This window comes from Dryobates pubescens, chromosome 2 (assembly GCF_014839835.1).
Source record: "Dryobates pubescens isolate bDryPub1 chromosome 2, bDryPub1.pri, whole genome shotgun sequence".
Classification (NCBI taxonomy): Eukaryota; Metazoa; Chordata; class Aves; order Piciformes; family Picidae; genus Dryobates; species Dryobates pubescens.
In genome coordinates, this window is record NC_071613.1 from 26,699,818 (window position 1) to 26,843,996 (window position 144,179).

A 144,179-nucleotide genomic window follows, 5' to 3' on the forward strand; every position below is an offset into this window, starting at 1 on the left:
CAAATTAATTCCACCTGGCTTGACATTTTGAAATCTGAGACAAGTTACAACAAAACAAACAGAAACCAACTAGAATTTATCCAAATTTTAAGTCACTGTGTTTTAAGAGGCAAAATAAGAACAATTTAGCTTGTAAGGCACTCTGAAAACTTGTTTACAGTACCATTTCTGTTTGCACAAAAGACCAGTACAGCAGCAGGAATCTGATGAAGAGAAAGCAAGGTAATTATTTACACCACTATGACAAATAAAAGGTGGCTTTCCATAAACCCCTGTTCAGAGCTTGTGTATTATACATAATATTAGCATTAGGGAAAAAAGTTAGACTGATGTATTTTATACAGATTAATCCTTTGGAAACAGGGCAAAGTAGTATAATAATTTCTAACTAGTTTAGAGAAGTTATTTGTTTCATGTATGTAAAACCAATAAATTGGTACTAACATTTGTTTTCATTAACAAGAATACTGCATTAAAGACAATGGTATAGAAATGCAGAAAGGCATTTTGGTTAAGGCTTTGACACATATTGCCATGTTCTGTAATGAAACATCTGCTTTGTAAATTCTTTCTAATACTTTCTAAAACTTGCCAAGTAACTAAACAAAAAAGCTCAGTTAAAGTCATTCTATTGTGAAGATGAATGGAAAAATACTTTGTAAACTAGATAATTAGCCATCAAGTTGTTTGTTAAATGTTATTTATGGCAACGTCAAACCACAGTAATTTAAATATGCATATACTTGGACCCTCCCAAAAAGATGCACTGGAAAGGCAAAACTGGTTTGAAAAATTGATGCCATTAGGTTCATTAATTAATCTCTGCTCACCCATCTAAACAGACTACTGTACTTCACAATGAGAAGGAATCTGGCTCTTGGCTAGCAGCAGTTGGCCCAAGGGACATTTGGAAAGCAAATTTGTAGTAATAATGTCAGAAATCAAGCCATGATATTACTCAAGTTTTCTCCATACTGATGTGATGCCTTAGCACAGTTTTGCCTGATCTCTATACTTCATGAACAAAATTATACTGATGACAGTATAAGAAAAGCCATTATCAATCCCAGGAACTCAACAACTCTGTAAATCAGACACATTACATCTGGAGAAAATGTGGCGGCAGCTTACATGGGAACACTGAGTAGTGTTCTTCCATCTCTGATAGTCAAATTCAGTGCAACACTGAAAGGGAGTGGCACCCTGCATCTCTCCATTTTAATGTACAATAACAGAGCATCAGGCATATTTTCACAAAACTTCAGGGCTAAATTAGACGCACAATAGCCATAACAATTTACAAACAGGGTTAACAGCTTCTTCCTGCGACAAAGTGAATGCCACAGAACAACCAACAGCTGTGGCTGGATGCCTCCCTCCCCGCAAGATTACCAGAGCATTTTAAAAATGTCATGCACGTTGAACTTCTGAATTAGTTAAATTTGCTGGATGAGCATAACAGAACTTAAGTCCTCAACAGGGCCACAGCAGTTATGCATGTTCCCATCTTTGCTTTAAAGCAACTGAGGTAATGGCACAGAAAGTTACTAGCTCTTAAACATTCCCCTTCAAGACTTTTATCTGGGTAACTGTAACTTCACTACTAGAAAAATACAGTAATAGGTTTGTGGCTTCAGGTGATGCCTTCTTGAGAAATGGTTTTCAAACTAGGTCCTGTCTATGTCTACTAAGCAGACTTTCATCTTGTAGTACATCTGTATTTACTCACATCTACAGTGCTTTCAGTCTACCACTGTAATAGAAAAAAAATGTTGCCAAAACCCATCATCTGCACTATTACTGCAATATCACTGAATAGAAGGTGGGTTGTGCAGAGTTTTTGTTTTGCTTTAATAAGCATTTTCTTGTAATTTTAGGAAGAACTTTCTCATTCCATCCTAACACAAAACAACTATCATCCTTTTGGGGGAAATCGATCTCCATCAAAACATGTACAAGTAGGAATATCTCCAACATCTGTGAAATAAAAGTTTCTTTAGAAAGAACATTGGATAACACTATTGATCTTGCCTCAGGAGATAAGGAGAACTTGGAATGCAATTCCTGTGAATGGCTTTGTAACAGTTACGTATCTTGAATGTCAAGAAATTACAAGATGCACATATATCCCATTAGCAACCCAAAAACCACCCTCTGTTTAGATATTTGTTACCTAAGCAAACTCTTGCAACATTAAAACTTCTGTTTCTTGTATCTACATCAGCTTACAAGAACTTTTTATCAAGATACATGTCAAGAGAACTAAATGAAAATGAAGAAAAACGAATTGTCCCCTTTTAATACAAAATCCCTTATAACTCAATTGTTTATTCAGGCAAATAACTTTTATGGCAACTAACCCCAAATTATTTTATCCTTACTGACTTTGTGGGTTTTATGTTTCCTAACTGTTTTGTTATCATCTTCCTTACATTACTTTCCTCCTAAGGTTTGTTTAAATCTATCAAGAATATTTAACCAGCTATCAGCATTAGTGACAAAAGCAGATTGTTGAAGATTGTACAGTATTCAAAAAAGCACCAAATACCTGATCTTCTGCGTCCACCTAGTTTCTTTGGCTTATATAGGTAGTAATATTTATAAAATCACCTCAACTTTATATACTAGAGATAATCTTACTCTGTAAAATAAAAAGTATAAAACTTTTCAATCACATTCAGATTTGTTGCACACATAAAAAGATCAAAATCAAATATATACAATATAAAAATAAGTTTGTTATTTTCTTTATGAAAGTTATAATACAAGACTGAAATATATGTTGAGACATCAATCACAGCTGTATTTGCAGATGCTTGTTCCACACTATGGCTGGACTCTGGGTATGATATCTCCTTGGGGATATTCCTCAATTTCAGCATGAAACATCAGTTCTAAAGGAGAAATACAAGAATGGTATTTTCTTGTAAAAAATTCACCTGAATACAATTTCAATATTCCCAATAAGTGCTCTAGCATTCCCCCAAGCCTCCTGCTTTTCTTTCAAATCATAACAGTTCAGCAATACAATGGGCCACCCCCTGTCTTTAGAAAACTATTGCAGGCTCCCAAAAATTAGTGACAGTGTTGGCAGCTGATCATATGCAGTATCATTCTGCATTTGACCTGGACACTAAAACGGAATTCTAATGAAGACTGAGGTTATTGAAGTTTTGAGAGTGTCAGACTCAAGAAGAAAGATTTCTGTTTAGAGTGTCACCAATTTATGGATGTATCTGCCCTATGTATCACTGCTTAAGTTAGCAACACTAGAACCTGGAATATAAAGAATTGTGAACTATATTGCTCACACCATTGTTGACCACTTGCCATCACCTCAGCAGCTCAGGCATGGGAGATAGCCTGAGGTGAGCAGTGAAGAGCTCCTTGCAGAGAAACTCAGCTAGGCATGCTAAGCAACTGATGAGGTAGCTGAACTTGAAATGTATTCAGCATTTACAAAAGGACAATTTCTAATACATAAGCAGAATAAATACAAATATTCAAAATACTGTTAATTTGTTTTTTCAATGAAGAAGAGATACACTTATGTTTCAAAATTCATGCTACTTTGGCCAGGACAAACAAGGCTTTTCTTTCTTTATTAAATTACTGTGGTTTTTTCTTCATAAAGCCAAATACACTAACATCCTAAGAAGTACCTGCTTTGGTAACTTTTTAGGAGATTTTTTCTTTCCTGAGCACTAATCTGTAACACCAAGTGCAGAGCATGCAGTCTGGACAAACAACATTTTGCCTATTGATGTTTCTTACCTTCACTGTGGTCTAGGTCTGGTCGGTAAGACAAGAAGATCCAACTTGTCCCAACTAGAATAGACACTACCAGATTCACCACAATCCACGGCTTAACAATTTCTTCCTCTGTACCTGCCGTCCTGGGAAAAGCACATCAACCTATCAGTTAGGGGTTTGCTAGCACATACAGGTTACAATAATAATTTCAGCAGAGTATCTTGACAACAAGCTTGCTAAGACAGATGTGAAAACAAACAGAACTACTCATACAATCGTGATGTTGCAAAGGCCCAGTAAAGCGCACAACTACCAAAGACAGTGACTCAACAGGGAAACCCTATTATCTCATACAGAATATCCATTTGTAGCTTTCAACAGCAGATTCTTTTCTTAGCCAAGAAACAGAAAACAACAATCAAAATGCATGGTTAAATTTTATTGTAGTGAAAGACACTGCACGATGTTGTCAGTCTTATCTTGAAAGTACTTCCTCATGTGGCAGCAAGGCAATTGAACAGCAACTCAGTGAAGTCTGTCTGGAAGCCAATGCAAGGACTTCTGTACAGATACCGTGAAGTGGATGATATAGGGCTTTAATAAGCCAAACCAAGTTTTCATGTAAATGCTTTTGTTCTACTACTTCTGGTCTATTTTAAAAACTCATGCTACAAGAGTTTAAGTCCAAACTTCAGAAAGTAAGTTTTGTATGGAATTTTCTAGCATGAAACAATGCTTTGTATTTAATGCCAGCTGTATCTGTTAAGCCCTTGCATCCCGTGGCAGACATCTTTTTCGTAACACCATGACATTCATTTCTTGGACAGATAAGACTGTTTCCTTCAAAACCAGTGTTGACCTGCTACAGAATATCCTGCCCTTAAACACAAAAAGGTGACCTCAGCGGGGTCCCATTTCTCTGGCAAAAGACACTCTTGAGGTTTCTGACAGGTTACATTTTCAGCATCATTCCATCAGGCTCTTGTTTGAGGTATAATGGATTTTTGACCAACATGACTGAACCAATCTCTGAGTTGCCTTTTTTCTGTGAAATTATCAATGATTCAGGACAAGCTCAGACAGAGGCAGGTTTAGTATTAAAATTATTCATTAATACCTTATGTATGCTGTATAACCTTTTTAATCCACTAGTTTGACTAAGGTTCCTAAGTGAGCTATGTTATAATTCACAGAAGTGATTTCTTAAGTTTCCTACCAGATGCTGCCATTTTCCGAAGGTGGTGTGTAGAGATTAATTCTGTCACATGTCATCTGCTGGCTTAAGGATAAGATAAGGGCGGCAAAGTACACTGGAAGAAATGGAATTAGTAGTGTCAGATATAAACTCCCCAAATACTGTTTCATCATGACACAATCACTACATTTTCTTTCCTTTCAATCCACTGACTCAAATTATATAGTCTTTTAATTCATTCTCTCTTCTTCAAGATTCCCTGACTCATCAAAATCTCATTTCTGCCCTTTTGCAAATGGTCAGCTACATCAAAGATGGCCTCTTGTGATCATGTTTTTCGTTTTGTCAGTGTTTTGTATTGAGAAGTGGGAAACTAACAGGCCCACTAATGCTATTATTGCAAATGCTTAAAAAAATATGTAGCAAAGTGTTCATAGCTTTTGAATGCTGTTTTCAGCTGCCAAGCAAGTCACTTCTTCTGAATCAGAAAATAACCAGGGAGGAAGATTTCACAAAAAAATATGGAAATTTTTTTTCATTTACTGACTTGTCTAGACAACTTCTTATCCACTTAAAAATACTTACAGAAAGAGGCTACAGCTGCTGGGTCTAGGGTCAGAAAGCCCCTCAGTGCAATTGATGCTTTTGCCAAATCAATCCTGGTAACAAAACACAGCCCAGTAAAACAACTGTACTGTTCCTCTAACAATATTCTGTTGTTCTTTCTCTTTTTTGCAAGATACGTTCTTCTGCTTCTGTTACGGTACCTTAACACACAACTATATCCTACACACATGGCAATGGTCCTTATTATGTCAAATCCAAGAAAGTCCAAAACTAAAGAGGTTGTTCCATGAGATTTGCAGCTTTCACACCACGATCCTTTCTGGCAAGAAGAATATGAAGTGATCTTTCCCCTTTCTAATCCTTACCATACATTTCAGTGTCCATACCACCAACTGAGTTACACTATTTTAACTGCTCACATAGCTTACATCAGTACAGGAGCGATGAAGAGTAACTCAGGCCTCCTCCTTGCCACCACTCTATGAAAAAGAAGTCACCATTTTTTCCACAGCACTATCTGTAAGTAAGAGAAATGTCTATAGCATCTACTCTGTTCTTTTTTGGGTCCTCTTTCTGTTCATTCCACTCTTAATATGTAATGCAGACACCTAAGCTAAGACAGGAGAACTGTTTACACATCTGTGCTGCAAAACTGCCTGGGGAATAGATTCACACAAAAAGTAACCTGACAGAAACATTAGTAGTTTTCCACTCCTTTCCCTCACAAGGAAAAAAAAAAAAAAGAAGAAGAAGAAAAAAAAAATTCAGCTCTTCCATCTGGTTCACCTCATGATCACACCAACACCACCAACATTGAAGTAAAGACACAGGCATTGGACAGAAATGAGTAATAAAGGTCTGAATGCCCAAATACACATTTTATCTGTAGAGCCAGACATGTGTAAAATCATGAAGCGTATCACATTAAATCATCAAGAGCAGATGAAAATGTGCCATAGTAACAAGAATGGAACATGTTGCACACAATTTACATACACCTTTGAAATGCAAACATATTTTACCTGTCAAAGGCTGATACTGTACTGATAGACAGCAACAAATAGAACAAACTTTGAGCTGGGTATGCCAGTGTCTTATACTGCTCGAGCAGGTTAGAAACAGTGGAAAACTGATTTCCTGCCAAGATGTAGATAATAATAATGTTCCATACGGCATATCCAGCAAGGAAGCCATGGGTAAAGAGTCCTATCACCCTGGAAGGAAAAAGAAAGAAAAAAAATCAAAGTTTCACATCTTGAATTTGTGACAAACTACAGACAGAAAAGGCATATGAATCCATCTGTTCAACCTTGCTGCTCTAGCCTTTCCCATACTGTTTTTTCTGATCTAGTTTTAAAAATTTTAAGCAACAGAATTTCTGATTCCTCCCTTGATAGGCTGGGCACTTAAACTGATCCTATCACTACTTCATTACTGCTACAGAAATCAAATAATTTCAGGCACTACCTGTGGCTTCCCAAGACCTCTGCCCTTTACACTTAACATAAAGCTCTTTAAACGTGTCCTCTTGTAATTTTTCTTATTATCTTCCTTGCTAAGAAAAAGCTGAGAAGGAAATGCAGGCTTCCAGATAAAATACACAGAGAAGAAAATGTCTGACATCTTCCCATTCTTACCACATCATGATCCCGTATGAAGAAAATAGTATCTTTTTTTCTGTCGTGTACAACAGTATGCCCCAGTCCAATTTCACTCCTTTTTCACCAACCATTTTCTTTCAGAATTATCTGAACTTTTTTTTTTATTCTGGTCATACAGCTGATGGGCAAATCTTGCTTTTTAACATGTTTTTTCTGTAGGTCTCTAATATTTTTGTTACCAGATTAATTTCTTGATTCAGATTTTGTCTGAATCTTTGTAATACGACTTCCTTCGTTACCCTCTTTGTAAGCTGCATTTCACTTGTGGTGTCTAGACTAGAAAAAGATATTCTTGACAACAAATATCAAAAGCTAAATATCTGAGAAAATGTACACCTGCTACATCCCAAACCACCATTTATTACTAAAGGTGCTAATTTTCAGGGAGAAGGGAAAAAAAAACCCACCCCACAAAACCCTGTTATCTGCTTATTTACATCAAAACATTTATCTTTCACCTGAAACTTCGGTGCACTGAGAGTGCAACATCTCTGGTTGTCCATGAAGCCTTCACATCCATAAGTACATTGATATTTTCAGTGGTTTTAATCAATTCTGCACGGTCAGCTGCCTGAAAACGCCCTGAAATGATGAGGATGTTAAGAGACTACTGTTACCTTCCATCAGCATTTCTGCATTAATACTTAGTAATGTTAAAAAGCTGTGAACACCAGAAGTTCCATTCTTCTCCCCACTTCCTACCCTTTGCCAGCTTACTTTCATGCCAGGATGCCTCTTCTCAGTGTGGTACATCCTGGTGGGTGAGGCTATGGATTTAAGAATGTGCAAAGCACTTCGCAAAATTACCAAACAATCCAAAAAACCCAGACAGCCCAAAAAACTTCCACTTGAAAGACTTTCTATAATATAGTGAATGATAGCCTCTTCTCAGGATAGTGTGATAACCTATAATGATACCAGGTCAAATAAGCTCGGCTGGGTACTAAGAAACAGCCTATTTCACCCATGCCACAGAATTAAAAAATTCAACCAAACAGGCCAGCACAGTAACACTAACATTCACTGTTAATGTTTTATTTTTCCCCAACAATTTTTTGTTCTAGAAAACTTTTTTTAAAAGTCCTTCTCAATACTGCAATATTTGAATTTTAAATACAATAATGTTTCCTTTAATTGTGAGATAAATCACAAGATGTACTCACGATTTTTTTCAACAAACACTTTGCTGACAGGCTGGCTAATTCCAGTGGGAGCAGCAAACACAGGGTGCTGATCTAGGCTCTTTCTCTGCTCATCTTCAAGAATGTCTTCCTCCTCCACTTCCAGCTCATTGGAACAGTGTGTTTCAGCTGGCCGAGATTTCCTGTCAGCACAAAACATACAATGAGCCAGAGAAAGAATAGGAAATAAAATGGAAAACCTGAAGACTCTGCTTGTAGCTTTCTTCTCATCTGTGCGGGTTCAGGAGGGGAATTTGAAATGCGGGGAGTTGACTATGTGGCACTTTGGGGCATGGTCTAGTGGTCACGGAGATGCTGGGTAGGAGGTTGGACATGGTGATCTGAGAGGTCTTTTCGAGTCTTAATGATCCTATAATTCTAAGACACTTACGAATATTTTACATGTCTAACTTGACTCATAAGAACCAGGCTACTGAAGTGTGTAATATTAACCCCATTTATAAGTATTAAAGTTCTCATGGAGTTAGTTAACTAAATCTATTAGGCTAGTCCTTGATTTTGATTTTTTTTTTCTCCCTATTTAAATTCTTTCCTGTTTCACTAATGTAGGAAGAAATATCTATCAAGAGATAAAACTATTTAGAAAAGAAGCCCAACAGCACAAACTAAATATGAGGCAAGAAAGTGGATGCTTTTGGTAGAAAGGCAACTAAAATGCTTTAAAGGCATAGTTCTGGGAGAAAGCCAAATAAAAAGGATAAGAAAGTTTTACGTGAAACGGAACTCCCAATAAAAAGATAGTAAGAATGAAAGAAAGCAGTTACATGCGACTTGAAATAGGCTCAAAACTATAATTCATCCAGCTATGCATAAAACAAACAAGGGAGTAAGGTTAGATCTTAACCCTGGTAAGAACTGCATGCATAGTATTTATTGTACAAGCTGAATGGTTGTGTGGGCTTCAAGGTTTTACATTTTTGTAGTGTGACAATGTAAAATACTACTCAGTCACATTCATTATCAGTTATTCCAAATTTTTATTTTTGTCTCACTTTGTTCTTTTTTTCTGTTTGCGGATCACTGTTTCTTCAGCTTCAGGGACATCCATGCCATTCCCATTCTGAAATAAGGATGCAACATTTTGCTGGGTAAAAGAGGTCTCAGAATCTGAAGATTTAAAATAAACCATATTAAATTTTTACAGCTTTCATAAAAATGGAAATACATTCACTTACATAAGTGGTTATTATATAAACACACTGGCAAAACCTGATGATGATCTGAGCTTTGAGTAAGACTAAGGATCTATTGCTGTATTGCCATTATCTGCGTGGATGTTTGTACCTTATGGAATCTGCCATCAGTAACTGAAACTGAAGTACCAGTAGTCTTACTCAGCGATTACTTTCAACTGTTTGAAGTACAGAAGCATATGAAAAGTCTTAAAACAAAATACAAATTGGCCAATTGTATTTCTGTGTTACCAAGTTTTATTTGGTGCTCTTTCCAATCTACAATCATTTCACATACCAGTAGGTACTTTCTTTTTCTTGCGTTTCCTCTGAGGGACATCATGAGGTTCAGGAGTTAGAGGCTCACTGCTTTCAGACTGCCTACGAACTGCTGCTTGGACGATGCCATCTAAAAAACAGATTAAAAGATCCAGCAACCTTAATTCAGAGCTGCTGAGAAATGGGAAAGAAAAAAATGCCTTTTGCTGCACTGTGCAGAGTATCTGTATTTGCCCATCTTACAGCTGAGATGAAAATGTATTGGCTAGGAAGTATAAGAGTTAGGAAACATTTTAAGTAAGAATATGCAAAGGTGATAGCTGACAACTCTCCTTTCCCCCTGGCAGTTATATGCCCAGAAGGAAATTTAAATATCCAAGAAGTAGCACAATTCCATTTGGGCAAACTACAGAGGACTGATTGAAAGAAATCTACCACAGAAAAGAACAATACCTCTGTATTTTGTCATTCTACAGGCAAAAATTAGATTTGTTAAATAAGTTTTATCTTTAGAATAGAATACATAGAATACATAGAATAAACCAGGTTGGAAGAGACCTTCAAGATCATCGCGTCCAACCCATCAACCAATCCAACACCGCCCAAACAACTAACCCACGGCACCAAGCACCCCGTCAAGTCTTCTCCTAAAAACCTCCAGTGATGGCGACTCCACCACCTCCCCAGGCAGCCCATTCCAATGGGCAATCACTCTTTCTGTATAGAACTTTTTTCTAACATCCAGCCTGAACCTCCCCTGGTGCAGCCTGAGACTGTGTCCTCTTGTTCTGGTACTGCTTGCCTGGGAGAAGAGACCTTTGTTAATTCAAAAATTCAAGAACTTATATAACAAGCAGCTTACAGCTGGAAATGACTATTCAGTGAAGTGTCAACAAATTTTAGACAGTTAAAAATAGCAGGAATAAAGGAACTCTTTCAGTTCAGTATCGAGTCATGCAATATTAGCAATACAGGGAATGAACCTAGGGAGAAAACACAAGAGGATGGAACAAGCCATTTCACAGAATCAGAATCACCAAGTTTGGAAGAGACCTCAAAGATCATCAAGTCCAACCTGTCACCAGAGACCTCATGACTGAACCATGGCACCAAGTGCCACGTCCTGTCCCCTCTTGAACACCTCCAGGGAAGGGGACTCCACCACCTCCCTGGGCAGCCCATTCCAATGGCTAATGACTCTCTCAGTGAAGAACTTTCTCCTCACCTCGAGCCTAAACTTCCCCTGGCACAGCTTGAGACTGTGTCCCCTTGTTCTGGTGCTGGTTGCCTGGGAGAAGAGACCAACCCCCTTCTGGCTACAACCACCCTTCAGGTAGTTGTAGACAGCAGTAAGGTCTCCCCTGAGCCTCCTCTTCTCCAGGCTAAACAATCCCAGCTCCCTCAGCATCTCCTCATAGGGCTTGTGCTTGATGCCTCTCACCAGCCTTGTTGCCCTTCTCTGGACACGTTCAAGTGTCTCAATGTCCTTCTTAAAATGAGGGGCCCAGAACTGGACACAGTACTCAAGGTGTGGCCTAACCAGTGCTGAGTACAGGGACAGAATGACTTCCCTGCTCCTACTGACCACACTATTCTTGATGCATCCCAGGACGCCATTGGCCTTCTTGGCCACCTGGGTACACTGCTGGCTCATGTTTAGGTGGCTGTCAATCAGCACGCCCAGGTCCCTCTCTGTTTGGCAGCTCTCCAGCCACTCTGACCCCAGCCCCAGCTAGCATTACAGGCTTGTTATAAAATGACACCACCACTTTGGGGAAAAAGACTGCAGCCATTCAATACATAATATATTATAAAAAATCATCTGAGAACACTACTGAAGAATAGAATACATCTGTCTGTCAGGAGCTCAGCTACAGCACAGCTTTCACTCAGGATTATAAACAGTTTTTATTCTTGGCCAGACATTACCTAATGGAGTCTTTCCTTTGGGTTTCCTTTTTTTGGGACGACTGAGTGGAATTTCATCTGTACAACATAAAAAAGAAGTATAGGTGCATGATATGAAGAAACGTCCACTTTTTTTTTTTCCAACAGCTGTTTTCTATTGCTAGTTAAGAAAGGGATTCCCTTTTAGAAGTGAAAACATCCTTCACCTTTTATAATTAACTTGACAATTCACCATTTCACATAAGCAGGAGTACAGAAAATGGCAAGAAAACAGGATAAGAAATCTGTTGTTAAGTGCAAGAGAGGCTAAATAGGTACATGCACTTATGTTAAGCAAAAAATTGAAATTCTGAATAGTGTTCTGAAGAATAAACTTCTTGTTTAGAGCAGAGTGACAACATTTCAATTACCTTGATTCAGAAATAGCAAAGAGTAAAGAGAACAAAGAATAACAGACAGCTATAGCAATGGCAGCACAGGTATCCATACAATTCAAATAATCAGCCTACATTTAGGAAAGTTACAAGGCTTTATCTTTAAAGAGAGATGAAGTGATGCCAAAAGGAGCTACCAGTATTTATGATTCTCAGGAATGCCAGAATAACTCACCTTGGTTTCCACTTCACATTTAAGGAGAAAAGGTGTTGAAGAGCAGTGTAAAAGGAACAAAGATGATAAAAAAAGTTGATTTTCAATCAATTAGAATTCACAACGGTGACATTCACACTGCTGCTTTTGTGATTCATTTCCTTATCCCCGCTCCTAGTTCTCTTTATGAACAGTTGTAAACAGCAGGAAGGGAAGCAATCCCCAAGGCTCAACACTGGTCATGACTATGCAGAGTTTCTTAATTGCCTATCTGTGGATCAGATTAAAAGCTTTAATCACCTGGCTATTAAAACTTGTCTTCCTGCGTTATATGTAACAAGCCAACAAAAGTTACGAAACATTTGAGCACAGAGGTTACTAAAGGGACACCATCTTTACATGTTTTAAGTTGGGAACATCACATTTGCTATTAGGTATACTTTGAAGGAATTCTGAAGTATCATGCCATAAAACCTATCTTTCCTTCCACACAAAACCCCCCACAAACTATATTTCTCCCCACACTATGTCAAAGTATTAGATATCTACATTTGTATTCAAGAATATCTGGTCTAATTTCAGAAATTATTGTTCTGAAAGATTTGTGAATCAAACTAAAGAATATGAAACAAAAGAAAGAAGAGATTGGAAAGAAGGACACCAATCTAAAGTAAATGTTAATAAAACTAAAGTAGCTATTTAAGACTTTTTTAAAGAGTTTCTCTCTCATCAGAGTATTAAAACTGAGGTAACACAGTAAAATTTCTGGGCCTCTGTAATACCTTAAAATGCTTGTAAGGCATTCTAGGACAGCAGGCTAGCAAGAAAGTCAATTATATTGAAGCCCTTAACTACTTAGATGTTTATTCAACTTACTAATTTCATTACTTGTAACACTGCTGTACAGAACAATGATCGATTCCATATAAAGAACTGATTTTTACCTTGGCACTGGAGGGAGGGCACGAGGTGGGCACTAAAAGAGAGAGACAAAAAGTCAACTTCTGTCACTGTGAAACCACTTCTCAGAAAACAGGTGTTTCCACATAAGGTCAGAATACACTAAGTCTGTTTTGCTCGTATGCCTCTTAAATAGCTAGGGACTCCTGATGGAGAGGTTATCTGAAAGTAATATGTAAAAGATACAGGAATAATATGATTTTACCATAGCTCTGACAGGACTCATTAGGGACATATACCTAACAGCTGTGTGAAGCATAACCTGTGTTTCAACTTTACTTGAGTAATTTTCACTTTTCATGTAAGGTACTGCTTTCATTGGAAAGCCGATTAGCCATTCTGTTTAAAAACAAAAATGACGCATTCAGTATTCTTGCACAGAATACACTGTGAGCTGAATATTTTCTATTAATCAAGATGTAAATTCAGACAAATAGTAAAAGCAATAAAAGGAAATAAGCTTATTTATGCAAAATACTCTTAAATGTGATAGTTCATTTTCATATAATTTTGAAAATATTTACCAGCAGGTCAAACACAATTAAAATCTAAAGATCTTCTGTTAACAATCTGAAATTGAGCCCTTGTAATTTCTCTCATCTAGAAAAAGGAATGCAGTTTACTTTCAGATTTTCTATTATATAATTATATTGCAAGACTATACACAAATAACAATTCTTCACAGCCCAAAAATTCAGTCGATAATAGAAATGAGAATGGCCATAAGACTGGCAAGAGTGAATGATCCACAAACTTACCACTTGTTTTTTTCCCATATCATTTGAAGCAGTTCCCTGAAAGAGGCACTGTGAAACACTCTATACTCCTTCACGCTGCTCACGCTGAACCTCAGCTAATTCTGAACTAAAAATAAGCTTCTAACAGCCAGGATTAGCTGGATGTGAACCTTCCTGCCCCCGGGGTTAGGGCCCACTACTACTCCCATTTGAAAGAGCAGCAGTTTGTTTCCCCGCACTGAAAACCCCGAAACTCCAAACGCTGATACAGACTGCAGTCAGCAAATTTGACTTGGGTTCCTTTACCTAAAACAAATTAAACACTTTGCACAAAGAATGGTTTTCAGGAACTCTCACTTGGATTCTGGCCATGCTGAAGACTGACAGCAAGCGCTATTCACACAGGTGGGGCACAACATCCCCCCCGACCGGCTTGCATCCGGCAAGCTGGTCAGGACTGGTCGCACTATACACATGCTCTGTAAAGGAGCAAAAAGTACTGATCAAGGGCAGAGCTCATTAATTTATTGCTTCCTACAATCTTGTGGCAGTCATTATTAAATATAGACAGTAGTTTTGTTAAAATTTTAACCCCCTAACTTTGTATACAGCATTGACTGCCTGCGCAGTAGTATCCCTGTTTTGTAGTACTCTCTGTCTTCTACAAAACACCTGAAAAGTGAAGTAATTTTTCTGTACTGTTTACTCCTTACAACAAAGTAAATCACATGCAAGCAGGTGGTGGTGAATACGCGATCTGTCCTATCTGTCACCAACAAATACCAACTTTATTAGTGTACAGTTTCGCCGAGTCTGAAGGAACTCCAAGCGCCATAGGAGGAGTTCGAGCATAGGTTTCCAGAGATATTTCGCTCCTGACAAAAGAGCTGCTGAGTGCTAATGTAGCTACAGTGCCGCTGAAACTGGGTTGACAGTGGTACAAAACCGCACTGCCAGCATGCAGTGAGCTAATCTGACACCACGCGATCTGAGAGGTGGTATCATGAAGGCAGTTACACACAACTCAACTGTTTACACTTCACAGATTTAAAGCTTTGCTATTTTTCTTTCCAGAGATAGCTATATATGGACGAAAATATGAAGATGCTTGCCCCCCCAGCAACAAATGAGCAAAACCGTGCTGCTCTACGGCTGTCTACATCCCACCTCCCGCGGGCAGCGGCAGGGCGGCCACCCCGGGAGCCGGGATGCAGGAACCGCGGTCTCAAAATGCCCTGGTTCCGCGTCGTGCTTCAGCTCCGTTTCCTCAGCAGCAACTGCTGTTGCTGACAGCCTCGGTACAACCCTTCAGCAGCAGTGCTCAAGACGTACAAAGCTTCGGCTGGTGCTTACAACCTAGCGTGCCAGGCTGCAGCCCCACTGCTTCGGCCACCAGCATTTTGTCGCCCGCTCCCCGCCCGAGACGGACCTGCAGAACCGCCCCGCGTACACCCCGGTCCCGGTGCGCCCTCACCCCGCCAGAGTCCGCCCGCCGGGACGCCATGCCGCGCCCGCCGCCGGTCTCCCCGGCACCGCGAGGAGGAGCTGGAGCTCGCTTCCGCTCTGCACCGGAGCTGCGAGATTGAGGCAGGCTGAGGTTGCGGCCCCCCCAGCGGACGGGAGGGTGAGTTTCTCATTTGGGTTCGCTGCGGCGGAGGAAGTAATTTGTCCTTCGGGCCGTGGGCAAGCAAAATTAATTGCACGTTAGTAGGAAAACAAGGTTTCTAAGACTTCAGTCTGTACCCATGAACACGACTTGCAAAAGTCCCAGTTACCGGAATGTAGAAAATAAATGTGATGAAGTTCTGCTACAGCACAAATAGCCACAAAGCAATGCAATTATACTGGGAACATCTTTTTCTAATAGTGAAAGCAGATCTGTCTTTAAGCAGACACATCAAAAACAGACAAATGCTGGACTAGGCAGAAGTGTCTATGGTACATACCCCACATCCGTGACACGTTGAGACTCTTCCTTTCTCCATTTTTCCCTGTGAATAAAGAATACTAGCTCTGACTGGCACTGTGGTAGCTGCAGTGTGGTAGCTGCAATACTTCACTTTGAACAATCTCTTTCTAGACTATTTAAACTGCTTTTGTTGATTTTTCCGCAAGGCAAGATAGGCCAACAGTGTAATTCTCTGCATTTTTCAGAGTCGACGCAGATGCAGTGCAAAGTGAAAAAAGTGAAAAACTGATGAGAAGAGCATGCTGCTACAGAGCAAACCAATAGGAAAATGGGCTGCTGTTTCCCTCTTTGGTAAGTCCATTTCCTCTCAGTTTTCACTCGAGTTGATGGAACAAAAGAAAATACTACTGGTATTTTGAAGGTAACTATGGTTTTCAGAGTAACTTTTATTGTGACACTGGCACTTTGCGTCTGTCTTAAAAGATAAAAAGTATAAGCAGCAAACAAGATAGCTTCATAATGCATGTGAAAAGAGCTCTGGACTGAATATTAACTGAATATCATTTGTCAGTAAGGCTTCCAGAATGTCCAGCTATCATAGTATCAGAATGAGCGTAAGAAGCATACCCATACTGTGTATGAGTAAATTACACAGATATATGCAACAAAATAGATTTTTCTTTATTCTTGTAATTGGACACGCATAATTTTTTTGCCCCCCCCCCCCTTTTTTTTTTGTACAAAAGTGGATGCAACTGTAACATAAAAAGCTGAAGAGCTACACAAAACATAGTATGATTATATCTGCTGTATCAGCTTTGTTCCTAATCCTCTTCCAAATCCCTCACATAGAAAGATAAATTCTTGTAATCCTGATATTAGGATTATTCTTGAAAACATAAACTCTAATCCTGCTGAAGCTGCCAGCTGCTCAGAATTATGGCTGAGTATCTGAACATATCCATACTGCAGGCACCCACTGGGGCTCGTCCTGTGCACGATGGACTGCAGACAGCAGCTGTGCAGATGCTTCTTGTAAATTGTCATTCACAATCACTTGATCAAAGAACTGACCAAACTGAGCTTCCATTTTCTTAGCCGTTTCTTCCATCTCCTGTAAGTCTTCTTCCTGCAAGACACAAATAAGACTATAAAGCTTCAGTGTGGTTTTGAGAAACGTATTTGCATGACATATGCAGAACACCTTGGGCCTTGTAAACAAGGGATGAAGAGATAGTGCCAGTGTACTTTTACAGTTTGCTACAGTAAACTATGCATGCTATAGTCAGTTCCAAGTCACTGAAACAGAGCTGACTCCCAAGGAAGTACCCTATCTCTCAGTATGCTCCATTTGCCCCCAAAATGTTACTCTACTCATGAACACTGGCAGATGATGTTAGGGACTGGAAGGCAAATCCACTACTGTTCTCATTCCACATTTTAGTTTATTTCCCCACCATTTATGTTTCTTTCTGTATAGCAATCATGACTCATTTCTTTATGCAGTTATGGACTGAGGTCTCAAAAATTTTGAGATGCTAAACTTGATTATGTTTTGCATGGGAAAAATTGTGACAATGCACTAGACACACTGTAAATAGAATATATGCAATTCCTATGAGGAGGATTTGTGCTTTATCTATAGAACTTAGTATAGAATTTATATTGATACTATCATTAAGCATATATGAAATAGCAATACATTCTTAGGAATACATGAAAAAAATTATTAAATTGCTGAATGAAGTGTATTCCAGTTATTTCAGTGAAAACTGTAAATTTAAGTGTTGACTCACATCTTTTCATAAGGCAGTTGGTTCAAAATATATAGAATAGACTCTCATGTAGACATTTTGAAGCAAAATGTCTCAAAATCCCCTAGGTACAAATTACAACGCTTCAGCTTCAAAGCGAATCTAGAGGGGGGAAAAAATCCTAATGAACCAAACAAAAAAAGACAGTAACTTAGATTTGATCCTGAAGACACAATAAGGTTTTTTAAAGAGTTAACATAGTAACAAAGTAGAATGCATTATGTTCTGAACACAGAATTGCATATGTCTATTCAGCCTCTTCTATTCCAAGGTCTCACCTTGAATTTCATGTTCACATAATAATCTGTAATGATCCTGGCATTTTTACGAGTCTGTCTCATGCAGCTTATGCTAGATGGCTTGATGAATATAACGTAGGGCTTTAATTCATGAGTCCGGGCTACTTGTATGCCCTGCAAATTAAGCGTAAAAAGAAGTTAAGTATTTCAACCCAGTTTTACTCTCATAAAAAGCCAAATGTTTACAGCATGCTCTTACCTCCAGACCACTTTCAGAAGCACCTACTTTAAAATGACCTCACTAATAATCCCTGGACCAGACATTGTTAAGCAGCTGTAGCATACCAATTACTTAATTCTGCTTGGTAACCTTATTAGGAATTGCTTTCAGCTCCAGCGAGTGACTGGACATTGTCATTAGCAGATCTCTACAATTAACATTAAAGATAAATTTGAAATGTTTATTTTTTATTTTTTTTAACTGCTGGAAAGCTACTTTTGGAAAAAGTACACCTTTATTGCTCCATACAGGAAGAACATATCCTGCTTTCAGAAATCTTCATGCTGTGTAATGTTTACATTGTGTAGCATTTCTGAAGTACTGCAGAGCAGGGGAAAGAAATAGGAAAAAAATAAAAAAAAAGAAGAAAAAGCACAACAGGGACAGTTGGCCAAGCTGCCAGATTTAAAATACAAGTAAGAAGCAGTAAATCTATTTCACCTCACAGCAGTTACTGAATAGCAGTTATGTGCTGTTACTTCGTATCCTTCCCAAAAACTTGTCCTTTAAATTTACAGTCTGAAAAACTGATAGTGGCACATCTTTTCAAAGTAGCAAGATTACATTTCCTGCCCCACTCTTCTTCCTTTTGTTTAGAAATGTAGCAGAAAAAAAACAAGGATGTTTATAGATCTGAAATGAAGACTATAATGTGGCCTCATCTGCCCCTTACAGCAGTTTGGATTTTAAGTGGAACTGCACAGATCACGTAACTTCTATTTTACACAGCACAAACCACTGCTAACCTGAGTCTGACACACCAGCTTTTTATCTCTACAAGTTACAGAGTTATGGTGTCTCTCAGAAAAGATACTGAAATCCAGCAGCCTAAACAGCTCCTAAGTAATAAATATGCCAGAAATTTAGAGAAGATTTGGCTGAACACAGCTTTAAGTCTCTTAGATATTTACAGGCTCAGGCATTTATTAGTCTTAAATTCACTGGCAAATTCAACTCAAAGACAGATGGGAAAAAAGAAGTGAAGAGCATCTAAGTGAAAAGATCAACATGGTAAATAGTTCTAAAAGTATTAAAGGTGCTACAAATAATTAAGAAAAAAACCCCGAACAACACATAAGAATGTAAGGATTGCATCCAAAACATTTTTTGCAATGTTCAGCATAGAAACGTGGTAATCGCCCTAATATTTGAAGCACATCTTACTAGTATCTTCAAGGGCATATGTGCAAGCTGTCCTTTCTCACATAAGTAAACATTTTCAAATTGTGTTCCCTAGGATTAGTGGTGGTCTGCACAACAAGCACTTGCTACAGGTTCTTCCAGAACACTGTTTGGCTGTGTATGCCAGCAACTTACTCCCAGCTGTTAAGTTACTTCTGAAGAAAAATAAATGCAACATATAATTCCCTGCTTTTGTTTTATTACTTTAATAGTTGCTACTTTTACCGAAGGACGTTTAGAGATTGGTCTCAACTAACAGGGCTTGGAGGAGAAAGAAATCCCATATACAAGTCTCCACTTGAATAATCACCCTTGTTTTAAGCAAATACGAAAACTTAACTTCTGCACCTCCACCTGATAATGCAGCTGCTGACTAGAAAACAAATGAACTATACTGATCTGTACTTACTTGTCACTGTAGCATCCCCCACAATACCCATGCAGAGACGAGTCTATTTTTAATAAGCACCATGAGCTAAAGTTAAAACCAAGACAAAATAACTAACACTTTGCAATAGCTCAAGGACATGCAAAGAATTATTTGTCTTCCAGGAGATACAAACTCCATATTTCCTGCCCCTTTACAACTCACCTGTGGTTCTAAATCTATTACACAGATTTTCCCTTCATCGAGGACTGTTCTCACTGCATCAATACTGGTACCATATAGGTACCCTTTGTACTCCCCATACTCCAGCATCCTGCAGCAGCAATGAGGAAGAAGGAAAAGGAAAGAGCACTTGAGTCTCAGATTCCATTTTAGGGCGACGTTTTCCAATGTACTCCAGTGATCAAGACTGAACAATCATAACACTTAGTGAACACTGATGAACCTTTGCTCTTGCCTGCTCCACTGGGCACAAAAATCAGAACCACACCAGTTTGACACCTCCAAAGCATGCACGTTTCACAAAAAAAAATGTTACAAATTATGTGTTTAGAGTTTGTGATTCTAATGATAAAATATTTGCCATTTATATAGTACAAATAACTTCATAAACCAGAAGATCTCAAAGCATTTGGTACAGCTCAAAGAGTGTAATTTCTGGTGTTGAGTTGGTCTTTCTTAGAGGGATTATTGATGCATAGAAAAGAGCAGAAACTTCGGAAAGTTTAGCCCTTACAGTTCAGTTGCTTATGTGATTCTGCAATGGAGTTGTAGACCCAGAACAAGTCTGACTCACTGCAGAGTTTAAGAAAGCAGTCTAGCTTACTCATAACTTGCAAGCACATCAAATGAACTCAAGACTGGAGATCCCACTTTCTTCTAGGATTCCGAGATAGATTGTAGAGGATTTTATTTGTAACTGCATAAATAGGTTTTGAAGCAAGGGGCCCAAGTACACCAAACATACATAAAAAGTACAAGCAAAGAAGCCCAGACTTGGGACCTAAGTACAAAACCATCTTGTCTTGGATCACGTTACACTTTAAATAACAAAAATATAAAGTGTCTCTCCTACTTACCTGTGGCTATACACCATGTTTTCAAAAGTTTCCTTCGATACGTAGTGATACTCACGACCATTCATTTCATAACTCTTCTGAACACGAGTGGTGTCTGAAAGGTAATACACACAAGCATCAACTCACAAAAATTTAAAAACATCGACTGCATATAAATTCATGTAATGTTGTAGATGAAAATATGTCAACTTTATAATAAATTAGTTGTTGCAATTTGTTATTCCAGAGCAAAAGCTTTGACTACTGGTTGTCCAGTGGCAAGTCCTTGAAAAATATTAAAGCAGATCTGTATTTCTTGGATTGGGAGAAGAATCATTTAATCCAATTATCTGTGACTCAAATCAGTCAGGAACTGCTTTGGAATTAGTTGCACAATGTTTTACTTCTCCAAGGCAAAATTAATTGAAGTTCATTTGGAAATATCCCACAAGCCTTTCTATACTCATGCCTTCCCCATATCTGGGATCTTTAGCACAAAATAATTCCTGAATTTTGCACCAGCTTCAGATTCATATATTTCCTATTTGTTTATCCAAATCAAAAGAACCAAATAAGCACAGGTACAAACAATGTCGGTTATTGCATCATAAATTGATCTGAGTCTCATTGAAGGCTACAATGGAAAGCTGCAATGCCTATTTAGCACCAAATTCTGTTGCTTTCATTCTCCTACCTGATCACTTAAACCACTGCAATATCCCCAACTTACAATATCCCCAAGAAATAGTCTTATTTTTAAATCCAGAAAAAAGCAGACATCACGATTAAACAAAATCATGCTGATCTACAGCTACATAAAGCTTTAGGGGTTTCAGGAGGTTAACTTGAAAATACCTTTGGTTGATATGCCAAATAAGGAGAAGGATCATATTTTAAACTAATAAAACCAAGTTACTTTGGTTTACAGTAGAGCTGGGGGGGCGGGGGGGGGGTGAAGTCATACAGGAAAGAATGTATGAATACACTAAGGCAAAAGGAAGCACATTTGAAGGAGGTAGTGGGGGAAAGGAGAACATTACGTACGAGGTATGGCACTTTGAAACTCTCGTGGGTTACTTGCAATAAGCCTTCGCCTTAGTTCGTTCACACCAACACCTGAAGGACCTGAAAAGTTGGAAAAGCTACTGATAGTACTGACTGGCAGGTTTTGTATGCATGCCCCCCATTTTCTAGCATACTGCACACATGCCAATGAAATGGAATTAAGTTTCCCAAAAGTGTACCAGAAGTGACTGAAGCATCTTCATTGATTCAGACTGCAAAGCACTTCCCAGTACTATAGTCATACCCAGGAGGCAAGCCAGCAAAACCACTTAAAAATAAAAATCATCAAATACTTTCCGACTGAGAAAGGATTTGCCTTTACCCAATTTGCTTTATCAAGATCATGGACCACAGCAAAACAATTTCTTTCAGTCACTATCATTAAAGACTACTTGAAAGCCTGCAGCCCACCTAATGCAGTATTTCCTATAGCAAGCATTATTAAAGGCATTTTTTTTAACTTTCTAGTCTGGGGTTTAAACACGTTGCCATATGCATACATCTAATTCTTGCTGTAGAAATATCTTCACATAAAGATGTTTTCTAGTAAGTTACAAAAGTGTTCTCCTAGTTTTCTGTTCTGGCCCAAACTGAATATAAACTGGGACCATTTCCCTAATAAAATCCATTATCAACCAGCATTCATAACTGTATGGCTTCTTCTAAGGACTTCATTAAAAAAAATATTCACTATCTTAAATAAGATGATACATAGATTACACTTCAAAACCAACAATGAGGTCACATTTCAGACAAGGTTTTGAGAGCTACCTGCACAGTCTGCAACCACTGCAGTCAGCAGCGAGAAACCTCAGTGGATCAGACTATGACTGCTTCCTTCCCTTTGTTACAGGTAGTGAAATTTGCATGAGAAAGTAATTAACCTCTTACCCACTAGTATAATGAGCCTGTTCCGGTCTGTTGGGTGCCGCTGGTACCTAACCACCTCTTCATAAGGAGCTGCGAGAGTGCTGTAACAGCTGCTGGGGCACTGAGAGTAACATGACTGCTGGTTGGTCCTGGCTTTCCTGCGACACAGGCGCATACTTCTACGGAAACCAGCTGTAAGGGGCAAAGACATCAGTATTGGAAAATACACCCTGGGCAGCTAGTTTTTCAATCTAGCATGTCCATGTCACACAACATACTGAGATTTTGAGCTTTTTGCAGGGTGCTGAATTTCTTGTTAGAAACTCTGAGCATTAAAAGACAGCTAAAGAGGACTGAAAGTCATCTGACAATCTGGAATTAAAAAGACACCCCCCCCACACACCCCAAATGATCCCCAAAACAAGCCAAAGGAGTTTTTCTCCACATAAAGCATCACTAGAGAACAGGTGAACTGTTTTTAAATAAGTTCACTCTCTTGAAGCAAATCTGGAACATTTGCTCTAGCTTCCAGAATGAATCCAAATATTTTAAAGGTCACTATGGTTTAGTAATAGGTATCAGTTTGTTGCTCCATTGATATTTAGGTCTACTTTTCTAATGAAAGTCCTCATAATTATTCACAATGGATGACAGACAACATTATGCTCTAGCAACATTAATGTGTAGTAAGGGAAATCTTAACAGCTAATCAAGTTAAACTAGTGGTGGCCAAGCCTCAGTAGCAACCCAACAGGAAGAGAGATTTAAATGGAGAAAACAAGCATTAGAAGGAGGACAGTGACTTCTTGAAGTATGGAAAACAGAGATGCAGAATTCAATTCAATAAGGCTTTAAGAGCAAAGCATTGTATTTAACCTCAGACAAGCACGCAAGTTGCAAACATCTTACTTTAGTTATTGCATACCAATAAAGACCCGTTGACCAAATTCACCAAATTCTTCCTCTTCTAGAATACAAAGAACAAATACTCAGGAAATAACAGTGAAAGCTGAAGAGCTAGACAGCTAACAATTATTGCTGATCCTAAATGAAAAACAGTGTTTCCGTAAACATATGGAAGTAGCATAACTAATATAATAAAAAAGCACATTACTCCATGATATGAAATACTCAAATATTTCAGATGACCCATTAAAAGGACCAATATTTATGTTAGAGAAAGATTAAATTTAGAAAGTCTTGGTATTTGCTAAATTATATTTGAAAGCCAAAATTGTGTTTGTTTCATTCCTAAGGTAACTAGATGCTAAACAATGTTGGGAAATGCTTATAGTTCAACCATGTAATTTAAACTTTTCTGGTGAAACCTAGCTTAAAGAATTCTTTTGTTACAATATTACAGTAACTAAGATGTCAGCAGTTCAGAATCAGAACAGAAAAGTTTATAACTCAGTTTCTACCTAATAATAGCATGCTGGAAAAATGCAACATGTTTTGGCTCAGATCTTTCAGACAGAATGACAACCTGATTTCATTGTTTCTTTTTAATCATCTTTGGATCAGAGATATCTGTGTTCCAACATCCCATACTAATCTGTTCCCTCCAATTCTTTTTGTTCCTATTCTTATGCTGTTCTTTCTAGAGGCTTAACCATTCAGGTAAGCCTTCTAAATCTTTATTTGTATTTTCTGTAAATCTCTCCTATAAGGGTCAAAAATATCTATTTCCCAATAGATGAATACTCTTAACAGTTTAGAAACTATTTTATAAAGATGATTTGAAAGCAAATAACTAAGGAAAAAACTCCAATTCCAGCAGCATTTAGATTTGTCTTTAAAAAAGACTCCTAATTTTCTCCTAATCATGCATGTAGCTACCCACTCTGTGCATTTCCTTTAGCTAGGCCTTGTTAAAGTAAGATAAGATACAGAAGGCATAGGCATATCTTTGAAGCCAATACTTTTTTCAAGGTGTGAACATCATTTTCATTTGCAAAGCATGGACTATATAATCTTTTAGCTCTAGATTCTTTGACTCACAGGTATCTCATAAACATCTTTCCCATCTATACACCCTTCATTACTTGTGCCTTTAAAATACAGTTTTATTCTTACATTTTCAGATGTACTAACAACTCCCTTCTTTATGATTGTATAAAAAAATACTTGTCACAAAATTGCTCGTTTAGGGCAAAGTTCAGAGTACCATGCAGCCGACATATGCCTGTATCATTTCCATCATAAGGTCTCTTAGGCCATTATTTAAATCTTCTGTTCTGTGGTATTGAGTGCAGCATGTAATACTACAAGGAACAAGCAATTCAGCTACTGAATACTGTAAGATGAGTGGGAGCTTCTGGTAATGTAATAAACAACAGATAAATTTTAAGGGATTACTGCTTACAGAAGACAAGGAGAAAAAAAGTTAGTGTTACCTTCTTTAAGTTCCTCTGCACATTCAGGTAGAGAGATACAAACCAATTAGTTTTGAGCAGACAGTCTATACTAAGATTAAAAGAAAACAATAAAAAAAAATCAAACTAACATTGTCCATTGTATTTAGGACAGCTAGGAAACAACTACTGCGGGCTTCACATCTAAAATATTCCTGTTTGAGCATGAATTCTCAGTTCCCAAAGAATGAGAAACTCAGCTACAGCATCTGTGTAACTGCTGTACTCAATTACTGGTTAATTTAAAATGTAGGATAGCACCTTTATTCCTCTGTCTGAAGACAGCAGAGAGCTGAATCAGCACTGAATAGGATTTGCAGGAGTAATCCATAAGTGCAGTTATCAGAAACGTCCTAGCCCCAAAACAAGGGGCTCCCCTGCAGACCTGAGGGTTCTCTCATTAAAGGTTTGGATATTGCTTGAGAGGTAGAAGAGAATGAACCACCTGTGATAAAAGGAGAAGATCTAACTGGCAATTAGGAACCTTGTCAAGAAAAGCAAGGCTAATGTGGAATGACATTTTCCTCACAAGATTACTAAATAAACAAGAAGTTTAGCAGTAGTAGATTTGTTTCAGTGGAAAAATTATTTGTTTAGAAGACTTAAGTTTGGCAGAACTCTGAATATGCTGCAAATAGATAGCTGTTCCTTTAAAAAAAAACAACAAAACCCCAACCAACACCAACCCAACAACCCCAAAAACTATTTGGTTAAAAAAAGCACTGATTGTATATCTTAATACATAAATAATTGATTTTATAAAAGCATTTTTATTTCTTGAATGCCAGCCGTGCACACTATTAGAAATCCAGAACGGATCTCTGCTTTACCACATCAACTCCACAGGCACGGGGGAATTCAGGCCTTCATTACCCTATGGTAATCCAATTATCTGCTGACATCAGTGCAGACCATACCTGTCACAGCTTGCATGGGTATAAGTGATTAGGATTTGATAAACAGATCTGGTACTGATGCAGAAGAAGAAACACACTTGTGGCATAACATGACAAATACCTTACTATTAAAGTAAAAATCAGAGAGCAAGAGGAAGACTTAAGGCAATGGGATCTTACGTAATGGGTTTTCAAGCCAGAATGGCTTCTGAAGCTAAAATAGCATTCTGGTTTTTAACATCTGCTTGCTTATCTTTGGACACATTTCTTGCAGCAGAACAATAGCAAGGAATCTGGAGTTAGGTCAGAAGAACTTACCAGACTCAAATGTTTCTTCATCTTGTTTAGTGATCCAGATGGCAAAGATATTAAAATAAATTGAAATTAATTTATTTTCCTTCCATAGAATTTCAAAATCAGAAATCAATTTTCCAGCTTCTATCAGTCTGTCTCATACATACTTTCTCCAATTCCCTCTACACTAAGGTGGCATAATACAGCTCACTATACTTAAATTAACTTGTCTAGTCTTTCTCCACCCAGTCCTGCAGGATCACATCACTCCTTAAAAGCTTTCTGAATTACCTCAGGAGAAGGAAGAATTAGCTGTGCTGCTTTAGGAAGCAAGTCAAGCTAACAGTCTTCATATTTATGTATATGTATTTATGTATAAAACCCCTATTCTTGCTCAGAGACTGAAAATGTATTGTTCTGAAGTCTTGACAATTAATTGAGTAGGTTCTCCAAAACTACAATCATCTATGGCACTAAATATACAATACACAAAAACTGTGGTAAGATCACAGCCACAGCCCAAAGCCAAAATCAAAGGCAAATCTCATTCATGTAGATATTTTTGCAATGGTCGCTCTTTTAAGTACAACACTTCACTATAAACACTACACCGGAACTGCAAACAGCTCATTTTATTACACTAATACAGGATGAGGTTTCCAGAGTACAAAACCCACAATTTTCTACCATTAAGTTCACTAGCAGAATGAGTAGTTATATCTGGGAAACAAAATAAGGCTTTAACTAACTACTGCCTTGAAACAAATGGATGTGAATTTGTGAATTTGGTTACCTGTTTCCACACACTTCTCATCAATCTGCATGTCATCCTCTACAGATCAACACAAGGGGGAAAAAAAACCAACATCATCTGAATCAGAAAAACATGGGGAGAAAAAAAAAAAAAAAACCCTTCCTGATCTTACAAGACTGAACTCAGACATCAGAAAAATTATCTGACGATAAAATCAGCTTTGGATCTTTAAAGATTTTAACTGTTAACTTCAACTTACTGATTTTCCCTGTCTTTAGTGAGCAAATACGTCTAACTTGAATTCTCCTTTTGAAATAATGAAAGGTTTAAAATGGCTGTTGCTGTATATATATCTTAATAATTATTACTAGGATATAAAATAATTTTCCACTCACTTCCTTCTTTCCTGTAACTTTTAAAAATGCATATATTCCCAATATGATTCACTCATGGGAAGTGTTCTGTTTGCTTGCTTTTATTATTATATATTTTACAAAGAACATAAGGAAAAGAGTGATTCAGATCTCTCTGCAGCCCTGGACCACATCAATTCCCTGAAATGCTATCCTGTGGGCTTGGGAAATCTTATGGGCTCACAATACTGCACTGTGTGCCCTGTTCTTGTGAGCCCCTCCAGATATGAGGTCCAGTAGAAGCTATTTTCCAGTTAACAGGCAATTGTCAGGGCATCTGTCAACCATATTCTTCCCATATGCATACTTTAAAGAAATTTTCTGTTGGAGCTGCTTGAGTCAGCTGCTGAAGATGAAACAGAAAGATGGAGAAAAATATAGGAAATATAGTCTTTCCTTCCTCAAAGCAACTTATCCAAACTGGTACTCCCTAGCAGATAATGCATAACTTTAGTTTCCACTTTAAAACAATATAAGCTTCTACTGTTTCAAGTGAAAAAACACTTGATTTAAGTTATGCTAATCACACAAAACATCAAGAACTTGGGTTTTTTTTGCATATATTTACTGAATTGCCTCATTTCTAACTTTTAAAAAAGCCTGTAAAAGCATGTGCTATACTGATTCTAACTACAGGAAGGCAACATTGTCTAGGTATGATCTCCTACCTTCTTCCACAGTGCTTACTGCCACAGCATACCCATTGAAGCAGTTAAAATGCAATAAAACTATGGTGAAAGAGAGTCCCAGTTCTAATGATCAAAGCAATTAATTAATGCAAGAAGAAACCTAGGCAATGAAACACACTCAATCTAGGAGTTATCACAAGATAAAAGTTAATTTTATGCTAGTGTAAAGAAACATAGGAAAAATGGGGAGAAAGAAAACAGGAAGAAAACTTTGTGTGGAAATAATTGCATGTTTACAGAAAATTACAGTTGGCAGAGAATTTCTGGATTGTCACCACAAACTTATGGGCAGTATAGCTCATCTTACATCTCAAGGGAAGGAGGGGGGGAAAAAAAAAATCTATCATTTTCTCAACAGTTTTGATGACAAAGAAACATTCTAAATACATGGCATGGTATTTTCCAGTGCAGAACTATGATCAGTGTCCCTGGAAAGCTAGGTTAGTGCAATTCCCGCCTCAAGACTTACTCACATCTAATTATTTTAGAGGGAATTTGTTCTCAGAGAGAGCTACTAGATCTTACAGACTTCAGGAGACAAAGTCACACTTTCTTTCACAGTCAGATTCCAAGTGCACTGGAGACAGCCTCCACCAGCAGTACTCCAGGTACAACTACAATCAAGAATATGTTTTTTTCTGGACACAGTTAACACACTTCTGAGGTTACAATATGGCTCTAGAGACTGTGTCTTTGAATTATGCTGGATTGCATGAGCATCTATTTTAATACCTGTAGAAACAGAGTCAATATCTTTCTTTCCCATCCTACCATTCAAGTAAATTTTTCACTCACGCATTGATGATTTGAAACAGAGATGAGGCTGGAAAGGTTGAGACCACCAGAATTCTCGCTGCTTCCTACATAGAAATAAATGTTACCACAATTACAAGAAACAGAGCAGTCCACAAGCACATTATGCTCCAGTCAGGTTCACTGCTTTACACATTAGATCAGCAGTTCTGAGCTGACCAGAAGACACCAAGAATGGAAACATTACTAATGTTTTAGCCCACTGCAAAGTCCTGAAAGAAAGCTTGCATGCTATCAGAACTATTTAAAGGCAACTTCCAAATAAGCCACCCAGATGCAGATTATTTTGGGTTTATACCTAAAGGCAGGAAGATAAGACACATGGTGGTACAGACACCTGGAAGAAGAAAAGTGTACTTCTGCTGTGGGTAGTAGTACTACTCCCTCTGTTAATACACTGAGCCTCTTGCTTGCAGCCTTAATCACAACTGAGTTTGGTTTCAACTTTTATTATATGGATCCTAGTTAGGTTGACATATTGTAAAACTGAAGCATATCATCTACAGCTGTGTGGCCTTATGTTTTCCTGAGTGTAACAGACAGGACATGTGTTTAGAGGATCAAACTGAAGTATGCTACAGCAGTTGAAGTACAGGCAAGGGATCCTTTTCTTCCTTAAGCATGGTCATTTTTTGGCAGATAGAGGGGTGTTCCATTCCTTTTTTTTGTCTGATCTATTCAATTTTGACCAAAGACAAAGATGTCAATCATGCCTCACAAGACATCTTTAAAAAACTCAAACTGTTTCTTGGTACAGCTATGACATTATAATATACATTTAGTATCCCACTCTTCCCCACCTGCCTCCCTTCCCCCATTTTGTAAAACCAAACCAAACCAACATCCCCTCCCCCCACCAAACAAACAAACCCCAAAACCACACACACACACACACAAAACCCCCAACCAAACCACCAACAAAACCCCACCACCACTCAACAGGAAAACACAACAACAACAAAAACACAACACCAAAACCAAACCCAACCAACAATAAACACCACCACCAAAAAATCATAGCTGATGGTCCTTAAGCAGTCAGGGCCCTTAATTTACACTCAGGTGTTACACTTTGCTAGATGTCTTAGCAACTAGCATAGACACTAGGCAACTGCTGTAAACTTCTTAGATGTCAATTTAAGATGATATAGGACACTTCTCACTGAGGTACAAAGGAAGGAAAGCAGGAAGTTGGAGAACAGAAAGAGGAATGATGTCTGTCAGGTGTCACTCTGAATCATACTGCTATACAATGTCTGAAAATTCTAAGTAGCAAAGTCTGAATAACAAGCTACTTTTTTAAATGAAATTGAAAAAATTACAGTTTCTTTACCTTTTAAGAAGATGGTTTGAGGGTATAAGTCCAGCACAGGCACTGAGATCTGAAACTTTCCTGGCTTGCCACCAGAAAGCATCATTCTGGTCCACAATCTGGAGTATTTCACCCTTCTTAAAAGGCAAACCTGCATCAGCACATGGTATGGCAGGATCTTGCAATGGCCAGTAATCTGCCATTGCTCGCACATAGAGCTGGCAAAGAAAATAGAGTTCAGTGGAAGCCATGTTAAGAACAAATTTTATAATCACCAGACCAGATATTGCTGCTACTTAGGTCAATTCATGGATGAAGTAATATTTTAAAAAACAGATCAACCCCTCAACCCTATCAGTTCATTAAGGCAGAAAAGAAAAAAAAAAAAGGTTTTACATATAGTGTGAAAAGAATTGACTTCAACCTGCAGATCACTCTGAAAATGTCTCCATTACCTTTAGCAAAACTGTATTTCATCTCCCTGTCTTTACTGCTTCAGCAGCAATATATTGATGTCAGCTGGGAAGCAGCCATAAAGGCAAGTAAAACCTCAAGAACTGCAATAAACTAAGCAACACCACTTCTCTGCATCACACCATGAGACATTTCTGGGGTAACTGCAGTACCAATGCAGAAAAAAGAATCTCCCTTACTGTTGTTTGGTTGCTGACAGGCCGATCTGAAACTGGAATTAGTTTGAACATAATTGTCCCCTGAGACAGTGCCTAAAGGATTAGAAAAAGATTAAAATGCAACTATATTCAACACAACCAACCACACACTGGCAGCACAAGCCTAACACAGCATGGCTTTGAGGTCACTGTAATGTCTACATTACACACAGAATGTAGGCGGTCAGTGTGAAAATACTGTATCGTTTTCAAAAGGAAACTCAAGAATTGAGTTTTGCTAAGTATTATTAATTCAACAAAACCTAGGTTTTATTATAAATATATATTATGACAACATTAATATAAACTTTTAAACTGAAATTTAATATAAATTAGCAGAAGGGTCTGGTTAGCTAAGAGATGTAAAGGGGGGAGGAAAAAATACAAACATTTAAGAATTCACCATTCCAATAGTATTTGTATTTCTTATAGCTAGAAATAGTACAGACAGGGAAATAACACAGAGAAGCACATGATACTGGTTAAATGTAGCAATACGTTACTGGTGGACACTTAAAGAGTTTGCAGTGATGAGTGTTGAAGGATTGTGGGCAAAATGAGGAGTAAGTAATAGGGATTTCTTATCAGAATTCTGGTAACAGTAAGACCACTGCCCTTTTTTTTTTGCAAGGCAAGGTATATGGTTTACAAGCTCATGCACTCCGCTTTGGTGCGCTTTGTAACACAGACTCTGATTAGAACAGCACCATTCCACTACTTTCTTGTGGAATATTAATTGAATGGAGCTTCCAGAAAGATTCCTATCATTCAATGAAGGGGAAGGGAGGTATATTCAAAAAAAGATTCAATACCAGAATGTTAATAACTTGCTCAGGCTCAAGTCCCTCAATAGGAACTCCATTTACTTCCACCAGTTTGTCTCCAGCATACAGCAACCCTACAGTGAAAACGAGGATGAAAGCAGCGGAAGTTTTATCATGGATTATCTTGGGTAGATGAGGTGGATATATCACAGGCTTGGAAGTCAGTGTTAAAAATTCCCATACACCAGGTATACCTGAAGGCAGTTTGAATTTATGCTATATTGCCCTGGATAGGCCTGCAGACTTCTGAGAGTTGCAAGAAGCTTGCATGCTTTAGTTTTATTTCCTTTCACCTCTCCCATACAACATGTTTACAGTCTATCAATTAATTGCCTTAAAACTATCAGAGAGCTTTTAATGCAGTCCCTTTACCAAAGTAATTTTTTAACTTAGTCTATCTAAGCTCATATTAATAATAGACTATGAGATTTGGAATGAGACCTTTCAACATTCCAGGTACAGTGGGAGGTCTTGGGACTCCACTCGGTCCTTTATAATGTCTTCACACTATTTTAAAAATTTTCTTTCATCTCAATTAAAACATCAAAGTAGGAGCTCAATCAGCTATTGTCTAGTTTGGGTATTCTTCTCTATACATAGGCCAGAGAATACTAAAAGGAACTGTTTTATAATGATTGCAGTTCAATTTTACTTCTGATGCTTTACATTTTAGTTACAATTCCAAAGGAACATGGAACACATTCTATTCTACCATTACTAAGTAATTACATTTCCAAGAAAACTCCTTGGAAGATTGCTTAGCAACTAATACTACCAAAGTGGTTAGTAGACTAGTGCCAAAAAAATACTGCTACATGTTCCTTAAAGCCCATTATTTTAGAGAATCGCAGATTACCAATGTTTTCCATTTCTTCATTAAGGAATAAGCTACTAGTATTCATACTACACTGTAGCTTGGGATATTCCTGATCAGTCTCATGACAGATTTATCTTGGTGCCAATAATACCTAGTGAAAAGTGAATTTGTTCTTCAGCTCAGTCTCAAGCATAGCACATTCACATGAATGTCATTGCAAAGTATTGCTATTCACAGTGCTGTCCAATGTACGTATCTTCTTTCTCTCCAATGGATGACAAATTGTAGAGGCTAAGCTATTTTCTCACTTCAAACACCAAGTTCACTTTCTTGTATCACTTTGTTTCAAGTTACACATACCACTTCTGTCTGCTAGCCCACCATGGATCACACGGGCAACTGTTATGTCACCTGTTATCTCGTGGCGTTTAATGGTGGCACCCTGGCAAATAAAATAAAAACACACCAAGCATTGAAGATCTTCAGTAGTTTCCTTTCACATCACAAGTCTCATCTTTTCAATGACAAACATACACGCACCTTAACCCTGCATAGATCTAGAAATAATGCATCATGATTAGTACTAAGTCCTTCAATGTCTTCAACGTCCATCATCCTAAAGAAACTTCACTAACTGTAAGAAATCTAACTATTGCAGCTATCTTTTCCTACACCAGATTAGTTAAGCTATACAGTATTTTCTGCTTATAGGCAAAAATTACTTTAAAAGACTCTTTCAGTCTCTCCTCCTTTCCTTACTACTTTGCTCAATAGAATAGCTCTCAATCCAATTTGCATTTCCATTATAAAAGATAAAAAACATCTGGCAAATATTCAAATGGCAAGCGGACAAGGCACTGAACAACGTGCTCTAGTTGTACCCACACTGAACAGGGCTAGATGGTCTCCTAAAGCCCTTCCCAACCTCCCCAACTCCTCTGATTCTGTAAAAACTGGACAAAAAAGCACACAAGCTCTATGACATTCCTGGAAAGAAACCAGTATGCATGAGATGCGTTTATCAATACTTGTGTAAGTTCAAAGAGTTTGACAGGCGTTAGAAAGCTCCCTCACCAGAGGCTGGTTGTTTTTCACTAAGCAGACAATCCTCATAGCTTCCTCGTTTTCAGGTATGGTGTCTGGCAGTGGTGGAAGGGTTGGTTCAAAATCTTTCTGGGCCACAGTATCATGAGCAGATAGCAAGGCCTGTTACAAACAAAAGCAAGCAAACCAACTATAAGCAAAGATCATACACTAGAACAGCTTTAAAGAGGTCACAAAATAGATCATCAATGAGTTAGTTCCTTTGTGAATATAGATGCCCGTTCAGACACTGGCATTTTCTTCTTTCTGTGTGGAAATTTAAATTGTGAAATAAAGTTGTAAGAACACTTCCTCTCCCTGCCTCTTCTAGAAAACTTACAGAATCTGAAGGATTTCTCTTTGGAGCTCCAGGGTAAAGAATGTAGATTTTATAAATTCTGTATTCCCTTGTATTTGCATCTGCAGCAACTGTACTTCTGAATGTACTTATGTAAAAAACATCTCTCAAGCACAGTACTTCAAAAATGCAGCTGAATGCAGGCACTTCAGATACACAGGCCACATTTGATTCCATAGCTAGGTTAGTTCCTGAGTAGAATCTATGTCTCCTCCAACTCCTTCACCAGTTCTTGTTTCCATTTCAGGCAGCTTTTTGAGCAAACTTTCTTTCCATACACAGGACTTGCCTTTAAATGTGGAGTACGCAGTAGTCGTCTTAGCTCTTTGATCTCTCCAAACTGAGGGGCTTCACGCAGTAACTCTATCACCTAATAAATGTAAGAGAGAAAGCGCAGAGACTGGTTCTGGAGGAGAATTAATTCAGAAAGCTCTAAACTGAATTTAGAGGACTATGGTATGGTGAGTTTTAAGCCCCCCACATTGTATGACTCAGAGCATATGTATGTGGTTTGCTCTAGAATTGGATAGTGTCACTCAGATTGGCTTAATTTAGTTCAGGCAGTGTTGTGTGCTCTATTTTTTTTTTTTTCTCCTATGCTTCAACCAATTTCATCTCTAGTGTCTGTTTCCCCACCTAGTCATTAACTCCCACTAATTCAGAAATCTAAGAATTAATCAGCTATTGTGACCAGAAAGATTAAAAAACACCTTCTCAAAATCCTCATGTCAGACACTTTGATTGCAGTCATAATGCTGAACCACACTGTTGCATGGCCAGAATAACGTATGGCCAGTGGTTAAAACAAATTATTTCAGTGTTCACTGCAGGCCAGGGCTCATGCATTCCACTGACCACAGCTGTATGCATTTCTCACCCTCCCCTCTCTAAATATTGTAAGAGTTAGAAGTTGTGGGAGAAGAGAATCTGTTAGGAGCAATTAAAGCAACACACTTATACACAGCCTTACCTCACGGTTCAATGAGTGTGCCTGTGGTGTGACAGGAACTGGTCTTTTTCCAAGATAGTGTTGGAGGCATTCATAAATCTATGGCATGCCATGACAGAAAAGACAGTGCAATGGTGATACGGTCAGTTCACATGATAATATAGATCCATACAGAACACACAAAATTGTATTTCTAGGAATTTTTCACCCCAACTAGAGCCAAAAGAGCTTGCAATCTCAGTCCTCAACACGTCTGTAATTCATTGTCTTTCCATAACAGCATCCAACTAGCCAGTTATGCTGGGTTGAATTTTCCAGTAAGATAGGGTGATTACACGGGACTATTAATAGCCTGATAGCACCAGTTCTCTGACTTGCAGCTTGCTTGCTTCCTTTAGTTGCAGGAATGATTAATAATGTAAATCTGATTCAAAACAAAACAAAATGCTGTATTTAAAGTTACCTTATGGACATTCTTATCCACTGCAAGTTTTAATTCTTTAAAAATGGAAGACTTTTGAAAATCCTCTTTACAGGAAAAACATAATTTGTTCAGAATTTGCCTCAGAGATAGAATTCTGCACAAGCAAAGAACATCAGCCAAAACTCTGTTGTATAACAACAAATAGTCTTCAGATCAACGTAAACAAAAATCAGAAAACCAGAATTTTTCAAGGATCCATGCAAAAAAGTGGGATGTATAGCCATAGAGATTTAAGCATAGAAAACACAGCTGAGCAGGGCTGTGCTCAGCCTATGCTTCCACACCTCCTGGCCTTAATATGGACGTGTGAATTATAAGAGCATTAATGTCTAGGAGATTATGAAACAAAATACTCTCCTTTTCCCTTTAAAGCAAAAGTGGTTTTGTTCACCTTGACTGCTGATGTTATGACTACCAGCTCCCAGTGTAAATAAGCATTTATTGTCTTGATAGAGTAAAATAAAGTAGCTATCATGCCCTAAAAATTGTCCTCTAGGAAACCTTTGCTTTCACAGCTGAATGTCACTGTACCTTTAAAAGTGCTTGCAGCCAGCGAGATCTGAGCAGGTCATATAACATGCCAACACCATTGACATCTCTTTTACAGAGCAAACTGAGTTCTTGTAGCACTAGAGTCAGAACATGAGATACACCTGAGCCCAAGAAACAGAAAAGCGCAAGACACTTCAGCATGACTAGAAGACCAACCAAAGCCAAACAGTGACCCAGGCTTTTGAAAAGCACCTTTCCTCAATTTGTACTTCCAAGAAATGCACTTAATTCCTGTCTGCTTTGCTTGTTTCCTGCACTCAATAGGTCAACAAAAGCACAGGTTAAATGACATGTAAGAAAAACACACAGGGACTCACTCACATACCAGTGTAGGTCCAAGCTCATACCCCCTACTGAAAAGAGGTAAACAAAATTTTGCTTGTTCATTGTATAGGTTTTCCTTTTGAATGACCCACTGTTTGGGGCCAGGGACCATACACTCTTCTCCACTCTTGAGAAGTGCAGACATTTGAGAACATGGCTAGTGAAAAGGAATTCCTAACAAATACATACCATTGTCACAGACACCCACAACACATCCAAGGAAAAGGGGAGAACCATTCTGTCTATTTGGAAGGAGCCCTTGATCTGTTAAAACAGTATCCTAATACAGTGGAAAACAGAAAAATCCAGTGTCTTTCTAAAATCTCAAGGAGGCAGAAAGTAAGAGGTGACAAATAGATAAAATGTTAGACAAAGTCAGGCCTAGACACATAGTGGATTTTTGTCAGAGCGTGGAATTTAATGTTACCTCAGAAATAATAACAAATCATGTCTAATATGTGACACTGTTCCCAAGAAACACAATACTTATAACAGTGCTAATACAATACCATACCAAATAGCAGAAGTTGGATTTATTAAGCTCATAAGTGTTCTTAAGGTGACAATAAGAGTTGGATGCCTAACTCTCACTACATGTCAAAGGAACGCAAGTTCTCAACTCCTGTGTAATTTGGTAGGTGAAACTGTCTCTTTGCTTTTTAGTGTCAAAGTAATCACACAGAACAATTGTAACTGGAAACTTTCCTTTGTATTGATTTGTTCACAAAATTAAACTTGTCATGTTTCAATGAGCAACATTCTAATCTAAGAAAAATGTTGAAATAAACCCAAAACACTGCAAGTTTGTGAAGCTGCACTGGCCAAAGTCAAAATAATAATCTCTTAAAACTAAATCTCATCCATAAGACCCAGAACAGCCAAGTCCTCTCTGCGTAGGCAGTATCATGAGCTGCTATCATCCAGTTACCACAGCTAACATAAACATGGAAGCCCTTCTTTATTTATTTCTCTCCTAAGCATAATTTTTAAATTCATTGACAGTTGTTTCCCATATCAGCTCTAGACCAACACTTCTGTGAGATCAATCTTCTGCTTCACTTTCATTGACATATTCTCCATATTCATGAATTTAGATGTGTACTTGCCTGCCAAGTTTCTGCGGACAGGAGTTTTGCCTCAAATACCAGGCAGAATTATTACGTTTCCAAATTGGGGAACACTGGAAATTATCATTATCAAATGAATGATCTGTTTCTGGAAAGCAGACATCTAAGAATTATAGAAGTGAACCCTGATTGCGAGCCCCACCATTCTCTTGAAAAGATTCTCTTCTACCTCCTAGAACCTAACAGGACATTAACTTTGGTGTAAGTACTTCTTAAGATCTTTCCCTCATTATTGGTTGCCTCTTTTTGAGATGACTGGTACTAATTATTTCCTAGAATGCTATTCCTACATCAAACTGAGCTCAAATAGAACAAGATGTCCCATGTAGAAGCACAAACCTTCAAACTACAGAGAATAATTTTCTTAAGCAAAAAATCTTCTCTTACAGTTACCAGCCATTCTTTATACAGCTGCCAAGACCCTTTTATAAGCCAGAAACAAATGCCAGGTGTCCTCTTCTGTTGCTCTCTAAATAAACTTCATACCCCCATTAAACATCAGGAATGAATCCAATTACTAAGTAGTAGTAGTACTTATAGATGTGTTCATCTCTCTCATGACTCAGTGGAAGAAGAGCTGAAGAAACCAAGAAATAAAACTTTTTTGTCAGTTTTCTTTCTCTTTGAAAAAAAGATGCATAAATTATGAGTACCATTATCTTGACTGCAGAGTGTTGGCACTTCCATCTTTTTGTTTACTCAAGGAGATTCCACCCACTTCTCCGAGTACTGCATTCACACCGAGTAGGTTTCACAGACAGATGCTGAACTAGGGAAAAAAAATACACCATATCAGAATACTGTCAGGTATTTTAGATTAGAAATAGAGAAGAATTTAAGAGAAGGGGGCAAATAATCCTATCTGAAGTGCACAACAGATTGCAAGCATAAATTAAATACATGAGCCTCACCTATAAATTCAGTTACCCACTAGCATCCATGACTGATGAGTCAGTCATCAGCAAGTTTGCAGATGACACCAAATTAGGAGCAGATGCTGGTCAGTCAGAGGGTAGAAAGGCTCTGCAGAGGGACCTCAACTGACTGGACAGATGGGCAGAGTCCAATGGCATGGCATTTAACAAGTGCCGGGTGCTGCACCCCATTCAGAGCTACAGGCTGGGGTCAGAGTGGCTGGAGAGCTCCCAAACAGAAAGGGACCTGGGGGTACTGATTGACAGCTGCCTAAACATGAGCCAGCAGTGTGCCCAGGTGGCCAAGAGGGCCAATGGCATCCTGGCCTGCATTAGGAATAGTGTGGCCAGCAGGAGCAGAGAGGTCATTGTGCCCCTGTACTCTGCATTGGTTAGGCCGCACCTTGAGTACTGTGTCCAGTTCTGGGCCCCTCAGTTTAAGAAGGACATCGAGACACTTGAATGTGTCCAGAGACCGGCAAAAAGACTGGTGAGAGGCCTTGAGCACAAGCTCTGTGAGGAGAGGCTGAGGGAGCTGGGATTGTTTAGCCTGGAGAAGGCTCAGGGGTGACCTAATTGCCCTCTACAGCTACCTGAAAGGTTGTTGTAGCCAGGAAGGGGTTGGTCTCTTCTCCCAGGCAACCAGCACCAGAACAAGGGGACACAGTCTCAAGCTGTGCCAGGGGAGGTTTAGACTCGAAGTGAGGAGAAAGTTCTTCACTGAGCGAATCGTTCATCATTGGAATGGGCTGCCCAGGGAGGTGGTGGAATCACCGTCCCTGGAGGTGTTTAAGAGGACATTGGACGTGGCACTTGGTGCCATGGTCTAGTTGTGTGGTCTGTGGAGACAGGTTGGACTCAATGATCCTTGGGGTCTCTTCCAACCTTAGTTATACTGTGATACTGTGAAAATGTAGACAGGCAAACCTCAACTGCAACATTTTATTTCTTTCATGGAACTATCATTAGCTTGCTTCATTAAGTCATCTAAAATAACATGCTATTTGGTACATACTCTGTTCCCCAGCTTTTTAAGTGCACTACCATGGAGAGGTTATGGTTTTTTCCCCCCCAAAGAGTTTTAAAACTTGATTTGCACCAACACAGCTAGGAAAACAATCATATTGAACAACATAGTATATTTGATTCCTTACTGACACTATATTATATTGAAAAACTCTAGAATTTCTACTGAATTTTCACAAAGACATGATTTTGCAGGAATCCCTGTTTCTATTACTGTTAGAATTTAAGGTCTTTGAAGGATTTGTTCCATGAAGATGTTTAGATTTTCATAATTTTCCTCACAGTGAATTAAAACATAAAAAAAATCCAAGAGCAAATAATAAGCCCAAGCAGTTCCTTGATGTTAAAGTTAGCACTTCTGAAGTTCAGAGTTGTGATCCTGCTTGTTGTTCTGGGCTTACTGCACATGATCCTGAACTCCACCATCTCATGGTCACTACGGCCAAGGCTGCCCCTAACCTTCACATTCTCAAGCAGTCCCTCCTCGTGTGTCAGTACAAGGTCCAGCTGTACTTCTCTACTTGTTGGCTCCTCTACCACCTGTGTCAAGAAATTATCACTGCACTGTAAGAACCTTCTGGACTCTGTATGCCTGGCTGGGTAGCCTTTCCAGCAAATGTCAGGGTAATTGAAATACCCCATGAGCATCAGGGCCTGTGATTATGAGGCTACTTTCAGCTGTCTTAGAAGGTGTCATCATCTTCATACTGATCTGGTGGCCTGTAATAGACAGCCACAACCTGTCTCCTATATTAGCCTGCTCCTTAATTCTTGCCCACAAACTCTCAACTCACTCTCTGTTGCAAAGCTCAGCACATTCCACTTGTTCTCTCATATCACTCAAGGGGCCAGATGGCAGGCATCCAAGGGTACTGAAGGAGCTGGCAGAAGTGTTCACCAAGCCACTTTCCATTATTGACCTGCAGTCCTGGCTAAGTGGGGAGGTCCCAGCTGACTGGAGATTGGCAAATGTGATACCCATCTACCATGGCTGGAGGGAGGATCTGGGGAATTACAGACCTGTCAGTCTGACCTTGGTGCCAGGGAAGGTCATGGAGCAGGTCATCTTGGGTGCCGTTATGCAGCATGTACAGGGCAACCAGATGATCAAGCCCAGTCACCATGGGTTCATGAGAGGTAGGTCCTGCCTGGCAAACCTGATCTCCTTCTAATGACAGAGTTGCTGTGCAACCTTTGTACCTGTTTCCTGCAGCACAGTTACCTGACTTAAGAGAACATCACTCTCTATACCTTGTGCAGGTGCATCCCTTATCTCCAGGGAAAGAGACTGTGCTCCCATTACAAGCTCCTGTCTGTCCTGAAGTCTCTTTCTTCATTAGGTCTGTCTGGGTGGGAGCATCAGACATCCCAGGGGTGCTCTGTGTGGAAGCACTGGTCTTGGCTCAGAGGTGAGTGCCCACCATTTTGGCAGAGACCTCCAGTGCTTCCCTTTTATATAAGCCTACAAGCCACTTGTTGCATAAACAGTGACCCCCATGCAAGCAGCTACTGCCATGCCATGCTCAGCCTGCCCATCGGAGTTGCTGTGCTCCAGGAAGGAGTCAAAATGAGCTGTAGTTGCTCCAGGTTATGTCCATCCACATGAGATGCTCTCATGAGAGCTGCTGGCACTATGTGGGTTTAGTTGAGCTTTTTCTAATGGCTTGGGCTGTGGGACCTCTCTGTTCATCTCCATCTAGTGCTAAGCTGTGGCAGTAGCTGCTGTCACCTCTGCATCCTGTGCTGACTTGGGTTGGGCATTAGGAACAATTTCTTCACTGAAAGGGTTGTCAGGCCCTGGAACAGGGAAGTAGTTGAGTAGGTATCTGAAAGACATGTAGACATGGTTCTTAGGGACAAGGTTGAGTGGCAGATTTAGTAGTGTCAGGCTAATGGGTGGGTTTTCCCAGCATAAATGATTCTATGACTCCATGACTGTAAATTATTTTCTAATCTAACTCCTCTCCTATACTAGCTTTCATTATAAAAAGCAGAATATAGTCTTTTTTTCACTATTAAATAGGAATTTTTAAGCAAAGCAGGAAGCCAAAGCTTAGACTAATTAATCTGTATTCATCTCACACTGAGCTTTTCACATACAAAAAATAAACCTAAACATCTCCAAATTCCTTCCCTCCCTTAGAATTCTGTGACAGTCTATCCCTAACCTATAATGTTCTCAGAGTAAAATGGGAGAAGCTCTCCAATCAACAGGAAACAATGCAGTACAAGGTTGCTTCAGAGAATTCTCAGAACTCTTCTTTGCAATCAGGTATGGAAATTCCCCAGGGAACACCATATGGTGCATTGTCCAAAGCATGAGGAATCTCTGAAGTAATTCAAAATCTTCATTACATCCTATCTGATATAACTTCAAATCACGTTTAACCCAAGTTTGAAGCTATTGTCATGATTACCAGTATTGTAAGATTATACTTAAGATTTAAATATTTAACTGGTCATGCAAGAGATGATTCAGAGTGCAAATTAAAAAAAAACCATGTAACATCAACTATCTGACTACCTCAGGCAACAGTGATCTACAGAGTGACACCAAATTCTGTTAAGTACACAGCAGTTTATCTCCTAAGTTAGCAAAGCAAAAAGACAGCCATTTTCTCTATATTGTCCTGTTGCAGAAAACATCAAAGGCACAAGCAGGAGAACTATTATCTTGATCTGCTTATGAAAGCAGAAGGCATTACTGTCACTTTTACTGCACTTAATACTTCTTTTTAGAAGTTGCTTCCTCTCTCTGGTGAAATCATAAAAGTACTTTCAAAAGGCAGTGGAAATTAAGAGAAAAATATCAGAAACTATGAAATTACGATTCAAACACTTTATTACTGAGTATTGGTAATTAATTTCAAGTTACCTCTGCAGGATACTCACTGATACATCTTACCAAAATTCTAATCCAAAGATTGCTTTTAAAATTATGAATTTCTTCTTTTGAAGACCAACAAAATTAGTTTGATCTTCCCTTACTGCAACTAAATTTTGAGCTGAAATTATTTAACTATTTCCAATAGTCTGTGTTATTTTCCTTTAAGGGTTTGACTTCCCCTTTGTTAAGAAGCTGAGCTGATCTGCCTAATGATGGATTTAACAAAGCAGGCCATAGAAATCTAGTCACGAATACCTGTTTCTTAATTACTGAAGACATTAGCAGCAGGACTGAAATCTTTGCCGTGGGGTAATATAGACACAGGAAAGAGGAAGATCTATGTTGCAAAGTGTATCAAGGACAGTGGTGCTCCTAGTTTTCACTTAACAGTAATGTGAAAACAGGTAACCCTCAGCTTGCCTGATCTCTGTCCCTCCCTCGTTTTGGAAACTAAAAATCCCTATCTCCTGATTCAGTTGCAGAAGCATTTGCAAACAGAGGGTACTCAATCTGCAAGTTAGGTCCTAAAAAGGAGTTTCCTAGCTACATTTCACAAGCCCCATTCCCTATTGTTACTACTAATTCCAAAGCTTCTCTAGCTTTCCCCCCCCCGCTAGGTTTTTCAAGAGCTAAAGACAGACCCTGCTGACATCGTTGGTTCCCACGTAGAGCAGTATGTGTATTTTGCTTTATAGTCTACACAGATACCAAACTGCACACTCCCAAGTCAGAATCCAGATGACAATTTTGTAGTGAAGCAAGTTCCAAGACGAAAGAATAGATCACGTCCAAACATTCAGACAAGGGAGCCAGCTCCTGATCCCTAATTTTATATTTCACATACTGAAAAATCCAGATTTCAAAATCTCATCACATATATTCCCCCCCCCCCAAGCCTCCAAACAGCCCATCTTTTTTCTCTCAAAAAGACTAAATTAGTAAAAACCCTATTAGATATAGCTGGGCTAGCTAGGACAACTCTCGTAACCTAGCTGAATGTTTGGCCAACTCACGTCTAATTCTGGTTTTCAGCTTTGATCAGCTTTACTGGTTACTATACGCCTGTTACCAGATGCATGATGTTAGAGCAGTCTGTTCACTGAAGGTATACACAACTTTTATCTATATTCTGCTGCCCTGATGACTCTCAACCAAATGTACTTATGGTAATGTCCCATCCAAAGCCCAATCCTCTCCAGAATAAAACTCCAGTTATTCCAAGTCTAAATCTGGCTTTTCCTATGGTTTTGTCCTATTTAACTTCGAAGCATCAGACTGTATGCCTTTTAAGTACAGGGGGGACCCTGCAAACACATATAAGGAATATTTCCAAAAGCTTTTTGGCTTAACTAGATAAAAGAAAATTTTGAGGACACCTTAACCTTAAAACAGGCAAGGAAAAATCCTCACATCTTTTATAGAAGACTGTTTTTTCCTCTTGTGATAACCATACTGAAATTGCACCACAACCTTAAGACCTGCTTTGGTTAAGTAATGTCTACCACACTGGCAGTCACCATACTGACAATCAGCATTTCTTACAAATGATCACAAAGCAAAGAATTTTAAGTGAGGAGAGTTCAAAACACAACCCACAACCATCTTCAGTATGGTCTTAGGAATACCTTCATCAAGGTCTCTTTTAAAGTCTTTGCAAGCTGGATCATATTTATTTCTTCTTAGCTATTCAGCAGAGTGATTCAAAATGGGGAAGAACTAAACCAAAGCAAGGGTGGTACCCTGTTGCTGTCAAAGAAAGAATATTCTACAGTCTTTCTACTGAACAGTTATTTCATTTTAATGTAAGCCACTGAGGATCTTCCTGCAAACAGAAACTAGGAACATTTGCAGTAGTATTTCTGAATCTGCTACAATACTAACAATATTCCTACCCCCTGAAAATACTTGAGAGACTAATTCATTCTTTTTTTTCTCCCATGGAGCCTTGTAGCTTCTAGCATCACCACTGCTTCCATAGAAAACATATCTGGAATTAAGTGTGTTTAGAAGTTTTGGACAGTTTGTCTAGGAAAGCTACTGAATGTTGATTGATGGCACTTTTGGGTGAAATCCTCAAGTATAGCTATCAGAGAGCTGTTAGGTTTAATAATAAACACAGAGTTAGCAATCCTTCCATCCACTGTTGCATTTTGAAACGACAGGGTTTATGCTCACACTGATGCAATTAGCATTCAAGCATCACAATCTGTCATATTCTTCACAAGACAGCTCACCTCATTCACAAACTAGTAGCTGTTTCGAACATTCACACAACAAAAGCAAAGCAGCTTCCAACTGTGAAGCCTGGCTTCAACACTGCCAGCAGCAATAGATGATGAATAAGTCATTACCAGAAGAATGAAAGAGTATCTGGCTTCTGTGAAATTCTTTAGGAAAAGATCTACTAAACTGCTTGCTTAAGGGGAAAGGTTGGAGTTCAAACAAACTTGTGTAACTACCACTGTGCTTTCATTTCCCAAGATTTCAGTCTACACAGACTAGAAGGCCAGAGGCTCAGGGTCTCCTCATGAGAGGACCTAACTAAATTAGATGGAAATTCTCACTAAAAGGCTTACCTGACTAATCTCCCAGCCAGCGTAAGGTTCTTGCCATTCACGTGTATTGCACATAATTACGGCAGCTCATCAACAGAAAAAATTTCTTTACCTGAGCATGCCAGAATTTAGAGTCAAAGTGAGTTAATCACCTCATGCCTATGAACATCAGCTCTAAATTTGGTCTACATGGCTTTCTTCCTTCAGTAGCAGAATATGCAATTCTTTGACCCTAGTTTTCAGACATACCAGAGGGTCTTGATACAAAGCCAGAGTCGTAAGGGAACCAAACCCCCATTTTTAATACAGTTGGCTTGAAATGAACAATTTTGGATGCCTCTAAAACCTGGCATTCAGAACTCCATTGCTGTCATAAGCCACTTTGGTTAACATGCTTGACCAGGTTATTGAGCACTTTTAACAAGGGAAACCACTCATTTATCTTGAAATTTGTCCAAATTAATGATTTGTCAGATTGAAGACTACAAATTAGGAACACACCAAGAAAGCTTTTGTTGCAAGCCACTATAAACCAGCAAACTGAGCAGGCAACAAAATGGTAGTAAGAGATGTTCAGCCCATCTCAAGTGACATGCCTTATTCAGGACTTTTTCCTGCATTCAATTTGCTTAATTAGGTTAGTGTCATCACTAAAGTCTGCCAGCTTCTTTTTTTCTAGTCAGTGTGAAAAATTGTCTTGCTTTTTGCATGCTTTAAGATCAAAAGTGTTTCAACTCAAAAGAAAAAACCAAATCCAAAAATCCCCCAAACCACCCAAAATACTAGTGGAATTGATGCATTTTAACAAAGGTAGAGATCTGTCCTTTGAAACCATATTCCTTCAAAAAACTTGAGTATGTTCAGATAAGGCATTCTGTGACATTTAGATAATCACACCTACATATTAAAAGGTTGTTGATGGAGCAATTATGCTATTACTCTTCATAATCAGATACATTCAGTGATGATTCATGCTGCCTTTCTCTGAGGCAAGAACTTACAGCTATAGCGGTGGTGTGAGTACCTTGTTTACATAGGAGTAAATGCCACCACAGAGCAACACATTCAGAGAAGAATACTTGGGTGCACTGCATGTAATCATGTGAGGCAGTAAGATTCACTTCCAGCACTTTACTGAAACCAAATTTGGCTTACTAAGAAAAAAATCCCACCAAACCATGCAACAAACACCTGACAAAATCAACACATTGATATTAAATCAGCTTAGAAATACCTGGCTAGGTAGTTCAAAGAAAGGATTTGTTTTACAATTCTGTATCAGTCACATTCCTTTACTTAGATCTCAACATAACAGAACAGGTAGCTCCTTAAACTGCTTCTAGAAACAAATACAGTTAGGAAGCAAACCTACTTTTGGCAGAATAAATCACTGATGTATAGCACTTGCCATTCAAGTCAGAATATATTGGGAAGCTTAGGAGTGAGGGAAAAATTACCTTCTGATCTCCTGCTCCCTGTTCATATAAACCTCTAAGATTTAGGTAGTGGAAATTAGATGGGTATGATATAGTTTAATTAGCTTTGCTGTAGCTATGAGTAGAAACTAATTTTACAGTTGCACAGGGGAAATGCATCTGTGTAGTACAATGGATTTAGTAGAGCACGTATTTTCTTACCTGCAAACACCACTGAATACACTATGTTCAGCTCATGCAGAATTTCCAGAGAGGAAGAGTACTTGCTGGATGCTCCAGAGCAAGTAACCTCACTGCCCTAGCTAATCTATGGACATCCTCTGCTTTCTAATCCGCAGAAACCTAACCTTAGAACTACTCATTACCAAGAAGAAGAGAACAAATCCCCTTAACCCTTTTCTTGCATAAAAAGCCTACTTTAAGTTCTCTCTCACTTGAACAGTTTTTCTCTCTCACTTTAACAGTTTTGTTCTCAGCAACTCACTCATTTCTTCAGGTCTGTCTTCAGTTGCTGTGCCTGCAATGACAATGTGAATCCGTGATCACTGATCTTCGGTTACTGGTTTCAGGATTTCTGCTATAGCATAAGAAATTTTCAGCTTCCAATTCAAGAAGAAGGGGGGGTGAGGGGGGGTGGGGCGGGGAAGGAAAGAAAAAGAAAAAGAAACGGCTGGAGAAATTCTGCAAGTTAACTCCTACACAAATCACGTCTGGCCTATACCAAATTCCTAAGGCATCACAGCCCACACAGGATGCGAAATGGAATCTGTGTCAGAAGCACATTTAATCCTAGGATTTTCTTTCAGCTAATAACCGAGTTATATATCAGAAAGAAAAAAAAAAAGTCATCCAGCCCAGATTTTCTAGTAACATTAATCTGCAAGCTAAATTCATGTGCAATACCACTACTTTTTGTAAGAGGGTGTGTGTGCATACATAAAGGCAGATGTATTATTTGCAGTGTTAGTTCTCAACTTTGCGTAATTCACAGTGAAGAAACATTAAATTCTAAGAGATGATTGCATGGGAAGACAGTACCTAGCAAAAAAGTCTGTGCTGAAGTTCCTTCATTATACACTCCACCCTTAGCTGTTTTTTTTTTTTCCCCTCCCTTTTCAATTAATGTCTTTTTATAGCTTCCCTTTTAATGATACTATTATCTCTCCTCAAATTATTCAGTATAATATAAAACCCAAGACTAAGCTAACAAAATTGTTCGCAAACTTGAAGCGTATTATCTATTATCTCTGTATTTTGTTGCAAATATAACAATAGTTTTAAACATCATCTTACCAGAATTACTCTTTCCCCTTCTCTGATTGTCATAAAACTAAAAATAATTAATTACAGAAAGACCAATCATTTTTACTTTATTATGAAAACTGCTACATTACAGTCACTGTTCAAAACAGTATTTTGACATATATTTTCTTTCCATTTTGGTGCCAATACACTAGCCATGACTACTACTTAAAAAATATGATTAGCATCATCTATGGTAGTTTTGACATAATTTAAGCCATTATAACATTTTATAATCTATACTTCACTCCCCTTTTTTTAAGTTAGCCATGGTAAGGAACAGCATCCACAAGATCCAAGATATCCACTAGTGTCATTGGTATAAATAAAGTTAACCACAAACCACAGAACACATACACACAAACACACCCCAGAGAAATTGCTTGTTCTCTACATGTTCAAAAATGCAACAAGATCAGCTTTTATTCACTCTGACACATAGGTTAACAGCCAAAAGTCTCATACTTAATCCATTGTCAGCTTATTCAAGAATACTTTTACCGTTCTCCCACGGGCTTCCAGTGTAAGTGTTTGTCCTCTAACCTCAGCGTAACGAAACTGAACGCTATGGATTTCAAGTCTTTAATTCAGTGCCAAAATTTGAAGTGGTCAGTGCCTTTCATTCATTTCATAACTAGAAAGAATGGTGAATACCTGCATATTTATAATTCCAGGAACTGGGGAAATCCGCAACAGTGGGATTATTTCCACAACAGCGCATGAATAATTTGCACTCAGCAATATTGTTCAATACAGATGCTTCAAAACCTTTACAGCCAAACACACAAGTAGGTTATCCATTATAAATAATAACATATTTCTATTTTTTAAATAAACAAACTTAATAGCTTAATTCAGGAAGACTGAATGGTTCAGTGGTGCAATTAAATCTCTTCAAAAGTCTCTGTGGACAAACCAAGAGTAATAAAAACAAACCCACTGCTTTAGAAGCCATGCGGTCCAGACTCTCACATGTACTCGATGTAGATGCCATGCCTTTTTGCAGCATTGTTCTTTCAGGAGGAGTAAATAATCTTTCTGTTAGTATTTCTTCTTGGTAAGTACTTGACAAACCAAGCCTCTCGCTTCGTTACCACTTCACAGATAGCCTCTGGCTGCAGTTTCCCAATCTTAGAACTGAAAATTCAGATGAAACAACTGAGCATTTTCATCTGTAACCACAGAACTGTAACGGAGTATTTTCTAAGCGCCGTTTCAGAGAAGGAAGTGGGTATTAGTGGAAATTCACTAAGTCAAATATCCCACAGAACCCAGTTGTAAATGGTCTATGTAAGCTTTTCATGTTGAATCTGGTAGTAACAAGCCTGGATTGGAAAAAAAAAAAAAAAAGTTCAGTTTAGCATTGATACCTGTTCTCAGGAGCGGGTAAAGCATCATACACAAAAAGGTTAATTCTATCCAAGAAAAAGAACTAGGCTTTCTACAAGCAGTGATCACACAGTGACACACAACACATGAATCTTCCAGCATGGAAACTCACTAAAGACCAATGAAACATGTTTTTGAATTCCAAGTTATGTCCAAATCCTAATGAAACAAGATAGCATGATTTGGGACTCTGAATACTTTTCACAGGCTCCAGCTTTGCCAAGATGAAGTACCTGTTTTTGCTCACAAGTCTTTCTTTGTCCTGTAACAAAAGGACCCAAAAAAGAAAGTATTGTCTTACAGGACAGAGGTGCAAAGATTAAGCATCTTAAAAGCACTCAAACTGAAAAGTAAAGGTTTCTAACACCTAGATAAATACCCTGACCTGTTGCTGACAGTTTTTCCAGTTTTTCATTCAGCACTGATTCAAATATGCATCAGGTCCAGCACTCTTGCACGACATCCTGATCTCCAAACTGGTAAAATATGAGGTTGATGGATGGACCACTCAACAGATAAAGAACTGGCTTGACAGCTGCACCCAAAGAACGTCTGTCAGTGGGTCCATGTCCAAGTGGAGGCCAGTGACAAGTGGAGTCCCTCAGGGACCAGTACTGAAACCAGTCTTAACATTTTTGTTGGTAACATGGACAGTGGCATTGAGTGCACCCTCAGCAGGTTTGCTGATGACACCAAGCTGTGAGGTGTCTCTGACATGCTAGAAGAAAGGGATCCATCCAGTGGGACCTTGACAGGCTGGAGAGGTGGGCCCATGACAACCTCATGAAGTCCAACAAGACCAAGTGTGAGGTCTTGCATCTGGGTTGGGGCAATCCCAGGCACTGATACAGGCTGGGGAGTGACTGGCTTGAGAGCAGCCCTGAAGAAAAGGACTTGGGGGTGCTGGTGGATGAGAAGCTCAACATGAGCTCTCAATGTGCACTTGCAGCCCAGAAAGCCAATCAGATCCTGGGCTGCATCAAGAGAAGTGTGGCCAGCAGGTCAAGGGAGGTGATTCTCCCCCTCTATTCAGCTCTGGCGAGACCCCACCTGGAGTACTGTGTCCAGTTCTGGAGTCCCTATTACAAGAAAGATATGGATGTACTGGAACATGTCCAGAGAAGGGTCACAAGGATGATCAGAGGGCTGGAGCACCTCTATTATGAGGACAAGCTGAGAGAGTAGGGGTCATTCAGTCTGGAGAGAAGTCTCCAAGCAGACCTTATTGTGGCCTTCCAGTATCTGAAGGAAGCCTACAAGAAAACTGGTGAGGGACTTTTTAGGATGTCGGGTAGTGACAGGACTAGGGGGAATGGATCCAAGCTAGAGGAGGGGAGATTTAGATTAGATGTTATGAGGAAGTTTTTCACTATGAGGGTGGTAAGGCACTGGAACAGGTTGCTCAGGGAGGCGGTGGAAGCCCTATCCCTGGAAGTTTTTAAGGCCAGGCTGGATGTGGCTCTGGGCAGCCTGATCTAGCAGAAAGTGTCCCTGCCCATGGCAGGGGAATTTGAACCAGATGATCTTTGAGGTCCCTTCCAACCCTGACAATTCTATGATTCTATGAGCACAAACTTAATACAAACACCTCAGACAACGCTTCCACTCGCAGAAAATAAGATTCTGCTTATTTTGTTGATAAATTTTGAACAACTCAAACTTTCCCTTTTTGCAGCACTACAAAATTAATAGGTCTGAGAAAAACCTCTGCAACTGTTTCCAGTTTACACAGACAGAAAATAAGAGAGTTGTTAGCCATTAGAATAGGCTGCCCAGGGAGGTGGTGGAGTCACCGTCCCTGGAGGTGTTCAAGAGGGGATTGGATGTGGCACTTGGTGCCATGGTTTAGTAGTCCTGAGGTCTTGGGGTGACAGGTTGGACTTGATGACCTTTGAGGTCTTTTCCAACCTTATTGATTCTATGATGCAATGTTAGATTAAATGTTACTGGAACAGCTAATCTCCAAAGCAGCACTTCAGGTTTGTTACATTGCAAGGCAATGACAACTCCAGGCGAGCATTCAGATCAGTCACCAAGGACCAATGTTACATTTGAATAAAGTACACTTGCACATTGCATGATTTTATTAGCAGTGCCTGCAATTGCTGAGTTATCATAAGCTCTAATTTAAGTTTCCTTGTTAATCCTAGCTAAAAAAAGTTAAGTCAAAGAAGTTGCAACCTGATGTTCATACAGTGGCCTAAACTGATAAATGTCCAGAGAAAACTTTAAATAACCCTGAATAATTGTCATACCTTCAAGGTAGTGAACATGATGCCTTGCTCCCCATGCTGCAGATATGGATCCATCAGGTCTTCAATTAAGTGCACTTCGGATCCCAAATTCCTTATCCTGTCACGTGGGGGAGAAGGAAAGAGAACAGGTGAACAAAAGATGGTAGAATATTCTTGCTTTTTGTACACAATGCTGTGGAAAAAATATGCTTTTCTCTAGGTCAGCAATTTCCCTGTTAACTGCTCAAAATTTTTTAAGGCCAATACAAACATCCACAATAGAAAATTTGCTAAGTTACAAGAAGCTTGCAATTAGTCCTGTAATGAGAAGCAGCAATGTTTAATACAGGTAAAAACACTCCTACTCCCTATGCTCAGCTTATGACTGATGCTGCTCATAGTACCTACCTGGCTCGTAGCACCACATAGAGAAAAATAGGAAGTAAGTCATCCATGGACCACAGAAAATCTTCCTGAAGACTCTTAAGTACATTCTGAGAGATCTCTTCAAAAGTTTGCTGGATCACCTTCAACTTGTCAGCTGGGGTAAACGTGGTACTATTTGGAGAGCAGAAGCAGAATAGAGTAACAGCAAGAAGATACAGATGGAAAAAAATTAGGAAGACAATTTGCTAGCTATAGCATGCCTGTGTTTAGGAAGCCAAGCCAGATCATTCACACCAAACCAGCCATGGCTATCAAGCCTGTGTAGTACCCCAGGCTATAATGAGGGGATTGAGTCACAATACTGCAAGTGAGACTGTCTCCACAGTTTTAAGATATTTTAACATGGTGGAAAAGAGGGAAAATCCCTTTTAAAAATCCTTATTAGCAGAATTTGCCAATATTTTTAGCGGGAACTCTGAAATGTCTTGGTGGCCTGTCTTCTGATGGGGAACATAGAAAAGGTGATGGGTGAAGGATTGAAATCAAGCAAACTTGATTGTAGCAGGAACAGCAAAATGCTAGAAGACAAATTTCAGAGAATTACCTGATTTGCTGTAAACACTCAATTGCAGAGGCAAAGCAGGCATCTTTTGTATTTGATGATACCTGTGTAACCATAAGAAGATTTAATCACTCAGGTTTAAAACCCCCCCTATTCAGCAGAAAAGCAGAGCATCATGTGACATGGACATAAAATATTTTCCCTTTCCCTTCAGTTTTCCAGAGCAAAGAAAATCATCCAGGAAATCTCCCTATGTGTAATTTTTAAGAGTTCCATTTAAAATTCAGAAAAGCTTGTACTGAATTCTTGGGTATGTTATGAGAATCAGATTTTTGGGTATCTTTCAGGTAAAGTAAGACTAAGAATTATTAAAGCTGAATGGTTAACAATCAAGAGGGAACTTTAAGACCTGGAATGGTTGAAACCTAAAATGCCATAGCAGTTAACAATCAAAGACTCAGGTCTGAGCAAATGCAAAAGAATATATAGAGAGTCTAAGTCTTCCTGAATGAAGCCAGTAGAGAACAGATGAATGGAAAAAGAGAAATTCATAGAAATTAGGAAACTGGACAGAGGAAAGAAGCAGATACATGTGATGTCTTGGCTAAAATCCATCCTGTTTAACTGAAGAAGTGACCTAGCAAATGTGGTAAATGGCTGCAGAGATCAGCACATACTGCATAATTCAGAGAAGATCCATGCCACATCATACTTCACAGTGGAAGGGCTCAGCTCTATAGCCAAAACCAATAATAATCAGAAGTGTGAAGGATTCAGCTGGTAAGTATTTTGCCTTGTACCTAAAAACATTTCCAGTCTGAGTGAAGGTTTGCATCATGTTTTATCAGGTGAATCTCCGTAACTTGGGAAAAAAGGGACTTGTTTTGCTGTGAACCCACATGCTCAGGGGTGGGATTCTGCAGCAGCACTCAATCTCTTATCAAAGATCATCTCATCTGTGTGCAGCAACTACTAGGATGAAAACTGTGTTTCTGATTATTACAGAATATGCACAGACCACAGTTATACACATGGAAGAGGTGACCTGAAGGCAGGAGTATCTGAATGACTACAATGGAACATTTCAAATAACAGTACACTGACATAAACAGAAATGAGTTGAAGTACACTGTAAACATTAAAATTGTTCAAATAGGTGATTATTAAACCACTTTTATTGGACCACAAAGGTTGAGTACTATACTACTATCATCTGAGCCTTCAGCTACTTTTAGTAAGATAATGATTAACAACACAACTCTTCTAACCAGACAGCATACAACAGTAACTCCCAAGCAGCTTGAAAATTTCCTTGTTAGACTTTTATTCTCACACTTTTCATAAACAGAGACAAAGCATATATTTTCTTGAAGTAAAATTCATCACAGAGCAAGACAGTAAGTGACAAAGCGGGACTGACAGTGACTGGAAGAAATCCCTCATGTAGTTCTTAAATAGAAGAGAAATTTTAAGGAAACAAGATAAAAGAGCATCTTTTAAGCAAAAAGATTGGTCAAAACTTCTTTGACCACTTCATGATCTCAGCTTCTTGAAAGAAGCTCTGAGAAAAGCATTTCAAGGCCCAACATACATACCTTTCTACTCTCTCCAAGGATGGATACAGTTTCTGGCCAAAATTTCCTGCAAAAAAAAAAATAAATCCAACACAGTCTATTGAGAAAGCATATTCTTAAGGCATTTTTCACCTTCTGAAATGAGTCATCATCATCTATGAGATACAACTCTTTCTCTGGGATCTACTACATCTAGCACAGAGATGGAAAATTCCCTAATTTGAAATGTCTCACTCTGGTTCTGCAGTAATGCAAATTTCCACCATTACTCCCTCAACTCCCTCTTCCAAAGGAAGAGGGAAGTTTTAACTCAGACTTTCAAGCATACTAACTAGCTTGAGGATATGTTTTGATACATTTTAATCAACAAAATCACTTAAGTCAATAGGAGGTCTTTCAGTTGCTTTATAAATGATATGCCACAATGTAAGTTCTGTTTTGTTGCTGAAGCATACTCACACTTGCACTCCAAGAAAACCCAGAAGAGCCAGATCAGTTTGTTTGTTTAGACGTAAAACACATTCCCAGTAGGTATCTTCCTCACGCTCATTGTCCAATGCATACAGCATAAACAGGGGAGGATAGAGTCGTGGCAGTAACACAGGGAGCAGCAAACCAAAACTGGTTACTACATAGCTATAACAAAAACCAAAACCCAAACAGAACAGAGGAAGGTGGTTTGAAGAGGAAGACTTTTTAAAAACCTAATTATTTATAACAAAGAAAAAGAATCATTGGAGCAAATATTTTGTTTAGTGTAAGCTTATCACTGAATAATAATTCATCAAATATTATCTGTGTTAAAAAAAAAGAGTAATTTTCATTTATAGTCCACCCACAGATAGATTTGGGGTGGAGGGAGTGGTAACAGTGCAAGGGTTTTGTGGTACAAGTGTTTTAAACAGAACATTGCCTCTCTTCCTTGTTAATGTGAAAGCTGAATACTGTACTACACTAAAGCTTTACCTGTATCCTCATGCTGATCATTTGGCCCCCATTCTGAGCCACTCTGCTTAAAACTGATTTTTACCTTCAAAAGCACTGTCTAGAAAATAGGCTAAAAATCACCAAGTTACCTGACTAGATCCACTCACATTTTGGGCTCCATAAACTCAGTAGTTACATACGATCAAGCTGCAATCCTAGTAGGGAAACCTGAAATTGAGGTGCCTACTAATGCCATCTACACAGGTCATTGGATCCTTTCTCAGTAGACTACCTCTGCTGATCCCTCTTGCTTGTTTTGATCACACCTGGGACTGCTGTGGACAGGACAAGGATGACCTCAAGGGTGAGCTCCATGTGACTGGCTATTTGTGACACAGTGTATGTGCATTGGACCTGCATTACACCCAGTGCTTATATCCCAAATAGTTTTCTCAAGCCTACACTGAAGCCTGAACTTTTTTACCCACAACAAAATCAAAGGGATTAAAAAAAACAAAACAAAAAAACCCCAACCAAACAAAAAAGCCAAGCCCACCAACAAAACCCCAAAATCCCCAAACCAAAGAACAACCAAACAAAAAACCAAAACCACCACCCCCAAAAGAACTCCCACACCTAAAAAGGAAACAAACCCGAAAGATCTACTTAGATCCCTAAGTTAAATGTGCTTATCTTTCTTTCCCCACTCAACAAAAAGCTGCAAGTTGAAATAAAATTAATCCTTCATTTCTTCTTATTTATTTGTTGATTTTATGTACCCTGGCTCAGGAGATTCTGATCTGGAGTCAGATTTCCCACTGCAAAATGATCGCCTTCCTTTTGTCTCTGTTGGCTGAAATGGAATTGTGCTGCCCTCATCCGGAAGATCAGGAAACAAGAACCTAAAATGGCAATACACAGAACAGAATTTCATTTCAGTAAGTTTCTACAAAGCCAGATTGGAGAGAAGAGTCAACGGAAATAATACATGGTGGTGCCAACCTCTCCAATGCCAAAGATATCTTTCCTCCCAACAAGGCTATTAACAGTTAAAGAATTTGGAGTAGGTCTTCTTTCAGATTGGCAAGACCAAATCAAAGCTGTAATTGCTCTCAAGAATTAAGCAAACACATCATGGGAACACTGCTAATCCATTGATAAGAACTTCAGGAGAATATGCTGCAAGTCCTCATTCCCCATCTTCTGCACCCTTTGAGCAGGCTTTTCAGAGCATGGATATCCACATTCAAGGCAAGTATCTTACAGACACATTTTGAAGTACACTGTGGTATGCAATACACTGTGGTGTAGACTTCTATTTGGACAGAATATTCAAGTCTCCTTAAAAAGGTTAAGGAAATATAAGCAACTGAAAACAGAGTAAAGATCCTGGCACACTTGGACTGCATATAAACACTGGACAGTTTGAGTTCACGAGACAGCTCTCATTAATTCCGCAGTAGTTTGACTTGAAAATTGGAGTCTCATTACCTAACCAACTGGAAGATGCGTTTGAGGTAGGACTTTATCTCTCTTACAGCCTCCTGCAGTAAGCGTCGATTAGCTCCTACTCCAACATAGGTCATTCTGTAGACAGCTACTAGTGTTTCTACCAGCTTGCCCAATGGATGGAGAGGAGTATCACAAGCCTGAGATGAAAGACATGAATTGGCCAGTCAGGTCAAGACAGATGGGTTAGAGATCCAACAATAGGCTTTGAAAAAAATTAAACAGTACAAATCAATTGTTTTAGTGGGCTGTATTTAACAAATTGCCATGTGTAGAAAAATTCTGTATTAGCTGAATACAGCTCAAAGAGGAGTCAAGAAAATACAAAAACCTATGGTGCTACTTGGAATAGTCATCTGTGCAGTAATATTAACTTGCAATAATTAATGAGTATTTCAAGATATTTTGCTGGGATCCAACATACAAGAATTAAAACAGTAACTCAGCAGAAACTGACTTTATGGTAGTATTCCATTACTTATGTAGTGATTTTAGTCCTAGCTGTAGATTTTAATTCAATAAATTAGGAAGTCGTAAGCAAGCATGAATGAATATAACATAAGTCACAAGAGTGCAAATAAGGAAGGAATTAAGGAAAGACACTACAAAACAAGCTTGACCTTTATCAAATATTTCTTTATATTTTCATATTTTTCCAGTGTGAAGGCACCAATATGTTGTGGAATGAATTCCAAACTTTCCAGTGTCTGAGTATGCGAGCGGCTCAATACTTCTGGGCTGCAGTTATAAAAATGACAGAGACATTGTACAGATTATTCAAGTCATATAACAGGAAAAACACTTTGAAGCCAGCAACTAAACTAAGCATCAGTATACCTCAGAAGGGTTATAGTGCAAACTACTAAGAGCTCTGATTTTGTTTAGGATTTATTGTTGTAACTGAACTTTTGGTTTTCTACTTCCAACTAGTGTGCAATTCCAGGTTTTCTCAACGCTTCCCTTGTCTTACTGACAACACTCTCTTGGAACCAACCTGTCTTTGTGATGCCGCCGGTTGGTAGTCAAAGCCACTGCAATGTTGTCCCAAGCCTTCCACCTGTCCCCTTGGCCCGGGCTCTCACAACCAAGCTGGTTCCAGCATTCTTCAAATACTGCCTTCCATTTCTCATCAGGAGGTACTGCCAGGATCCCAAGCTTGCGCCTAACAAAATGACCAGTTAGTCTGTTAAAATGGGCAGTGAAGAAACAGAACATTCAGCTAGGAAGACCACCTACAGCTCATGTTGATTTCAGCTAATATACTTAAGAGTCTCTACTGTGGACCCAGTTTATCAATAAGACTAAAGCTAAAACTTACTACTTGTCATTTCTCACCTTCTTTTTAAAAGAACTTCCAAGAAGCTACACTTATTTTTCTCCTTGTTAACTAACATAATTTATATAACATATTACAACATTACAAGATTAAAATGTTTACATACCTACATGTGGGAACAACTATGAACCTTATTAATTCAACAAGTCAATCTTAATCTTTCTTGTACTCTTCCAGGAGATGTTTGTTTAAACACAGAATGATTGGGTTTATTTTAAAAACGTCAGGACATACTGCACTTGACTGGGCTTATCTTCACCATTCATATTCATTCAGAAGGCTCAGGACACATTCATGTAACAAAGACATAGGAAAATTATGTCCCAAATATCTGACTGTCCTGGAATAGCATAGGTACACAAATAAATACCAAGGATAGACATGATATTTGCCCCTAAACCAGTATCTATAGATGATGCTGAATGACATGTTAGGGATGTGCAAGTAGAGAGTAAACAGCTCAGCCATCTGTTCACTGACAGCCAGTGCTCAGGGATTCTCTATGGCCAAAAGAAAACCAAGAACTGTTGTTCTTCCTATAGAGGAACAGTTTTCTCAGACAATGAAACGTAGAGCTTTGAAAAGCTTTTGTAAAGCAAATAAATGCTGTCAGACTTAACAGTTTCAGCTTGATTTAAATCAAATGTCAGAAATGGTCAAACTTTTCTTTAATATTCCTTTCCACCATGTTTGAGATAACCAGCAAGACTGCTTCTAGTTTCACAAAGAAAAAGTTGGATCTAAGGTTTTTCACAGATTATACCAGGAGATTTTCAACTTCAAGAGAGCCTGAAGCGGGTAGATGAAACTCTTATTTCGCAAGCAGTCTTCACAAACATGTACTGACATTTCTTCATAGACTCCCTACTGGGATAAAAAGCAGACAGCTGCTAAGGTTGCAAGTGTTCAGTTCAGCAGAAGTCTGTTTAAGTTTGCATCTTGTTGCAGGTGTCAGCACTGCCAAAAATTACCAGTGAATGCTTCAGGAAGCACACTGAGAAGTAATCAATGTAAAAACATTAGAGTTGTGTTTTCCATTTTAATCCGAAATTTGAGTATGCTTCAAAGATACCAAAACCCATACAACTATCATTAGTACTATAAACCTATGTACGCTACCAAATACTGACATTTCACCAACTACTCTTTAAATTTAAATTGCTTCTACTTAAAAGTATCTTAGTTATGACTTAAATAGAACATGTTTTTCCCCAGAGATAATTAAGCAAATTGACCTAATGCATCTGTTATAAATAGGTTTACATGTATAAGATTGTATGTCCTTTGGAAAAGGACATTAGTTATGTTCTTAAGTATTACTGAACCATATGAGAAATTACTTCTTATTCAACACTCACAATGCTTTAGGTTTGTCCTTCTCATTCTCATACAAGCTAGGTTTGAAGTAGGTCCCTGTGATTTTTATTCCGGATCCCCATTCGCCACTGAAGAGACCTTCAATATAATCTCCATTGGGCAAGGTCAGTGTTCCCTTGAGAGAAGATAATAAAAAACATTTAACTAAAATCCACCAGGAACCAAACTACAAAGAAGGAGACTTTAAGATAGTAACAATTTACAAATGACAACCATAATACCAACCTTTCCATTCAGAGTCCAGTTATCTGAAAATTCCCCCTCATAGACTGTGTCATCCTCCGAAAGCAGAATTCCAGTCCCCTAAAAAAGAATCAGAAAGAGCAGAAAGTGGTAAATACAACAGAAGGCCAGACTGCAGATCTAAAGGTACACTGTTAAAAGCTGTTAAAAATCCCTAGCAAATAATCTTTTAAAGCAGTTTCTGAAGGAGCCCTAGGTAAAACTGAGCAGGGTAAAGAAGATAGTTTTAAAAAGCCAGGAAAACAGAAGGTGAGAAGCACAGGTTTACACAGCACTACATACGCTCATCCACCCCAGAAAGACACCACACAGACAAAAAGTCACTGTAGCACAGAGATCAATGTTCAGCTCACCATCATTTTGTTGGTGCTGAAGGCTCCTTCATAATACAGTCCAAACTGAGTAACCACAACACCATTGCCTTGGCAAAGATCATCTTGCCACATTCCCATATACTTTTCTCCTCTGAAGAAAAATGAAGTAGGAAGAATACTAGTATTACATTTAAATCCTTTTGTTGGCTTTACTGCAGTATTTGACCATCATAGAAACCATTAGGAGAGATTCATACAGCACTTGCTTCAGGTCTGTCAATCAAGATTCACTAGATTCATGGAAATAAAGACTCTTTTTGATAGACATAACTATAATGCACTTCCTTTCACAATTCACATTACAAACTGGCCCCATCCAAGCAAGCTTCCAGATGCTGAAGCCCTGCTAAAGCCAATTCCAATCCAATGAAACCTGAGTAGTAGCTACAATGCAATAGAAACAAGGATCTTGTTATCTGGTCTGGATCTGGTTTATTCAAGATCTAAATTGCATAAAAAGGGGATCTTTGCCCTTTTCAAGTATCTACTTGATGTATTTAACAGTTATTTAGAAAAGAAGCAAGAAGCTTATTTTAGGCTTATTTTTCACCAAGGCTTTTATTTTTTTTAACCTAAACTCAGATGACTCCAATTGAGAGGTTAATAAATGAAAGAAATCAATCTGTTCCACTCAAGGAATAGAAGGGAGAGCTGAAAGCCATGCATAACACTTTGAAAATTTTAAAGAAACAGATCATGTTGCAGAAAGACCTTTGATAACAGCCTAACAAAGGTCATGTTGGGAGAACAAAAAAAAAAAAAAAGAAAAGAAAAATGACAAGACTGCTCACAAGTGAACACCAGGCCCTTTCAGAGTATTATTTTAAACACTTGTCATGCTAGAGTGTTTGAAACTACAAACAAGTCTGAAATATTTTGAAATCATCTATTTTCCCCTTGTTCTGAAATAACAAGAAGTTTTCACTCTACAGGTAATAAATTAATATTAACTTGTCAAGTACCTTTTTTTGCTTGCTTTTAGAGGGAAACTAATGACCAATTTAATAGAATGCTGCTTACAGAGAGTATTTTCCTTCTACTACCATGGAAAAATTATGGTCTTAATAAAGAGAACAAGTCCAGCCATCCATATAAATTCAGGGGTATCTTCCAGCTGATTGGATCCATATTCAAACAGGATGCTGGTCTGATTCATCATGCCAACTGCAAGCATGTCTGCCTGGTGAAGGTTTCTTGAGAGACCAATGCAGCACACAAGTTACCAGGACAGAAATGTAACAGGGTCAAGTCTCATTTTCCCAAATGACCAGTTAGCAATAACCCTTCCCTCCTATTTTTACAATTGTACATCCTGCCAGTGTTTTAAAGATCTGTAGAACTGAAGCATTACCTTGTAATATCATCAAAAACTCCATAGCCACTCTTCTTATCCATTGTCCACTGGCCAATAAACATACTGGGAGAGGAAGAGGTCAACTTTCCACTGCGTAGCAGACCATGACCGTGACGCATGTTATCCTGAAAACACCCTTCATACACCTCACCAGTAGCATAGCTATAAAGGAAAAAAAGTTAAATTCCTATAATCTAACTCTCTGTTGTGCTTTGGCTTTTTTGTTGCTGGGTTTGGGATTCTTTGGGTGCGTTTTCTGTTTGCTTGGGTTTTGTTTGGGTTTGGTATGTTGTTTCTTTGGTTTGTGTTTGCTTTTCTCTCTTTGTGTTTTTGTTTGTTTGGGGGTTTGGGGTTTTTTTGTTTTAATTTTTTTCCCCCCAGAACAGATCAACTATTTTTCCTGTTAGATATTACACTACGGCTACACCAATCAGGAACTATAGTAAAAGCGTATTTGGGATAAAAGTGAGCCTTTAATTGAAGTCTTTCGATGTTTTGTTTTGCAGCCACTCTATCCCCAAAAGGTCATGAGAGGTTTTATGTATCTCTCAGAAAAAAAAAAAATCCTCTATTATTGAAAGGTGATAGCAACATTAGAATAGATACTAATAACAGAACATCATACAAGTATACATTGCAAGCAAGTCACCAAAAGCAAAGCAGAAAATAAGCCAAGCTAACTATAATACCAAGAATTTAATCTTGTAATTTAACAAGAAAACTATATACAGAGGCTCGGTAAGCAGGGTCAGAGCATCAGCAAGTGTTACACATTACCTGTAGACTCCATGTCCACACATTTTGCCTTCCTTCCAGTACCCCACATAATGGTCATCCTTATTCAGCACTTTGTTTGGCACTCTGTATTCACCAAACCTGTCAACACATGGAAATGGAGCACAGTTACAAACCCGAGACACTTTATTAGTAACAGGAGCAGATACATTTATTTATCACAGACCCATTCTAAAATCAGAACACTCCTCCATCCTACAGGTGATCACCCAAATTAGTTTTGGGTTTTATGAAAGATCAAGTTTTTTATCATACAGTTGTAGAGTCTGTGAAGACAACTAGCATACCTGTGGATCACAGTTATCACCAAGGTTGGAAGAGACCTCAAAGATCAAGTCCAACCTGTCACCACAGACCTCATGACTAGACCATGGCACCAAGTGCCACGTCCAATCCCCTCTTGGATAAATGACAGACTATCTATATATCAACATATACCTTGTTAACATAACCCCGAGTCAGTAAAATTCACTGCAAAATCTTTAATTTTCTCTTTGTTATTGTCTCTGAGGTATTTCTTGGCCTCCGGCTACACAAATAGTGGGATCTTACCCATCCTCCAGCCCCGTCCGAAAAGATCCAGAGTACATTCTTCCATCTGCCCACTTAAGGATCCCTCTGGGATAAAATACAAAGCCATACACACATGTAAGAAAATCAGTTCACTTCATGCTTCCCAAATAACTTCTGTGAATGAGCCTTCTTATTGGTACAGCAGCCAATCTGTTTCCAACAGCTATGTTTATTAAATGATGTTACCTGCCATGGGGTTTTCCTGAAAGCCATCTCCCATCATAAACAGCATCCTTAAATCGAGGGTCCTTATAGAATGTGTATTTGGCACTGCGAGAAATAGGAGGTTCCTGTCTTTGCACATTCCCACCAGCTCCATATAGAATTAAGTCAGAAGTCCCTCTAAGTGCCTGATCCACTGCTTGGCTTATTGCCCTCAGCCACTTGTTCTGAAACAGAAAGTGTTTCATCTCAGAATTTAGCTAACATGTTTCCTCATGGAATCACAGCTTTACAAGTGCAATAGTCACCTCTGCACTCCTCAGTGCAGTGTTGTAAATTGGAGCAGCGCTACAGTCAAGCACAATGTACAGTCACCCGGCACACCAAGTCACAGAATGATGTAGGTGAGTATTTAGGCAATACTTCTCCCTTTTTGGTTTCACAGAAGGGGAAAACAACTCATCTATATCACTGAGGCCATGCTTACCTTTTCCTGTGGTGATGAAGAAACAAGAACAAGCTGTTCTTCTGGTGTTGTAATCTTCAACCCATTCCTACATTGGGGGAGGAGAAATATTTTAATCTAGTGAAGTTTCATCCTGAAAAAGGCAAAATTGCTCAGAGCATAAATACTGTATCTTCCCTACCCCAGCTGGTATTCACCAATATTGAAGTCAGCAGTGAAAGTAAGCAGCAGGAAAGATTACTAACTTCCCTCTTGCCTCCCTTATTCTGATAATTATACAACTATATTTTTATACATAGAATAAACCAGGTTGGAAGAGACCTTCAGTATCATCGCATCCAACCCATCAACCAATCCAACACCACCTAAACAACTAACCCATGGCACCAAGCACCCCATCAAGTCTTCTCCTGAAAACCTCCAATGATGGCGACAGAACTATGACAGAACTAATAATTTTTCTGAAACAAGGAAGAGGAGTAGGAATTACTGCATCCATCCTATTCTGCTCCCAGTTTACAATAATTTGTTATAAAATGCTCATCCACCCTCCCAAACATCACAAGCAAGAATACTCACACATTACCAGCTTCTTCTGAAAGAGCTTCTACCCACAGTGTGGACAAGGAAAATATATGGTGTGTTGAGAACTGTAGGCAAGGAAAAGGAGAAAGAAAACTTCATCAGGTACTGAACCATTACGCTTGCCCCGTGCTTTTTGACCTCAAACTATTCAGTGGGATTTGTTGGGTTTGTTTTGTTTTGTTTGTTGTGGTTTTTTTCCTTCTTTGAAGACTAAGGAAAACTGAGCACTGCAAGTTTCTTGTATGCTCCTTCCCAAAAAATAGCCAATAAAAACCATGCCAGCCACAGGGCAAGAGCAATCAAACACCACCAAAAGTACAAACTTGCAAGCTTATGTGTAAACATGAAAAAAATGCCTCTTTTAAGTGTTCAAGCAATACTACACACAACAAACTTATTTTCACTATATGAAAAATATGTTGTGTTGTTTGATGCAGAGTTTGGTTCTGTTTCTGGACACATGGTGGCTTACCTGAGCATGCACCAGAGCATCATTAAAGAGAATGAACCAGTTCACAGAGAATCTTCCAGCATGCTGTAGGGAGAGCCCACGATTGCTGCTTTCACAGATCAGACGCCTCTCTGGCTTTCTCAGGGAATCCTACAGGAAGGGTTAAACAATAAAAATAAGTATTACAGCAGCTTCCTTCTCACTGTAACTTAAGGTCTTTGCTGTGAAATACAAAGAGCACTGACTGAACCTTTCTAACATTAAAGAGAACTACAGCAACACAAATTAGAAAAATGAGAAGCACAACTGTGACAATAGCATCAGTAACAGACACAGGGCATAACACTAACAGCACGAGATTCAAGCTGCTAAAGGATTGACAAATGCCATTATACCGTCATTTTGCCAGGAAAGGTCTTCCAGAAGCCAAGCGTGTATTCTGCTTCTTTCCTTTTTCTGCTGAGATGGACAGCAAGGCTCTCATAACAAGAGCTAGAATCCTGTAGTTTCTGATATTCTGGAGATGCCTGTAAGGCACAAGGTAAGACAGACCTGAGAGTGTATCTGAACACTTGTACCAACAACAGTAACCAAGCTGCAATGCAACTATTAATTTTGTTAAATCAGCACCAAATGCATAACAGGTGGTCTGGTTATTAAAGTAACAGCAGAAACTATGTTATTTTCTTGGTCCTGTGTTCTGTTAAGTGTGCTAGCAGTTTTAAAAAAAAAAAAAATCACAAAACTTCTATGAATGTTAAGAGGAGAGTAATTAATACCCACTTACATGATCTACCTTCTTGCAGCTTAACAAGCTGTAGCGGCAGTGCCAGTAATTGCAGGAGTAATACTTGAAATGCACGTTTATACCAAGACAACAGTTACTGTTCCTGTTTAGTCATTGGTTATTTCAAAAGAATGCAATTATGTACATCTAAATGGGTAGCAAAAGGCTACCTAATATGCATACAGTACTTTCAGTAGTGTATTACAGCCAAGGATAGCTACAGGAATGATGACAGATGGAACTGGAAAGCAAGAGGCAAACATCAAAATACTGTATTTTCAATTAATTGCTTGGGCACACAAACCAGTTCTGTAAGGGTACCAAGTTTCTACCTGTCATGTGATCTGTGCAGGTGTGGTGTGAGACTGTGCAAATGAACTTGCATCATTGTCCCTGCAGCAAGCACAAGTCAAAGGTAACCTCTCTGAGGACTAAGCTATTTGTAATTATCTCGACATTTATTTCTGAGCCTAAAGTTTCACGTGTGTGCACTTATTCAGACACAGATAACAAAGCAAGCTTACCACTTCAAAACATGTGGCAAGCTTTAGCAAAGTCCTAGCGTAACTATGAAGTCGTCCAAATGGCATGAAAAACAGAGCATTCAGAACTTCAACTAGCTGGAGGTTTTCCTCATTCTTCTCAGACAGTTTCTGTAACAGCTCCTGGTTTTTACTCAAAAAGCCTCTAAATGATGGGAGCATCAGGGAACAGAGGGAGGAAAGGATAAAAAAGACAGCAAGACATCAGTGACATTTTATATAAATGAGCTCAGAATGACACACTTTGGATTATTATAAAACAATAAAAAATATAAACGCAAATGCATGCTTCTTATTAATTTGTTCCCAATAAGGAAGTACAGTCACACAGAGATGTAGCTCTCTACTAACTGCAACACAGGACTTGATTTATGTATGCTCTCATGTGCTGTCATTAAACTGCCTGAAGAAAGCCAACTAAGCTGCCCTACTTGGAAAGTAAGTAATTGCCTTTTAGCCCCTTTAATGCTTGATCAGTGAAAGATCTAACAGGTGGAATGACTTTCCCATTACTGGTTGCAGTAGCCAGCTTCTAATACTGTTGATTCACATACAAGAAGGCCTAAAAGAATCTTAACTTTGCTCCAGTGAACTTCCCTATATATATCCAAACAATCCCACCCCTGCCGCTTGAAGGCAGCTGGCCAGTCTTTCCCCTAACTATAAAAATTACATCCTACCTCAAGGAAAGGCAGGAAATCTGTTCAATCCTCAGTCTGACTTCCAAGAGGGAGAACTAATCTAGTTCAGAGAAGAAGAGGGAAATGATTCTGAAGACAATGCATTAGCACATAAACCCAGGAGTTCCTCATTAAACGTAAAACAAACCTACTTTTCCCTCTCCTTCACCATATGTGCGCACACATGCAGGCACATGACACATCTGCATTAAGTCACATCCAGCTGGGAAGCACTTAAGCCACAAGGTGCAAGAATCAGGTGAGGCTGAGAAAGAAGGCCCCAGGAACAGCAAAACAGATCAGAGAATTGCACAAGAGGGTCTCTAGGAATTCTGCATGATTTAGTAAGGTGCCATTTCATACACCAAAGTAATGTACCTTGTCTGGGTCTGCTAATTATAGTTAAGAACTCTCGTGGTCACAAGCCTTAGGAATAAGGTCTTCCTTAGAGAGATCTTATTTCTTAACCATATGGATGGCTTATATCTTTAAAGTGTTTGAGATCCTCACACAGAGGTCTCTCTGTAGAAGTGTCAAATAATAACAGACTTGTAACACTGAATATAGCTCACAATGTTTCAGGGAACACGCTCAAAAACCTGACAGCAATGGAGACTTCTATTGAAGCCAGCACCTTCTTTTTTTTAAAGTTTGGGCTATATTTCTTATGTACTCCCTACTGCACAGCATCTGTAAAAGACAGGCTGACACTGTTAACCACTGACTCAAGACAGTATTCCTTGGAGAGGGGGGGAATTCATCGTTATTGGCAGAGATTTTCTTGACTTCCCTTTGCAAGTAACAGGCCAAAACTTTTAAGACATAGCCTCTCTGAAGTTTCATAATCTGAAGAAGTGTTACTCACTTAATGAGACCTGGGTTGCAGTAGAAGCTATGACACCTGACTGACAACTGATGTGATGAATTCAGTACAAGTGATGTTAGCATCCAGAGCTTTCCAGTACTAATTAGAAACTCTTGAACTAAGATTTCCTGTAAGTCAACTGAAAAAATCTTGACCAATGCAGAAAGATTCTCACTGTCTCTCTGCAGTAGGATTTTGTATTTAGATCTTAGCACAGTTTCTAAGGAGCAGAATATTCTTTGCATTAGGTATCCTGGTGCTTCCAAGAGCTTCCAATACCATCATTTATGCTACATTCAAAGCGCTCCATAAACAGAACCACTCCCAGATTACAGAGTTTGTGATAGAAGGAAAGCTGGCAATTCTTCAGGTGAGTTGAAAAATACCCTTACTGCAACAACTTCAGAGCACTAGACTGTAAGACGCAGTGGCATTAACTTTATTTCAGTATTACAATACTACTGAACTGAGGAAAAAACCCCTTCACTTTATCATCTATAAACTCCAAATATACCGAGTTCTTACAGTAGTATTCCTCCTACATTCCAGAGCATTTATGCATGAAATAAAGTCAGAAAGCCTTGAGGCAACGATATATGTGCAGAAATGCTAGTTTTGCATCATTTTAGAACACTTCCATGAAGTTAAACAATTCAGACCAAAGCGAATTCACATTATCTACTCTTACTAACTCTTAAAGGAAAGTTTTCTGTTCTCTATTCTCTTCAAAGCAATGTTTGAAAGAATAAAATGCTAACAAGCAATGAACAGACAATGAAAACTTAACCTAAGACTAGGCTTTCCAAAAAGATCATTATCTGAAATCTATTTACACCTCTTTCAAGGAATATATGCTTTTTCCCTCCCTTCTCCACCTTCAAGATAAAGCAACCAAACCCATTCAACAGCCTTTTAACCTACATTTTTATCACAGGTCAGAAGTAATGTTTTCTTCATCTTATGAAAAAGGAGTAAGTGTACTCAAGCAAGCTGAGACTAAGTCTCTCCATGTTCATTACTACACATACAATTCTTTAAAGTACAGTTCTTTGGGAGTTGATCAAAAACTCTAGAAAATGGTAAAGGCTTACTTACATTGCTGGCTTTGCAAGGAGCATAAATCCTCCCATTACAAGGAAGTTTGTTACTGAAGTACAATACCTAAAATAGGGAAGAAAAAGAGCCTCAGTTACAGAATAAGGACATCCATGGAAATGGCAGCTGTTGTAGTTACTAACGAGATCTTCTACTGAAAAAGTAATTTATGTACTTGAGAAAACACTAGAAAGGTGAATCGTTCAGTATTACTGACACACTTAGTATTCATTCTGCACACAGAGGAGAGGACATACATCCTTATTCCACATTTTCACTGTCATTAGCACAATGTAGAGGGTTTACTTTGCAAATTAAACCTTTGGGGTTTTTAGTATTTTTTTCTGGCCCCTAAAATTTGGGCCTGTACAGAACAGATCGTCTCTTTCAATAGCTTAATACAGCTAGCTTCTAATTATATTCAAGATGAGAATTTCTCTTTTCCTGCTATTTGGCATTCTACTTTTCACCTCTCCCCATAAAAAAAAGAAAACCATTGAAAAAAAATAATCCATCTTTCACTGAGGGAAAAGGTCTCATCTTATTGGAATATATATATATACACTTCTGTCACTTAATGGATCTTTGGAAGATGCTGAAGGCACTATGCACTATACTAATGTCCCTGGATACAGTCTGATGCCGTCCAAAGAGAAATGTGTACAGCATCAGAAAGTAAAGGGAGAAAGCAGAAGACAGGCAGGAACAATGAGAACGGGAATCAGGTATTTCAGCCTTTGACAGGACTGAAGAAGAAACATTTCTAATTTGGAAGTCCAGGTTTCAACTGGAAATCCAGGTTAAAAGAAAAACTGAAATATTAAGAAAGGAAGAAAACAGATATTTACAATTTTGAACAACCCATGTGATACACAGAGAAGAAAGCTTCTTTTAGGGTGATATGATTTATCACCCACCCAGTAACTGTTGTGCCTGCATTAGAAAAAAGTGCAATTAGCTGCACATTCACAATGCTACTGCGTAACAAGTTGATGACTTTGAAATTTTGTTCCCTTAAAGATTTTCAGCTGTCCACTGACCAACACTACATTCAGGTATGACATTTTTAGACTCTTCCCTCTAGCTAGCATTTTTCACACAGGCCTGTAGGTGTCAAATATGACTTCTGCTACATTTAGATGAGATTAGTCTTCTGTGTTAAAAGGTGAGATGCTAGCTATTCGCAGGTATCAGGACAGAATCGGTCTTCTGGGAGCCAAAGTTTAGTTAATGACTACCAAAAAGGCATTTTGTAACCACAATGAACCCCCAAAGGTAGCTTTACTAAGCAGCCTAGCCATGGTAACACTGTTATATTACAAGACCCTTAACTATTATGTACAAACATATCACTTTTTTTACAGGTATATATGCAGCAATGAAAGAAGAATTTATGCGTAGAGTTTTACACTAGGAAAGGTGAAGCTGTCCAGCATGCTCCACTGGTGAAGGCTTTGAAATGCAAAACTCACTATGAAATGAATTTTGTGTAAAACTCTGTATATTTTAAATTTCAAGACGGCACTTTTCACAAGTCCCTTATGCAGCTTTTCTTATGATCTCCTTTCCCCTAACTCAGGGCTGCTTCTGGTCAGTAGATGAAACCTGCAGAGACTCAAGATGACAGGGAACTGGATACTTGCTCGGTGTAACTATCCAAAAAGAGACTGGAATGCTTCAGGATGGCCAAGCTCCTTGCTTCTTTTACTCCATGAAGAAAGCTACTTAAAGAAGCTCCATGTTGACCAATGAGATAGCATAGCTTGCTGAACCTGCTTGCCATTTCCTGCAATAACTGGATTGTACTTGCACTGCCCAAATTATCTGTAACAGAAAAAAAGCAATTTTGCTTACCTTACAGAAGAGCAGCATCTGTTAACAAAAAGAATTACCACAAGGTGCTGTTCAGATGTTCTATTGGCAATTTCACCTCATTATCCAGAAATTCAACAATTGTAGACTAAACACAGTTCAAGTAATTGTTATTTCAGGCAAAACAGTCAAGACACTGCAAACACTAATAACTAATACAGATCTCAAAGTACAGCTGTACTACACCAGTTCATCATAACAGGGCAGAAAAGTACGACCTTAGCTTTATCTTTAAAAAAAAAAAATTTAAAAAATATATAAAATTTAAATTTTGCATAGAGAAACTTTTTTTGTAGAACACAGGATAAACAGTATAAAAAAAAAAATTTAAAAATCTTACCTAAACCCAAAAGAGGTCTAAGAACCTGAGATTTAATCTCACTCAGTTTGCAATAAAACCTTCTCTCCGTAGAAGCCAACTCATGCAAACTGGCAATATATCCCATTACGTTTTTGTCTACTAAGACCAAACAGTTGTCACCACCAGCTATCACATTGCTTATGTACCCCATCTGAAAGATGAAAGAGAGAAGGAAAAACAGGAGCTTTAACATTTTTCTTATTCTTCAATTTAGAAATAGGGCAATGAAGGATATAGCATGTATTATTAACACTTACTGCTCCTAAAGATAGTTTGTTATCTACAGTGACAAAATCCCTTCAATAATGTCTTAATGCAAGAATGATAGAAGTTGTAACAAACATTTATAGTCAATGCTGTTCATTTTCCTGGTACTGACAGTGCATAGAAGACAGTATTATAGACGACCTTTTAAGCTGATTTACATAATCATTGCATGTTTAAGAGACAGTTGATGCTTTGTGCTTTTATCAACAATATTGATATTAAGTGTATAAATATCATCAGCAATTCCTCCATTGGTTAGAAAATAAGAATAACAAGGGTTCAGTATTATGACTGTGCTGAAAAGATGATTGCTGTGAGTCTTTCCTCACCGTGCCTCGCCGCTGGATTTCGTCCTGACAATTTATTGGTAAGAACAGTATGATAGTAGCAATTAACTGGATTAATACCAATAACTACACTAACACCACAAGTGGTATTAGTGTAAGTAATAATAGGCATTTCAGTCCCACAGCACCTGGAAGCAAAATTCTTTTCTAGGGTCAGCAAAAATGCCATGGATGCATTCTGTCTTCTCACTAATTCAGGCTCACATGCAATACCATACAAGTAACTCAGTGTTTGAGCTCTACTTCTATTTCCTTTGTTGTTAAATAGAGGATACCTTAGAAACACTGAGTTTTGTTCAACAAGCTACCCACAGGCCAATTCTGCTATGCAAGAGCCTACAAGTCAGCCTGCAAGAGAAGGGAGTGGCTAGCAAAAAAAACTGACAGAAGGAATGTAAGTAAATGTGTATGTGCACATGAATGCACAGACTATTTCAATCCCTGTCCCTCCTTAAAACCCCTCTCCAGCTCATATTCTGCTTAATCTAGAAAGTCATAGAATCAATAAGGTTGGAAAAGACTTCAAAGGTCATCAAGTCCAACCTGTCACCCCAAGACCTCAGGACTACTAAACCATGGCACCAAGTGCCACATCCAGTCCCCTCTTGAACACCTCCAGGGATGGTGACTACACCACCTCCCTGGGCAGCCCATTCCAGCAGCTAACAACTCTCTCTCTGAAGAACTTTCTCCTCACCTTGAGCCTAAACTTCTGCTGGCACAGCTTGAGACTCTGTCCTCTTGTTCTGGTGCTGGTTGCCTGGGAGAAGAGACCAACTCTCTCCTAGCTACAACCACCCTTCAGGTAGTTGTAGAGAGCAATAAGGTCTCCCCTGAGCCTCCTCTTCTCCAGGCTACACAATCCCAGCTCCGCCAGCATCTCCTCATAGGGCTTGTGCTCGAGGCCTCTCACCAGTCTCGTTGCTCTTCTCTGGACACGTTCAAGTGTCTCAATGTCCTTCTTAAAGTGACAATGAGACCAGAAAAGCTGAGACAAAGAGCTACTTTCTACCCTCACCATTTCCTTTTTGTTACCTTAAACTCAAGTCAGCCTGAAATCATACAAATAACTTGGAAGAGAGCATGAAGACTGATGAAAACAGCACAGTGTAAGGGGGCACTTCTGCAGCATGCAGATACAGAATGAAAAGCATTACATAGATTTGAAACACTTCCTTATCCCTCAATCAGAAAAAGAAAAAAAACCAAACAATAAATAGGCAGGGAAGAGAACAATACTAATTAGACCTCCTCTCTGTCCTCCATAAGTTGTGCTCCTGATTTGACCGCTAGGAACCAGTTGCTTGCCTTGACACCCTTACAACTAGTTGAACAACCAACACTATCTTTTTCCAAGAAGCATCAGTATGATTTGCATTAACTTAAAGGAAGTATCACTTACCTTACTACAGGATACTAACAAAATTGGACTTTTAGTACAGCTATTTTCATACAAAGTATTTTCTGTTGTTGTCTCCTGGCCACTGTAATATAATCCAGGTTGGAAGTCATCTTCATCTGCTAAAAAGAGGGAATAATCTAGTCCTGCTGCTGTACTCCAAACACCGTTACCACACACCTGAAGTTCACAAGGAAGAGGCATTAGAAATCATCACTCAAAACCAGAAGGAGCACATATGCACAAAGACAAAAAGCAATATTGCAGTAACTGGTAATTTTTCAACGTCAGCATCTCATAACAAATACATTCCTTGCATGCATACTGAAGATTGTCTCTCTTCCTAATGGCTGATTTTTTGCTTTTAAATTATAATTATTGAATTATATATAGTAATTTCTAAATGGGCATCAGGTGAGCTTGGAACACTATTCTGCCCTCTACATTTACTGGAAAAAAAATAAATTTGGGAGACATTAATTTGCATAAGACTTAAGCAAGAAAACTCCACATCTAGTTTTCCGCTAAGACAAGCACTAGGAAACCTAGGAAAGGGTCTGGTCTAACCTAAAAAAGGTCATTTGACTATTCATTCAATGTGATGAAAGCTCAAAGCTACCAGAAAACCTGCTACCAAACCAGCCCTGGAAGTACATAAACAACTATGATCATGATCTAGCAAAGCTGAAAAGGCTAGAAGCAATCTTTGAATAAAAGCAGTTTTCCAAAGTATTGACAAGTTTCAGCACTGCAACACTGAGAAATAATATATAAAGTAGAACTGAAATTTCCTAAGAAGATACAGCCAGTCACATTGCTCAATTTTAGAACTTCAATGTAGTCAAAAATCCACTGGATGTCTGATTAAAGGATTTCTTGGGTACATTTTCACAAGCTCATCTAAGGCTCACATTCACAGTATAAGCCATAGAAATTACGTTGCACTCATATGAAAACCTGAAATGAAAGAAAAATGCAGATAACAGGAAGTACCTTTGCGAGGCGAGGGACTGTTGTTGGAGAGCTCAAGTGACCAAGCTGACCAGAGATATTACTGCCCCATGAATACACCTGTAAGAAACATGGCTAATCATCAGAACGGAATTTTGTATGCCTGAGTACATACTGAATTGTAGCAGTCCAGCACATTGAGTGTAAAAACACATAAGCCAAAGTTAAACTTCTTTGTATGTGAATCAATTTCCTAGTTTCCACCATCTTCTTGTGTTCTCAAATTGTCTTCTCATGTTCAGAAATGGAATGCACCAAATCAAATCATGGAAATCTTTAAACCCATGTCAATAGTACATGCACAACTTTGGTGGAAACAGAATTCAAATTCCACACTACTTCCAAGTTGCTCTCACAAACAGGAACAAAAATTTAGAAGCAGAAGATACAAAAGCCCAGAAAACACCAAACATGACAATTACCTCACAGATAAGCAATGAATGACAGCAATCATTTGTACCTGGGATTTGGCAGTGAGTGCTAAGGAATGATGGCCTCCAGCAGAGAGATGAATCACTTCTTTACCATCTAAACTTTTCACGCATAGTGGCTGAAGCCTGTCAAACCCCAGAACCCAGAGGGGAGGGAAAAATAATAATCAGAAGTATTCTTAACACAAAAATAAACTCCAAGTTGTTTTTTTATCTTTTTCCCCAAAACAGAGAAAAACAAGCACACATGGAGTCCTTTGGCAGTAAACCAACTTAGTCAAAAATGTCATGAAGGGCCAATGCTGATGCTGAACCTCACCCAACGGTGGACAAAGTCAACACATCATAAAAACCCCTATTGATTGTAAGGGGGAAAGTTGTAACCAATTTCTCTTCAGTAACAATAGAGCATCACACAGCATGTTACTTGAACAAATTGAAGTCACAACACTTAATAGAACAAGTACACAATGCAAGGCAGTTGCCTGAATTGGAGAAAACTGAATGCTGAAAATTTCCTGGTAACCTCATGGAAAAAAAAAAATTACCAGAGAAATCTCACCTTGGCAGGACATCACCGTGCCCTAGCTGTCCTTCTTTCCCCTTTCCCCAGCTCCACACTTCTGTTCTTAGAGAGGGTAAAAGAGCATCGGCCTCACCACTGTAGGTTGGAGTCAGAGCTACAGTCCTCATTTTTGCTCGTCCTACCTTCCTTAAGAGCCTAGGAGAAACTGAAAACAGGCCCTGATATATAAAAGTTGCTCATTATTTTAGGCAAATACATCACTTGGATTGTGTGTTACACAGTAACAGTACTATCTGAGACAGCTGACCAATACTGATCAATGAGGTCTTAAGATTGAGAAAAAAGGCTGACAAGAATACTGATCCACAGAAGTAACATGTGCCAAAAGATAACAGATCAACTGATTTTTACCAGCTATTAAAAGAGGCATACCAGACCTACATGATTATACTGAAGCAAATGAACCTAAACAAACTACACATTAAAAACTATCTTTTGAAAGAAAATATATCCTGCAAAGAAGTAAAGCTTACAGTATTTCCTAAAATCTCCCCTCAAATCCAAGATCAGTATAGTACTAAACAGTGTATTCATCCAGAGCAATCAACAACACCAAAATCGGAGGGAAGAAAAGTCATTAGCTTTAAAGTTAGACAGTGGGAACTGTAACACCTCTAGATTCCTAGCTCAGTGCAGTAGTGATTACAGGCCCCAGGTTTTTATCTGCTACACAACCTACATAAATGACAGTTTGCCATCATTTTGTAGTAATGTGCTCAAGCTACCACTATGCACCCATGTCACATTGACACCGAGTTACTGGAGAATGGCCAAAGAAGGTGAAGGGGCTAGAGGACAAGTCTTATGAGGAGCAGCTGAGGGACCTGGGATTGTTTAGTCTGAAGAAGAGAAGGCTGAGGGGAGACCTGAATGGAGGTTGTAGTGAGATGGTGTCAAGTCTCTTCTCACAAGAAACTAGCAACAGGATAAGAGGAAATGGCCTGAAACAATGCCAGAGGAGGTTTAGATTGGAGATTAGGAAAAATTTCTTTACTGCCAGAGTGGACAGGCATTGGAACAGGCTGCACAGGGAGGTGGACTCACCATGCCTGGAGATGTTCTAGAAATGTATAAACATGGCACTTTAGGACATGGTTTAGTGGGCACGGAGGTGTTGGGTTGACAGTTGGACTTGATGATCTTAGAGGTTTTTTCTAACCTTTAATGATTGTTATTCTATGACTTATGTTACTTAACCAAAAAAGAAACATTCCTAAATTCACCATGCTCTTGGTTTTCTTAGCATGCAGTATCTGCTAGCCTTCACTCCCTCCACTATTTTCAAATCCTAAGAGACAGTTTATAATTCATAACACCTTTGGTAAATTATTAGATTTGTACTCAACCAAGTTTTATTTTCAGTTAGAAATTATAACTTTTCCAGTTGGTTTTCCCCAACATGTTCTTTTACCTTGTGACAGCAAACCAGGCAGGGAAAGTCTTCGGCTCCCTCCTTCAGATTCCTCCTCTCTAATATCTACTAAACTGGAACTCTTCTTCCCCTGCATGGATTCCAGTCTGACCTGCTCTTCTCGACTGTCTCTCAGAGCTTCAGGCCCTGGGGAACCACCACCAGATTGAGATCCTGTTTCACTTGAAGGTGTGCCATAGAAGTTCATTACTTTCTTCAGAGACAATGCTCCAGCTTCGTATGTAGCAGCTACTCTCACACCAACTGCTGATGCACAAGAGGCCACCAAGCTGTTCAAGGCAGATGTGCTGGTACCTGGAGGGCCAGGGATGCAAGCACTGATTTGTTCTTCTTGAGAAGGCTAAAACCGAAGAAAAATTGAAGACCATAATACAAGACAGCATGTAACAGCAGGATGATGATGTACACATTCAGTCTTCAAAAAAATGTGCTATACTGAACAGGACATTAAGAGGAAGTTTTTTATACTTAGGTGTACATCTGTTCCACAGAATCGTTTAAGGTAGGATCAAACACCTTTTCTAAATGTACTACGCTTTGTCTGCTGCACTTGTGTTGTAGCTCATCCATAAGAGACTGTGGGCCTCTGTCTCTTTCAAATACCAAAAATTAAAAAATCTTTGCAAGCAAATATAAAAAATATTTCATTTCAGGCTCATTACCAATTAATATTAATATTTAATTATCACCAACTAAAGTGCATCAGTGAGCATGCTGTATTTCATAGAATCAACCAGGTTGGAAGAGACCTCCAAGATCATCCAGTCCAACCTATCACCCAGCCCTATCCAATCAACTAGACCATGGCACTAAGTGTCTGATCCAGTCTTTTCTTGAAGCTCTCCAGGGACGGCAACTCCAACACCACCCTGGGCAGCCCATTCCAATGGAAAATCACTCTCTCTGTGAAGAACTTCTTCCTAATATCCAGCCTGAACCTCCCCTGGCACCATTTGAGACTGTCTCTCCTCATTCTGTGGCTGGTTGCCTGGGGGAACAGACCGATCCCCACCTGGCTACAACCTCCTTTCAGGTAGTTGTAGACAGCAAAGAGGTCTCCCCTGAGCCTCCTCTTCTCCAGGCTAAACAACCCCAGCTCCCTCAGCCTCTCCTCATAGGGCTTCTGTTCCAGGCTCCTCACCAGTTTCATCGCCCTTCTCTGGACATGTTCCAGTACCTCAGCATCTCTCTTGAATTGAGGGGCCCAGAACTGGACACAGTATTCAAGGTGTGGCCTGACCAGTGCTGAGTACAAGGGAAGAATAACCTCACTTGTCCTGCTGGCCACACTATTCCTGATACAGGCCAGGATGCCATTGGCTCTCCTGACCACCTAGGCACACTGCTGGCTCATGTTCAGATAGGTAAATTCTCTCTTTGATGAGTTTAAAGGAAAACAGTGACTCATGTCTTATTTTGCAGGATTGATCTTAAAAGCAGCATGGGCTATGTGTCCCCCTACACTACTGTGTTGTCCATATAAAGCTTAATTAGTAATCAAGTCACACTAGGGACAAAATGACTAAAGACAGTTATTAATACCAGCACACGGTTACCTGTAATAGCTATCAATTTACCCAGCAAATAAACAATAATGCACAAGATGGCACTTGCCAAATAGTTTGAATCATTGAGTGACTGGACAGTTTGGTTTGGCTTTAATACTACATTTCTGCCCCCCACCCCCAGACACAGCAATCACAAATAAACTAGTTATTAGACACTGCAACATTTAACTCCCAAAACCACTGTAAAAAAAATTCTTACTGCAACTACAAAAAATTTTTTAAATTATTAAGATGTGTGCTCAGCACTTGGAATGACAAAAGACATTTCCGGATATTAACTTTATCATAAACTAGTCAGTAGGACAATGTAAATAGGGACTGACAGGCTGCACTTCAAGATTTTGGATTCAGGTTTCAGCTGTATCTTCTTTCCAACACGCCAAGTAAGATTTCTTTTTTTTTTTTAAGTATAAAATACTATTTTGGCCAGCAGCTGGGAACAGATCCTGAACCTTCATATCAAGCATCTTCTGATGCTTATTAGGAAATTATTACTTTACTGTTCTGCTATAGCATCAAACTATGGTGTTGAACACCACACAGTAATACTTAGGTATTTGAGCCATCCCTATAAGATTAACATTAAAAGCCTTTTGGTCAATGCTTTAAGGTAAAAGACAATAACCTTTACGATCTTTAATTGCAACCTAGAATTTTTAACTGATTGAGAAATTAAATTTGTGAGGGATTCCTCCCACGTACAGAAAAGAAAGTTTTACCTTAAAGGTAAATTAGACATTTACTAGCTTACTGCCCTACACAAATGGAAAAACTATACAATCATAAAATAGCAAGAGAGTGGGAAACTGACTTACATGGTTCTGGTACTGTGAACCATGGAAAGGACAGACTACAGCACTGTGAGCACTGTGCTCACACTGAAGGCTCACCTTTGTACAAGGATGAGGGACAAAAAAAGCCCTTCCATTTAGAAGTTGAGAACCATCACAGAGAAGAAACATTTTGAAAATATAGGAATATCACAGCTATATTAACATAGTATTTAATTTGTAAGAAGAATAACATTGTCACAGACACCAAAGGAACTGTAGAAAATTAAGAGCTAATTACCAGGTACCAACCTGCTCAGGTTCTGTGCTGATGTTTTTCTCCAGGCTCTCATTTAACGAGTGGTCTGGTAGACCAACCACATACTCCTTCATTTCTTTTTTGTCTGGGAACAGAGTATTTCCAGGACTAGAAATTCCACTGTCCTCCTGTCCATCATTGCTGGAAAGAGCACTTGCTCCATCAGATTCTAAAGCTACAAGTGTATGATCTTCCACAAGTGGTTTCTGAGAGTCTTCACTTTGGCTACCTGCTACACTTTTTCCTTCTAAGGTCTCCAGCGAGGGATAGAAGACATTGTTTTCTGTTTGTTTACCAGACAGTGCTATACCCAGTGGGCAACAGTGACTATCTGAAATGATTACATGATCTTCTTTGTCTGTCATGGTAATGAGGAGTTGACTGCAATGATTGCATCTCTCTGGGATAGGCTTCATTTCCTGTACTGGGAGACATTGTACCAGAGCCAGGCTGTGGTAGGCTCCACAAGCAATCTGGAGCACAACACGTCCTGCCAGGTGCTCTACCTTCTGTGGCTTTGTCACTGGGAAAGTTGTTGTTATGAGACCAAGCTGGCACCCACTTCCCCATGCCCATATCTCTCTGCTTAGAGATAGTGCCAGTGTGTGTTCCTCTCCACATGCTAGCTGCAAAATCCTTACTGATAACAGAGGACTGGTTTCAGAATCAGAAATACTGATGGGTTGTGGCTCTGGCACACACGGCTGATCAGCAACTGCACACTGGCCAGCAGAATTGTTCCCCCACATATAAACCACACCACTTTCTGTCACGGCTCCATTATGGAAGCTGCCAGCTGCCACTGTAATAACATGATGTCCAAGCAAAGTGTTCTCTAAGATAGGAGTACTAGCACACAACTCTTCTGGTCCTGATCTCCAGGGCAGTTTTCCAAAACTGTAGACCTCTCCACCTGTGAGAGAATAACAAGCACAAAATAAAAAAAAAACAAAAACAAACAAGCAAGCACACAAAGAACCCCACTAACCAAAACCCAAAACCTTGAGTTTAATGAAGTGAAGAAAAAAAAAAAACCAACAAAAAAACCCAACCCAACATAAATTTGGAGAGAGTTTCAGATAAACATACCAATTTCTAGCTTGCTTCAGGGTCAGAAAAAGTATACCTACTGACACATGAAAACTGCTGGTTGTTCTCTGCTAGTGCCGCTGTTAAGTTCTACACCCCACATTATCTTCCACATGCATGCATTGGTGCACTAAGTACTGCTTTTCTGATAAAAGTTCTACTATACTCCAGTTAAGTGTACTTATTGGTCCTTTCCATTTGAGGAACATACAATACATTAAGACCATATATCCATGCCTGAAGAACATGCCAAAGTACAGCGCTCATCTTTGTGAGATCTAGTATCAAACTGTACTGTTTGTCACCCCACAGTAAAATACAATTGCCCTATCAGGAGGAAATCAGGAAGGTGGTATGGGATGTGTATAAATGTATCTTGCTACTCTTCAAAATTTCATTACCTTCACCTCAAAGGATTGCAGCAATGGCAGTTCAAGTTAGTTAGACAATTTTAAATAAAAGTAGAAATCTGTAATTTTTAAATCTATGTATGATTTGCCATTTTCCACTCTGTGAAAACAAATCCGTAAATAACGGCATTCATAGGTCAAGAGCACGCGAACAAAAAGCCCTTTTAATTATGAAAGAAACATGTTCTAGAACAGTGGAACTCTGTAACAACTACAGTAAAGGTACTTAGGGCAGGCTCACCAATAACCTGGAATCTTTCCTGAAAAATCTTCAGAGAACTTGCAGTTCAGTCTTTACAACTGTATTCCCACTGATCAGTACAAATAAGGACCAAGCTATGCAAACATTTAAAGGGACTAGCTTTTAGCAATCCTTTTTATACACACTACCAAACTGCTCACAAACCAAGACTCAATCTAATGCTAGCTACGTGTTCTTCCAGAAGCAAACAGAAAACAAAGCTCTTGCACATCAGTAGAACTGCCTCACTCTTTCTTTGAGTGAAAGACATCACAAGAAATGTCATTTTGAGTTAGCAAGGTTCAGATTACATTGCCATCTTTAAATAGGAAATCCAGAGCCATTGTTAAAGCAATTTAAAAAAAAAAAAAAATCAAAAAATTATACACATACAATTTCTATTCCAACACAGTTTTAACTAAACTATAATTAATAAATAAATACTGGCAAAGTTCAAAATCTAACTGTTTAGAACTTGTGAAGGAGGCATATAGAATGAAAAAAAAAACCAACTGAAAGAAGAAAACTTGTCACTAACTTAAACTTATTATTACCTCAAATCTTAATTGTAAAGATGTTTATTACCTTCTGTTAGAAGTAACCCATGATGTATTCCAAGGGATGCCTGTAATACAGTCTTTCCACTGAGGCCTGGAAGCCTTTCTGGAGTTACAGAACAAGAACCAGCCTTCCAAATGTAGACCAGGCCCCTCTCTTTGGCTCCTTCTGCCTCTTCTGAACTACAGGAAGATTGTAAGAAATGGTGAATTAGCCAGCTTGAAGTACTTCAGTAATGCATAGTTAGCTTTTCACATATGTCGGAAAGGCTTAGTAGTTCAGGCATTAGTTTTAGGTTCAGGAAGTCAACATATTTGATTTATAATTTAATCACCTTAATGTTATTTAAATGAAAAACAAGAATCTTCTATTTGAAATTGCTAGCTTTCCCTTTTGCTTGTGCTTTACTGTCTGAAAAGGAGCTGCTCTTGTCACTAGTAAACTTAAAAATACATTAATTCACAACACATACAGCCTTCGTATTATATACTGTATTTGTTGCTCACAGCAACACACAACTTTGTCATTGTGTGCTGGTATTATTGCATCAGTTCTACCCACATGTGAACAACTCTCTTCCTACCGCAACAGTGAGATTTCAAAAGCAAAAGGAACATTTCTGGTTTATTAAGTGTTATTAATGTTCTGTGTTGCTCAGCTTCCAGAAAACAAAATACAGGAAAATCAGCCTTATAATCATGTTTCTATCAGTAACACAGAACATCAAGTATGCTGGAATTACATATAAACATCTCAAACAACATCTGCTTTAAAAGTAATTAAGTCAAGGATGCACTTTGTGCAGATGTTACTGTGAACAGATTATTCCCATTCACAATGTCTTCAAAAACATTACACATCTAAGAGCTCATCCTTCATATACATTCACTTCCACCTTGAGAGAGAAAATGAAGTTTGTTTGGTTTTTTTTTTTTCTCTTTAAATTCTTAACAAGTTTCTCAGATTGAAATGAGCCAGTCATTTAAATCAATTGAACCAAGAACAAAAAATATATCCTGAAACACAACAGAGGAATCTGGGGTTGAAGGAGTGACTGGAACTTGTTGATTTCATACTTCCACATTGTCTGGTTTGAATGCTCAGTCAGCAGCTTCTCCCATTCAGCAGAAAATTCTTCAGAACTTTAACAAGAAGCAGAGTTTTCACAATTTGCATAATCATTTGATTTAAACTCAAAAAGTAATTTTAAACATCAGTATACACTGGCAGCATTTCAATTAAATTAAGAGTTGTCTTTAAATTTATTTAAAAGTTTACAGAGAATTTTGTTACCTATCCTGCAATAAAAAGTAGCTTTAGCTTCTTATTTGCCAACAGACATTTACTCCTCATACAAATCAGTTCTTGCAGCTTTACACAAACTTGTGAAAGCAAGTACATAAGGTAGCAAAGAACGCTTTGACAGACTAACAATGTTTGTCTCGAAGAAAGGGCACCAACAAAAAGAAAATGTTTAAAAAATTAAACCAATAATAATAATTTTTTAAAATACCAAGTGTATTCCAAAACCAAAGCAAACCCAGTCTGACATGCTGCACTGTGGACAACTTATGCAAGTAGCACATTCAAAAGCTGTAAGGCCTTATTCAGGCAGGCTACTGATTTTTTTTAATTAAGTATTTTCCCACTGAAACATTGAAGATCAGAAAAATCAAGAAATGGAATTATGTCTCTTAGTTCCTGTGCCCATTCCAAATCCCTATTATTCCTTTATAATATTAAGAGAAGGGAAAAATTAAAAAAAAACAACAACAACAAAGCACCACACCAACCAAGAATAGGGCAACAGTCAGGAACTCTTCTTAGAATGCAGATAAGCAATTAAATCCAAACACACAACATATTAAAGCACAGAGTTCATCTTGCATTTTAAATACATAGGACTTGTGTCTAAATTAGAAGTAAATTAAAAATAAACCAATCAAGTTATAGGCCAGAAAAAAAGTCCAACATCACAGTCAGGACATTTATATAAAACCAAAATACAAATTTTATTTGGATAGGCAAAGAACACCAAAGACACAGTAATAGAGAGAGTTTTCATCAAAATATTGAGCATTATATTCAGTCCAAAGCCTGATATTTGGGCTTCTATCCATTTAAGCCTTCAGAGAACAGCCTAAGACAGATTTGGACATTCACATACCAGGATTCATTACAAGACATTAATTTTTCCCTCTCATGAACATCTGACCTGTCAGGTATCTTAGCAAAGGAAACAAGGAGCAAGAGAGTAGTCTGTTGCAGAGCTACTGATCCAGAATCAAAATTCACAGGTGCAGATAACACAGAAGGATTTACTGTTCACCAGAAAATGTTACTTTCAAGTTTCTAGCCTAAGGCTAGAAGTTACAGTAATAGACTTAAAACTGCTGCTGTAACAAGTTGAATATTCCAAATATAATTGAAACTAAAGTTAAGTTGTTCCTCTTCTTCCCTTTAGCCTAAATGACATATAAAGTATGCTGACATCACCTAATCTTACAGGATGATCACGAGCAGGCTATTTTAGGAAGCCTCTCTGTGGCTTCACCTAGCTGCCCATTCTCACCTTCTTTCCTGGGCATCCATCTGTCAGTGGCAGCACTCCATCACCACCAAATCATTCCTCTTTCAAAAGGGATAATATTTTCACAAACTGTAAAACATAAAAATCAGCTATTTATCTACAAATAACATTACACCTTAAACAAACAAACAAATAAAAAGGGAGAAAAGCTCTAGATTTCATGGTAAATAAGCACTTCCACAACAGTAAGATGGTTGAAGTATTTATTTCACTCACACTGAGTTGGCAGACAAAAGCTAAACAGACAGACTTGTCCTATCTACTCATCTCATCCGTAAGGACAGACCGAACAAAACCTAGTTCAAAGACAGATATTAACATCAATCTCTCTATGCAATTCTCAGTATACCATTCATGGAACATCAAAACATCATCAGGCAAATTAAGATAGAATTCTATGTTCAAGCTCAATGTATAAACAGATTTGTATGAGCAGAAAACAGTTGAGTTGAACGCATAATCCTACTGCTGAATCAAAGCACATACTACTACTAGAAAGCAGAGTTCTGGTAAAGCCATTGGAGAAATGCATAAAACCAACTAAGAGCTCAGAACTTTTCTTCATGTTAGCAGAGTATCTATGAAGATATGGTAAGACTGCAGAAGCCAAAGAGAGAAAAGTGGCTACTCTACGTATTCATATTTTCAGATTTCAAATTTTCCCATTTCACCCTCACATTACCATCTCAACGAAGATTACCTCTGTGTTACTTTTCTTGTAATGAAACAAACCTACAATTAATCTTAGCTTCTAATGTTTGGCTTTTATTTTCCTTTATATTCAAACCTGTAACTTGCATACTCACTGGCAAACAGTAGTCATCAAGCTGATAAATAATTGAAGTAACTAACATAAATTCCTGTGCTTTCACTACACTGCTCTGAAGAATAAACTACCAAGCTGATCCTTATACACATGAACCACAACACATATCAAGTATTTCCAGTTTTCCATATACAAAACACTAAAATAGTGATTTGGGCTTCAGGGTTTGCAAAGAGCATACCACAAAAAAATAAAGAACCACAAAATACAGAATTAAATTAGCATTCTGGAATAGTACTGTGATAAGTCATATGCATCTTGCTCCAAAAATAATCAGAGCATTCTTTCCAGGAACAAAAAGTCACACTTTTCACCAGAAATATACTGCTTTCAAGACACTTTTTTCTCTCTTCACCAACCACTCGCAACTGCAGAAGTGTTAAAGTTAACTTTTAAATATTAACAGAGGAAGTCTCACAAATATAAGGAAACAGTCATGCCATGTTTCAGGAACAGAGGTGTTGAAGAAAAAGGAAAATGGAAGCACATTTTTTGAACTTCTAACTTTATGATGTGTCCTTGCTCAAAGCAAGTACATTGGGAGCAATTTTTTAGCCTACTCAAAACCACCTAACCCCACAATTCATTTTTGGGGTAACACTAACACTTCTCTGTGAGGAACTCCAGCTTCACATGTAAATATCCAATAGATCGGTGAATCAGAGAGAGATCGCAACTTCACCACAAAGTATTACCAATTGTATCATTTACATCATATAGATACTTATTTAAGATTGGGCAACTGAAGTTTGAAATTCTTGGCTTTATAATTAATGGGGTTGGGTTTTTTTGAAGGGGGTTGTGCTGGTTGTGGTTGCAGTTTTGGGTTTTATTTTGATGGGTGGGTGGGGGTTTTTTTGTTTTGGTTTGTGTTTGGGTGGTGGGGAGGTTAAGGGCTCAGAGAATTTCTTCCATTTTCATGAGCTTCAACTGCACAAAAAACTTAGTGTAATTCTCATGGAAACTTATGATTGTACCAGTATGTTAAAGCCAGACACCTGATGACCTTTTCCACGAGATCTCCCTTCAAGGCCTGATTAGAAAATTATTTATGCAATTTTTAAGTAAGTAACCAGCACCACTGGTGAATGAAAAGTGAAGACAGCAGTATATTAGAGATGATACAGTTTATTTATAGAAGCTCACCTTTAAGGTTGCATTAAGCATTTATGCATATCAAGAAAAAATTATGGTCAAACTACTTTCTTTCCACAAATGACTCATCTTTTAAGACATCTACAAGTAATTTAAGTTTACTGCAAGTTTTCACTCACTCCTAAGACAGAATCACAGAAACATTCAGGTGGGAAAAGACCCTCAGGATCACCAAGTCCAACTAATAACCCTACTCTACATAGTTCGCCCCCTAAACCATATCCCCAAGCACTACATCTGAACAACCTTTAAACACATCCAGGGTTGGTGACTGAACCACCTCCCTAGGCAGCCCATTCCAACGCCTGACCGCTCTTATTGTGAAAATTTTTTTCCTAATGTCCAGTCTAAACCTACCCAGTCATAGTTTGAGGCAGCCAGTCATGAATGGTGTCCGCCAGGGATCAGTGTTGGGGCCAATCCTGTTCAATATCTTTATTGATGATCTGGATGAGGGGATTGAGTCCACCATTAGCAAGTTTGCAGACAACACCAAGTTGGGAGGGCTCTCCAAAGAGACCTTGGCAGGCTGGACAGATGGTCAGAGTCCAACATGATGTCATTTAACAAGTCCAAGTGCCGGGTGCTGCACTTCGGTCATAACAACCCCATGCAGAGCTACAGGCTGGAGACAGCCAGGCAGAAAGGGACCTGGGGGTACTGGTTGACAGCCGGCTGAACATGAGCCAGCAGTGTACCCAGGTGGCCGAGAAGGCCAATGGAATCCTGGCCTGCATCAGAAATGGTGCGGCCAGCAGGAGCAGGGAGGTCATTGTGCCCCTGTACTCAGCACTGGTTAGGCCGCACCTTGAGTACTGTGTCCAGTTCTGGGCCCCTCAGTTTAAGAAGGACATTGAGACACTTGAACGTGTCCAGAGAAGGGCAACAAAGCTGGTGAGAGGCCTTGAGCACAAGCCCTGTGAGGAGAGGCTGAGGGAGCTGGGATTGTTTAGCCTGGAGAGGAGGAGGCTCAGGGGTGACCTCATTGCCCTCTACAACTACCTGAAAGGTGGTTGTAGCCAGGAAGGGGTTGGTCTCTTCTCCCAGGCAACCAGCACCAGAACAAGGGGACACAGTCTCAAGCTGCGCCAGGGGAGGTTTAGACTTGAGGCGAGGAGAAAGTTCTTCACCGAGTGAGTAATTTGTCGTCGGAATGGGCTGCCCAGGGAGGTGGTGGAGTCACCGTCCCTGGAGGTGTTCAAGAGGAGACTGGACATGGCACTTGGTGCCATGGTCTAGTCATGAGGTCTGTGGAGACAGTTTGGACTCGATCCTCAAGGTCTCTTCCAACATTAGTTATACTGTGATACTGAGACACTTGAACGTGTCCAGAGAAGGGAAATGTGGCTGGGGAGAGGCCTTGAGCACAAGCCTTATGAGGAGAGGCTGAGGGAGCTGGAATTGTTTAGCCTGGAGGAGGCTCAGGGGAGACCTTATTGCTCTCTACAACTACCTGAAAGGAGGTTGTAGACAGGTGGGAGGTTGGTCTCTATTCCCAGGCAATCAGCACCAGAACAAGAAGACACAGTCTCAAGCTACGCCAGGGGAAGTTTAGGCTCAAGGTGAGGAGAAAGTTCTTCATAGAGAGAGTAAATGGCCATTGGAATGCCCAGGGAGGTGGTGGAGTCACCGTCCCTGGAGGTGTTCAAAAAGGGATTGGATGTGGCACTCGAAGCCATGGTTTAGTTATCATAGTATCAGTCAGGGTTGGAAGGGACCACAAGGATCATCTAGTTCCAGCCCCGCTACCATGGGCAGCAGACACCCCAGTAGGCCCCCTTCAGATACTGGAAGGCCACAATTAGGTCAACTCAGGGCCTTCTCTTCTCCAGAATGAACAGCCCCAACCCTTTCAATCTGTCCTCATAGGAGAGGTGCTCCAGCCCTCTGATCATCCTCGTGGCCCTTCTCTGGACACCGTCCAGCACCTCCATATCCCTCTTGTAATAGGGGCTCCAGAACTGGACGCAGTACTGCAGGTGGGGTCTCACCAGAGTTGAGTAGAGGGGGAGAATCACCTCCCTTGACCTGCTGGCCACACTTCTCTTGATGCAACCCAGGATCTGATTGGCTTTCTGAGCTGCAAGTGCACACTGAGAGCTCACGTTGAGCTTCTCATCCACCAGCACCCACCACTGCCCTCAGGGCTGCTTTCCAGCCAGTCACTGCCCAGTGAGGTGTTGGGTGACAGGTTGGACTTGATCTCTGAGGTCTTTTCCAACCTTGATTCTACGAGGCCATTCTCTCTTGTTCTATCACTAATTTCTTGTGAGAAGAGACCAACACCAGCCTGTCTATGAGGTTCTTTCAGGTAGTGGTAGAGAGCAATGAGGTCTCCCCTCAGCCTCCTCTTTCCCAAACTAAACAGCCTCAGCTTCTTCAGTTGCTCTTCCTAAGATTTATTCTTCAATACAACACAACTTTATTCCCATTTCAGAGTTAATATAAAATACAAGTCATTTGGTCACAGCTACAAATTAAGTGATCAAAATGTTTCTTCCTTCCAATAGGAGTATGTAATTTTCATCACTGATTTTCACATATATACAATATTATGTTGTAGCATTATATATATATTATTTCTTTTCCACCAACATTAATTGTTGTTAGACTTTATGTTCATAGAAGTGAGCAGCCAGGCACAATACACCATTCTCGGGGTATAGATCAGTATGATACCAGCACCTGAACTGCTCTGCCCATGCATTTACTTCGTACACATTTTTCCTTCAACACTGCAAGAGTAAAAAAGTGTGAAATAGTGCCAAATTATGAAATGGATGTGTTACAGACAGATGGTCACTAGCATGACACTGATGTCATACTCTCCACTTGAGAGAGTGGAATGCTAATTCAAATTCTCCAAAAATCAAACATTACCACACCTAAGTAACTGTTATAGCAAGAAATAAACATTACTTCATTACTGTGGGACTGTGTCCTTCACTGGACATTGACCTTTCTTTAACAAAAATCATAGATGTAAAGAATAATCATACACTCAGTGCTGAACAGGAACAACTATCATGCCCCTGACTTTCAGAAATACTAGCACTCCCATCAGCCTCATGTGCTTATTTACCTGCTACAGTTAACATACTACAAATATTTCTATGGCTTTCAGACTTGTTTGAACACATTCTCAGCCATGTACAAATATGTTTTCAATAAATCTGTTGCATCATATTTAGTGATAACTTACATTACCAACATTACCAACTGCAAGATGATACCCAAAATTATCTACTCGGGTTCTGAAGGAGGTTAACACCAAGCTTTCTAACTCCAGAGGACTGTCAGCATTAGTCCTGTCTACATATGTATCATTTATGACTGATAGCTGTGGTTCACATATAATGCATTACCAGTTAAAGAAACTCTTGTGTTTGGGTCAGCACTAAGTACAACCACACTGTGTTTGATTTGCTCAGAGCAAAGCAAAACTATTTGCTAATAAAAGACTGTAGCAATCCCTGCAGATGAGGGCTCAAAGCTTTTAATGCCAGTTCCAGTGAATGAGGGATGGCAGCAAATAACATATAAAGCAATCCGGAAAAACGCAATTAATAAAGGGCCTAGGATCAGCTAAAAGAACACTGCTAGAAAACTATCTACTATGGCACATAATTTAAAATTTACCAAAATTATAAGAGACTCAAAAAAATTCTGAATGCCCATTCCATTCCTCCTCCTATTTTGAAATCATGTGTTCTTAAATTAGTACACATTGAGGTGCTTCCCCTTCTGAAAAGTTACCTCTACAAAAACCCAGAGATGGTTAAGTGCAGTTAGTTTTCACAAGTTGCTACACTATGACAACACTGATGAATTACCAATCATCTACAACAACTCTAGGTGCCTCCCCAAAATATTTTTGTGCTGAGAACTCAGTGCGAGTGCCAGCATTCTACGTCATCGGTACACAACACCGCACCTGCACTAGACTACCACTCAGGAAGCTCTGAAAGTTCAAACGGCAACCAAGTCATGCAGAGCGAAGTCTCTGAAACGAACGTGGAGGAAGATGAAGGTCATACTATTTAAAGTTCAGGTAGTCTCTTCCCATCTAAAGGCAAGAGCCCTTTAGAAATCTACAAAATTACATCTCAGCATCTCTGCTCTACCAGACTGCAGAAAGAGTTGTAGAGTCACTCACCGCTGTTCTCTAGCCTCTCCCTAGCTTCTCAAGCACAGTCCTCAGCCGCGAAGGGCCTGTTCCCCTAAGACCAGAGCAGCACTCCACGACCACTCCTAAAGCTAAGGTGTGGAGGCCGCAGGGATCGCGGGGGGCGCAGGGATCGCGGCGAGCCGGCCCATAACGCTTCGGCCAGCCAGGTTCCCGCCGCACCAATGCGCTCCCCGCTTCCCTTCGGGAGAGGTTAGCCTTTCCCCTCGCTGCTCCTCAGCGCCCCCCAAACTTTCCCCACCTGTTGGCAGCTGTGCGTGCAGCGCCTGCCCTGACGGAGCAGCTCCCAGGGGAGAGGCCTGGGGGGCGATGCCTCAAGCAGGGCCGCGCAGCGAGGAGCCGGCGGTCGGAGGCCGCGGACGGGACGAGGGTTCGCGTCAGAGCCCTCGCGCAGCGAGGAGCCCCCTTCCCGCCACCCCCGCGCGGCCTGACCCAGGCTCCGCTCCTCCTGCGGCAAGGAGCTCGCGGCCCCTCCGCGTCTCACCGCCACCCCCGCCCTCGCGCCGCGGCCGTCTCACCCGGCACCGCCCTCGCTCCGGCCGCCGGCCTTGCCACTGGCTCCCGCGGCGCGAATCAGCTGATTCACGCGGCGCGTGGGGGAGGGCCTCGACCGCACAGGGGGCGGGGCCCGGCGTCGGCCCGCGTGAGTGCGCGAGGTGGAGCGGGGAGGGGCGGGAAGAGAGGAGGCCAGCCAGGGCCGGGTTCCGGCGCCGGCGGCCCCGAGAGGAAACTCGCCCGGCTTGACCCCGTAGTGCCTGGCCTCCTCCCGGTTTCTGTGGTGCCTGTCGGTAACGTGAAACAATGCTGTTAGTAGCCCGTTTAGAGCAGTAAAGAGGAGTGCGGCGAAGTTGGTTGCGCAATCCACTGTGACCTGTAGGCACCAGGAATGCAGGAGGGACAGCAGAGCATGCATTGCAAATGGGGGCACAAATAAAGAATAAAGGTGCAACCTGCGCAGGAAACGAAAACTCGTAGTAATACCTGCGCCTCGTTTGCTGCTGCGCGCTGGTTTAAATGGGACCAAGCCTGTGACAGTGTTCTGATGCACTAACCTACAGCCTTCCCACAAGACAAGCCTCCTAAGCAGTGTGTACACATAGGTGTATGCATAAATGTTCACGTGTATGTACAGATGATGCACACATACGTTTTTATGCATGCATAAGTTTTACAGAATATGCTTAAAATGCAGATACACCTATATACATATACACACTTGTCTATACATGTGTGTTTCTATTTGACTTCATTTTTTTAAACGTACTTACATTTTTTCATCACTTAGTGTAGTTTCTTACATTGCCTGCAGCTTTCCTTTGAAAACCATGGTTCCAAAGACAGGTATATATTTATGAACTCCTACTTTTTCTGAAGATAACTATTAAACATTTCTATTAGTGTTTCTTCTGCTAACTAGTATGAATACTCTGAACACTCCCTTACTTTTAATTAGTAACCTGAACCTCTGGCTATTATTCCTTCATTTACCAGCTCTGGATGACAAAAGTTGGACAACTTCTTCTTTGTAATAGAGTCATTCCACTGACATAAAATGTACCTAACATTATCATTAATAATCTTCATATGTATTAATATATTTTATATTGTAAGGTTTTGTGCAGGTATTATTTATGTTTATCTTGTGCAAGTATTATTTATGCTTAAATGTATTTTTAAAGCCCACATATAAATATGGTCCTGACAATAAAAAATATCTTCCAGAATAAGGAACTTTGTACAGATGTGCAAATGATGCTTGCATAACCAGTTTATTACTGAGTAAGTTTCATCTAGACAACCTTTCTCATGCCTGGACAGCACATCAACATTACTGCTATATTATGATGGCTCAAAGAATGTGTGGGGAAAAACCCAGAAGTCTAAAGTCCATGATGATAGATATTTATGGCTAACTAGGGAGTGCAAAAGAAAATCATGTCAAAGTAAAGCCTTTCAGGTATGTTAGCTCCTTCTTGCCATGCCAGTGCTGGGATGCAATGGCTGCAATGACATAAGAAATTGTTCTTGCCTTCCCAGGACATTTTTTCTTTAAAAAATATTCCTTTTTTTTCTCAAGGGAAAACTGTTATTCTTGGACACCAAAATGGTGAAGCAACAGGAAAATTTCACATCATCATGCATTCAAATGAAAACTGAAGGACCTGAGGGGTCGGCGTAAAAATTCCACAGTATGATGCCTGATCCCTCACCCCTTGTCAACATCTTCTCAGTGTGGGTTGAATGCTAGTCTGAGGAAACTGCACAGCAAGTCCTACACATGAGGGATTAAAAGAAGGAGACTTTTGTCCACACCCACCATAAATTCCCTGTGTGTTGCCTGCTCAGTACATTTTGACATGTGAACAAGAATATTTTCTATCAGCTGCAGCTCATCACATCCCTTAAGTCAAGTGGTCCAACAGGGGAAGACAGCTCCCGATGCTGACATTGCTACAACATCATAGCTAGGAATATAAATACCAGAGCAAGGACAGTCAATGTACAGCTCCTGAAGAAAGCTACACTGCTCAGACAAGTCTATTGAAAGCCTAATGGCATATAGAATTGTAACTTCTCTAGACACATAGAGAAGTCAAGATCTGTTCCTGTACACAACCTATCACTTCATTACCTAGCATATTACACTGAGAGTTGTTCAGCTAAAAGGAATTTATACAAGCAGAAAGTTTGGATTTATTGTTTAGTTTTCCATCTTTAGGTATGAATAAAATGTTGGCTGTTTATGGAGGGCATATGCCAAATGCAGCTACGCCATAGGTGAGTTTGGATTGTTGTGTGATGGACTTTGAAAGACAAACTGCAGAAATCACAAGACTGTTTGAGGCAGAGACCTCATGCAAGTCATATAAACTCTTATTGTAGGTGGGGGGATGAGGAGGAGCAAAGGAAAAAACAAGATATATATTTTAATTGGAATGGGACAACATGGAAGATGCATTGTGTGTAAATGCTGTCAAACCAGCATGCTGCAGCTGCTGTTCAGAGAGAAGGGGCTCTGAAAATATCTAAGACCTTCAGAGCACAGAAGCAGTGTCTACAGTAGAGGTATTTAATATCACACTGTGATACTCCTGCATTGAGATGGGTTAAGCCTGAGTTCTTGTAGGAGTGTGAAACATTCCCATTTTCTTCTAACCAGACAACAAAAAAAATGTGAAGCTTAAGGCTTGTGAAGCTACTGAAAAAGAGCTCTGTGCCTTGAATGACACTAAATGCCTTTGAGCTCTATGCCACCAAGGGAGTGTAAAACAGCGAAGAAGCCAACAACCTACAATTCTGGAGGAGGTAACATGCCATAGATTACAACTCTTTTATATTTGAATTAAATGATAATGCAGGCACTCATCCAGTGTTGATGCTCAGGAGAAGCTTGCAGGTTGCCTGCCATTCATTACCACTATTTTTATATTTTATGGCATGGTTATGTTGTATGGGCCAAATTAACAAGCTGTGTAAATTATACAGTGGTGAGAAAGGCTCAGCATGGGGTGGGGGGGTGGGAAAGGAGCAGAAGATTAAGTAGGAGAAGAAGACATAAATTTAAACTTCCTGAAATTTCATTCCTGCATTTGGTTATTGGTCCCTGCTGTAACAGATTGTGATCTAGAGACTAATAAATCAAGAGTAAGAGAGAATAACAGGCATTTAGAATGATACTGGTAGAAATGTCCTCTGTAGCTAAGGCAGTTCCATCTCATGTGTTCTCAGAGTGCTACCATTTACCAAGACAGGAATGTACACACACTTGCTCTTCTTATAGTCAGAGCTGAGAAACTGTACTGGAGATCCATGACTAGTGGGGAGGGATATGAAAATCATGTGAAGTGCTCCAAGCCAGTGCAGTCAAGGAGAAAGGAGATAATCATATCAATAAAATAATGGTTTGCCAGTGACAGGGTTTGCCTTCTTTGCCTGTGCCAGCTGTTAGATGCAAGGACACAGAGCCCTTGGAGTTAGGCTGGTCCTTTCCAGGAGCAGGATGTTATGGAGAGTTTTAAATGGATGAACATGCAGCATTCATAGTGCCAGGCAGGAGGTACTTCATCCTATGATTATTCCAGCCATGAATCAGTGTTTTATTACCCACTGGCATGCTAGTAGTTTCTTGTTCTACTCAGCAATCTAAAACACATACAAGTTTCTTCATGAAGCAGAGCCAGGACATCCTGTTTGGAGCTGCCACAGTCTATATATAAAAATATATATATTCTAAAGAAGTTGTGTGAAGAATCTTTTGCAACTGTGTACAAGGGGATGAGAAAGTGAGCAAGGATCACTTGTGCCATTATTGCCTTCCCAGTAGCCCCTGAAAACACTTGTTATGGGAGTCTGTAACAATGAGCTTGAAGCTGGGCAATTCAGACTACTTGCAGGAAGATAAAGGCAAATCAGAAGTCCGTCTTTGCCTCTAACCAGGGTATTTGCAAATCCCCATCCCAGTTTTTCAGGAAAATCTTCCACTAGAGCCATGGAAGCTCCACAAAGACACTTGGCTCCCCAGCAGCATGTCAGGAGATTGGCTGGCTGCACCAGGGAGGGAGTGAGGATTTTCCTTGGAATGAAGGATCCTTACATGATGAAAAAAATTGGAAGCAAGGCCATGCTGCAGGAAAACTGTAAATTATCAGAGTGGGACTATTGCTCAAAGCCATACTCTATCAATTCTTGCTCATCAGAACAGTGCTACCCTAGCCAGGGGGGCTGGCTCCCATTTCACTGGTAATGAAGACATGATGGAGATAGTTTGCAGTACCTTTCTGAGCTTGGCCTAGGTGGGGGAGTAAGCCCTAGGAATTTTGCTTGAGTGTGGAACACCTCAGGGAAATGTTACTATTTGTTGTCATGTCAAACTCTGAGGTGCTTCATATGACTTTCGACTCTGACACAACGGGACCAATGGCCAGTTGGTGTCATTGAAAACCATCAGGCTGGAGTCCAAGGAGGAGGTGCCTTTTTAACAACCGTTCAGGAAGGTAAGACTTCTTCAAGCATTGGCGAAGAACAAGGGATGTCATTTGTGAAGAGTGTTTCTCTGAAGAGAAACACTTTTGGAAATGCTTTCAGTAAAACTGGTGTTTAATAACATCTATCACTGCAGCCTGGAGAGATATTGTTTCTACTGGTCAACTTAGTAGGGCACCAAAATGTCTGCAGCTTTCTCAATTTCTTTGAGAAAGAAGAGCTTTTGCTGAAGTGCTTGATTTTGGCTGAATGTCCCTATAGACCAAGTTTACAAACTGCTTGGTTGATTAAGGCTTCTATTTTTGTCTGCTGTACAATCCCAAGAGGGATTCTTCCTTACATGGAAATAGGCAACCTTTGTGCCAATCTATTTTCTGGTATTAGTGAGAGCTATCAACATGAGAGGTCACACATATTTTGGTTTTTGTTTGGGGTTTTTTACTTAGTGTTGCAGTTCAGAGTTAATCTTGTCAGCTGTGGGCATAGATTGTCAAGGGCCAGATGTGCCAGCTTTTACAGAGGAGCTCTAGCATAGAAGGACTCTCATACCTGTCGACTCAGAAAAATGGGAGATGTCAGTGGACCCAGGTTTCTAACAGTGTAATTAAGATAAGAAAGTTTACAAAGTCCTTAGTCCACTTCTGGGTGAAAGCAGAGAGATACCTAAATATGCCTATTTGCAGAATGGCTTGTGTTACAGTTTCCTATATACTCATTTGCTGTGGTGCTTGCTCTGCATTTACACTTGTAGCCCACCAGTAAAGTAGGCCTTAAAAGCTTTATATACATAGAATGATGCTCTAAAGATCAGCACCTCTTTAATATGCTCTACTGGACAGGCTGAGAGCCTTAACTTCATTCATTAAGGGAGAAAACAAGACTGATCCTAAGAAGGGTCTACTTTAAATAGATCTTTTGTGTACTGCTGGGCTTTGCAGCATCTGACAGTGCAAATTTACAATGTAAGTCAGTAGCACAAACAAAGCACAAGATTTATTAACGTTGTGCATTCTCTGCTACCCTGGTGGAATGGCACTCCCCTGACAAAGAGCCACTTCACCCCAGGAAGCCCCATAGAGACAAAATGTGCTTAAAGCTCAGTTCTGGCTCTAGCACCTGACACCCCAGCAGGGGGTTGTAGAAGCAACCAAATGAGGAGCAGTTCCCAGAGGCCTGATTCAGACACAAGGGCTGAATTCTCCATATTACTGTGAACCGTCTGTACTGACTGCTGCTCTGGAGCAACAGCTCTGCCGTAGGGCTTTTTTGAGGTACCACAGAGCCAGGTTAGCAGCCCCCCTTCCATAGCAGATGGAATCTAGCCAGAGTATATTTACTGGATTCATAGGCAGTTGGGTGCAATGTGGAGTGTGTTTAAGGTTCACACTGCCGTGCACTGGAAATACACTGGTGGTAGCTAAATAGGCTAGCATCAGTACTAGAGGCAGTTTAGCTCTGTGCAAGAACTAATTTACAGTCTGTGCTGTTTCAGTAGTCATGCTGAACCAGACACTCCTTACTGCTCAGCAGGCTCAGTGTTGACATATACTTAGGCCACATCTGTGTAGTACAGTGTATCTGGCTGTAGCGTTTTTAGAACCAGATGAAATTGTTGTGGTCACAAAAGGCAAAGTGCTAATCCAGTATAAATTTGCTTTGCCAGCATGAAATTCTTCAAATGTCTTTTGCATGTTGTTTGCAAAACAAAAAGCAGCTTTTACCCAGGACCAAAATTAATTTGGCTTCCCACGGCTGGCCCAAGGTCTGTATTGTGTGCTTCAGCTAATTCAGCAGAAACAAGATTGTAATGCCCATGTCTTATCTGAATGAAATTTGTAGCACTGAGTGGTTTGACACTAAACTAGTTTGGCTTTAATCAGCAGGGAAAGGTGAGTCTGGTGCAGCTATGAGGCTATTCTGCTGTGTCAGAAGCTGAGTCAGGGACCCCCGTTTTTGTTGAGCTTTAGAGCTTCTGTCTGTGCACAATTTTGGTGTAATAGCTGGCTTGGATTCTTCAGTAGTGCCAGTGATCTACAGGCAGAGTGATCCCAGCTCCACCACTTCCCCATGTTCCTCCTCGCTACAGAGCTACAGCAACTACTGTCTCAAGTCTATGGTAGCAAATGATGGAGCTGTGCATAGTGACTGCCTTTGAGACTTCCTGCTGAGAAGCTGCCTTCATGAGAATGAGCGCTGGAGCTTGCTCTATCATGAGAAACCTAATGCAAGGGTGAAAGACTCAGAAGGCTGTAGCCTTTGTATAATCATCAGACACCGTTTTGCTTATATGGAGGCCAAGACTCTTCCATATGCTGCCCACTCCATCGCCACACCCTAGCATGCTGAGGTTTGGTGAAGGCACATCAGAACATAAGGACCAGGGCCACACAGTTGCAATGTTTTTAGATAGTTAGACTGAAAGACAAGGCATGCCATAGTTGTATAAATATAGATAAGATACTGTTCACTCAGTAATTCTTTGACTTTTAAATTGGAGAAAGTAACCAATATGCTTTCACCAGTCTAAAAGCAAAGAGCTAAATCCAGAATTCAACTTCGCAGCTAAAAATGATTTCTTTGGGCAGATTGTTACACCCTGATATTGTGAAGCTGAAAGCTGATTAAAACTCAGCTTTCCCCAGAAGTCTCCCAAGGGCCTTGCTGAGAACACATGCCAGAAGGTGGAGAGATGGGAGAAGGATGAGAAGTTCAGTGACCGTCTGAGGGATGCTGCATTCTTGCTCTGGGAGACCCTGTCTCTCAGTATTTCTCTTGAAGAAATTTTTTCTCCTAGCTGAAAAGCTGACAGCTGAGAACTGTGATCTTGATCTAGCTTCCTAGAGTTGATCTAGCTTCCTAGAGTTGATGTTTTTCTGGCTTCCTGGGGAGCTAGTACTATGAAGTGTTAGGAAGTGGTTGCATAATGAATGTACTGCATTATGAGACATCTACAAAGAAACAAATTGTAATCCTTTAGTGCAATGATTGATTTTCCTTCTTGATCTCTTCCTTTCCAGACATGCAGCTTCACTTTTTTTTTTTTTTTTTTCCTTTTCCCTGTACATGCAACAGCTGTATGCAAAAATGATTCCACATCTTGTCCCCACTGGAGTGGCAGATGCTGTTTACCTCCATTTCTGCCAACACAACACAACAATCATGCTGTTCTTGAGTAATAGCAAGGCTAGGAAATATGAGCTCACATCTCAGCTGGGGTCAGATTTGGTACTGACTGCAGTGGCTCACCATGGCCAAGCTGCTGGTTGCTCTCATGGGGAGGCAGGATGACAATAACAAAGTTTTCCGCTTGAGTCTTTCCACTTCTCTTGCTTTTGCTGGCATTTATGAACCACATTATAAAGGAAACACAGAGCCTATGTTTTCTTACTGCAGCCTTATGGTTAATTCTGATTCATGTATGAATTTTGTTAGCTATTGGCTTCAGGTCATAAACTTCTAGGGTGAGATAATGGGTCAGCCATGTCCCTGATTTGACCCAGCACCTAAGCACATCCTTTTGTTCTCCATCAGATCAGATGTTCATCAAGAGGAAAGTGAGACCTTTGTAGGAGATGCATACTTTTTTTTCCATTTACAGAAGAGTCATTGGTAGAAGCATTTTACACCAGTAGCTTTACCTCAAGTTCTTCTCCTCCATTCAGACACAGACCTAGCACCTGCACCAGCATCCTAGAGGAATTTTTTGGTGTAATGTTATGCTGAGTTCCTTAAAAAACTAGTATCTCTTAAAGCATGAAGAAGTGTTATTTTCCACTATGTATGATCACTGTACATTCCTTACTAATATTTATTTGTTCTATCTATGATAAACAATTTGGAGAAAAGCTGCCTTTGACAACCTCCCTCTCTTACTCTCCAAAGCCTTTTATTTCAATTAATCCTGCCATTTTCTGAACCTGCAGGAGGACATTCAGCTTTTGTGAATAATGACATCTTGTGGCAAGGAAATCTGTCTCTACACAAATTTGTCTCCTCTTACCATTAGAATACTTTATTCATTTCTCTAATTAAAAACTTTCAAATCTCACTCTCCCCTCATCTGAAACTATCTTCATATTTACAGTACTTTAAATCCCTTTTGTTTGTACTACACTCTTTTGAGACTGATTGACTAGACCTGAGCACAGATGAAGATGTACCATGACTGATGTTATAATAGTCTCCTAGTCTCCTTTGTACACATCTTCACATTTAATTAACTTTCAGGATTGTTGCTGCACACTGACTTAAAGTTTCAGTGGAGATGTGCTCAGTGAATGCGTAGATCAATTTTCTGAGCACCCTCAATTAATTATCTTACAGCTGCCAACAATAAGTTTGTATTTTATCAAACTATTTATTCATATGACTTTGTCTGCTCTCTCTGAAGTTCCCCACTGTCACTTCTTATCATGGCAAATCTAAATACTTCTGTCATCTTTGAATGTTGCCAACTTGTTCAGATCTTTTTCCAGATAGTTGTTAAGCAACACCAATTCAATAAAGTTTCTTGCAGGCCCAGACTTTAAACATCCTGAAAGCTCATATGTGTCCAAGATGTAGTGTTGTTGTTTTGGCACTGATCTCAAGGGGTTTGCTACCAGACGGGCTCATAAAGCCCATCGAGTACGTGGCTGTAACACGTACTCCCTGGCATTTCTCTGAGTAAACATTGGCCAGCTGCTCTGCTTTGCTGTCTGAAATCCTCACTGTCAGCAGGAACTGAACTGTAAAATGATTTTCTGCTCCTTTAGGAGGGTCATCTAACTTGCTTATTTTTATCTCTCTCTCTCTTTTTTTTTTTTTTCCCCTTTGAGCAATTCCTATTGAATGTGATGCAAGTGTGTAGAATATTACAAGGACACTTCTCTGGTACAAAAATGACCTATGGGTGGCACTGTTTTTCATCCTCTTCAGATTAAGCTTCAGTCAAAAATATATTTTCTCTGGTAAAGTCTAATTACTTTTGCTGTGTTATGTTTCTATCCACTGTCCAACTTCATACCTTGTTTCAACCCAACTTGTTTTACCCCAGGGCTTACTTACACTGCCATAGTGGTGGGAGTTAGGGATTTCAAGCTTGCATGCTGTCTTGCTTGCTTTTCTGCTTTCGTGCAGGCTTCACTCATCATACCTTATTTGCTATATCTATTCAAATCAGGGCCTTGTGTTTTCTCCTAGCTTGAAGGTAACAGTTCACATTGTATGTATTATGTATGTAATATGTATTGTATGTATTATTCTATGTAAAACAAGCCACTCGAGTTTCTGCTTGGAAGAGGTGATTTGTACAGCAGCTGCAGAACTCCCTCTGCTGGTGTCAGCTGGCTCGAACAGGCAAAACGTCCAGTTCCTCAAACCTTCATTTTGCTTGGCTGTGTATCTTTGTCATGAATCCTGAAATCAGAATATCTGCTCCTGCAATCAGTAGTGCATTTCTAAAGAAAAGTGACATTTCAAAAATGTACACTTAAGGACTGCACTGTAACTGCCCTCATGGACAAATATTCTATCCCCAAAACCTCAGGAAGCTGCATTGCCATTTTATCTTCCTCAGCCAGCTCTACCAGTTTTTACTAGTTTCTTACTTGCTTTGGCTCTGCTTTGTTGCAGGAATTCTGCTGAAATTCAGAGTTAATGTATCACTGCAAACCACACAAAAGCACTTCTTTTTTTGCTGACTTTTTCTATCTTTTAATATTTCAGCTTTTGCATGGCCTGGCTTATATCCAACAACAACACATTGTTCACCCAGATCTGAAACATCAGACCTTGTTCATCAGTTGCCTTGGTGAGCTCAAATTAGCTGACTTTGGTAAGTCACAGTTTGGATACTGCTAATATAGCTGCTCTTCTCCACGCTGAACAGCCCCATCTCTAGTAGCCTGTCTCCATAGGGGTGATGCACTACATAACTCTGCTCTAGTGTAAGACATAGCAACATAGGAATGACATAGAAAGATCCCATCCAGCACTCTGACCAGCTGTAACAGCACAGGGCTCTCAGTCTCACTGAACTATACTCACACTGTAGGCACCTTTGTTATAACACCTCCTTATAAGAACAACATTCAAAATGTTTTCCCTAAAGAAAGATGTCACACTGAGAGAATAGAAAGTGCTTCAGTGAGCTCTATTCAGTAACTTCCTCTAACAAGAGTAATTTATTATCTTGATATAGACTGCATTTAAATTCAATTTTCGCCTGCTAGGAAGTAATGTGAATTCACACAGATGTTACTTGTCTATTGGGAAGAAAGCAAAGAAAGCCCCATGTCTTTTAGATGCTGCAATTTACATGAAGGCAGGTCAGAATGCTCTCAATAATGGCATAAGACAGTATGTGTTAAAGCCTTGGTTTAAAGAAACCAATTATAACAAAATAAAACATTATCACAATTCATGCATAGTGTGCTTGAGCAGCAATACTGTCAGTGGGAGGCACATGGGACGTGAATGAGGCCTTTAACAGATGAAGAAAAAAAGGAGGAGACTCGTTCTTTTTTCTTTGTTTTTTTAAACACCAAGTGCTTTATGCATGTGCTGCACTGGTAGCTGCTAACATCATGAGCCCTTTAAGTCATGTCTTCTTTTCAGACAGGCTTTCCTTGTTTAATCTTAATTAAAAAAGAAAAAGAAGAAAGAAAAAAAAGTAGATCACAGGAATCTTCCCTGGTAGATTCATGCAGAACAGGATTTTCCATAATCATTTAATGGGGCTCTGTCAGGCCCACTACAGCCTTCTCCCTGGCCTGGCTGTCATCGTCTTGCTATGCCAAACTGGGAGATATAGACTAAGGGTCCCTCTGTGCAGACCATGCTCAGTGAGGAACAAGAGAAGGATATATTTCTGGTTAAATATAGAGTTGCAATCTCCTAATGTCAGAAACACTGTGGAGAGGGAACTCTGGGATACCACCACTTCATCCTGATGAAGTCATCTCTCTACTGTGTGATGCTGTACTTCAGGCTGAGGAGGAAATGCAACGTTCAAACCTGCCCCAGGGATTGCAGGCAGATGCAGCTATGCTGTCTGAATCAGCTCTGTTTATGCTCATTAAATATCCCTATAACCAGCTATACCTCTCTTAATACTTTAGCAGTCAGTGTCTTGATTCATGTGCATATCTGTCACATGCTGAAACATCATGTCTGGGCCTCTTCCCAGGAGAGCCCTTCATCTGCTTCAGCTCTTCCCAAGGACTGAGACTCTTTGAGAAACTTGTAGACTTGAAGGGGTAAGAGAACCTCTGAAATGAGTATCAGAGGGGAAAAAAAAGAAAAGGGGAAAACTAAAGCAATGTTAGGTCTAAAGCACTAGATGTATTTAAAAGTGATTGTCTTTGCATCATCCTAATTAACAGAAGGATAATAATAATAATAATAATAATAATAATAATAATAATAATAATAATAATAATAATAATAATAATAATAATAATAATGTCAGTAACTGGAAATGCTGAAAGGCTTTCCAAAGTCCAGTTTTAACAGATTGACAAAACTACCTGGGAAAAGAAGGGGGTGCCCATACATCAGTTATTCTATGTACTTATGATGGGGTTTGGTGAAGTAAAATATATTTCATCTGGAAACAGACAGAGACAGAAACAGTCATAATTGTCCCTGATAAATCAATATAGGCATTAAAGGCCGCTGGTCAGCTGAGTCTCACTACAGGATACGAACATCCCCCCCTTTTCAACATTTGTGGTTTTTCTGATAGTTTTGTCTTTATAGAGACACTGAGGTTTTAAGGATTCAAGAGATAATGGGAATTTACCAGGAATACAATGCACTCTTCAAGAAGGTGCATTGTCAACAGCCCATAATAAACTGACATCTTGCCTATTAGTGAGAAGATTGTTTCACTAGACTTGAATTTTTGAAGTCTTTACTTATGAGTAATTCTTAGCAAATGCTAGCTGAATCTACAGAATGAACAAACGACAAACAAAAACCACAAACCAAACCAACCAACCCCAAACAAACAACCCCCCAAATTAACACACACACCACCCCCGCCCCCAAACAATCAGCTTTCTGGTTCTTTTTTTCATTTATTGCTGTCTGTACTTCAGTCATTCTCAGCATTAACAGAAACCATAGCACACCTATTTATTTTTTCTCTGCCATGAATCCTGTTGCCTTAGTCTTTTGCAGCAGAACAGTATCTTAAATTCAGTTTAAGAAACAGCACAGCAAGCATGGTTCATTAGATCTTTGCAGAAGGTCTAGTCACATTGGTCTCATTTGGAGGCTGTAGTGAGCCCACACAAAGTTTCTGCTGTTGCCAGTCTGATGGCCATTTCTGGGTAGGATATCAGAATCCAAACGGGGGTTAATGTCAGGATCATTTGCTCCAAAAACATATCAAGCTGATTTCTCTTCTCCCAAGAAAGCAAGAGAACCTAAACTGCTTTGACTTTATAAAGTTAATCTTGCACAATGGGATCAGGGAATTAAAGTAGCCCCTGTTGTTGCAGAATAGGGTGAGCCATCTGGGGACATTTGTGAAAAATAGAGGGTTAGTCTGACACTGGTCTCATCAGAATCAATCTGTGGGCTCTAAGATAGTAACCAGTAGTGTGATAGTGTATGAAACACCAAAAAGTCTAAGTTTCAAAAGCTGTGGATTAAGTTTCATGACACTGAGACCAAGTAAGAGCATATTAGATGGGTAAGAATATAAATTCACAAGACCCAAGGGTACAGTACAGAAAGCCAAGGAAAAATGCAGCAGACATGTTTGTGAAATCAGCATTAGGTATGGATCTGCAAACAGGTTTGGCATCACCTGATGCACAAAGGTGACCAAAATGAATACCATGGATGAGTAGCATGCCAAGCTTTCAAATGACCACAGCCAGATGGGAAAGACATCTATGTTATTGCAAAAACAAGGTGCAAGGTGTAACACAGCAGTACAAGTGACCAGAAGAGATTACTAGTTATAGCTCAGCAAGTCAGACTAATACTTTCAGAGCCTGTTAGACAAAGCTAGATTTTCAACATTTGAGGTTAAAGGACTCAATTCTGCTATAACCAAAAAAAGATTGAGACTGAAACCTTTAATTTTAGGATAGGACTTATTGAAAAGACAGGAAACCTAGAAAAACTTTGGAGAAAAAAGATTAAAGGTGAGCAGAGTTTTACACCATACAAGAGATGGAAATACTTGCACATAGGCACGCCTGCCCTGACCACAACTATCTCAACATTATTGCCAGCAGAACTAAAATTAAGCATGTTTTGCAGGATTTGGTGTGTTTGTTTTGTTGTTTGGTGTTTTTTTTTTAAGCTGTCTGGTTTGCCTTGGCACAAGTGCAGAGGAGGACATAGCATAAAAATAAGAATACTTTAACTTGCTATTGTCACTAAGTTCTTTATGCTGTGAAGTCCTGCTTTCAGTTTTCTGGTGAAAAGCTAATTGCTTCTGAAGGAAAAATTGCTCTAACAGTTAGTGCCTCTGTCTTCCTTCTACATCAGTGTATGCTTCAAGCCAATATAGTGTGTAGTAACTCCATGTTTATCTTTCCTACTATTATCACTCCAATTTTTCTCCTTTTTCTCATGGAAAACAACATACTATTCCATGGGCTTCTGCCATGTCAAATCTTTTTAAATGGGTTTGTAACAGATTAAAATTTGTTTCATACTGGGGGAAAAAAAAGAAAGAAAAAAAAAAAGTGGTGCTTAGTGGGTTTCTTTTTCAAGAATATCACCCTGGAAAAAGGTGAGAAGAGCATCTTGTCTTGCAGGTAGAGGTTGGGGGGGGTGGGGCAGTTGTTAGTGGATGGTGATGATAAGAAAAAAAGATGGGAACAGACTAGTATGGAGCTATGACTGCTCTTTTCCTTAAAACCCTGGAGGGATGTGAATGTGATTTATCTGTGGTCTGCTCCCATCCTATATGACTTGTCAGCTTTTATCCAAGTGTTTCAATCTCTAGGACTTAATGATACTGCGTGCAACTTGCAACCATGACCAGTTTCAAGGGCACAGAACATTGCTGCCAGACCAGGGATGAATAAAATGGCCTTTCCTAATGGAAACTTTCCTGACTTCCCGCAATTGGTAGTTTTGGGGTTTTTTATAGTGCTATATCCTGCCTACCATCATTCTGTAGAGGATTGTCAGTCTTCACTGAAGCCTGTATTTATTACATATACACAGACACTCTATGTCCTGCCTTTTTTCTCACACACACACTTGTTACATGACATGAGGTGGGTATACAATACCTATACATCAGACTGGTACTTTTCAGACTTTACAGCTTATAGCATTTATAGCTTTTATCAGGATTTCTGCATTTACAGTTCAGGATTTCTAAATTTCCATCCCAACAATTATCGCTCTTCCTATCTCCCCTGACCATCCCAACAATCCTATTACATATGTCATGTATGTGAATGAGTTAATACCTTGGGTTTCTTGCAGGATTGCAGGCTGTTTATTTGTTGAAATTATCCATGGCCAGACAATATTTGCAAGAACTTCCAGTACTCTTGAACAGCTGGTGAAGATCTATGTGGGGAGTAAAATATACCCTGAAATGGGAGAGAAAAAGAATCTATTGCTCCAGCCCCTACTTAATTTTCAAGTCCTAAGCATAGGTCCCATGAGTAGCAGACATTTTTTGGTCCAATCTGCCAAGTTCATAGCAGACTTTGTAACCCATTTTATATTTGGCAACTTTCTTACAGACACAGGATTAAATCAAATTACTTTCCTTTGATGTTTGTCATCTCATAAAAAATTTAAAGCCAATTAAAGTGACATAAAATTGAAGACGGCATAAAAGGTGTGCAGGTACTGCAAATTCTGTTCCTTCTTTTTAAATCCTTTACTTATTGTAGGAGACAGCACACCATACTCTCACAAAGGAACTCTAATACTGCTCTTAAAGTACCTTGAAAATGGCAAGACCCTGAAGTTTTTCAGAGTTCCTTCTTCATTTTAACTTGGAACATTTCATATCATCCAGTTCATGATGCAGCCCTAGAGACTGCTTTGGCACAATGGAAAGTGTGAAATTACTTTATAAAAGCAGCAGTGAGTGAGAGCAGACATATTCAGGAGCCTCTTAAGCTGTTGGTTTTTTTCTACTGGGAAAACTGAAACACAGAGACAAGTCCTTAGTGCAGCTTGGTAAAACTGAGGCAGTTGCCAGTACTAGTGAATTCTGTACGTTCCTGACTGCTTGTTGCTGACCCAGTTACTGACTCATCAGGAAGGCCAACCTGTAGACTCCTGTTGAGTTTTGCTGTAGGTCTCTGCCCTTTCACATCTCTTCCCAGGGATTTACTCCTCTGCATAGAATGTTTCCCAAATGTAGGTTTTCAAAGAAGAAAGTACAGAAATCTGAGATTTGGAAAGTGGTGGGAAAGGACTTTATAGCTTCAAGTCTGTGTAAGTCAGATTTAACTCCTTTATCACTTCATCCAGAAACACTCCTGCCTGGTAAGGCCTTCCTCTCTGCTTGTAGCTTGAATGTGCTAAAAAGTCAGGTAAATGTGTCCAGTGTTTAGATTTGAGTTCAGTTAATTTAAATAAATGCTGAATTTCTCTTTTACAAAGAGTCAAAAAACATTATTGAGGGGGGAAAAAAATCCATACTTGGCCAATTAACAGGGTTCAAAGCCAGGGCAGGGCCCAGTTTCCCAGAGTGAGAATGAACGGTATCCTTCCACTTAGGTTTCTGAAATCTCTGGCTACATTTCCTGTGGTTTTGCAGTTGGAGGGTTATAGCCCTATTGTCATTTTGCTGGTATTATAACTAATACCATGATTAATAGGATTTGTGCTATAGAATGCAAAAAAAGGCCTTATTTAAAAATCATGAGGAAGCTTAAGAGCCATGAAATAATTAGTAGCTTTCACAGGAGTTTTGATGCTATTATGCAGCCTGGAATGAGGCTCTGTGTTAGGCCAAGATTTCAAAGCTCCTTAGAGGCTTTCAATGCCTAACTTGAGATATTTTGCTGAGTATGAGGTTCAGAACGGGGATTCCTACTGTTTTCTAATAGTCAGTTCCTTTCATGTACTAATAATAGAGGCACCCTGCACTGGCTTAGAGACTGTCTGCATTTGTGTGCATGACTCTGTATCACCCAGCATGCTTATCTCCATGTAGGACTCTTGGTTCAAACATCATATAGATACATGGCTGGAAAACCCCCATTCTGTGAAATGTGTTTGTCTTGCTGAGTCATCAGGGCAGACTGACTGACATTTCACCAACATTTCTTCTAGGCAAGTACCACCATAAGCAGTCTCCATCCTCTGTCTCTGTCTGGCTGCTCATTCCTGCTTCTGTCTCACCTGTCACATTTGGGCCTACGTGAACTGGGGAGCTATAACTTGATTTTCTTCCTGGGTTAATCTAAACGAGAACAGTTTATTTACCCAGTCCTTCATCTGGCTGCACAGACAATGTCACTAATGGCCAATACTGCTCATGAAGGGATGACACATGAGCAGGACCAAGTGGGAAGGGGACAAAAATCAAACACCTGCTGAGGCCAGCACTGCTAGTTATGGAAGTATGGCCTGAATGAATGTGAACTGCAGCATCTCCAGTTCTCTCATGGCAGAGAGAGTAAAGAAACCTGACAAACTTAAGAATGGGCTGGATTAGGCGGGAGCTTGCCACCAGTGTGCTTCTGCGGCTGACAAGTGAAAATGTGACAAGTGCCAAATGATTATCTACAAGAATTCTCTACATAAAGCAGAAAATACAGCTTCCCAATGAAACTAAGCAAAATCAGGTTGATTACTTTAGCTGGTTCATCACAGGAGAAGCAAGCAGTCAGAGGGCAGAGACAAACAACAATGATTTATGACAACTTAAAGAGCTTGCTGATACACAGGCATTTCTGGATGAAACTATGCCTCCTGCAAAATGGACTAAACTGAGCTGCACCGAGACCTTTCACTATAGTTCAGAGTGCCTGCTTGAGGAAGCAGGGCAGAGTAATAAGTTTTGCTTTGTCTGATGGCATGGACCAGAGAGTTAAGAGCTAGATTTAACAATCCCCAGAGTATAATTAATTTCAATTACGTAAGTAATAACGTATTGCTTGATTTTGCAAGGAATCTCATTAAAGGTCCAGAGGGAAAAAATACAAAAGTGAAGATAACATAAACCACACCTGCCTTGGAAATTCAAAAATAGATCCAAATTTATGGGTTGGAATAGCATCTTTTGTAAATAAATTACTCAGAAAAGATAAATATAAATCCATATTCATATGGTACTGAGTGAGTGGTGTTCTGAATGCTTTCACATCTCATCTCTGCAAAATGTGTTTGCTGAAAACCTTATGTAGCTAAGTACAACCATGAATAAATAACTGTTTTCTAAAATGCTTCACCAAAGAGAGGCAGAGTGCTAAGCTGACCCCCGAGAGTGATTTTACTGTGTATTGAACTTCCTCAGCTCCTGCCGATGCCTTTAGGAGTAATGATGCCTCATGGCTCACAAGAAACCAAAGGAGGGCCTAGTTGAAGGTACTTCAGAACTCACATCTGGATTTTCAATGTATAATATTTTCAAGGTTTTGCTGTGGCTTCCTGGAAAGCTAAGAGGGTAGCAAAAGAGAGCAAATTCTGGATTCAGGTTCACTCTTTCCTGTGCACAGTTTACTTGCTTTGGGCAGACCTGCTCTACCAGATGACACACACACCACTCAAGAATGCATCCTCATCCAGAGCTGTCAAAGTACCTTTGGTGCAAGCTACCTTCCAACATTCCTAAATGGCTGAACATGGAAAGACACCTACTGCTTTTCTCACTCTCCTTTTGCACAGCTACTGGGGGGTCCCAGCTAAGGATACCTGGCCAGCACTTCTCAGATTCTTCAACTATAAGCCAAGCAGGATTTAATTCACAAGAATGGCAAGTTTTACTCTGAGCCACTAGCCACTCAATTTTTAGGTCAGTGTTACTAAATCCCCTGAGCTACTCACCGACAGGGTTGTTGTAGGTCCTACAACACCACCAAGATTGGCCTAGTATGCAAGTCACATGCGTGGCAAAGTTGCCTCAGTGGGTGCTGGGTGTATGTTAAGTTGATAAAACATTTAATTGCTGCAAATGTTGACAATGTAGTTAGTCTCCACTCCTCAGTGCACTGATATCTTCTGGTTTAGACTGGAAAAAATGGCAGGTACCTGGAGAGACAGTTTATCTGAACTCTCTGTATTTTCATGGAGATGTGTTTGGGGGCCTTTAAACCTCAGTTTAAAGGTCACTGTACCCGATTTTGATGTGGGCAAGGTGAGAAATCTGTGTGATTTATAAAGCTAGCTTCTTTTATTTCCACATGGTCTGGTAGAGAAATCTCTGTCCTGGACTTCAAAGGGCCAATTGTCTCTTATTTTGATGTGGGCAGGTTGAGAAGTGCTTTGAAAAGCTAGCCCAGTCACTCACTCTCTCTCTTTCTCTTTTTGTTTAATGTTTTCTCTTGGGAAAATATATTCAAGTGTCAGTGAGGGGGAAATGATGAGCACTGATTCTCAGCCTCTCAGCAGGATGATTCTGTAAGAGAGATATAAAAGTGAAATATTAAAAACCCTAGAATGTGAAATACACCCATCTACAGTCTAGTCATTCTCTTTCACTTATATCCTGCGAGAGTGGTGAGGGTAGCCTGCCTATCTGGAAGGGGGAAAAAGAGCAGGGGGAGAGAAGGAGGGAGAAGATGTGCTTTGAGCAAGAGGTTTACAGGTTTAGTAGAGCATAGTAACATCTTTTCAAAGAAGTGGGTGTTGTTCTGTGACCCAGTCCAAGATGTCCCTCCTTTGATTCTGGTGCATTAACACTAAACAGCCCCCATTTTCACATGGTAGCTGCGATTGGATGAACAATAACCCAGTCTCACAGTCAAAAGGACTCAATTCCTTCACACATTTAGCTGAGACACATTAATCAAACCAGCGTGAAATGGGAATGTGTTGCTGTCCACAGCAAGTTTAATTTGGATATGGAGCAAGCACAGAGCAGACAGCTGGAGGAAGCACTTTCTTCTCTAAGTTGTTCAAGGCTTGTCTGGGTAGTCTATGAGTTGGGAAGGGTAGTCTGGGAGGAAAGAAATGCTTCTGTGTGGGACAGACTGATCACAAAGTATTTTTTTTATGGCAGTCTTCTGCACATACAAGGTCAAAACACCTCAGCAACAATGACTAGGCATCCTGATGCTACGTGAAGGGACAAGCTAAAAGTGCAAACGTTAAGGCTATGCTAGCAAAGAAACTATCACAGACCACAGAGAATGTGTGAGTGCCCAGAACTGCCCTGAGCAGTGACTCACACTAAGCTCTTTTTTTCGTCTGAGTAGTAGTACTGTCCTCTGCTGCTGTGGAGGGTGCCAGTGGCAGGACTGGGAGGGAAAGGACAGGTACCTAGGCAGCATGGGAATAGCTCCTGTAAAGACAAGTCTAGTAATCATAAACAGTTTTCAAGTCTGAGTTGCTTTCAGACTTGAAAGTTTCCCTAATGGACTCCAGTGGGACAGAATTGGCCTGTGCTGTGATCCTGTGATACTGGTGCCTTTTGTGGCTGGAGTAGACAGAAGTGCAGGAGTTAGAGGACACTTCCCTGTGGGAGCATCCCACCATGATAGCAAACACGTGGGAAAGGACTGCTGAACCAGTGTTTGGGGCAACAACTGTGCCAGCAAGAAAGGCAACATCCCTTTCCCCTCCTCTGAGCCTGCCTAAGGGGCTCTGAGCTGGCCCACCCATGTACGGGAACCAAGCACCTGGCTCACACCTAGATTACATAAACCAAGCTGGACAGATCAGTCATATAAGATTGGACTGTTTGCCCTCATCATTAATTAATTCAATCAGTTTTTGATGGGGCTGCTGGTAAGAAGGCAATTAGTCTCTTTAAAGCTCTTTTCAATTCACATGCTCCTGTGCACTTCCCTTCTCTTCCCGGAAGCACAAGTACTGTTTCCTCCCCCAGGACATGATCAGCCCAAGTGGAAGCTGTGGAGTCTGCCTGAGAAAACCTCCTCTCCTGAGGTTATTTCCAGCCCACTTATGTGAATTTGAGTGCCAGGGTAGTTCAGATAAGCAAACAGACTTTGGAGTGCTTCCCCAAATCTGAATGGCTTGAATGCTTAGCTAGTCCTATTGATGTTCGAAGTGAGTGCAGGCAGCAAACAAATAAACAGGTTTCTGCCTGAGGCAAGGAACAAACACGTGAAAAACAAAGCACTGAGGTGTGATCATATTCTCATTGAAGCTGATGGCAAAACTCCCACTGGATTCAGCAGTGTAGGCTCATTCCCAGACTGAGGTTGTTACTGGAAGGGTTCCTGGACCAGGTGGGTTAGTAGCAATCTTTGAAATGAAATCTGGGAAACTTCAGATGTTTTCCTGTCACTCCTGTGGGCTCCAGCACATCCTGCTGCAGAGCCTGAAGAGATCCAACATGGTCTGTGGGGTCTGCAAGCCATGCACGCACAGGGCAGCAGGAGGAAGAGCAGCTCTCCTGCCCCCTCTATGGGCAAGCGTTGAGAGATGAAATGTGTAAAGGAGTATTTGACCACCCTATGCCCCTATGACCTTCTTGAACAAGGAAGTTCAGAAATGGGCTTTGTGAGCATTGCCTACAGTTTGCCAGAATCTCAGCCTGTGCTGACCCCAGATGAACAGGAAGGGTGGATTGGCAACTTTTCCATGGCAAGCCCTACAGCTTGTGATTTCATCCTCTCCCTGCAGGAGAGATCCCTGGGTTAGGTAATTACATGCAGTCCTGGGGCCCAAAAGCACAGTTTTACCCTAGCACTGCCTTGAAAGCCAGTTCCTGCAGGACATGAAGAGTTGTGTAAGCTCCTGCTCCACTTCTCAGCACATTCACTGGCCCTCTCCCTGGCTCCCTGGGCTGAGGAGCCCTGCTCATAGTGACAAGGCTTTGCCCTGTGTTTGTTCATTTGTTCTGTTCCCCTCATTTTGCTTCCCCTGAAAGAGGCAGTTGTAGCTCTGTTAAAACTATTTTTGAAAGCTCTCATGCTGTGTGAGCTCAAATCCTTGCATTAATCTACTGCTGTGTTCATTTCACTCTGCTGAAAAGCAGGGAGTTTAAATCCCCTCTAAACACCACTGGTGACACCAGAAGGCCAGTGTTTTGATCCAGCCCCATTAATGGTTACAAGTTTGAATCTAGACAGCAGGGGCCAAGGGCAGGAAAGGATTAGGAATCACAGCCCATGACATTAAGTGAGTGCTTTTGCCAAATTGGGAATACTAGAGCGCCTGGTACGGCAAGTTGGGTTTTGTTTGCTTTTTCTGACATTTGGATTCCAAAGAGTGGTGAACAGTGCTTATTTGTTTATAATGTGATGAACTCAGTTTGAGTGAGATTTACTCCTTGATTTATTGCACAGGCTGACTAATAAAGTTTCCTATGCCAGGTAGTCTCACCTCACTTAGCAGGCACATGTTTTATACTGGGCTGTTGCAGGAATGGCTTTTAAATTAAGACTAGTTTTTCACATATCTGGAGGCTTTGCTACGGTGAATAAGATTTAGAAGCTTTCCAGAGTCAACTTCTGCTGCCGGATACAAATGTTTAGTATCTGTTGCATGTCCAAAATGTCACCAGCAGATGGAGGCAACAAGCAGCAGGTTCTGAAATACTAACTGCAAACGACATTTTTGAGAATGCCTCAGTCTGCACTCAGAGTGCTTTTCCCCGGATCCCCTTTTTAAAATGTTATCGCACTTTTTGTGCTGACACTTCATTTAATAAAGGGGATGGTTAAAAACTGAATTCTAAACGAATGAAAATCTTATTGTCATAATAAACGGTGTGTGGCTTTGATCCCAAAGAGAAGAGCAGCACTGTAACTAATGTGCAATGTATGCTGGCCAGGCTGTAGGTAAACTTCCTATCTGCCTGGCACTGTGTATGGACTGCAGTTTCCAGCCTGCCACACAGACAGAGCTTTGCTTCTGGTCCTGCAGCCACTGAGATTTCACTAATGAGAAAAATTTTCTCTGTGAGCCTGCAACCCCAGAGTCTTCATCCAACAGCACTTGGCATCCTCTTTCTCTCTCTTCATCAATTAGGAAAGTTTAACTTTTGTCCTCTGTCTCGCTTGCCTCATTATCAGTTCATTAGCCATTTCCACATGGGTTTCTGTATAGGAAGGTATTTCCTCATTAGCAGGCACTGCCTTGCATAAGGACAGAAAATGACAAACGCAGGCACTACCTTTCAGATCCACTCATATTGTTAAACAAGCCAATCAGACCTACACAATCCTATCATTTTATGTCTATATAATCATTGTAAGATGATTAAATCAGTAATTCACCCACTTTGGGGAACTGCATGCAAATACTCTTTATCTCTTACTGTTAGAGAGTAGCTGTTGATGTTTTTCTATTTTAGATTGGTCTTAATCTTACAATAGGAAAAATATTTACTGCTCTGTTCTTACCCTGCTTCACACAATGGGGCCTCAGCATTCTCTAAGGATTTGTCTATATGGGGTCAGTCAGGAGATTAATCTGAACTGATTTAAAGTGGATTAGTTAACTGCATTAAATCCTTGAGCAGAGACAGACTGTTTTCTTACCCATATCTTCCATTTATAATCAAAGCTCTGTGTACTCAAAGTGGCAACTTTGGCAGTCCTCACTCAAGCAGAATTCTCCACTGAATAAATATGTTTGGACAGGGACAACAGTAGCTGTCTTGCTGGCTCTTGGATTACCTCTTGTAGATAATTATTAATCTCCATGTCATATAAATGATAAATTTAAGTCAAGAAGCTTGCTTGAAACTGCAAAGACTACAATTCAGGTATTCCTCCCAGTTCCCAGTAATCAAGCTGATATTCTTAGCTGTAATGTAAAGAAAATCCTATTTCCTCTTTGGAATGTTAATCCTGAAAATACACTCCACAAAAACAGAGTGATATTTCACTTCGGTACGATTGAAACATTTTGCCCTGTTGTTATCAACTTAACTTGAATTTTTAACTTTTATGTTAAACTCATTAAAAATTATTAATGTCAAAATATTTCAATAAAGTACAGTGTTTAAGTAATGTTGACATTTTTGTTAAATATTAAATTCAGTTGATATATTGTCATGGAATGTTTCCACCTCACAAAATATTTCTGGCAGAAAGGTACAACATCTGAAAGTTTTTGGCCAGCCCTGTGAAAAGATAGGAGTTTCTACCTCATGCAAATTTCTTATGTCTTTCCAAACTGTTTTAAAAATTGCTTTTCTTCTATTCTGCCTGGAAACTTTACACCTCACTCAATATGCAATTTCTACACTTCTATTACAGTCGGGGGGCGCAAAACGAAGGAAAGAGGATCCAGAGAAAATGCTATTAGTGATCCAAGAAGACTGTTCTGCCAGAGTTAAATCTTGGTGACTTGGGAAGGGGCTATTCATGATACCAATATATAACTTGTATATATTGATGATAATTCCAATGCTTTTGGGCCTAATCTATGATTCTAAGCAGTCAGGAAATCCTGTCCCACATTATATTGCCATTTACTACTTTAGAAATTATCTTAATATTTGGATGAAGGGGAACACTTCAGTTGTGACTTACTCTGTCATAAATATGTTCGCCCATCTTAATGGTGAAAGATTGTTGCTTATGGTTAAATCCTGAAGGTTCACTTCATTTGCACTTTTTCAGGTTGTCTTGCCATCAAGTCAGATGCTGAGTGACCGAAGCCCTGGGCCTGGTACTCTGGAAATGGCCTACATGGGCAAAGGCAGAGAGGACTTCTGCTTTACTTCTAGCCCACATCTTCTGTCCCTGACTGATGTGGCTTGTGCTTCTGGGAGGAAAGGGAGGGCAGATGCTCTTGGACAATGCAGCATAAAGCCTAGCCAAGACTCAAGTCTACTGGTAACAGACTAGTGGCACTTGCCTCCTGGTGGTGTTGCTGCAGTGAGGAATGCTTGTCCAGGCTGGGCTGGAAGAGGGCTATACCACCCTCTGGGCTACACCACCCTTCCTGCTCTCCTCTCCATAGATATAGCATTATTCATCTTCGCTGTCAGAAACCAGCAGCCCAGCTGAGGTGCATGTACACTAATGCACGAAGCATGGGAAACAAACAAGAGGAGCTGGAAGCCTTGTTGCAGCAGGAAAGTTATGACGTAGTTGCCATCACGGAGACGTGGTGGGATAGCTCACATGACTGGAGTGCTGCAATTGATGGCTACAGGCTTTTCAGGAGAGATAGACAAGGAAGAAGGGGTGGAGGGGTGGCCATGTACATCAGGGAGGCACTAGATGCCATTGAGCTAGAGATTAGGGACAATCAGGTTGAATGCTTGTGGGCAAGAATTAGAGGGAAGACCGGTAGGGCAGACATCCTGGTTGGAGTCTGTTATAGACCACCCAACCAGGAGGATGATGTCGATGAAGCATTCTATAGACAGCTTAAGGCTGTCTCAAGATCTCCTGACCTTGTCCTTATGGGCGACTTCAACCTGCCTGACATCTGCTGGGATCTCAACACAGCAGAGAGGAGGCAGTCTAGGAGGTTCTTAGACTGCATGGAAGACAGCTTCTTATCCCAGGTGCTGCGTGAGCCTACCAGGGGCAAGGCTTTGCTTGACCTCCTCTTCACCAACAGGGAAGGGCTGGTGGGTGATGTGGTGGTCGGAGGCTGTTTAGGGGCCAGTGACCATGAAATAATAGAATTTTCAGTATTCAGTCAAGCTAAGAGGGCCAGCAAGAAGACCTCCACTCTGGACTTCCGGAGGGCGGACTTCAGGTTGCTCAAGGAAACAATTCAGAGGGTTCCTTGGGAGAAAGCCCTTAAAAATAAAGGGGTCCAGGAGGGCTGGACCTGCTTCAAGAAAGAGCTGATGAAGGCTCAGGAGCAGGCTGTGCCAATGTGCCGGAAGAGGAGCCGCCGGGGCAGACGGCCAGCCTGGCTGTGTAATGAACTTTTAATTGAACTAAGGGAAAAAAAGAGGGTGTATCATCTTTGGAAGAAAGGTGAGGCAACCCATGGAATGTTTAAAGAGGTTGCTAGGGCATGTAGGAGGAAAATTAGGGAGGCAAAAGCATATTTGGAACTTAAACTGGCCTCTGATGTGAAGGACAACAAAAAGTCCTTCTATAAATATATTAATAGCAAGAGGAAGGGCAGGGACAACCTCCACTCCTTGGTTGACATAGAAGGAAATGTTGTAACACAGGATGAGGAAAAGGCAGAGGTACTTAACACCTTCTTTACCTCAGTTTTTACTACCTGGAAAGAACGTCTACCAGACAGCTGGCCTGCAGAACTGGCAGAGGGAGCCAGGGAGCTGCATGGTTTCCCTTTGTTCCATGAGCAAGTGATAGGAGCTCTCCTCAGCAGCTTGGACCCCCACAAGTCCATGGGACCAGATGGGATCCATCCTAGGGTGCTGAGAGAGCTGGCAGATGAGCTGGCCAAACCACTCTCCATTATTTTTCATCAGTCCTGGCTCACTGGAGAGATCCCAGCTGACTGGAAGCTGGCCAACGTGGTACCCATCCACAAGAAGGGCCGGTTGGATGAGCCAGGGAATTACAGGCCTGTCAGCCTGACCTCAGTACCAGGAAAGATTATGGAGCAGGTCATCCTGAGTGCAATCACACAACACTTAGAGGATGGCCAAGGGATCAGGCCCAGCCAGCATGGGTTTAGGAAGGGCAGGTCCTGCCTGACCAACCTGATCTCCTTCTATGATCAGGTGACCCGCCTGGTGGATGCGGGGAGGCCTGTGGATGTAGTCTACCTGGACCTCAGCAAGGCCTTTGACACCGTTCCCCATAGCAAGCTCCTGGCCAAGCTGTCAGCCCATGGCTTGGATGGGAGCACACTGCGATGGGTTAGGAACTGGCTGGAGGGCCGAGCCCAGAGAGTGGTAGTGAATGGTGCCACATCCAGCTGGCAGCCAGTCACCAGTGGTGTGCCCCAGGGATCAGTGCTGGGCCCCTTGCTCTTTAACATCTTTATTGATGATCTGGACGAGGGCATCGAGTCCATCATCAGTAAATTTGCTGACGACACCAAGCTGGGCGCAGGAGTTGATCTGCTGGAGGGTAGAGAGGCTCTGCAGAGGGACCTCGACAGGCTGGGCAGTTGGGCAGAGTCCAACGGCATGAGATTTAACACATCCAAGTGCCGGGTTCTGCACATTGGCCACAGCAACCCCATGCAGAGCTACAGGCTGGGGTCAGAGTGGCTGGAGAGCAGTCAGGCTGAGAGGGACCTGGGGGTGCTGGTCGACGGTAGACTGAACATGAGCCTGCAGTGTGCCCAGGCAGCTAAGAGGGCCAATGGCATCCTGGCCTGCATCAGGAAGAGTGTGGCCAGCAGGAGCAGGGAGGTCATTCTGCCCCTGTACACTGCACTGGTTAGGCCGCACCTCGAGTACTGTGTCCAGTTCTGGGCCCCTCAGTTTAGGAAGGATGTTGACTTGCTGGAACGAGTCCAGAGAAGAGCAACAAAGTTGGTGAGGGGTTTGGAACATAAGCCCTACGAGGAGAGGCTGAGGGAGCTGGGGTTGCTTAGCTTGGAGAAGAGGAGACTCAGGGGTGACCTTATTACTCTCTACAACTACCTGAAGGGAGGTTGTAGACAGACAGATGTTGGTCTCTTCTCCCAGGCAAGCAGTACCAGAACAAGAGGACACAGTCTCAGGCTGCGCCAGGGGAGGTTCAGGCTGGATGTTAGAAAAAAGTTCTATACAGAAAGAGTGATTGCACATTGGAATGGGCTGCCTGGGGAGGTGGTGGAGTCGCCATCACTGGAGGTTTTTAGGAGAAGACTTGATAGGGTGCTTGGTGCTGTGGGTTAGTTGCTTGGGCGGTGTTGGATTGGTGATGGGTTGGACGCGATGATCTTGAAGGTCTCTTCCAACCTGGTTTATTCTATGTATTCTATGTATTCTATGTATTCTATGTAAACAATGCTCAGTAGAATGTAGCTGGATGGAAATTACAACCTTTATGATGCAAGAAAATGCCTCTGTTGGTCACCTCTAAGGGGAAATCCAGCTTAAGCCATTCCTTCATATTGAAGAGAAAATTCATGCTTTGTAAGAAAATATTTGAGGAATATATTACTCTACATTTTCTACAATGTTTAGAAACATGTCTTTGAAAAATGCCAACACCACCACAACCTTCCCAAAATGGCAAACTCTGCAGAGTTCCACTCTGGTAGAGATGTTTAAATCAGTAAGCACAAAGCCTGCATAAAAATGGTTAACTTGATAAACAGAAAACTTAGTGGAGGATTGACAGGAAGAGAGGTGGGCAAGAAAAGAATGGGACCCAAGTGTCTTTCTCCATCCCCAGATTTTCTGCCAGACACATGCAGAAAAGCCCCATGTGCCTGAAGGGAAAAGCAGGAAGCTCAGCAGCCCCTTGGTAAGCAAAGACTATTTGCCAGAGATTCAGGTCTGCACACCTCTTTCTGCTTCCTTTGTGTGAAGGCTTTAGGGACTAGTACTGGTCTGACTGAAGTCAAAGCTAAGACTCACACTGTAACAGAAGGAAGCCCAAGGCCTGTATTCACAGATGTGTGAAAGGAAAGGGTTACAGAAATGGAACAGCCTTATTAACATCAATGCTGGTACTCAAGTCCTGTAGGAATAATGTATATTTATATATACTAAGATGACAGATTCTATAGGGCCCTTTGAAATTCCAAGCACTTGGGTTTTTGAAGGGCTCAGAGAATGGTTTTTCCTTGATTTTCATTTAATCCTGTGATTGCATATTACACTTTCCAGAACTAGTTGCTTCTGGGAGACCTCAGAAACTGAGTCATCTGTGACAGGTAAGCTACCTATAACAGCAATGTCAAAATTGCCTCTGGGTGTATTTCTTTCTTTATGCAAGCATTTAACTTGAAATGAGCTCTTTTGGCAAGCTCAGGAGGAACGAGTGGCTCTATAGTAACAAGCAGATCTAACATCAGTTAAGCAACTGATTTTGAAAGATTGCAGTAGAGGTAGGCATATAGTGGGTTTATTATTCTCAGAGGAGTAGGGATTATTCTCAGATAAGCAATGAATCAATGACAATATGAGCAGCTTTTTGTTGGGCACAGTTTGATTCAGAAGGTCGTACTTTCCCAGGCTCTCTTGCTCAGACTGAAGACTAGCTTTGCACTATCCCAATTTTCATTCCTGGTAATAGACTGTAGGAACTTTACTCAACAGTGCTAAGGGAGATGTGCTAGGACAGCATTTTCATGAGACAATGAAATAATCTTGTAATTAGTTTGGAGGGGGAAAAAATCATGTACTTCAGTGACCAAAAGCTATTAAACTAGGACCATGGTTGTATAGCTCAGGCAAATGAAGACCACCCAATCAGTATCTAGTGTGTAAGCATCTATACATCACACACACATACATGACATATATATGCATCAGTGAAAGAAATATGTAATCAAGCAAAGTGCCCTAGCCTAGCTCAGAGAGTCATTAAAATTGAATCTCTCTTCCCATTCTGATTTTGAGACACAGCAGACTTCTTTAATATGTAGAAAAATACTAGACAGGATTTGTCCTCAGGATTGTGTTTATGCACAGGTCAAGAATCAAATATTCTTTGAGGATGTGACTACATGTTTCATCACTGCTGTTTATTATCTCTTTATTTCATTGTCTGGGATCCAGTCCTACTTGGAGGAAAGCATGCTGCCCTTCAGACCTCAGTTTCCCAGATGCTGTTCTGAGTGACTGAACAAACATACTGAAGTTTTCAGCAAAGCACAGGACTGAAATTCTAGCCACTGTTATGCACATCTTCAGGAACACACAAAGCTCAGCATGTCCCAAACCTTGATAACACAGTTCCTGGAACAGAACAAATCCTCCCTCAGCATGAACAAAGGAATAACTATATTCTTAGCAACTGTGCTGTATGCTTTAACTTCTGCTTTTGAGCCACAATCCATTGACAGTTCCCATTGCAGCCTCATACCAATGGGCTGGCCCAGCACGTCTGCAGTGCAGCTCTAGGCTGTATGTGAGCCAGCTCCAACTCTGTTACAGAGTCCTTATGCTGGTATGGCCAAATGGCTGCCTCGGCTCTTGGGAAGGAAAGAGCTGCTTCATACAGACGGCTCAGCCATAACTCTCCATGGCCAATTAAGAAACCAGTGGGGAGCTCTGTGCATAGCCTGGCCACCACCAGTGCTGAACCATGTTGCTGCCCATTGTGGCAGCTTAAAGCAGCAGGGACCACAGGGGCAGAGTCTCTAGTAAGACCCTGCTATGGCAGGGGCAGCCTGTAGGCCTGCTCTAGCAAGCAATCTCAGGCTGGATGCTTTGGCTTCCTGTCCCATCTCTGCTCCCCAAGGCAGCAGGGACTCAGATGACATTTTGTGGGAAGCAACAATTCGGCAGTTACCTACCACAGTGAGGCCAGATACCTTTTATAACTCTCTCAGGATCTCTTTCTCTGTGCTTTTTAAAAAGTTTAATCTCCTCAAAACACAAAATGTCAGCATGTTAAATGCCCTGTGTAGAGAGGGGGAGTGCAGGGACAGGGTGATTCCTGTGCCTGTCACTTGTAGAGGAAGTACCGGCAGGAGGAGGCACAACAGGCCATGCTCCAACGGGCCTCCTGATGCTGAAAAGTGATCAGAACAACAAAGAAAGTAAAAATTGTAAAACTAAATCACTATTTTTATTTGTTTCTTTGTTGGTTTGTTTTCCCCCTTTCACTTCCTTGTCCCCAGCTGTGTATTCCCCTAGAAAGCAGCCACTTGGCACTGTTACCTGCTGGTCATGGAGCATGTGTGTATTACATCTAGCTGAAGCACTCATCCTGAGAAACAGACTAATCTCTGTGAATCCCCAATGCATTTTACAACCAGCTGCACTGCTAGGTACTGGGGTAGGAAAAGGAGAAATGATACTTTCTTTAGCTTTTTAGTTTTGACCTCTGGTCTGCTCAGTGAACTGGTGAGGTTATGTTGTGCACTTACATTGTCACTGTAACCTGGTAACATTAACCTCTGATATTCCAATTACAATATGTAAAATATAGTCACCTTTTATTTACCATTTTCCTTTTACAAAGTAACAATTTATTTTCAAAATTCCTCTGAAAACATGAGTTTGAGCTGAAATCCTGGATGCATATACTCCAATATAATCAAAATCACATGGAAATGCAAATGTCCTGGAAATCTATGTAGCTGGGCTGGGTTTATCCAGCCCCCTTGTGTTCCTCCACAATCTCTGCCTCAAGATCTGAGAATGGATGAGTCAAGTTCTGGTTCCAGCTTTCTGGCTTGTGCTCATGTCCTGTGCCATTTTTTTCTCCTGTGTTCCTAGGCTAAGCAGGGTGCCAGGAGTGGAGGATTTGGCCTCTAAGATGCTTACGGCTGTCCTTCAAGGCCAGATCTCAGTGCAAGATGCACTTCATGGTTTCTTCAGCCCTCTACCTCCTCAGCTATAACAGGTTCTTACTGGTAAGTTAACTCCCAGGTTCCTCTAACCAAGAAAGAGCTATTATACATGCTATTTAGTATGAGTTTCTTCTGTACTGTGCAAGTCTTTTCTATTCACCTAGATGTCTCTCTCTTTTCCAGCTGCCCCCTACTCCCTAGCCCCTGCAATGTTTACATCCCACTGCAAATTTGACAGCTTGTTTTTCTGTTTTCTTCCACTTGACCACAATGTTAATATCAGAAGGGGACCTGGATGTGCTGCCACCATGGTACATTTACAAAGCAGAGGTGTATATTCTTTGACAGTTCGTTTATCCCCAATTCTGTAACCACAGGGGCCTGCACTTTTCCCTTGGACTGGCTCATACTGTGGGTTCACATGCTAGCCTCTCCTGATGTCCTGAATTCCTAGCTGCTCAGCATGATGTACTAACCCCAGTTCCCTTGGACTGCTCCTCCTGCTCCTTCTTGATGTTCAGAGACAATAGCTCTTCCTCATACCCCTCGTACCCTGTTGTACCAGTTCTCCTTCAGTTTTACCTGTTTTATTTTCTTCTTCCCTTGCTCTCTTAAGCACGCAGCTGCATGCACACAGATCTGCCTCTCTTGCCCTGAGCTGCCAATATATACAGAACCTCTCAAGCTACAGGTTCTGTTCCTCACTAGGAAAAACTCCCTCCTACCAGGCAACAAGCCAGAGAGCCCTCTCATTCCCTGTTACCTCTTGGGCACTCACTACACTAGTTAATTTGGTGTTTTTTAAAGATAGGGGCAATTAAAGAAGCAGCCTTCTTGGACTGTGTTGTCAAGGTATTTGAGAACCAAATTTCTGGCTCCTGTGACACATCATAAGTGAAGGAGCAGCCAGCTAGCGTCTCTCCCAAACCGCTGCCCTTCAGAAGTTGCTCTCTGTGTGTATGTGCATGAGTGAGAGACATCTGCATTCCTTTTCTGTTCACCCAGCCACAGAGCACAAATCTACTTTGACACTTTTAGAAAAATGAAAAGATGGAATCTCGCAGGAGCCTGCCTGTGCCGGGGGGGTAGGAGGGGAGCTCGCACAGCAGGAGGGAAGTTGACTTTTCTTTATACATATAGGGTTTTTTCCATGCAGAGTTTAAATTATGCCTGATAAAAGGAGTTTCGTGGATGTTTCAGTTCTTTCAAACCCTCCTGGCTTCTTCCCAATTAAATGAGGTTTGTCAAAGCCACAGGGCTCTGCTGCTGCCAGAGAGGCGGACAAGCACTTCCCGCAGTGACATCTCCAGTCCCCAAGGGAGAAGATGAAAGTGTCAGTGCCAGAGAGAGAGAGAGAGTGTGGAAAAAAACAGGTACAGAGACAGACAGTGTGAAAGAAAGAGAGAGTGATGAGAAATAGAAGGAATGGGAAAACAGATTGGCAGAATGTGTCAGTGTCTCTGACACCCTCCCATAGAGGAGATAGATTCATTTCGCCTGAGTTTGTACACCATGCCATGTTTGTTATCCCCCATATTGAGGTGAGAAGTACCTTGTAGACAGGAAACTGCATGGCGTTATCATAGCAACCAATGTGTGGGAGTCAAAGTGCAGAGGGCTGAAACCAGTATGACCATGTAAGACCATATTCATGAGTGACTCTGGAACCTTGTAGAAATGAGGCAATTCTGAATAATTCCCTGTGTAGCCACCCCTATTGCTATAACCGTGTCAGACGTTTGTTCTCTTTTGCCAAGCTGCTGTCACACTATTTTGGAATTTAACTGTATCACTTTAAAATTCTGGTTGGTGTGATAACACAGTGCAGATTTTCACTATATTCTGCTCCTACTTAATTCTGGAGGAGGGGGTTGATCCCAATGTGTGTAAAAGAGGGAAACAACATTTGAAAAAAATTACAGGATTCCTGGAAGAAACTATTGTATATTATTTGAAATAATTGTATCCATAACTGTCCATTTTATAGCTTGCTGTGACAAGTTGAAAGCTAGAGGATGTTCTCAGAGGTCAGTTTCTAGGGAAAAACAACTGCAGAAATCAGTGTTTCAAAGATAAGTACCCCTCCAAATAGCATGTTTCTGATTATCAAGGGGAATGCTAATGGCTAGAGTTTATCTGCTGCTGTGGGAAAGGATAGATGGAGCACAGGGCTCTTTGCTTCCTGGTAGTTGGTTCCTGCAGAGGGGAACAGGTTGTTATTGCTTACGGTCATCTGGACACAAAGTGCTAGAAAAAAAAATAGTAGGCCACACTGTAATAGAGGAAGGCTCTCTGCCTCCTGAGTGGGATGGTCCACAGATAGGCTTCTTCTACAGCTGCTTGCTCCTGTGCCTTAAGGGCTAGAAGGGGCTGCTAAGGTCCAGGTTCAAACTCCGCTCCTTGTCTTGGTTGCCTTAATTCTACACATGCCAACAGCACTTCTGGATATAGAAACAGAGGAGAGGAGCAGCAGAATCTCCAGCTTCCTTCCACTCTGTCTAGTAGCTTAAGGGGGGGCAGTAATGACCTTTCACAAAACTGGAGCATTTACTGTCCTTTTTCTGGCCTAAGCTCATCCTGAGACAATTATCTTTGTGCAGTGCAGCCCTGCAACTACCACAGCTCTGATAAAACTACAGTGTAACCCTTTGCCACCTGCTAAAGTAGAATGTTTTCTGTCCAATTAATCACTCCTGGAAGAAAGATACGATCCCTGAATCAAGAAAGAATGAGATGTGCTCTCAATTCAGTGTCAGTTCTGAAGTGCAAAGGGTCTTCTGAGAAGGTATTGCACTCTGCTGTCAGACAGGTCAGACACAATAACAATTGCAGCTTATTATTCTTAGTTATAGATTTTGTTTATTTCCCCTCTCTTTTGCCATTGAATCCTTTGCAGTGGGCTTGCAAGCAGGGATGGTAAGCAGTGGGATTTGGAGTTAGCACCAGAGTTCTCCCAAGAAAACACACTGCAAGGAGAGCTCTGGCCAAACAAGCCAGGCACATGGGCCACATAGACCTTAGATCCTGTCCCCACTGGATGGATGTCCAGGCTCAGTATAGATCTCTGTAATAGTTCAGGAGACATTCAACCCTGGGCATACCATTGGCATAGCAGTCATCATGTCCAGTTTGTGCTCTGTGAGGAGGATTGCATGTTCCATGAATGTGACCCTGACATTGACTTGGAGGGACTTGCCCTGTTTGGGTATGGCTGGTCTCTGATTGTTACAGCCCCCCAGGCAATCCAAGACCAGTGTGCCAGGTGGTGCTGACACTGTAGCATTTTTCCTAAACCAGCCTGCTATTCAGCTTTTCAGAGATGAGGAGGAAGGATGCGTGATGCTGACTGTCATTTTAATGCCTGTTGCATCTAAACTAATGCAAAGCAAGCACAGGCATTGAGGAAGTTAAGGCTCCAAGCCATTGCCTAGCAAAAATTCCATTGCTGTTGGGGTTAGCCAGCGCTGGTAGAGGTTATCACAGGCACACATAAAGAAGAGCTGGCTTTCACAGATACCGTGTTTGGGTTGGCTGGTTTGCCTAGGTTCTCCTACATAGCTAATAGGTTTATACAGTCACTTGTATCTTTTTACCTCTCTGCTTTGCCACCTCGGTATACAGCAAATGGGTATTTTTCACTGCAAAACAGATACTGACACCCAGAAAGTGAAGTTCTCATGAGGTGTGTGGACCTAGTTTATTCTGTATCTTAATATGGTAATAAACCAAAGCTGGTGCTGGGCAGCAAATCAGCTGCAGGCTTTTCTATGAGGTGATAAATCAAATCTTCACCTAACTCAGGAAAATACCCCTCACTTCACCTGGTGTGATCTGTTCAGTGGTGGAAGTTCTGCTTGCATAAATACTGACAGGACACTGAGATTTTGTATTCTGCTATTAAGCCACCACCCTAGGAAAGAGCCATTGCAACATCACAGCAGATGTGTGCCAAGGGCATATGCCTCTGGAGATCTTGCCTTGTTAAGGTTCTTCCCCAAGCACTGGCCTGGAGCAGGCACCATGTTGGCAGGTGCAGTGCCCTGTTTGGGAGCATAGGGTGAAGGAGAAGACAAGAGGGAAGATTCCCTTTGCTTACTCTCCAGCTCATGCTCTTGCAAAAGCACAACTGGCACGAAGTTTGGCCCACATGACTTGTGGAAACAAAGTCCTACAGACATGGATCAAATGCTCTGACTGCTATTGATCTCAGGCCAGAGAATCTCTATAAAGGTCTTATTGTTCAGGGAGATGAAGTGCTCTTGGAAGGGAGTGCTGTTAATACCCTTCATAGAGGCAGACATTTATGCAACAGAAGTTAGCAGATGTTTTTCTGTATTTTGTCTACTTGCAAGTTATATCTGAAGTTTCTTCAATTTCCACTTCCCCTTTAATTCCTAAATTCAAATCTGAGAAGATTTAGTTGTCTTATTTGTTATGAAAGACATCTGGACTGGAACACCCATGTAGTCATTTCCTATCTTCAGGTGCATTTCTGCCTTCACCCAGTTATCAGTAGAAAGAGCAAATGGGGCTGTAGTGATCAAATTTCTAAGGCATAAAAGTTAAAGCTAAGTTTGAGATCATGACAGCAAGCGATCATGAACCTAGGAACTCAATTAGCCTGAAAGACAACTATCTCATTATCTTTCCTAAAATGATATAAATACATAAGAATGTAAAAATTTAAAATAAGCTCTCTCTCTCTATTGACTGTCTAGATGACTGAATTTCACTGCTCAATTTCTTTAAACACCCACTTTAGTATTTATTTATTCTAAGCGTGAAGCAGCTACAGTAATTAGACTGTCAGATTTGCTAAGTTAATGAGGAGTCACTGGAGTGGAAGGTTTTGCTTTTGTGAGACTGCTGAAGGAGAGGAGCTCCGTGCCTTCGCTCTATCTCTTTTTTCTTTTTCTTTTTTTTTCCCCTCCACTGGGTGGGAAGGAGAGAGCTTGGCAGTGTGTAGATCCATTTGAATCCTTTTGATTAGCGGGTTGCATTCCTACTACTGTTCTACCAAATAGTATTTTGCTGGTTGCTTCAAGAAAAAGAAAGAAAGAAACCATAGATGTAATTTTTAGAGAAGGGTGCCTAGATTAAAGAAATCACATTAAAAAAAAAAAAAATCAGAAGGAACAGAACTGTAGGAAATAGGATCCTAAAGTAGTTTATATTGTCACTGTTGTCACAGGAGAGCATTAGGAAAGTAGCACAGTGGGAAAAAAGAACAATTTTGCAGCTTTCTCTTTAACCTAATTTTTCCATAGGACAATCAACAACACTCACAGTTCCAGGAGTGAAACTGCATTCTGAGATCTGTGACCTGTTTGCTTCTCACTGAACAGGCCATCTCTCAGGAGGTTCAAGCATGTTTTGGTGGAAAACAAAAATGACTGATTTGGTTAAGTGTGTAGTTGCCACTGTCAAAGCTACTGCCATCATCCTTAGCACATTGACACCTTTGCCTATTGAAGATGAGAAAACAGAACTGATACCCATGGCTGGATGATCACATCTTGACTGGGATCAAAGCGGGAAATTTCACATTCAGATAGAAGAGATCAGCAAACCAATGGCCACACAAGCACAATGCTCAGTGATATAATGGAAGTTTTGGATTCATTTACTCATATTCCCAAGTCTCAGACTAGGGAAAAATCTCCTCAGCTTGGATGTAATTAATCACTATTTTAACGTGACACTCCTCAAAAATGATGCTTCAGCATCAACATTTTTAATCTCCTTCTATGTTACAGAAGACTAAAAGATCACTTAAAATCACTGTTATTGAAAGAAATTACCAGAACATATCCTTTCATTATATCCTGTCCCTTTGTTTACTTTGTGCTTTTTGTTTTTTAACAGCATGTGTCCAGTTGAGTGTCACTGGCTGGGTTTGTGCTTACAGGGCTGTGGCCGTTTGACGCTGTGCCTTTAAGGAAGGGGCACACTGGCTAAATGTTTGTAAAATATTTTGGTATTCTAAACGAATTTCATTGGTAGGATTGTGGGAGGAGAGAGATTGGACCCAGGGGAGTTGGGAACTTTCTCTCAGTCTTCCTTCCTTCGCTGTCCCTCTTGGCTGGATCTGCTTCTGGGATTCTGGCCAACTAAGATAAGATACTAACCCCTGTGCAAGGCCTTTCTTCCTTTCCTGCCCTGTTAACCGTCCTCGTCTCTTTTCTACCTCTTTTGGGGGAGAAGGGAGGTAGGGGGGTGAAGGGGGCACAGGGGGAAGCCCCCTCTGTGGGGGGTCTGATTTCTGGTTGAGTTCATTTGCTGTATATTCCTGTATATACTGTAAAATACCTGTATTTGTTGTGTTACATAGAATCTGTTTCCTTGTAAAATATACTCTCATTTCTCCGACTGGGTTTAGCCGTGGTCTTTTTCTCAGTGGGGGAGGGAAAGCAGAGCCTTTCCTTTCAAACCACCACAAGGGCAGATCTGGAAACTGATCTCGAGGACAGATTGGTTTGACTGTCTTATTCTTTGCCAAGCTAAGAGGCAACCTAGCTGTGAGAGCAAGGCAAACCTCAGCTGTCCATCTGTGCTTTCAAATGCGTGTACATGCCATGTACCTGCTGCAGGTCCAAGAACTCAATCCCTGGTCTCAGTCTCTTTCTACCCCATCTACCCTCATCATGCAGACAACAGCAAGCAGAGATGACAGCCCTGAATATGTTTGAGAAGGACTTGACACTGCCAGCCCTGTGATCACATTGGGTTTTGGAAGTAACCTGCATACATTCTCTGCTCACCTTCCTAGCTAAGTGCAGACAGAGCAGCTATTCTCTCTTTGTGATGAGAGAGCAACTAATCCTGCCAAAAAAGCTGGTTGTCAGTTCTACTAAGGCTTCTGGGATGACTTACTTGAGAAGGACACTGATGCTTCAGTGTTTAATGAACTTGGATTGGGCTACTTTTAACTGGGAGTATTTCACAAATATATAATCCAAAATAGTGAAAGCATGAAAATAGCAGGAGGTACTCTTAAACATTTTATTTCTATTAAACTGGCCTCAAAGTGATTGTGTCCCCTTTTGAAGCTGATTACAAAACATACTAAGCAAGCTTAAATGTCAACTCAAATTTTCTGCTGCACTTCATTACAGGAAAACATTCTGTAAGTGACAGTGTTCACAATATTTGTCTTTTTAAAAAATGCATCTGGATTCAGACATGCAAGCAAGATTATAAGTGAAACAGTTGGGTTTTTTTCTGTCATTTTAATAGGGCTACCAATGGAAAGCAGGGGGTCCTGTATGCTTTTTCAAATCTAATCAGAGGTAGATAAGCATCTAATGCACAACAGCCTCATGCTGGCACATGGGAGAATGGAATTTCCTGGGAACATAATGAAACTCGTCAGCCTTCCTTCATTGGCCAGCCCCAGTCATGGTTCAAAAATAGACAACCCCAAAAAAATATGCATACCAAGCTCAATCATGTATTCATGGGCCCTGAGCAACACAGCAAGGGACAGAACATCACCACAATCTCCTTCATGTTCTTCTGGTTTCAGGAAGGGAAAGATAGTGCCAGACAGATATCCCAGGGTGATATACACCATACCAGTACTCCATCCCTATTCCACTATTCCTCTCTACCGGCTAAGGAGGAACATAAAGCTCATTGGAACCTGTTTGCATTCTCATTCTGCCTCTCAAAATGCAGATAAATAATGTTCTGGCTCTTATATGTATGTGCTACAGCACTAGCTAAGTGGAGCTGAATGAACAGAAAGATGAGAGCTTGTTTTAAACAAACTATTAATAAGCAAAGTAAAGTAACTGAAGCCCTGCAGAATAGTTTTAAGTTGGATTTATTTTTCCTTTGGACTCAGGACTTAGGTCATGAGTTTTTATCCTAACAGAATTCCTTTGCAAGAGGGACAAATTCTACCCTCCATTATACTAAGAACCTTTGAAGTAACTCCTGATATTGACAAAATGAAGCAAAACCTTTGAGAGTATAAATAAGGGCAAAGTTTGATCAAGAGGGGTGGTATTTTCAAAAATTACCTTTCAGTAGAAGAGACTGAAATTGTGCAGATGTCCTGCCTTTTGTTTTTCAGAAAGCAATGTCAGAAAAATTGACTTGGCCACAAAGATGTAACAGCACAGTCTGGACACTGGACTTGTAGAATAAACGCAGCCATGTGTCACTTAATAGAGAGATCCCTGGACCAGAAGATTGATGTACAAACAGGACAGATGGGGACTGACAATTGAAAGAATGTAGAGGCTGATCCAAAGCTTACAGAGACCTGTCATTCCTGGGGTTTGCCTACAATCTCCTTCAACAAAAGAGCTCCTGAGGGATGGAGGGGATTAGTCAAAAGTTGAGTGAAGTCTCCAGGGAAGATGGTTTCATGGATAAAGTTGTCAACAAAAGGAATTGTTTAAGACTATTTGTTATAATTTCCTAGAGGGAGCTTCTGCCATTACTAACAAGATTACCAGCATACTGGTTCCACACCAGCAGAGCATGAGACATGTGCATTACAGACTGGTTGCTTAGAGCTGGATTCAGGGGTCTTCTTATGCTGGATCCCGAATGTGTGCAGGTGTTCATGAGCAAAGGGGAGATGGCAAAGAATTAAGATGCAGCAAATTTGTGATCCAACTGTTGCAGAAAGTCCTGGCTCATTAATGAGTAACCAGGGTGTTTTAGTCTCCTTGATCTCAGGGCTGCTGACAAGGTATGAGAAGGAAAGCTAATCTAAGGTGAGTGCTTATCAGGATACATGGGGAATAGGGGGAACTCTTTCCCAACTACACTTTGAAATTTCTCATTATATTATTGTTGGAAGAGTCGGGCAAACAACTTATTCTGTTCATGCACTAGCCTACTGGGCTTCAGTTATAGGGGATACTTTTTCTCAGCTCTGGGACATCAGAAACAAGAAATCATGGTGTAACCTCACAGACAACCTGGCAAGAAAAGGAAGACAAAAATAAATCATTAAGGTGCAGGCACAAAAACCTTCTTGAATACTTCTTTTTCATCTGAGTAGTATCACTAGCATGAGTGGGAGAACTTCTCTGACCAAGAATTATGCAGAGTATTGAGATGTTGGAACAAAATCAGTCACGGAGCTCTGGGGAGAGAGCAGATAAATGTGTGGCAGACATAGATAAGCAACACAACAGTTTATGTTCCTCTTTGCCCTTGCTATAGACACCATTGCAGGAACATATAGATTTGCTAAATAAAAGAGTGCACAGGCGCTTGCTTAGTTAAGAGGACTTGTGTGACAATCCTTAAAGATCTCTAGCTTGATGAAAAGGCAAACTATGTCCCCCAAATTCTGCCACTTCCAGATTTAGTGGACCCAGGTCTCCCAAACACCAGCCATTCTCAAAGTGAGTGTGAATGCCTGACCTACTTTTGCAAAACTGAACAGAAATTTGTCTCAATATTAGAACCTTCCACTTTTCATTTGCTCTGCAATGATTCAGGAATAACATTGCAGTGGCGTCACAGCAGTGTAAGCAAGATCAGACTGGAGTGTCCTATAGAATTCTGCTTAAGCAGGTATTTCTGTGTTGGCTTCCCATGTGCAGGTTTATTTGTGGAGAAAAGGAAATTTGGAACTTTTGTGGAAAAAAAGCCCAGCAACAATAGTTCTTGAGCACACTGGCACTGGCTGTTGCAGTGCAAAAGCTTCAAAGAATTGGTATAAGTAAGAAGCTTTAATAAAGTGGCTGGCTGGCTGCATAGGTAGAAGATAGCTCTCCACTTCTGAGTTACACTGAACATTCAGAGCAGCTGTAAATGGTGTCCAAGTTGGGATAGAGGTGTTATGTGTTCCTTCTGCACTCTTGGAGATGTCTGGACTAAGAGCAGTGAAGAAGCAGGATCTCTAGTGCCTGCTATGGGATGGCTAGGGCTAGATGTCTGCTCCTAATTGGGAGCCACTAAGTGCTCAAGATCTGTTAGATGAAGGGATGTGTTAAATGAAAGGGCAGTGAGGGATCTAATGATGGGAACTGAATAATTTTCCTTGTGGTGTCTATCAAGAATATCAGCTGTAAATTTCTTCTGCCCTAGAGTAACAAAGAGAAAGGCTTTGGTGTTTTACATAGCTGCTACCCCATAATGGCCAAAATTGGGGCCATTAATGTGTTAAATTGCCAGAGTAGAATGATTTCTTCTATCACTGTATCTGGAGGAGCAGAAAGCTAGGAAGATGGTGGCAAAAGGATGTGCTGCAACCCAGCACTGTTCTGTCCATTAACTCAACATTGGAGGCCCAAAATATGCCAAATCAGAGAGAACTTGCTCAAGAACCACTCCTCTCTCAAACTAGCACTGATCTCGGGAGATTTCCCAGCCACTGGCCTGCACAGTCTCAAAGGCAACAGCACTTGGGGAAAATGGATACAGTATTGTAATGGATCAGGAAAAGTAGGTAACAGGAAGCAACAAGAAGTCTGAATTCATGTACCAAGTTAACACCACCCAAAAAAGGGCAGTCCTGCTTTCCCCATTTTCCTCCCTGCTTTAAGCTTCACCCTCTCTCTCTTTTGCCCTCTGGCAATTTTCTAAGCCCTTGATGAGCTGATTTAACTCAGTGAACAGGTGGAAAACTATTAACTCTTTTGCTGAGCTAGTTTTTCAGTGCTCTAGTGAGCTGAATCAGATTATGAAGGGGTCAGAGAAGTACCAGACTTCATGCATGGCTGAGTGTGGGGTGGGAAAGGAGGAAAAGGAAAAAGCCATGAAGTTCAGAATCTCTTCTCTCCCATCTGTCCACATCTAGTTTGTATGGGTGGCCATCTGCTCTCACATCTGGATGTTTGATGTTCTGTTTTGAGGTAATAACTGAATAGGTTCTGGTGAGTAAGCTCTCAATACTGCCATCATGTATGTGGGCCTACCTAGGTGTTTGCTGTTGAGGACCTCTCAAAAAATCACAGATACTGGCTGAGAGTTGCAGAACTGACCTTCCTTTTTTCCCAGAGAAGATTTTCCCTTGGCAGGGGTAGGATGCTTTGGTAAAACAGGTGAGAATTTATGAAGTGCATGTAAATGGAGGTTATTGTATTCAAGGGTTGTCAAACGGTTTCTTCTCACCACCTAATAAAAAATTAAAAACAAATCTGAAATTTTGTAGAAATCTTTTAACATCCTTTTATGTAAGGAGAGTTTAACAGCAGACATAAATATTTGCTTTATAAACATCTCCAGGTATGAAATAACTTCTTTCTCAGGCCAAGATTATGTTTTACTTCAGCCCAGAGCAAGTTTGTTGGCCAAATTACATATCCCCAAGAAAAAAACTGAGCAAACTCCTGTCTGTAATGGTACGAGTGGGCAATGTTCTTTAAAGGGGGAGGGGGAAGCACCCAGATAATCCCCCTCACAAACCAGAACTGCATTTGGGGAGCCCAGATGAAAGCCCCGATGCAGGTCATGTGACAGGTGTCACTTCAGTAATGATACTGGGGCAGAGATAAAAGTCCTCGTGGGCTGGTCATGTGACACTGCTTCATTACTGGCACAGCAGGTGGTCGGAGAGTCTCAATGCCTTTATTTTTTATTATTTTTTAATTTTTTTTTTTATTCTGTGATAATGAGAAAATGTTTAAACTTCCATCCCTGTGTTTAAACACTTCTTCATGCTGACAGCAGCAGGAGATCCCTTGATCAGCTGTCAGATGGGAAAGTGCAATTTTTCTGGAAAGTAAACAGCATGTTTGCCAGTTGGAAATCATTTTCTGTTTGTTGGGTCTGATCGTTGTGGTGTGATGGAGCCATGTGACAGTATTTGACAACTCAGGAGTGAGGAATAGGAAATAGAGAAATGGGTTTTAGACCCACTTCTGTTAACAAGAGCTTGAGATTTTTGACACTTAGCTGTTGTAATGGTGGGGGAAAACCCCATCAGTTATGGATTTCTTATGAAACTCTTGAAGCAGTGGCTTGGTGTCAGTAGGACCTTCTAAAAGAAGCTGCTATATTTTAATAGAAACTTTCCTAGAAGACAAAAAAAAAAGGGAGACACAAAAGAATGGAGTGGGTGTGGGGTGAAGGTGGCCAGATCTCATTCTTGCCTAGCAAGAAAAAAAACAAAAAATGTCTCCTAATACGAGAAAATGTTTCATGTCTCTGATGTCACATAGTCTTGGGGAACCACTGGGAGTTTGAGGTGAGACAAGGAAGGCAAATATGGTCACGGGGTCATGCCTCGCTCAACCCCATTCCGAGGTGGCTGGGGCCTGACTGAAATCAGATCAGTTACAATCTCCTTTGGAAGTATCCTGGAATCCAACTAAGTTCACTTTAAATGCTAATCACTTTTTTTTTTTTTACTTTTCCTATTAGGCAAATACGTTCTCAAAGTCAATTCCCATAGAGAACAAGAGATACAGATATAATGCACATAATTTTAATTAAAATTAAGGTTTGAATGTGCATATGCAGAGGCATACACAGCACTTTTCCTATGCAGACATAGACAACATCTTATATGCAGAATCAACAAATCAACTCGATTTCAACACTGGGAAAGTTAATTACTCAGAGCAGGGTTTGGATTGCGTATTAGATACTTGCAGCAACTGTTCCACAGAGTCCTTGGTAGTCTCCCAACAAATGCTTTCCTCTGCTGTCTGGATTGCAGCCTCAACCATCTTCCTAAATATTCCAATGTAAAGTGTCCTGCCTATTACTCTTCATGAAGTTTTGGCTCATTAAAGCGGAGGTTTCGATGCCTAGTTGGTATCTCACTTGCACCAGCAAAGCCCTAGAGCTGTTGCTTTGGTTTCAGCTCCATACTGTTGAGCGAGGCTGAGCTCTGCTGAGGTTGGTGGAGCTGGAAAGGTGGCTGCGTCCTTCCTGCTCTGCGTGGCTGCAATTAGCAGCAAGGCCAGACCATCAGCAAAAATGATCCCAACTGAAAAGATCAGATCAGAATCTGGCCCTTTGTTACTAGTCATTAAAAAAACATTGCACTTTTAATAGGAACTTAGTCAATTAGCAGACTAACAGGCTCCATCAGATAAGCTGGGGATTTCCCTGGGAATCTGAGTCACATACTATTAATGTGCTCTGCACCCTATGGTTAACCCTCTCAGTGCAGAAAGAGAATGAACAGGCCCAATCCCAGGAAAAGGGTTATTTTTGGATTTTTAAGGGGGAAGGAAAAGCCCTCTGCTGTGCTTTGAAGCCCCAGAGGTGCCAGTACTGAGTGTGAGTCACAGCCACACTGGAAGGACTCAGGGGGATCATGGCACCAAACTGTAGCTGCTGCAGACGGCCTGATCTCTGATAAACATGCTGACATTTGGCAGCCTGACAGCTTCACAGTCCTGTAAGAGGCTTCCTAATTAGAGCCTGGGTGAGAAATAATCCACAACTTGAAGTTTGTCTCTAGCTTCCTTGCTGTACCTTTTTTCCCCTCCCTTTTTGTGCGTTTTCTCCCTTTTCAGTGTTTTCTCTCACACATTCTCAACACATCCCCTCCCTGCGGGCGGAAGCTGTTTCAAACAGCAAGCAGGAGAAAGGGTTATTTTTGTCTGTCCTCTCAGCTCAGAACAGCTCCTAGCAAAAGCACCTCTCCTGCATTCCAGTTGCCCTTGAAGAAGATAGGGAGATAAGGCAGGGAAAAGGACAGTGCAGTTTACATTCTGAAGTTTATAATGAAGCAAAGTACAAATGTTATGGAAGAAAATCAGACCAATCCTATTCATTCTTAGTCAAACAAGTAGGGCAAAACTAGTGCTCCTAGCAGCAGGAGAATGGGGACTCTGGGTCTGGATCCAGCCCTGAATTTTGCTTTCCACTACATCAAGCTGGCCCTCAACAGCACAATACAACATCCTGAGACTTTTAGATGCAACCACAATCTGAATTTATCATTGCCTTCAAGATGTACAGTACAGTGTTGCTGCTGTAACATTGCAGCAAGACATTCATCCAACTATTCATAAGATTAAATATTCCCTGGGTAGCCACCAGCAAAGGGCAGAAACTTAGGATTCTCATCTTGGCCATATGTTACATCAGACAGCTCTCTTACTACCATTCAGCAGAATCCCACATGATGACATGAGACCAATACCTACAGATGTTTGACCATTAATTGTCTTCAAAGCAAAGAGATTTCATTCAAAAATACACTGCTGAAGATATTACAGAATCATAGAATGATCTGGGTTGGAAGGGACCTCCAAAGTATATCTAGTCCAACCCACTCTTCAGTAAGCAGGGGCATCCTCAGCTAGATCAAGTTGCCCAGAGCAATGCTGAGCCTCACCTTGAATATCTCCAGGGATGCCTGAACTACCTCCCTGGGCAACCTGTTCCAGTGTTCCACTACACTCAATATAAAGAATGCAAACCCTCAGGGTTTGTCCAGGACAAACATAATTGTTGCTGAAATATCTCCATCTAACATCTCTAGTATTCAATATGAGTCTTACTCAGAGGACTTGGGGTCCTTGAGGAGTGTACATTTCTGAGGTTTCACTTTAGGGGCTTCATAGGGTGGTTGTAGCCAGGAGGGGGTTGGTCTCTTCTCCCAAGCAACCAGCACCAGAACAAGAGGACACAGTCTCAAGTTGCACCAAGGGAAGTTTAGGCTTGAGGTGAGGAGAAAGTTCTTCACTGAGAGAGTCGTTTGCCATTGGAATGTGCTGCCCAGGGAGGTGGTGGAGTCACCATCCCTGGAGGTGTTCAAGAGGAGACTGGACATGGCACTTTGTGCCATGGTTTAGTCATGAGGTCTGTGGTGACGTGTTGGACTTGATGATCTTTGAGGTCTCTTCAACCTTGGTGATTCTGTGATTATGACTGCTGACACCCAAGTATTTAATGTGCTGCAGATGTCTTTGTATTGTGCAGCTAGGAGAAAAACTTGTGGACCCACACCTATGTACTGGAGAGAATGACCCTTCATTAGGACTGGAAAGGCCTGTAACATCATCCTCATCTGCACTGGCTGTGCTGCTGAGATACTGAAGCTGAGAAAACTGTTTACTGAACTGGTATTTCCAACAGACATGTCTATGAAGTAAGCAGAGATGTTCCCTGAGGTTCTGATATTAACAAATCCCCTGAAGAGACTGTAATTGTGTGGTTTTTACTATCCCTCTCTATAAATGGGAGTATGGATTAGTACACGGTTTATAGAATCCAGCCCACTCACTTGCTTGGAGCACCCCTGAAGCTGAGGGAGATGTAGCTGCATTTGTAGCCACCTCCAGGATTTATGTAGTATATCAAAATTCTGCCTTTCAGCCTTGGGAAAAAAATAGATGTTTTTCTATATCTAAAATATCTGTCTCAATCCTTGACATAATTTTTTTGCATGATAAGTGACTACAGATATGAAGAAGGAGGAGGGCACAGACATGGGGGAAGCTCTCCTGGAGATCTGAATACGGAGGAGATGAGGTAGAACTGGCTCTGGGTGACTCACTCCTTGGGTACCTGCATTCCCTGTCACTGCAGAGTGGGCACAAAGGTGGTAAGAGCAGCATTTTACACACACATGCATGTTTGATATGAACCATTTTAAAATTCTAGTGAATCAGATGCCAAGAATGGGTGCAATACCACAAGACAGAAGAAAAACATTGATTCTTTTCAATTAAACTGTTTTTTTTCAGAATACAGAATTTCCATAAACCCATTTTAGGTTATGCCTTACAAATAGAAGTTGGCTGCCTGGAGGAATTAATTTTTGTTTTATTTTATTTTAGAGGATTAACTCAAATTGATAGGTTTAGAGCCTTTTAAAAGTTTGTTGGTTTCAGATGTTTAAAAAGAAATTTAAAATAAACAAACTAAATCCAGTTAAAAATTTGGCAAGGGCTGAATCCTTTGGGCAAAATTTTCCCAGGAGAAGCGTAGATTGCTGATAAGGAGCAGAGGATATGCCGTAATTCACAGCTGCAATGCAGATCTGTGGCCTCTCCAGAGACTCCCACACACTAAACAGGGATTTCTTTAGTTTAAATGCCAGATCCACTTTGGTCCCAGTGAAACTTCAGAAGGGCATTAGCTAGGAAAATGGGCCATGTTTTATCCACTTTATCATTAATGCAAAAAAAATAGTCCTAATATTTATGAAATTCAGAATCGTGTATTAAGAAAGGTCCTTCATATCTTGAGAAGATTATTCACCAGCCTCCTCAAGGCAGTTGGGCCATAGGTTGTTTGTAACATCTCTGTTTATGATATACAGGTCTTTCTGGGTCTGTGACAAGCAAGTATGAGCTAGACTGCTGATCTGGCCGGGTGCTTCCCTGAAGGATGTGCTGGTAAGTTTCGTTTGGTGACTAAAGCTGGCAGTGCCACAGGTGCCAAAGGAAAATAATAGCTCTGAGCAACACAGTCAGACTTTGGCTTCAACATTCTCATCAAGAATGGTTATTGCATTTTCTTTGCAGAACCTTCTCTGCTAGTGAAATCTGATGGCATTTGATACTTTGACTGGATTTAAATCAAAAAGGATGAAAAAGATTTTATGCCACTGAAGAGCATTCTTATCACCAAATGACAGTACTGCCAATGCCAGCTATCCCCTCATTGAAGTCTGGGAACAATTCTTGTGAGCTAAACACAATGTTGTTGCACTGGTCTCCTCCTAGGCAGGCAAGTACTCACTGTGCCAGTACTGGTGAGCTGTAGGCTAGGCTGCATGAACCTGCGTCCTACAGTTGGTGAAAAGCTGCAAGACAAACCACATCAGGCCTTGCTGGGTAGGTGCTGAAAGTTTCTTTATGATTAGATGCCCGTTTTATACAAAACCCTCTCAGAAGCCATTTGTCTGGACACAGACCTGAAAGATTTAATTCAGAGGAAAGAATCACAGAATCACAGAATGGTAGGGGTCGGAAGGGACCTCCAGAGATCATCTAGTCCAACCTCCCTGCTAAAACAGGTTCACCTAGATCAGGTTACACAGGAATGCATACAGGTGGGTTTTGAAAGTCTCCAGAGAAGAAGAGTCCCCAGCTTCTTGCCCTTTTTGAATGACTGGAATGGCACTGGCTTTCCTCCAGTCCTCAGGTACCTCTCCTGTTCTCCATGACCTTAAGAAGACCATCTGCAAAAGACCTAGGAGCAGGGATGCTGACTGCATGGGTGTCTCTGGGAAATGCTCGTTTCAGCAAGGAGTGCAGTGCATCTGCAATCCACGCACCTTTCAGCAGGAACCCCTTCCGTCCTACCCATGGTTTGTGCTTCCTTCAGTAGGATCCTCCACCTGACACTGGATGAAGAGCAAGCCTTGGGCAGGTATTTCAACTCCTCAGCATGAACACCACATTTACCAAGCATCCAAAGCACTTTCAAGGGTCTGAAGATATCTTCCATTGCCAGTATGATTGGAGCTCAAATAAGATTTGAAGCAAGCCATTTCTTCTAAACAATGGTGCTATCTCATTCTAACCCATTTAGATGATAATCTGCTCTTCCAGATATTAATATTTTCATATTAATGTAGATCCTTTTATCCTTGTAGCTTAGCACTGGGTTCTGATTTATTAATAGCTACCTCCCTCTGGACTAGGGGAGCAGGATGCTGCGTTTTGATGAGCTTAATAACTCACTGTTCCCCTTTAGCAAACCACAGACTAAGCTACACATTCACAGAGAGAATCAAGTTGACTTTCCCTCATTCCTTGAAGCATCTTAGTCCTATTGTGCAAAACTACCTGCTAATAATCTTTCTTAAATGAGCCAAGTGCTCCGATATGGGTTCAGCCTATGGAACTGAACTTCTAAGAGCAAGAGTAAAGTCAACAGATTTCATTGGCAGTTCCCATCAGATGGTGCCAGGGCACTTTTCTGGAGGTACCAGCAAGACAGCATCCAGCAGAATTAATGTATTTATTGTTTTAGAAGAGCTCATGGGTTTTTTGTCTCCCAGTTTGAAAGAAGGGTTGAAAGTAAGGGCAGTATTTTTGCATTGTGAATAAAGTTATCTGCCTCCTCCACCCACCCCTCCCCTGGAATATGGAGAAATAAATGCCTTCTAATGAACCCTGGGGGGCTGGAGCTTTGATATGGATCTTGCCGGGGGTATAGTGGTCAGAAGTTCTGCCAGACTGAAACCCAGCGTGTCGTAGTGGTGGTAGGCAGTCCTCCTAGGAGTGTAAGAGAAAGGAAATTGGATTATCTTGCTAGCAGTTGGTGTTTTTCTGTCTGCAGGAATTTACACCAGAGGCCCCAGCTGGGAAGTTAAATTCAGCCCTCTGCAAACATTAATGTTTTGTTGGGTTTTTTTAATCTCATCTGAATAACAGAGATGATCCCATCCAAGGTCTGAAAACTTTTTGGTTTTGCTCTGTGTGAGTGCAAGGCAGGTGAGTAGAGAGGGAAAAATGGTAAGATTTGATTTTTTGTTTGGTGGCTGCTTAAACTGTTAAATATGTGTGGCCATGTGTTTGTAAACACAGATTATGCTTTGAATGTGACATCTGGCTTTCAAGGAGCTCCTGCAACAGGCAGAATCACAGCAGTACACACTTCAGTTCCCTCAGACCAATCTATTGTAAGACACTGCTTTGCTATTTACAGCACATTGAATAAGCTCAAATAACAAGAAATGCAACTGAAGCCCCTTACTACAGAATATCTGATTAAATGGGTTGCTCTCTGGGAACAAAATGTTGAATAAAAAGAATACCCTGGCAATGGGAAAGTCTCCTGCGTTGCCAGGGGGTTCCATAAGAAAAACATTTTATAGTGTTAACCCATTCCTTGTAGAATCCTAAGCATAGCACAGAGGCTCTCACGCTTCCTGAGAAGCAGTAGCACCGATGGAACACTGCAGCCACTGTCTGAAAGGGCGTGGGCAGCTGTGCTCGCTCTGTGGGCAGTGGCTGGTGTGGGAGAGTGCTGTGGGGATTCCACCACCAACACCAGACAAAGCAGCTCGTCCCTTGGGGTGCAGACACAACGCCTTCCTCACAGGACAATACAAGGAGCATTTACCAAGCTTCCTGGTGGGAGGGATGAGCCAAGGAAGTTGCCAAGAGAATTGTGAGGGTTTTTTAACCTCTCCCAAAGAAGAACAGAGAAGAAAAAAATCTGAAAGAGAGTTAGGCTGACAGGAAGGAGCCAAGAAAAAGTGCTGCTGTTCTTTTTCAGTGCCAGGATGCTGCACTAGTACGTTTCACAGGGTTCCAAAATCCTTATGCATTATGCCCAGAGTCTCGGTAGCACCATTTTGGGATTATTTGCCTTGATTACCTGAGAATTCCTGCACCTTTTTGAGAGAAGCATCTGTCTCTCTCTCCCCTTCAGGCCAAAGTGCAAGCCAGCCCCAATACTAAGGAAGATCTGGTAGCAGGCTGTGGTTGCATTTTTGACAGCAGGGCTGCTTACATCTGTTTTAGCAATACTACTCCCATTCCACTTCCCAGTGCTTCCTTGCCCATACTCCACACCATCGGTTGTGCTAACACGCTGTCTTTGTAGTTCATGGTGAATGAAACCAGAGAACTGATCCAGATAAAAAACAAGCTGAGTTAAAAAAAAAAAAAGTTTATTTTTCATCTGGATTTTTTCAGCAGAGTGACTCAGGGATGAGAGCAAGTGCTAGTGTCTGTAAATTGTCAGTCAATAGAGGTCCTTACCATCACCACCCCTTTCCTCCCTTCTGCCTGTGGTGATTCAGACTTCATTTTCTGTAGGGGCATTACTTTCACCCCCAGTTTAGATTTTTCTGCAAAGATCAACCTTACAACAAGATCTTGAGACCCTTCATATTTCACAGAATAGCCTTGGAGTGTTAGGCCACATCTTGCAGTGCAGCTTACTGTGATGATCTTAAGGATTCCCCCAGATTTTTTTAAATGTAAACAATTTGACTTTCTCTTTTTTTTTGTCTTCCTTCATTTTTGGGAGGTTGGACTAGATGACCTTTAAAGGCCCATTCCAACCCAAATTATTCTATGATTCTATCTCCTGCAGACTTGTGCGTGTATGTATGTGCTACCATCCAGCATCACCGAGTGAGAGTACATCTGGTTGCAGAAACTGTGTTATTAGCATGCTACACACTCTATACTTATCCTTCTCAACTCAGAAAGTTTTCTGGTCACAGGTATGCAGCTGCTCTGCTCCTGGTTCTAGTATTTTTAACTTCTGGGCAGGCAGTGTGGGGCTCTGTCCCATGCTCCACTGCAGGCTGAAAACACACCCAGCAAACCTCATAGGATGGCCTCTTGCTAGGCTTTGCGAGGCTCGTCTGCCTTGTATTTCAAGTGGGCTAGTTTTGGCACCAACTGCTTCTGTACCAAAAGGTGTAATGGAATTTTCATGACCACAGATGGTCACAACTTCTGTTTTGTGTCTAATTTGAGCCCCCCACCTCCAAAACCCCACTGCAGCAGCACTGCAGTCAGGCTTAGGAGAGCACAGACACAGATGTGAGTAAGTGTTGCTGGTTCCACACCTCTCACCTCTGCTAGCTGTTGTTCAGCCTGAATTTTCCTTACTTAATACAGAACATCTTGACTTTATGTAAATGTGATCAAGTCAGGCAACAGAAAACTGTAGATGAATGTAAAGTAAAATACTTTTGATACACCTCCTTAAAATCATTCTAAATCCATGTCCTCAAGGTCTTTGAGACATGTGTTGGCTGGAACACCTTGGTTTTGTGTTGGATGATTAGATTCCCACAATTTTTTTGCAAGCAAAGGAAGCATAGCCAGTTATAGTTCATAGGAACTGTGAAAATTCATTGTAAGTAGTGGCAAGAAGAGATTGAAGAAAAATGCATGATATTTTCTCATTTAAGTATATTGGAAAATGGATCCTCCCATCCAGTTGTGAGCCCTTCCAAAATACATCCCAGAGTACAGCTGTTGGTGTGCCTCCCACAGCCCATAAGGTTTGATGCTGTTCCAGGTATGCTTCATGGAGATATTCCATTCAAAATAATTATAAACTTGAGTAGAGTAAGTACCAATCTATGCAAAATCCACTTTGGCTGCTGCCTGGGAATAGATTACAAAGTACATTTGGCTAGTGTGTTCATACTTGTAAATTTTAAAGTGCTGGGTGAGATCTCTGCGTCTGGAGAGCATCAGAGGATTTTGAGAGCATTAATGAAATCTGGAACCCAAATTTATCTACTTCTTCCTCCCAAAGGACTATCAGACTGTATTCAGTAAAAGTCACCATGGCTTCAGTAACGCCTAATAAATTTTAGACTTTAGCTTTACATTTGGGGAACCCACACAGGAAAAACCTGCTCCCAAACTTTCATCTCCCATCTTGATTACATTAATTTCTCCTTGTGGTCTTTTCCTGACATCCATAATGCTCCACCTCCAGTCCAGACAGTTCAGAATAATGCAGACCTGACTCACACAGCATTGCCACCACATTGCTCTCTCAATCTTGCTGTGGCACACTTTCCATCACACCATGTAGCAGGACCTTCAAGCTCCTCCCCAACCCTAATCTCTTTTATTCACCCACCAGATCTTCTGTCATCATTGCCAAAAGAATGCTGCTATCCTCTCCAGTGCTATCTGCTTGTTTTCCTCACTGGTCTGCATTTCCACCAACTACCTTCTTGTTTCCATCTGCATTGCCTCCTCCCCTCAGCACTGGCCTGCCTCTGAAAGTCAGCACATTACCACCTCATTTAGAACCCTCCTGGATACCAGTATCCTTTGCAGTGGCCATAATAATCTGCCTAAGTAACTCCTATGCTTCTATATTTCACTTCTCCATGAGTTTTCCTTATGAGAACCATGACATTGTCTTTTGAGGAGGTGCATGCCAGTTTTAAAGACCCTGAGGGCTTATGGGACAATCTTATGTGTAATTTAAGCCCACAGCAGAAGACAGTTGGTTAGAAAAGTCTCTGCTGTGCCCCCAGTACTCATCCAGCTGAGGTGTATCAATACCCTACATGTGATTGAGATCTGCAGTCTGAGCCACAAAATTTTAAGACTTACACTGCGGTTTGATTATAAAATAAATCTGACTTGTGGTTCCCAGTATTAGACCAAAAATGTCACAGCCACATGACATGAAGCATGGATCCAGCACAGACTCACTCCACCAAGTTAAATACATTTAGAAAATTTTGATGTGTCAGTTGACATGGAAAGGCAGTGCAGTAGACTGGGTGCAGTGTAGCTATGCCACGCTGCTTTCCTGCCAAATCGAGTATGAACCGTCCACCACAAGCAGCCCAAAGCTGGCATAACAGCACGAAGTTGCATAAACTCTGTGTTGTGTGCTAGGGCTAGTTTGACAGAAATGCGGTTGTGTGTATAGAAATGATCCAGGTTAAATGGGGACTTCTAGGTGATCTGTCAGTGCCCAGAGCCACAGTGTTGGTGAAACCTTAGCCTTTGGAGTATTGTGGGATTCTTTCTTCCAGAACAAAGCAAGATTTTCTGTGTTTGCAGCTGCATGGTTAATCCTGCTGCAAAAGTGAAGCAAAGGGGTTTGTGTGGGCTGCAGGCAACTCTGAGACTCCAATAAGGATATTGGAGATGGCAGCTGTGAACATTGCCAGATGTTTTTCTGAGATGAAAACTCTGCAGGCAAAAACTGGCTGGTCTAAAGCACATCACATATTGTAAGTGAAACTGCACTGCCTGTAATAGAAGCAAACCAGTCACTAACAGGTACAGGTAACCAGTCACAAACATAGCCATGAGTGAGAGCAAAACCACCCTGCACCAGGAAACAAACAAAGGCAGCAGAAGAGGATGCATTCTAAGTATTGGAAGGTGGGTGGGACGGGGGTGCCCGGGGCAAGGGGACTGCAGTAGGATGGGGCAGCCAGGGTGAACAGGGCAGTTGGGGGAAACAGGGCAGCCAGAGGGAATGGGAGCTCCGGCGGGATGGAGGTATGGGGCTCCAGGGTGGGATGGATCACCCAGGAGGAATGGGGTGCCCTACAGGGCTAAGGTGCCGCTTTTCCATCCCCTGCAGCCTGGAAGAGGGCTGCAGAGAGGCAGCACTCGTGGCAGCAGAGAAAGAAAGGGTTAACTGCATTCGGGTACCCTGCTCTCTGTTGAACTCATTGATTCATTTTCTCTGTTCCTATTTCTTTCTTTCACTTTCTTCTTCTCTCTCTTGCAGACTGATTAAAAACTCTTTGAGTTTGAAGGTTTTTGTGTCAAAACAACTCAGCTGCCAGCTGGGTGCCAAGTAGTGAATATTCATGGTATTTAAATGTGACAGTGCGGTGGGGGCTAAAGGACGGGCTAGTTAGCTCTTTTTAGATGGAGATTAGCTGCCTCTTTGCTCCTAATCGCCACTGTTGTTGAAATATTACAGCTTCTGTTACAACTATTAATGTCCTAAATGAAGAACAAGCTTCTCTGAATCACATCAAACACCAAATGGTCACTTCTAATTCCAAACTGTTTCTC

At 40.6% G+C, this 144,179-nt stretch overlaps 3 protein-coding genes across 5 annotated transcripts; all 3 read right to left on the reverse strand.

The window, feature by feature from the left end:
- Window positions 1-2,246: 2,246 nt before the first annotated feature.
- TMEM237 (transmembrane protein 237) lies at window positions 2,247-14,857 on the reverse strand. Its single transcript, XM_054173018.1, has 13 exons — window positions 14,810-14,857; window positions 13,270-13,301; window positions 12,347-12,357; window positions 11,759-11,815; window positions 9,849-9,959; window positions 9,371-9,485; window positions 8,340-8,500; window positions 7,635-7,758; window positions 6,538-6,729; window positions 5,534-5,607; window positions 4,970-5,063; window positions 3,775-3,896; window positions 2,247-2,894 (listed from the first exon to the last, which is right to left on the reverse strand). Exons 1-13 carry the CDS (start codon window positions 14,855-14,857, stop codon window positions 2,827-2,829), a joined length of 1,209 nt encoding a protein of 402 aa, XP_054028993.1. The 3' UTR covers window positions 2,247-2,826.
- A 1,807-nt stretch (window positions 14,858-16,664) lies between these two features.
- MPP4 (MAGUK p55 scaffold protein 4) lies at window positions 16,665-46,904 on the reverse strand. 3 transcript variants are annotated; one of them, XM_054172808.1, is made up of 22 exons: window positions 46,621-46,904; window positions 38,255-38,370; window positions 36,130-36,227; window positions 35,136-35,213; window positions 34,455-34,535; window positions 33,799-33,930; window positions 33,085-33,166; window positions 31,896-31,981; window positions 31,066-31,137; window positions 30,434-30,630; window positions 29,083-29,147; window positions 28,267-28,284; window positions 27,225-27,263; window positions 26,456-26,476; window positions 25,224-25,238; window positions 23,753-23,794; window positions 22,849-23,019; window positions 21,937-22,017; window positions 20,914-21,007; window positions 20,039-20,147; window positions 18,024-18,158; window positions 16,665-17,060 (listed from the first exon to the last, which is right to left on the reverse strand). In XM_054172808.1, the coding sequence occupies exons 2-22, from the start codon at window positions 38,286-38,288 to the stop codon at window positions 16,869-16,871; spliced, it is 1,842 nt and encodes a 613-aa protein (XP_054028783.1). In that variant the 5' UTR covers window positions 38,289-38,370; window positions 46,621-46,904; the 3' UTR covers window positions 16,665-16,868. The 3 variants fall into 3 exon arrangements, with proteins under 3 accessions (XP_054028783.1, XP_054028773.1, XP_054028790.1); XM_054172798.1 differs by having other exon boundaries at window positions 36,130-36,251; XM_054172815.1 differs by lacking the exons at window positions 36,130-36,227; window positions 46,621-46,904 and having other exon boundaries at window positions 38,255-38,354.
- Window positions 46,905-47,721: 817 nt separating this feature from the next.
- Window positions 47,722-89,794, reverse strand: ALS2 (alsin Rho guanine nucleotide exchange factor ALS2). The gene is made up of 34 exons (XM_009896476.2): window positions 89,648-89,794; window positions 83,222-83,308; window positions 80,677-80,831; window positions 78,345-79,264; window positions 75,674-76,034; window positions 74,239-74,407; window positions 73,706-73,802; window positions 73,228-73,305; window positions 72,238-72,414; window positions 70,201-70,372; window positions 69,632-69,812; window positions 67,989-68,054; window positions 65,331-65,493; window positions 64,415-64,546; window positions 64,041-64,169; window positions 63,563-63,633; window positions 63,005-63,071; window positions 62,542-62,744; window positions 62,335-62,400; window positions 61,765-61,863; window positions 60,985-61,149; window positions 59,613-59,724; window positions 59,242-59,319; window positions 58,998-59,131; window positions 57,298-57,465; window positions 56,924-57,041; window positions 56,286-56,443; window positions 55,574-55,696; window positions 54,327-54,503; window positions 53,889-53,934; window positions 52,336-52,397; window positions 51,753-51,902; window positions 51,366-51,462; window positions 47,722-49,046 (listed from the first exon to the last, which is right to left on the reverse strand). The coding sequence occupies exons 2-34, from the start codon at window positions 83,239-83,241 to the stop codon at window positions 49,008-49,010; spliced, it is 4,953 nt and encodes a 1,650-aa protein (XP_009894778.2). The 5' UTR covers window positions 83,242-83,308; window positions 89,648-89,794; the 3' UTR covers window positions 47,722-49,007.
- Between the last annotated feature and the right edge of the window lie 54,385 nt (window positions 89,795-144,179).

Excerpts from the sequence above, each read along its gene's own strand:
- TMEM237 (XM_054173018.1), bottom strand. The coding sequence starts at position 14,857 with ATGGCGCTTGGAGTTCCTTCAGACTCGGCGAAACTGTACACTAATAAA. Across the intron at positions 9,960-11,758 it reads CAAAGGAAAGACTCCATTAG|ATGGCATCGTCCAAGCAGCA; the intron begins GTAATGTCTGGC and ends TCTGTTTTTTAG. Across the intron at positions 6,730-7,634 it reads TCAGTGCACCGAAGTTTCAG|GGTGATAGGACTCTTTACCC; the intron begins GTGAAAGATAAA and ends TTTTCCTTCCAG.
- MPP4 (XM_054172798.1), bottom strand. The coding sequence starts at position 38,288 with ATGGAAGTGCCAACACTCTGCAGTCAAGATAATG. Across the intron at positions 33,167-33,798 it reads TGAAAAACAACCAGCCTCTG|GGTGCCACCATTAAACGCCA; the intron begins GTGAGGGAGCTT and ends TTTATTTGCCAG. Across the intron at positions 31,138-31,895 it reads AGCAAGTTATTAACATTCTG|GCACTGTCTCAGGGGACAAT; the intron begins GTATTGAATCTT and ends CTAATCCTTTAG.
- ALS2 (XM_009896476.2), bottom strand. The coding sequence starts at position 83,241 with ATGGATGCCCAGGAAAGAAG. Across the intron at positions 55,697-56,285 it reads CGCATCTTCCAGTTGGTTAG|GTTCTTGTTTCCTGATCTTC; the intron begins GTAATGAGACTC and ends TTGCCATTTTAG. Across the intron at positions 53,935-54,326 it reads GGTTTTCTTGGAGTGCAAGT|GAAATTTTGGCCAGAAACTG; the intron begins GTGAGTATGCTT and ends TTTTTTTTGCAG.